Consider the following 121,896-nt stretch of genomic DNA (forward strand, 5'->3'; position numbering starts at 1 on the left):
CCATAAGTGTGAGACCACACCTATTTTTTTGACCCTCGATAACCCCGGTGCTTGGCACAGATCCCACCACATCCTAGGGAGTAGATACGTGTGTGTTGAATGAATGAATGAAACAACAGCTCCTTACTTATTGTCCATGCTGCTACTGGTAAAATCCTGCATTCCGTTTAACTTTTGGATATTTTATATCTACAGCCTCCTCTTATTTGTTAAGCAAGATCTATATAATAAAGGTACTCTAGCCTGAATTATCAGTGTTGACGGTGAGGAAGGATCCCTGTAGCTTCCAGCAAAATAATGCTGCTGCAGTGCTCAGTCATGTCTGACTCTTTGCGACCCTGTGGACTGCACCTTGTCAGGCTCCTCTGTTCATGGGATTTCCCAGGCAAGAACACTGGAGTGGGTTGCCATTTTCCAGGGAGCAAAAGTATTGTGAGTCCCTTAATCTATACGAGAGCTCCCAAATGATTACTGGCTGGAATTTCTTGTGATGGTCCCAGGAGAAGATAAATGCAGGCATCTGAGGACAAATATCTTTGAGCTTTTGAAAACAATTCCTCTCTATTCCACTTCTTCCACTTACTCATCCACACATCACCCAGGAAATAATTATGAAGTGTCTGATATGTGCCATGCTCTATGCCAGGCCCTGGGGGATACAATGGTGAGCAAAACAGCCATATTCCCTGACATTATGGATAAAAAGGGAGACAGACATTAAGCAAATCCTCTCACAAAGAAGTGTAGATATGTGCTATGAAGAAATAGTAAACGGTGCTGTGAGAGCAACTAACAATGAGAAAAACAAAATTTTTTAAGAAATGAAATCTGCAACAGCATGAAAACTACTTAGGAATTAATTTAAGAAAAGATGTGGAAAAGCTCTATGGTGAACACTGGAAAGCAATGCCAAGAGAAATGAACCTAAACAAATGGAGAGATACGTCACGTTCACAGATTGAAAGCCTTAATATCGTTCCAGCGTCGACAGTCCCAAAGTGACCTATGGATTTAACACAATCCCAGTCAAAATCGCAGCATATTTTTTTGTAGAAACTGATTTATATGGAAATGCAAATGACCTGGGAAAGACAAAACAACTTCAGAAAAGAAGAACAAAGTTGGAAGACTTACACCAACCAACTTTAAGACTTATTAGAAAACTATGGTAATCAACTGTGTGGAAATGGTGGAAGGAAAGACATAAAGATCACTAGAGCAGAAAAGATATTTAAGAAAATAGGTCCACTCATATACATATAACCAATTCATTTTCAGTAAAGGTGCCCAGGCAATTCAACAGGGAAAGGAAGTCTGGAGTTGTACAGGTTGGTATAAGTTTCTTAGGACATAAAAGCATAAACTGTAAAAGAAAGACTAGATAAATTAGACTTTATCAAAATGCAGAAATTTTGTTCTTCAAGAGACAATTAAGAAAACAAAACAATAAGTCCATAGAGTAAGAGAAAATCTTTACAATACATATATCTAATGTATGACTAGCACCCAGATACTAAAGAATTCTCAGAACTCATCAAAATAATCCAATTGTTTAAAAAGAGCAAAAGGCTTGAACAGACACGTCACAAAAGAAGATAAATGAATGGCCAAGAAGTACTTAAAAGATGCTCCACATCAACAGTTGGCAGAGAAATGCAAATAAAAACCACAATGAGATACCACAACACGCTAACCAGAATGCCCAAAACTAAGACTAACCAATACAAAGTGTTGGTGAGGATGTGGAACAACCAGATGATCATGCATTGCGGGTGGGAATAAAAAAGGTACAGCCAGCTTGGAAAACTGGCAGGTTCTTTAAAGGTCAAACAAAAACTTTTCCATACTGCCTTGCCAATACACTCCCAGGTATTGCCCAAGAGAACTGAAAACATTCACACAAAGACGTGAACAATGAGGTACAAAGCAGCTTCATTTACACAAGTTAAAAACTGAAGGAAAGAACAACAAATGTCTACCAAGTATAGATGCATACATAAAATATAAAGCCTCTTAAAACAGACAGCTGCTGCTGCTGCTGCTAAGTCACTTCAGTCGTGTCTGACTCTGTGCGATCCCATAGACGGCAGCCCACCAGGCTCCCCCGTCCGCGGGATTCTCCAGGCGAGAACACTGGAGTGGGTTGCCATTTCCGCTACTACTCCACAATGGAAAAGATCTGATGAGAACGTATAAATAGGGAATCTAGCTCAATCTAGGAGGTCAGGGAGGGTTTTCTGAAGGAAGACGTGGATACCAGAAAGACTAAGGATTAACTAGGGAGGCTGGAGTGGGTAATGAGCAATAACGAGCGTTTCAGGCAGAGGCTGCCAGGGGCCCTGGCAGAAGGAAAGATGTCACATTCACAGAAGTGAAAGGTGGTCTTGCTTACAGAGCAAGGAGAGAGATGAGTGATATGAGTTAAGGCTGGAAGTTGGCAAGGGCCATGTCGGGTGGGCCTTATAGTCCTTGTGAAGGGTTCTGATATTTATCCTAGAAGCAGTAAGAAGCCTCTGAAAGGATTTTTTAAAAGAGTGAGGTATAATTGACTTGACATTTTAAGAAAGAACCCACTATGGGCTTCCTTGATGGCTCAGTGGTAAAGAATCTGCCTGCCAATGCAAGAGACACGGGTTCAACCCCTGATCCAGGAAGATCCTACATGTGTTGGAGCAACTAAGCCTGTGTACCACAACTACTGAGCCTGCAATTCTGTAAGCCCAGGAGCCACAACTACGGAAGACAGCGTGCTTCAGGGCCCACACTCCTCAACAAGAGAGGAGAGGTTCTCAACACTGCAGTGAGAAGCCCTTGTACCTCAACTAGAGAGTACCTTGAGCCACAATGAAGACCCAGCACCGCCAAATAAATAAATAAATTATATTTTAAAAGCACCTTCAATCTTTAAAAAAAGAGAAAGAACCTACTAAATGCAGGATGACTGAAACTGACTTTCTGGACAGTGAGCGGCTATGAGCGAGCTGGTCATGGCCTCTGCTGAAATCTGGTAACCAATGGTGGTGGCTTACACTGAGATGGGATGATGGAGAGAGATGGACAGATTTCTTTAGGCATTTGAGAAGTATGCTGAGATACATTCAGGGCACAAGGAAGAAAATGGTGTTAAGACTGACTTTAAGATTTCCCTTAAGATTATGGCTCAGGGATGAAATGGGAAGAGATCCCATTACCTAGCATGGAGAATGGAGAATGCTGGAAGAAGCTTTAGTTTGGTGGAGAATGTCCAAAGTGAGGTCCAGATACAATGAATTTGAGGTGCCTGGGAGACAGCCAAATGACAGTGCGTCCTAGGTAGTTACAATGTGGATGTGAAAGCTCAAAGAAATCCAGGATAGAGATTCAAAATTGGGTGTTTTGAAGGTGGTCATTGATGCTGTAGAAATGGATGCAACAGACGAGAAAGAGAGCGTGGACGAGGATAGGAAAGAACCTAGAACCGAGTCTTCAGGATCTCCAAACTTTAGAGGGTGAGTAGGGAAAGGTGAGCTAGCCAAGGAAATTAAGAAGTGAACAAAGAAAAGGCAGGGACACCAGAAGAGCACAACATATTGTAACTCATGGAAAGAGAATGTCTCAGAGGGGTGTGGAAACTGTGTGGAAAGCTAATCAAATAAGGAAGAAAATGTCCTCTGAATTTAGTAACAGACAGTCACTACTTAAGAAGAGCAGACCCTACGGGAAAACAGGGATGTAACTCAGATTAGAGTGGACCGAGAGATGACCGAGGAATAAGGAAGTGGAGAAAGTGATTCTATGTAACTTTAGATAATGGGGCTAACTTCCTGTTCTAATAAACACGAAGATGACCGAAAACTGAACTTGGGAGAGATTGTGAAAGACACGACTTCTGTGAAAGCTCACCCCTAGAATTCAGTCTGGAGGATGCGCTTCCTTCTCTTGTGACATAGGCGGGCATCGTGAATCAAGAATTCAAAATTTTCCTTCATTATGCCCCCTTCATAACTACCGTGAACACAGAGAAGGGAGTTTATGGGGAGCTTTCAACATAGGTGACACACAAAAGTGGTATGAGAGAAGTGTGAGGTGGGGAAAAGAGAGGCAGAGACAAAGAAGCGGTCCTAACTACTCAGCACCTGTTTTTCCACTGTTTCCACTTTGCAATTAAATCCAGACCCTTGTGAATATTTATAGGAAATCATAAAAGCAAAACGACATGAATAAATTTGGTAGCAAGCAACAGAGAATAGTCTGTTCCTTAGTTCCCTAGTTAATCTGGGAAATGCATGTGTGTGTCTGGGGGAGGAATTAAATGAAAAGATAGAACTCTTCGGTTCTAGAGGAGAGGACAACTGAAGAGAAAGAGAAGCTAAGTATTAAGATACTTGGGACGATTTGAGAGCGTAGGGCTGACATATGTAAGCTACCATGTGTAAAACAGATAGCTAGTAGGAAGCTGCTGAACAGCACAGGGAATTTAGCTTGGTGCTCTAAGATGACCCAGAGGGGTGGGATGGGTGTGGTGGTGGGAGGGAGCCTCAAGAGGGAGGGGACATATGCATATATACAGGCGATTCACATTGTTGTACAGCAGAAATTAACACAATATTGTAAAACAATTATCAGTCAGTCACTGAGTTCAATTGCTCAGTCATGTCTGGCTCTATGCGACCCCATGGACTGCAGCACGCCAGGCTTCCCTGTCCATCACCAACTCCCGGAGCTTGCTCAAACTCATGTCCATTGAGTCAGTGATGCCATCTAACCATCTCATTCTCTGTCATCCCCTTCTCCTCCTGCCTTCAATCTTTTGCAGCATCAGGGTCTTTTCAAGTCAGTTCTTCATATCAGGTGGCTAAAGTATTAGAGTTTCAGCTTTAGCATCAGTCCTTCCAATGAATATTCAGAACCGATTTCCTTTAGGGGTGACTCGTTGGATCTCCTTGCAGTCCAAGGGACTCTCAAGAGTCTTCTCCAACACCACAGTTCAAAAGCATCAATTCTTTGGCACTCAGCTTTCTTTATGGTCCAACTCTCACATCCATACATGACTACTAGAAAAACCATAGCTTTGACTAGACAGACCTTTGTTGGCTAAGTAACATATCTGCTTTTTAATATGCTGTCTAGGTTGGTCATAGCTTTTCTTCCAAGGAGCAAGTGTCTTTTAATCTCATGGCTGCAATTACCATCTGCAGTGACTTTGGAGCCCAGAAAAATGAAGTCTGTCACTGTTTCTATTGTTTCTCCACCTATTTGCCATGAAGTGATGGGACCGGATGCCAGGATCTTAGTTTTCTGAATGTTGAGTTTTAAGTCAACTTTTTTACTCTCCTCTTTCACTTTCATCAAGAGGCTTTTTAGTTCCTCTTCACTTTCTGCTATAAGGGTGGTGTCATCTGTGTACCTGAGGTTATTGATATTTCTTCCGGAAATCTTGATTCCAGCTTGTGCTTCATCCAGCCTGGCATTTCACATGATGTATTCTGCATATAAGTTAAATAAGCAGGGTGACAACATAGAGCCTTGACGTTCTCCTTTCCTGATTTGGAACCAGTCTATTGTTCCATGTCCAGTTCTAACTGTTGCTTCTTGACCTGCATATAGGTTTCTCAAGAGGCAGGTCAGGTGGCCTGGTATTCCCATCTCTTGAAGAATTTTCCACAGTTTGCTGTGATCCACATGTCAGAGGCTTTGGTGTAACCAGTAAAGCAGAGGTAGCTTTTCTGGAACTCTCTTGCTTTGCCAATGATAATTATACTTCAATTTAAAAAGATTAATAAAATTTTTTTTTAAATACCTGGACCCTGGAGTTCTAGGCCACAAAACTAATGACTAAATAAGGAGTAACTGCAAGCCCAGAGGAAAGAACAGAGAGTCTCTGAGCAGGGATAAGACCACAGATGGGAAACCAGAGACCTGTTACCTGGGTCAAGAGAAAACACATTCTGATTATCTTTGTTTCCTCAGCTGTGTGTTTCAGAAGGGCTTTGAGGAGATTTCAAACCAGAGCTATATAAGTCAGAGAGGGAGAAATAGTGAGAAAGGAAGCCTAGGAGGTTGGGTCAGCCCGCAGGAATAGGAACTACACAGGGGAGGGGATTGTAGCCTGAACACCACTCCCCAAGGAAGGGCCGTGCAGGCGCACAGGGTTCCCTGAATTCCTGCCGCTTTCCCAAGTCAGATGGCACATCTGTGCCCTCAGCCTCCAGATAGCCTACCAGGTGGCTCACTCTCTAGGAAGCTGTCCAACTGGCTTGGGAGGAGGGACCACGTCCTGTTACGGGCATCCATTACATGTAAAGCACTGGCTTGAATCCCTTATCTACGCTGCCTTGGGGACCCCTCACAGAAGTCCTGGAATGTAAGTATCCCCGTCCTCGCTTGACTATCAAGGAAACTAAAGTTCAGAAAATTGATCTGCCTCAAGGTCACAACGAAGGGACTTGGATTTGCGCCCACATCTTGATTTGGGGCTTGCCTGGTGGCTCAGCTTGTAAAGAATCCACCTGCAATGCGGGAGACCTGGGTTCGATCCCTGGGTTGCAAAGATCCCCTGGAGAAGGAAATGGCAACCCACTGCCATATTCTGGCCTGAAGAATTCCACGGACAGAGGAGCCTGGCAGACTATAGTCCATGGAGTCGCAAAGAGTCGAGACATGACTGAGTGCATTTCACTTCACTTCACCACGTGATTTTAAATCTCACACTGACATAGGCTAGGAGAAAGTGATCAGTTTCCACTGGGCAGGCTAAAGAGACTTGTTGCGCAGGAAACTTCAGAAAGAGAAGAAAAGGAAGTATAAAACTCTTTTTGGAGACTGAGTAGAATTACAGAAGAAACCGCCTAGAAAAGAGAAGACGATGAAATAATCTGACTTGGGAAATGGGGGGGAGGGGGAATGCCTGGGATTGAAAAAAAATTCAGGAACTAAGGACAGAACATCTGGGTTTGGAAATCAGAGTGAGGATCTCTGGGCGAGTGGTGGGGAATAAAGATGCTCACATCCTTTCCTTTGGGTTCGAAAGGAGACAGCACTCAATTACTGAGCTTCCCCTCTTCGGTCACATGACCATTGCTGATACAAAAGCTTTCTACCAGCCAAGTTTCTTACCACTTTTTGCTGTGTGAAATGGGCGGTAGCCGTGGCTAATGCTCTGTGCCTCTTTCCCAGAAGCTTTCAGACTCTCCTTCAAGACCAATCCCAAGAAGCCATTTATCCCAAAGGAAGACAAGGCAAGGCAGCTTGCTTAATGCTTGCACTCTGGGAAGTGATGCCAGGATCAGGAAAGCGTTGAGGGTGGCTGGAGGAAACTGACTGTGAGAGGATCAAAACCAGAAACAGCAGCCAATGGGGGCAAGAAATTGCGGAGCAGACACTAACCCTGGAGAGAGGATGGAGGGGCCAGACAGCGTGCGGCCAGTGAGGCTGACAAACCAAACGGAAACTGTTACCCCGTTAAGAAGAGTTGCTCTGTTTGTTGTCAAAACACCCGGCTCAGGACCAGTGACAGCCCGTGTGCTGTTCTGAATATTCTCTGAAGTCTCTCGGGGGACAAGCCCCATAGAATATTGTGGGCTCACCCCTCCTCCCTGCGCCCCCTCCCCGCACTTCTCCAGCTTCCTCTTTGCAATCTAGTCCCCCAGTCCGAGTCCGTATTGGACTGGGGAGGGAGAGGTGGAGAAGAATTTGTGTTCTGCAAAAGGAGAGGAAAACAGGTAAGGGGATGGATGGGGGGCTGGGCACCTGCTTCCTGGGCCAGTAGCAGGGTCCTGAGGAGGAATCAGCCCTAGGTCGCGGGGCCTGGGTTTTCAGAGCCCGAGTTCTCTTGAGAGAAGTCTTCCAATACCTCCTTGCTGGGGTGAGGCTTGCCTTTTCTATTTGCAGGTCTCTAACTGGGGAAAGGACTTGAGGAAGGTTGCAGACTGCTAACAGTAACTTCCTGTGTCCAGGAGGAGAGGAGGAGAGAGGCTGGGAGAACCACAGGGGGAATTCCCTTGGGCAGCCAAGGGTTGGTCTCCCCCAGAGACACACGATGGCAAATGTAGTAACTACTGCTTAATATCCCGCCCCAAGCAAAGTCAATAATTGCTCTGGGCAGTTCTGGCAGGTGGTGTGAACAAGCAGTGGTGGGGGCAGAGAGCCCTGGCCTGGGAAAGGGAGCATGCCCGGGAAGATGTCCACAGACTGAACCAGACTAGGGTCTGTAGTCTGTGAGCTGGTTCACCTGAACTTGCCCCCTACCCTTTTTCATCCTCTTCCAGGACAGCCATGCCAAACTTGGACAGCTCCTTGATCCTCGCGGCCTACATTATTATCTTGCTCACCGGTCTCCCTGCCAACCTCCTGGCGCTGCGAGCCTTCCTGGGACGGGTGCGCCAGCCCCACCCCGCACCTGTCCACATCCTCCTGCTCAACCTGACACTGGCCGACCTCTTGCTGCTGCTGCTGCTGCCCTTCAAGATCATCGAAGCCGCGTCTGACTTCCTCTGGGAGCTGTCTGATCTAGCCTGTGCCCTCATGGGTTTCGGCTTCTACAGCAGCATCTACTGCAGCACGTGGCTATTGGCGGGCATCAGCATCGAGCGCTACCTGGGAGTGGCTTTCCCCTTGCAGTACAAGCTGTCCCGCCGGCCTGTGTATGGAGTGATCGCTGCTCTGATCGCCTGGGTCATGTCCTTTGGTCACGGCACCGTGGTGATCATTGTTCAGTACCTGAATTCAACCCAGAGGGTCCCAAAGGAGAATGAGACCTCCTGCTATGAGAACTTCAGCCAAGAGCAGCTGAGGATATTGCTGCCCATTCGGCTGGAGCTGTGCCTCCTCCTCTTCTTTCTCCCCATGGTCGTCACCACCTTTTGCTACTGGCGCTTTGTGTGGATCATGCTCACCCAGCCCCACATGGGGGCTCAGAAGCGGCGCCGAGCCATGGGGCTGGCCATCGTATCGCTCCTTAATTTCCTGCTGTGCTTTGGGCCCTATAACATATCCCACCTGGTGGGGTTCCACATGAAAGCAAGCCCCAAGTGGCGGAGGGAAGCTGTCGTATTTGGTAGCCTCAATGCCAGTCTGGACCCCTTGCTTTTCTATTTCTCTTCCTCAGTCGTACGCAGGTCGTTTGCGAAAGGGCTGCAGGCACTGCACCATCGGGGCTCCTCTCTTTTGGGACGCAGATGCAAAGAAACGGCGGAGGCCACGAATGAGGACCCGGGCGTGAGTCAAGCAGAGGGAGCGCCGAGTTCGGACTTCACCATGGACTAGGGATGTTCCTGGACCTTCGGAGGAACTCTGAGTTTTGTAGGAGTTGAGCAGGCTTGGAGAGGGAGAATACGAGTTCCTGGCCCTGATTCAGGGATTTCCCTCCACCCAGACCCAATCGACCCCTGAGGACTGTAAAAATCTCTCTCACCAGCTCCATATCCCTTCCTGACTGAATTTCCTTCCCAAAGGAGCATAGCTCCAGGACTAAAGAAGAAACAGTTGGGCACAGAAGCACACTATCAGACCAGAGTTTCTGAAGCAATATAGCTAATGCAGATTCCAGCAGTCCTTGTGAGGCGGTTAGTAGCTGAAGCTAAGGCAATCTTGCTACCAGCTTGGCAACACCTACACGCTGGTCTAGTTGGTGGTGCTGAAAAGAAGCCCATGGAAAAGATGGAAGAGAAATACTAAATGAGGTCAAAAATGTAAGAAGGCTCTGAACCAAGGGGACTAGGAGGGAGGACGGGGATTTAGACCTCTAATGACTGAGATGTGGACAATATCCAGCTAACCTGCTGCTTTGTAAGTATGATCCTGTCTTTGTGTGTGTACCTGTCTCCCCCAGTAAACTGGGAGCCACCTGACGTCTGGGTAGGTATTCTCCCTCCATGGTGCTTCCTGCAGGTCAGAACCCAGCTTGGTACCCATCAGTTAGGGCTCAACTCTCACTAGCACAGGAAAAGACAATCTGGTCTGGCAGATTAAAAATAAAGATTAGAGACTTTCCTGGTGGTCCAATGGTGAAGATTCCGTGCTTCCACTTCAGGGGGCACAGGTTCAATCCCTGATCAGGGATCTAGGATCCTGCATGGGGAACTAAGATTCTCCATGCCACAAGGTGTGGCCAGAAAAAAAAATGAATGAAAATAAAGATTATAAAACCCTGAAGAGAGTGTCCACAATTTTTGTGACATTTCTGCAAGCACAAAGAGAGCAAAAATGGAATGGAGAATTAGACTCTGGTAGTGGGAGGGTGCTGCCTCTGAAACCACAGAAATCTGTTAAGATAAAGATGTCATCAGAGTGGAATGAGTAAGCAGAATAAGTATGGATGGATTCCTGCCTAGACCAATGAATAGAGATTAGATTCAGAAAGAAGACGGGGTGAGTCCCAGTTCAAAGTTATCAGTGTATCTCAGAGGCTTTAAACATGTTATCCTTCTGCTTAGAAACCTGCAGCGCTTTCCTTTCGTCCAAAGTTTTCCTCCCAAGAAGTCACATCTCGTCACCATGCACTTGCCCTGTATCCTCTCTCCCTTCCCGACTCCACCTGCCTAATTCATTTCTCTGCAAGAAGGATCCCTACACTGTGCTCCCGGGTTAATGGTCCCTCCAGCACCTAGTGGTCTGCTACAGAGGTTCCACAACAGAGGGCTTCCCTGGTGGCTCATTGGGTAAAGAACCCACCTGCCAGTGCAGGAGCTGCAGGAGACACGGGTTCAATCCCTGGGTCAGGAAGATCCCCTGGAGAAGGGAATGGTAACCCATTCCAGTATTCTTACCTGGAGAATGCCATGGTCAGAAGAGCCTGGTGGGCTGCAGCCCACAGGGTCGCAAAAATTTGGACACAATCAAAGCAACTTAGCATGCACGCATTCCACATCAGAATGACATGGAGAGGTATAAAAATTCTACAAATAGCCACCTCACACTACTGACCTGGAATTGCTGGGGGTGGAGCCCCAGCAGGTGAGCTTTGAAAGGCTTCCCAGGTGATCATGAAAGGCAGCTCAGGTCAGGAACCACACTGCTCAGGGTCCCAAGAAATTATTCTTCAGAGACCTTTTCCTGCCTATAAGTCCCCTTTTCCTCAAACCCGTACCGTGCCATCTTCTGATTGCTTGCTTTTCCCTCTCTGGTGAGACACCACTCAACATGTACTTTCTCCAGAGAGATTTCCCTTATTACTCCCACTCAACTCAGAGCTCATTTTCCACTTTTCTTCAAGGCAATATCGTACTGGTGTCATAAGAGCTATGGTTTCACTGTTGATTCTGCTAGTAGCTAGATGACCCTGAGCAAGTCACAACCTCCAAGCCAGTTTCTAAATCATACTAATGAGGATACCATATGCCTCTCAGGGTGAGTCTGAGGATTCAAGTGAGGCTGCACAGATAAAACTGCTGAGAAACCATGGAATGTTAATGAACTCTAAGATATCAACGTGGGGGACTTTCACAGGTTGGTGGTCCAGTGGTTCAGAATCCGCCTTCCAATGCAGGGGACACGGGTTCGACCCCTGGTCAGGGAACTAAGATCCCGCATGTCCTGGGGCAACTAAGCCCGAGCACCGCAAGGAAGACCCAGTGCAGCCAAAATTAAATAAATAAATATAAAACTTAAAAAGTAAGATATCAGTGTGTGTGAAACACAGATGTACTCCCACTCAAAAGAAGCATAGTAAATAGAACATTTAAAGTTATGGAAATAATATATTATATAGTCAACTATGTAGGGTGGTTTGACAGTAATGTGTCACAAAAAATTCTTGGATTTTCAGCTGACTATAGGCTTACTATGCATATGTGATACATTATACCTTCCAAAAAAAGAGAAAGCTGATTTTATTTTGGAAGGCATTAAAAGAAATTGAGTTTAAATAAGTTGATGATAATCCCACTTTACTGAGGTCTAATTGGTAGCATGTTCAGTACTAAGCAGTGCATTTTTTAAAAGGACATTAATCCAAGGAATCAAGCCCAGAAAAATTAACTATAGTGCTTTGGAGATTTAAGGCATAATAATAACACACATTAAATGCCTGCCACTGTTCTAGAGAAGGAGCCTGAGACAACTAAGGAAACTTTCCAAGGTCAACAGTGAAAGGGAATTTGAATTCAGGTCTTCCCAACTCCAAAGTACCTGCTTTTTTTTCACTGACATGTGACAAGCAAGTAAGAGAATGCTGAATATGTGGCTGGGACAAGATAAAGTTCATTTTATGGAGGATGGATTTTCTGTAGCCCCGCAGAGAAGAGCAAGGATCATGAGCAAAAGAGGCAGACAGCTACATCTTAAATAGTCAGCGCTCAACAAGATAATCACCCTCAAGTCTCCAGGAATTTTGAAGTAGAAGGCAGTCATCTTAGATATGGAGCAAACTTCCATATCTGATAAGGACTGAACCAGTTAATTGCCAGACTCTTTCCAGCTCAGAGATTCCCAGGGTTTTAGGGCCATGGCTGCTCTTGCTTAAAAGTGCAAGAAAATTTATGGATTTCTGAGCCTTTCAGGGTGAAATTTTAACTACTCACTGACAAGCATTTGATATCAAGTCTTTTCATATATAGCCCTTATCTTTACTGAGAAATTACTATCATTTGCTTACCAAATATGTATTGATTTTTAACCTATTTATATAGCTATTGTAAGCCAGATACTTTTCTAGGGACTGGGGTGCAGAGTGTATAAGAGACAAGGTACTTACCTTCTTGGGACTTCCATTCTAGTGGGAAAAAAATAGTTAATAAGCAAGTAAACAAACAATAAGTAAATTTCAGAGTGTGGCAAATGGTTTTTACAAATGGGCCAAAACAGAGATATGGGAGAAAGTATACTGAGGGATTGAGAGGGTTTAGAAGATTCTTCAGAGCCAGAGATGGTCAGGTGAGACCTGAACAGGAAGGAGTTGCCATACAAAGGCCCATGGGGAGAGCATTCTAGAAATAGGAACCCCTGGTTCAAAAGCTGTAAGGAGGGAGAAAACCTAAGCTTCTCAGGGCACAGAGGTGCGGCCCCCATCTCAGTGTGGGGACAGAGCAGTGGTCTGCAGACTCAGGCATGTTTTAGAAACCCCAGGAGAGTTTGCTGAAGCAAAGCTCGGTCTTCCCTCCCCTCAGTTTCCAAATCAGTAGATCTAGGATGATAGTCTGGATTTTGAACAATCCCAAATGATGCTGATGCTGGTGTTTCAGGGACCACACTTTGAGAACCACTGGGCTGGAATCTTGTGAAATGGGGAGAGAGTGAAAGAGGAAGTCAAGGAAGCCAGCAGGGGCCAGCCAATACAATGTGTTCGAGGCTCCAGATAAAAGCATGAATTTATTGCAAGAATTTTTGAAGCTATTCTAGAGTTTGAAGCAAGAGGGTAAAATCATCTGATTTCCATTTTCAGTTGATCAGTGTGATATCTGTGCCTACCACTGAAGGGACATCGTTGTTAGGATCAAGGAGATAATATGCCCAACAGAGTTAAGAACCATAAAGTAGCAAACACCAGGCTGGGAGCTCCGTGAAAGTGAGGCGGTTTCCTCTTGCATTAGAACTGGCCGTTCAAGAACGAAACAGCCAGGAGGAGGCCTTATATGTTATCACACATCTACTTGACAAATAGGTGACCAATGCAATGGACATGAGTTTGAGCAAGCTCCGGGAGACGGTGAAGGACAGGGAAGCCAGGCATGCTGCAGTCCATGGGGTCGCAAAGAGTCAGACACGACTGAGCAACTGAACAGCATATGTAAGCTGGTTCTTCGGAAGAGAGTGCAAGGGGCGGGGAGAGGGGGAGGTGGGGAGCGGGGTTAGAGGGGTAATGGTGGGTAGCATTACCCAAGGGATGGAGGGTAGCAAGGGCCCTGATTTGTAGCACTTGCCAGTTTCTGTGGCCACACACTCCCTCCAGGGTCAGTTTCTACACTGAACACGGGTTTGGCAATCGATGCTAAAAACCAGCTCTTGCAAACCAGCTCAAGCACATCACTAGATGTACTGCCCAGCACATAAGCTCAACTGGCAGACTGGTCACATCCTACTTGAGGAAACTTTCTCTCTCCCTGGTTACAGGGAGCACCAGGCTCGGGCACAGGACTTTCAACACGATAAACACTAGCTAAATGTGGCTGACTGGGCCAGATCCAAGAGAATCTGGGTGGCGGGTTAGTTGTGGGACTCCTCTGAATTCCCTGCAGGATGACAGATGGGTAAACAGAAATATTAGTGTCTGGTTAATGAATAACACAGACAGCAGCCTAGAGCCGCTACCAGGAAACAAGGGTGGAGGGAGATGTCTGAGCCTGATCTGGGGGCCCAACCAACAGGATAGGGGAACCTGGCATTGACTATTTCACTTCCACTTTCTGGAAAAGATGCTCCTGTGCCCCTTTCTCAGAAATTCTCACTGACCACACATGTAGTGTGGTTTTGTGGGGGACATTGTGGTGGGAGAAGGCAGACGTGGGTAGGTCCAGAGAGGGTCTGAGGGAAAACACATGGCCAAGATTTCAACTCCATTCCCTTTAACTCCCCTGAACCTTCCCTCCAGATTTCTGTTGGTTCTCTCGCTCTCTCCTTTTTCAACTTTCTCTGCCTCCTATGGTTAAATATTAATACTTTTGCCTGATATTTTTTCCTTTTCATTATTTTTCTCTAGTCACAAGAAATGAGGATATTTCACATCTACAAGTTGCACATTCAACCAGGAAATTGGGCCAAAGATCGCTAAGCCTTCAGACTCAGTAGTCCAGTAAACTACTTGGCAGAGTTTTGAAGGTGTGATAAGGGAGAAGATGTGAAGTGGTGGGGGTGGGGTGCCAAGGCTGCGGTCAGCTGTCCACCAACAGCTTACTCAAGGATGGGCTCTTTTCTAACCTCAGGCTCCCTCTCCCCAGTCGTTGTCCCCTGCCATCTGTCAGCCCTAGCCTCAAGGGAACAATGTTAGGAAAGTAAACATATGGCTCCCAAATCTAGATGTTTTAAATCATGTACAGCAGTCTCAAGTTTCCAAACTGCTGTATCAGGACTCCTCTGGTGGTTCAGTGGATTAGAATCCACCTGTCAATGCAGGGGACATGAGTTCGATCCCTGGTCCGGGACAATTCCGCATGCCTCGGAGCCTGTGCGCCACAACTACTGAGCCAGACTGCTGCTGCTACTGAAGCCGGTGTGCCTAGAGCCTGTGCTCTGCAGCAAGAGTTCAGTTCAGCCACTTAGTCATGTCCAACTCTTTGTGACCCCATGGACTGCAGCACGCCAGGCCTCCCTGTCCATCACCAACTCCCAGAGTTCACTCAGACTCATGTCCATTGAGTCAGTGATACCATCCAACCATCTCATCCTCTGTCGTCCCCTTCTCCTCCCATCTTCAATCTTTCCCAGCATCAGGGTCTTTTCCAATGAGTTCTTCACATCAGGTGGCCAGAGTACTAGAGCTTCCGCTTCAGCATTAGTCCTTCCAATAAATATTCAGAACTGATTTCCTGTAGGGGTGACTGGTTGGATCTCCTTGCAGTCCAAGGGACTCTCAAGAGTCTTCTCCAACACCACAGTTCAAAAGCATCAATTCTTTGGCACTCAGCTTTCTTTATGGTCCAACTCTCACATCCACACATGACTACTGGAAAACCCATAACCTTGACTAGATGGACCTTTGTTGGCAAAGTAATGTCTTTGCTTTTTAATATGCTGTCTAGGTTGGTCATAATTTTTCTTCCAAGGGACAAGCATCTTTTAATCTCATGGCTGCAATCACCATCTGCAGTGGTTTTGCAGCTCCCCTCCAAAAATAAAGTTGATACTGTTTCAACAGTTTCCGCATCTATTTCCCATGAAGTGATGGGACCAGATGTCATGATCTTAGTTTTCTGAATGTTGAGTTTTAAGCCAGCTTTTTCACTCTCCTCTTTCACTTCCATCAAGAGGCTCTTCAGTTCTTCTTCACTTTCTGCCATAGGTGTGGTGTCATCTACATATCTGCGGTTATTGATATTTCTCCCAGCAATCTTGATTCCAGCTTCTGCTTCATCCAGTCCAGCGTTTCTCATGCTGTACTCTGCATAGAAGTTAAATAGAAGCCACTGCAAAGAGAAGCCAGTGCACCACAAGGAAGAGTAGCCCCCCCTCGCCACAACTAGAGAAGGCCCCCGCAGCAACAAACACTCAGTGCAACCAAAAATTAATCTTAAAAAAGACTAACTCAGTTAGAAAAATAAAGTGGCACATCAGACCTCACATCATCACACATAAGCATTTATTCATCCATGAAAGTTTGTGGAGGCCTATGGCGCATTAGGCCCTGTTCTAGGTGCTAAAGACACAGCAGTGCACAAGGACAAGACCCCTACTCTCAGACAGTTCGCATCTGGAGGAGAGGCAGACAAGGGGACAATAGACAGACACTCTGAAGCAGTGTTAAGGGCTCTAAAGATAGTAAGACAGAGTCAGGGTAGGGGATGACTTTGAGGAATGAATGAGTGGCTTGGGAAGGCCACTGGAAAGCGCCCTTTGAGCCGTGACCAGAATGACAAGAAGAAATTATGCAAGCCAAGAACTGGGGAGAAAACGTTCCAAGCAAAGGGTTCAAGGCAGGTACAAGGCTGGAACAGGAGGAATTTGCCCAAGGAACAGAATGGCCAGGGTGACTGGACTTGAGTGATAGTTGGAAGACAGACAAGGAATAGATCATAAGGGGCCTCAAAGTTTCTGATAGGAAGTGCAGTGCATTCTCTTCTCCCTGCTTAACAACACAGAAAACTGAGGCTAGAGCTGTCAAATGACATGCCCCAGTCCCCATCAAGACAGTCTTCTGAGCCCTGGTGCAGACCCTAGACTCCCTCTCAAAGCTGGCTCTCTCAATCAGTTACCTCTTTGCAGGAGAGAAAGTGTAGCGGGAAACGTGATTCATGAGGTGTGTACTAGTTTGTACAGAACACTGGAGGTGAAGGAAGATGTAGACTGACTGCCAAGACTACCAGGGAAGAAAGGGAGCAGAGGTGGGACAAGACACCTGAGCACCCAGGGCAGAGATCAGCAAGGAAAGCGAGGTTCTGGGAAGGAGTCACGGCTGGGGGAAGGAAGGATGCCTGGGCTCTGGGACAGCCTGGGTGGGAGGTAGAGGCAGTAACCAGCACCATCTCAGGCCACTGAAACAGAAATGGCCATGTGAGGACAGGTCATGGAACCTGGAGGGATTTTTGAAAGCTTCCACTGGAATAACCAGCAGGATTTCCAGGGAAGCAGCAGTCACAGTAAATGGGACTGAATCCTGACTTACACTGTGCAAATCAACTTCTCTGTATTTTAGTTTTCTGATTTAAAAAAAAAAATGCGGCTAATACAGCTTCATGCTATTATGAGGATTAAGTGAGTTTAATATTATACATACAAAACACTTAGAACAGTATCTTGCACCTTGTAGACAATTATACAAGGCGAGCTTTAAATATGTTTTTCTGCACTGTTGTTGTTGTTCAGCCACTCAGACATTTCCAACTCGTTGCAGCCCCATGGAGTACAGCATGCCAGGTGTCCCTGTCCTTCACCATCCCCCAGAGCTTGCTCAAACTCATGTCCATTGAGTTGGTGATACCATCCAACCATCTCGTCCTCTGTCATCCCTTTCTCTTCCTGCCTTCAGTCTTTCCCAGCATCAGGGTTTTTCTGCGTGGAGCTCTCCAAATGCTTCTCATGCATGGCTCTCAGAATAAAACTCAAGATCTCCCTGGGCCAGCAAAGCCCTGCATGGTCTGACACTTATCCATCTGCCAAAGCTCGTCTCTTCCTCACCCCCACCTGGCACCCCATCCTTCTCACTTCATTTTTCCTTTGTGCAAATTCCAACTTGCTAAGATCTTGCTTTCTGATTCTTTGCACTTACTGTCCCCTTTTTCTTGAACCCTCTTCCCCTAGATCTCACAGGCCTGAGACCTCATCTTTCAGACTGCTGGTGACTTAAACTTTGTTTGCTCACAGGACTTACTCCTCAGCCCAGTCTAAATTTGCCTCTCTCTGATACACTCACTCACATTATTCTGAGTTACAGACTTTACTGCATTTATCACTCTTTTGTATCTATTTTTTCTTTTTATTTCTACAAAAGGTGTAAGTGCCCATAGTTTAATGAGTCAAATAGTTTGCTGTAAAAAACAGCATATACCTAACCCTCTCACCCCACCAAGGACATTTACCCCTTCCTGGAGGCAACTGCTTTCACCCTTTTTTCCATTGAATATCCCTCGTATCTATAAGGGATTTGCTTATTTTGCTATTCTCTTTCATTTTTCAGTATCAGGTTTTATCTCCTAACTCCCTCAGTGTCAGATGTGAATTTGGCTCTCCCCAATACATAAACACACTTCCTACTCTTCATATTCATAGTATACTTACATCATAATCATATTAGAACAACACTCAGTGCTTACGTTATTGTGACTATGTAAATAAGGGAGCTCTGTAGCAAACTATGATTACTTCCATACCCTGCACAACTTTCGCCCCACCCCAGAATTAATAGTTAACTTATTTTTCATTTCCTTAGCTTTTTACATATTTATCATTGATTTCACCCAAACTGTTTGCCAATTGTCTTATCTCCTCTCAAGACCTTCAGAGTTATTAGCAGGAAACAGATTCATCTTCTTGAGACCTCTCCAAGGACTTTCTGATCGTTTCCTCTGGACTAGTGGTGGTTTATGCCAGCTGAGTCTCGGACATTTTTAAACTGAGAGGGTTGTTTTTTGTTTTGTTTTGTTTTTTGCCACTCTGCTCTTGCTTCTCTTCCTTGGTTTATGTCCTCTCCCAGCTTCTCTGTTATTGTGGTTGTTGTTTAGTCACTAAGTCCTGTCCAACTCTTTTGTGACCCCAATGGACTAGAGCCCACAAGGTTCCTCTGTCCATGGGATTTCCCAGGCAAGAATACTGAAGTGGGTTGCCATTTCCTTCTCCAAAGGATCTTCCCGATCCAGGGATCAAACCCACATCTCCTGCATTGGCAGGCAGATTCTTTACCACTGAGCCACCAGGGAAGCCCAGTAACAGCTTCTCTAGAAAATAATAAGTGTTTTGAGACTCCACATGTCTGAAAACATCTTCAGTCTACCTTCACTCTTCACTAATACCAGCTGTATGTGGATTTCTAGATTGGAAATAATTTTCCTTCAGAACTTTCAAGGCATTGCCATATTGCCATCCGGCTTCCAGTCTTGTTGAAAATTCCCAAGGTGCTCCTATTTCTGATTTCTTGTTTATGACCTATCTTTTTTTCCATGGAAGCTTGTAAGGTCCTTTACCTTTCTCACAATTATTCTAAAATTTCACCCACTGCACTAGGCACTTGGTTTCTTTCAATCTGCAAAATAATATCTTTCAGTTTGGGGAAATTCTCTTAAAACATTTTATGATTATTCCCTTGCCTTCATTTTCTCTCTTTTCTCTTTCTAGAACTCCTATTATTTGGGGGGATTTTGGACCTCTTAGCCTGGCCCACTAATTTTCCCTTCTCCCCCATATTCCTTCATTCCATCTTTTTTTTTTCACCTCTCCATCTTTTTGCCCTACTTTCTGTGAGATTTCCTCAAGTTTCTCTCTCAGACCTTCTGTTTAATTTTTCCTTTTTGTTATCACTTTTCAAATTCAAGGACTCTCTTTTATTCTTGACTTTATTCCTGACTTTTACTCTTGACTGATTACAACAAAGTCCTGATTGTAATATCCACTCTGGTCTCTTTAAGAAATTTTCATCTCCCTGTTCCAAGTTACTTTTAAAGTGCTGGCCTCAATCTTTTATCTCAGAAGTTGTCATCATACATCTGGCAATCCTTGATTGTCTGCTCATCTTGAAGAGAAGGAAGGAGACTAATATTTTTGAGATATAAAAAAAGATATAAAAATAATGTGACATGTTGTCTAGGCAGAAAACAAAAAAAAGGTTTGCTTTAAAGGCAGAAAAGAAAAAAAAAAAAAGAATGAAAACATGCCAAAATCTCCATAAGTGTTGAATCTGGGTGATGGATAAGATTCTATTGTACTGTTCCCTCTACTTTTGATCATATTTGAAAATATTCACAATGAAACTGTGGTTATTGGCAGAATTAAGTTCCTTGATGTCTTCTGTACTGAGGGCCTCAGTTCCTTGCTGGCCATGGGCTGGAGGTCTCCCTCAGTTTCTTACCTCTCTCAAAGGCAGCTGGCCTCTACCAGAGCAAGCAAGAAAACCTGAGAGGACAAGAAGGAAGGCAGTCTTTTTTATAAACTTGACCTTCAAATTGATCTTCCATCATTTTTTCTCAACTCATTTTGAAAGGGGAAGTGAATTATACAAGAGTGTGAATACAAGGAGGTGGGATCACTGGGGCTATCTAGGAGGCTGCCTTCCATAGGTACTACGTAATGAGTGGAAGTTGTGAACACATGAGTTAGGCTTCACTGGAGGGTGATTCAGCTGGTTCATTTAGTTAGGGAACTTCTGATGTCAATTTCTTCTTGGGCTGATCAAATTTGCCAGGAAAGATTCTTCTAATCTCCTGCCTGGAAGGTGAAAGTTGGATTGCCAGAAATTTAGTATTCAAATAGAAAAGACAGGTGAGCGGTCTCAATATGTACCATTCCTTTAATCTCTGATGTACTTCATGTTGCTCCTTCTTGCTACTGTCTCTGATGCCCCACATTCCAAAGACTTTCTGTGTTCTCCTCTCCAGAGAATGAAACTCATCTTTCCCTGTGTGAGGGGCAGCTGCCTTGCATCAGAAAACTGGGGAAGAGCTCTGGGGGCTCTTTTCAAATAAATTTACAGCCAAGCTTTCTTATGTTAGCTTGCCCTTCACGCCCAGAGGCACCTCTTCCCACCAGTCTGTGAGCCTTCTGTGGGCTCAGCAGTAGAAGCTTGGTTGAGTCTTGGCTTTTCCCACTGCTGGTTTGGAATTAAAATTTTCATAGGTCTGACAAATCAGTTACCAGCTATGGGTGGCATTAGTGGTACAGAATCAGCCTGTCGATGCAGGAGACCCAAGAGACTCGGTTTCAATCCCTGAGTTAGGAAGATTCCCTGGAGGAGGAAATGGCGACTCACTCCAGTATTCTTGCCTGGAAAGTTCAATGGACAGAGGAGCCTGGTGGGCTACAGGCCCTGGGGTCGCAAAGAGTTGGACATGACTAAGCACACTGTCATTCATCTGCTTTCCAGCTTCCAAAATTCTGGCAGCGTTGCATCCTCCTGTCTTCTCCCTGTTCTTCTAAGTCTAGTGCCTTTCAAAACGATCTCTTTGTTGTCATTATGGTGTGATCTCAGGAGGGAACCAGTGGAAACATGGGTATTCAATCTACCATCAGCCAGTATTTTGTTTTATTATTGTTATTTGTTTGTTTGCTTATTGCCTGTCTTCTTCCCCTCTTGATTGCGGGTTCCAGGATAACTTGTTTTGTTCACCTGCGCATCCCCAGCATCCGGAACCATTCTTGACACAGGTGGGTGTTCAGCAAATGATGGAATCAATTTGCTAGAGAAGGAAACTTGCTACTCACTCGCAACATGGTGGTAATAGACCCACCAGGTCTCTTGGCCTTTTATCTTGTGTTCTTCTTGTCACAGGGTGGGTGATTTTGCTGACTGAGAATATGTAACAGGTTATAAGGTGCTTTACATGTTACAGAGTACTTTCAGAATCTTACCTCATTTGATCCTGACACCAGTCCATGGACCAGATAAGAAACAAATTATTATTGGCCCTAATACAGTTGTGACTCTTGCCAAGAACTACCCTGTGTCAAAGAAATCACCAGCCTTGTTCCTGATCTTTTACCCCATGCTGCTGTCATTGGTCTGGCCCCTCCTGCCATTTTGTCTGCAAATAAGACTCTTAAGGTTTGACGCTTCCCAAGGAAATAGTTCTCAAGAATCCAAAACAAGCTGTTTCACAAAGAGGAAAACAGGTACAGATGTGGGTAAGTAACCCAAGGGCCTTTGAGCAAACAGAATGTCTGAGTTTTGTGACATGGCTGGAGCAGAGAAAAAAGAAAAGTGGGATTATCGGAATTAGTAGAGCATAGAAAAAAGATTGGCACTGGGTGGGAATGGGGAGTTAGATGCTCAAAGGAGAGAGAAAAAGTCCCAGAATGCAAAATCAGTATGTGTATGGTGGGAGAGCGCTGGGAAGAGAATAACCATCTACCAGTAGACTCTTAGAAAAAAAAAAAAAAAAGAAAGAAAGAAAGGTGATGGGAGTGAAAGGAGATGAAAAGAAAAACCATATTACAATGATAAAGCCAGTTACAAAATACCCTAGACAGCCAATTCTATAAAACGTGACATCACTATCTTGGGATCTAAGACTGGCTTAGTCTCCAGACAGTCCGAATGCTGCCTGAGGCTCCCCAGGGAAAAGCGAAAGTAGAAGCCATGGGCCCCGTAAGGGAGACAAGATGCAGCTTCAGACAAGTTCCAAAGGCACGGGTCAGAGAGATAAAAGGCCTCACACTTTCCTTGTGCCACTTTGCTGTCTTCTCTTGGACTCTGCCTGCCACCTCCTGGGTAGACAAGGTTACTGCCTGCCTCCAAAACCTGGGCAAACTCCAGGAGATAGCGGAAGACAGGAGAGCCTGGCTGCTGCAGTCCTGGCCTCTGTTACTCACACGCAGCCAGGAATCTCTCAGAAGCAGAAACTTAGGGATGAGGAGTTGACAAGGGGTCCACCCCCTTAACCCCGCATCAAATCCTGATGAGTTGCGGTGTGACAAAAGGCTCAAGACATCTTTTTTTTTTAAATTTGTTTATTTATTTATTTATTCTGGCTGCACCGGCTCTCCTCTAGCTGCGATGAGCGGGGACTACTCCCTAGTTGCGGCGTTCGGGCTTCTCATCGCGGTGGCTTCCCTTGTTGCAGAGCACGGGCCCTTCGGGCATGGGCTTCAGCAGTTGCGGAGCGTGGGCTCAATAGCGGCAATTCCCGGCGTCTAGAGCATAAGCTCAATTGTTGTGGTGCGTAGCTCCGTTGTTTCCCCGGCATGTGGGATCTTCTCAGACCAGAGATCAAACCAGTGTCCAGAGGCTTAACACATCTTATTAAGCTACAAAAACAGATGCAGGATCAATTGCACAATGATAGATGGGAACTAGACCTTTGGTGGTGATCACTTTGCTGTGTATACAAACGGCAAATTATAATAGTATACACTGGAAATTTGTATAATGGTAAATACCAATTTTACCTCGATTTAAAGAAGGGAAATTAAAACTTTCTTTAAAAAAAGAAAGTTTTATTATTTATTTATTTGGCTGTACTGGCTGTGGCATACAAACTCTTAGTTTCAGCGTGTGAGATCTAGTTCTCTGACCAGGGATCAAACCTGCAGCCCTTTCACTGAGAGAAGCAGAGTCTTAACCATTGGACCACCAGAGAAGTCTCAGGAAATTAAAACTTTCTAAAGTGAAGAAGGAAGGAAGGAAGGAAGAGACAATTGCAAAAGAGCATTAAAAAAGATAGGAATTAAAGCTCTCCAAAAGCATAGAGAAAACAGTATCATCCGTTATGTTATTAATAAAATAAGTATATATAACAGGGGCAGCTAAGTGTCCCAAGACCTTGATACTCACAGACACAGTGTTAATTCCTCTGCACTCATTCTTTAGCAACTCCTTACCAAACCACAATGTCAGTTCTGCGATGACTTTCCTTTTTACAAAATGGGAAACTGGATTTTAGATTGACTGATAAATCACTTGCCCAATATCTCATAGCAAAGAAAGTGGCAGAGGTAGGACGAGAACCTACCAGGTCTGACTCTGGAGACTGAACTCCCAGCCATCAAGTTTTATCCTGCCTCTCAAAGAAGAGCAGAACATTTGTGCACACAGGCACGTGTCTGAAATCAGGAAAGGCTATGCAACGACCAACAGTGGTTACTTAGGGAGTTGGGGAAGCGTCAGCTTTCATCTGCTACTTTCCACAATTCTATGCTGTTTGCATTTTCCCAATGAGCGCATGTGTGTTCCCCAAACACACACACAGAAGAAAAGTCAAATTACTCTAGCATTTAGGCCTCGTTTACTGAGCAATTGCTATGTACTATGTCCCGCACTAAGCACTTCATATTCAAAATTCACTGACTCCTCACAGCCGTGTCTGGAGGGAGGATGTTATCGTTAAACCCTTTTACAGATGAAAAACCTGAGTCTCAGAGATATGGACTGACCTTGCAAATGTCGCCTAGCAATGCAGGGACTCTGCTCATGTCTGACTGGTTTCGGAGCCTGCTTTCACCTGCTTCGGAGCGCTGATTGAGCAGTAACGATCATGATGATAATAACAGCAGTCTACGTGCTTACCGTATGCCAAACCTGTGCTTTCTGTTCAAGATCTCATCGAATCTCCATGGCAACCCCCATTTTACAGATGAGAAAACTGAGGCTCAGCAGAGAATAAGTCACTCACTTGCCCAGAACCACCCAGCAGAATTGGAACTAGAATCCGAATCATCATACACGGCACTGGCATCCACCCAGCTGCTCAAACCAAAAACTCAGTAGTTATCCTTGACTCTTTCCAATGTCTCCTTTTTCTCCATGTCTAGTCCATTGGTTCCAGTTGGTTCCAGCTTCTAAAATATGAACTCACTTCTCACTAACCAGCTACTGCAGCGCCAGTGAAAGGTACCGCCATCTCTCATTTGAGCCACTGCAGAAGATTGCTCACTGATCGCCAGGTTTCCGTTTCTGCCTCAGACCCCATCCCAGCCACTCTCTACACTGCAGCCAAAGTGCTCCTTTTCAAGTCTGTTGCTAAATATCCTCTCATGCATCCTTTCTCAGGATCTGAGAGGAGAAATTAAGCCTTGCAGAGAATGGTATGAGTGAGTGTTTTCTCAGTTTTCCAAAGGATGATACTGGCTAATACCATTCTTTTGTTAACACAATAGGAACTGACCTAATTCACGACATGCAATGAATGCCTTAGAGTGTCAGGGCTTAATTCTCTCCGAGAACTGGGTGGAGGTGGCCACAAAAGTTCCCCGTCACACTTCAGTGATCACAGCCTTTGGGGCCCTTGTGACCTGCCAGCCACCACACCTCCACCTGTGCAGGCTCATTTTCTACTAACCTTTTCCTGAGCACAAGAACTTAGCTTTGTTCCTTAGCTATAGAAGCCTCGTTCTTACTTCAAGGTTTGTACAGAGTCTGTTCCATCTGCCTGGAACTCCCGCCCCCAGGCCTTTCAGGGCCAGCTCCTTTGTAAATCAGTCAGGTCTCAGCTCACATGCTACCAGCTCATAGAGACTCCCTGACGCCTAAATTAAAGAGACACTGCCAATTCCTGCTGTTCCACTGTCCCATTTTGTTTCTTTTCCAGTGTGTATTTATCATCATCTGAAACTGTCTTCTTTCTGTGTTCACTTACCCATTGAGTGTCTCCCCAGTTAGAGCTGAGCACTCCAGGGCAGTTCTATTTCTTCACGGTTGCATACTCAATAACCAAGGGAAAACTTTTCACAGGGAAGCAATATGTTTAAAACTGTGTTTAGAGAACTTGTTAATCACTCAGTTGTGTCCAACTCCTAGAGACCCCATGGACTGTATCCCACCTTGGAATTCTCCAGGCAAGAATACTGGATTGGGTTGCCTTTTGCTTCTCCAGGGGATCTTCCTGACCTAGGAATTGAACCCAGGTCTTCTGCATTTCAGGCAGTTTCTTTACTATCTGAGCCACCAGGGAAACCCTTGGAAAATTTATCAGACATTTATGGTTTGTCAGTTACTGGGCTAAAAGTTTTGAAATGTTTCCTTCTCTCGACTCCAGCACTGTGCAACAGAAGTACAATGTAAGCCATTTTTAATTCTTAATAGCCACATTATAAGAAGTAAAAAAAAAAAAGAAATTAACATTAACAATATATTTTATTTAACTCAACATGTTCAAAATATATTATCTCAGCATGTCCTTGTTTTTAAAACAGAGAAATATATACATATATATTTAGTACTCCTCTTCCATCCTTCCACTCTGCCTTCTGGGTTCTGAAGACCTCAGCTCGTCCCTCAAAATTTGGGGATTGGAAAGTTCACACTTCAGAACTGGGCCTCAATGTCCTTCAGACTATGTCTCAGCTTTCCTGCCTTTTCTGTTCCTCTCTCAGTGTGCCAATGCCCTTCAAGTGAGAAAGGGGGATGCAGTCTGAAGCCTGAAAGTCAGAAGCAGGTGTGGTAAGTGGTCAGCAGCAGGTCTTAACCGGAACTGGGCTGGAAAGAGCAGAGGGAGGGGCACCAGAGTCAAGGAGCATGCACAGGGTAGCTTCCACCAGAAGTACATGAGAAGGGAAGGAAACGGCCACGCACAACTGTTGGGGCCTGAGGTGTCCTTTTCTAGGCGCTTGGCATCCTGCTCCGGCCGTGGGGCTGGGATAGCCAGAAAAAGAGTTAGCGTTGGTGTTCGAAGCCAAGTCAGAACAGGACATCGACTTTTCCACTGGGAACAGTAAGAGCTGTAAGTTTGGGCCCAGAGGGGAGGAGGGTTTATTCCTGGGCAGGTTCTTTGCAGGGAGGGAGCTGGACTGGGCTTCTCTCAGATCAGAAGAGATCTTGGGAGGTTTCTCTGGGGTGTGATTGGTTGGTGGGCACTGGTATTCAGTCGTGTCCAACTCTGTGCAACCCCATGGACTATAGCCCACCAGGCTCTTCTGTCTGAGGAATTTTCCAGGCAAGAGTATTTGAATGGATAGCCATTCCCTTCCCCAGGGAATCTTCCCCACCTGGGATCAAACTCGTGTCTCTTGCATCTCCTGCACTGGCAGGCAGATTCTTTACCACTAACACCACCTGGGAAGCCCTTCTCTGGGGCGTATTGAAAAATGAATCAAAGCCAAAGTAAAATGTGTTTCCAAAATCGTGCCATGTCATAAAGATTTACATTGAATGAACTATAGAATACAAAAATACATCCTGGACAGTATGATAGTGCAGACGATTTGATTTATAAGAAATAACACAGTGGCCTGGTAACGGGACACTATTTTTAAGTTGTATGGTGAATGAGACCTTGATTTCTTAATCTAGTCAGCCTGTCTCTGTAACTCTGAATAATCTGATTTGGAGGTAATTTAAGGAGTCAAAAGTTCATTTTCCTGGCTCCTGCTTCCATAGGGGAGGAACCCCAGATGTTCTGTTAGGAATTAGTGAGGAAGACTATCCTGAGCATAAGGGGGATCTCTGATAATTGGAAGTCTTGAGGGATCTTTTCATCGGGTCACTGACTCTAGATGGACATTGATCCCTGGTGCTACACTGGGAAAGAGTATGATGAGGAGTGCTATGTGTAGGGAGAGAGGTTTGTCATGGTGGGGTCGGAGCAGGGGAGAGGTTTCTGGTTGAGATGATCACAGTGACCCATGACTACACATTATTTAAGGAATGTAGAGAATCACATGAGAGGCACTTGGGGACTTTTTTGTTTTTTTGGCTTTGCCAGGTCTTAGCTGCAACACTCTGGATCTTCAGTCTTCATTATGGCACATGGGATTTTTAGTTGCAGCAAGCACAATATTTAGTTGCATCATGCAAAGTCTTAGTTCTGACATGGGGTCTAGTTCCCTGACAAGGGATCGAACATGGGCCCCTCGCATTGGGAGTGCATTGTAACCACTGGACCACCAGGGAAGTCCCGGCACTGGGGAATATTAAGGTGGGTTTCCTCACCTGTTAGAGAGAGTGAAAAAATAGTGTTTATAGGGAGGTTCATGCTGTGGCAGGTGGGGCCTTTACTGTAGGGCCACGATGGTGTGGGGCCTTGGAGAGGGAGTTCTCAGAAGGAACGTGTGAAGAGAAATAATTGTTTGACAGACTCAGAAGAAGGCTTGATCAAATGAAAGCTTAGGCATGGACAAGGAGACTGGTCCTTCATTCAATTCACAAGTGTTTATTGAGTATTTTCTCTGTGCCAGGTGCTATGTGAGAGGGATACAATGGTAAGCAAAAAGTTCTTGGCTTCATGGAACTGACCTTCTTCTAGTTCTATCTAAGAAACAGAATGTGAGCCACATATGTAATTTAAAAGTTTCCAATAGCCAGATTTTGAAAAAGTAAGACAAGTGAAATAAATATTAATGTATTTTGTGTAACCCAATATATCCAAAATATTCCAACATATAAAGTAAGAATATTAGTGAAATATTTATATTCTTTTTTCTTTTTTGTAATGTCTTAAAAATTCAATGTATGTGTTTTACACTGCCCCATATCTCAGGACTGGTTAGATTTCAAGGGCTCCGTAGACACATGTGGACAGTGGATAGCTGCATTGGAGAGTGCAGTGAGTATTATAAAGATAACAAATTAATAGAGATGTTTCTGGTAGTGATAAATACTATAACAAAATATGTAGCAGAATTGGAAGATCAAAAGGGCAGGTGACTCTTTAAGTGAGGTGATCAGACTGGAAAGGTCTCATAGAGAGGTGTTATCTCAAGAAAGCTGAGTGAGGTGAGGGAGCAAGGGAAGTGGGGAATAAGTCATGTGGCAGAGGGATCAGCTAGGCCATTCCGGAGGAGCTCCAGAGGGGCTGGGTGGCTGGATCGGAGTGAGAAGGGAAGTTGGGGAGGTAGGAGATGAGGCCCCTAGTAAAGTCCATAGGGTTTATTCTAAAGGTAATGGGAAATCTTTGAAGAGTCAAAGTTGGAAAGATGACATGATCTGATTTAACATAAGAGAAGGAGTTTACAGGGCTCCTGGGAGGTGATTGTGTATCCATGATGATGCAGGGTCTGGTAGGAGGACAGACGTGATAGCAGTCAACTGCAGTAGGGGGCGCTGAGGAACACTACGCCAGTCACCAGTCTGGGAGACTCGGGTTCATAGGAGGAATGGGAGGGGTGTGTTACTAGGAGAGGACTGGGGGCTTTTTGTTTGTTTGGCCTGTCATTGGTTTTGGGGAGGAGCACCCAGGAATGTTGTCATATGCTTATCTGTTGGGTGCCAGGAATTGCAGTGGGAGTCTTAATAGGATAGTTGTCAAGGGTGGCATGTTGTGTTCAAATCTCAGAAGCCTCTGAAGATGTTTCATCTGTCAAGGTTCTTGGGCTGCCTCCCACAGTGCCATTGTTGTGGGGGGTTGTAATGAAGGAAACCAGTATATAAAACCACTGTATCTAGGAGATGGCTTGAGGATGGGGTCAGCCACAGAACCCCTTCATGGCTGAATGGCTTTGGGCAGATTGAAATTAATGTGTCTTTATTGTTGTTTTATAATATTTTATTATGAAATATCCCAAACATACCTAAAAATATGAGAAACTATACTAACAAAGCCTGATGTACATGTCCCTCAGCTTCATCCCTCTTAACCTTTTGACCTACTTACTTCAGTCTTGTTTTAATATCTAAAACATTATAGGCAGAGTTGGGGCTTCCCTGGTGGCTCAGAGGTTAAAGCATCTGCCTGGAATGTGGGAGACCAGGGTTCGATCCCTGGGTCAGGAAGATCCCCTGGAGAAGGAAATGGCAACCCACTCCAGTACTCTTGCCTGGAGAATCCCATGGAGGGTCCTCAGGAGCCTGCTAGGCTACTAGTCCATGGGGTCGCAAAGAGTCGGACACGACTGAGTGACTTCACTTTTACTTTCTATAGGCAGAGTTGAAGCCTGATTGGACCTTTCTTGATCCTATTTTCTTCTATTCCCAGAGGTAACAGAATCCTCAAGTGAGTGAAAATCCTTCCCACCAGTATTTGCGCTTTCACTGTAAGTAGATGTACCCGTAAACATATAGTATTGCTTTGCATGTTTTTAGGCTTTATATTAATGGTTTCCCACTACAGGTATTATTTTGTAACTTGCATTTTTCTTTTTCTTGTCAATATTTGTTTAACAAAAGGCTTTATACTTTGATTTTTCCCTTCTGAATTAGGTCTCTTATTTGTATTACCCCTCCCCACGCAAAATGTACACAGTGATAGTTTTTAGGGTTAGAACATGTTCTGGATTTTTTAGACAATAAAGTATCCTCAATCAACAGCCCCTTGTCTGTGTTGCTGAAACTCAGCCTCTGCTCACCAGTGCCAAACAGAAATGCAGAGATAGAGTTTTGGATGAAGCAGAAAAGAATAGCTTTTATTGCTTTGCCAGGCAAAGGGACCCACAGAGGGCTAAAGCCCTGGAGAGCATGCCACCCCCCTGGAGTGGGTACTAAGGAATTTTCTAGTGTTCAGGGAGCAGGGCGTGATCAGCTCATGGACCACTCTTGGATTGGTTGACATCAAGGTGAAGTTTCAAGCATCATCAACCTTCTGGTTTCAACCAGTCCAGGGTCTATGGTCTTGTGGTCAACAGTTTTCTTCTGGATGGGGTCTGCTTCCGGTAAAAACAACTTAGGATTTTGTGTCAGGCCTTTATCTGTATCTTTCAGGGACCTGGGAGTTGGTAATTCTGTTAAGTGGCAGCGTTACAGTCTAAATTGTTACCAGTTCCCTAGCCCAACAACTGTTCTTTGTTTCTACATCTTCACTTTTCCCAAACATTAACTCTTGGGTCAGCATTTTACTTCAAAAGACAAGGATACCAGGGCTTGTGCACAGTATCACTTGGATGGCCTAATATCTTTTTTCTTCTCTGTTTTGAAAGTTCTCCTCAAGAAAGTCTGTTTCTTCTTGAATTCTTCTCTAAATATACATGTATTCCTGACTGATTATTTATAGACTAGCCCCATGGACTGTGATTCAGCCTCATAAAGTCAACTGGGTTCCTTATGATTTTCAAATGACATAACATAAAACCATTGCCAAGACCCTAGAAGAGAAATGGCAAAGGGAAAACTATAATAAATTCGATCTAGGAGTATGTCTTGGATTTGCATTTCAATGTGAGGATGTCTGGCATTTTGAAAATTAGTGTGATAATAACGATTTAAAAATTTTCAAGTTATATCTCTTGTATCTGTTTTTTGTCTTCTAGATCTGCACTGGCCAGTATGGTAGCCCCTACCCACAGGTAGTTCCTGATCATTTGAAATGTGACCAGTGCCACACGCTGAAAAGATAATATTTAGGGGCTTCCCTGGTGTCTCGGTGGTAAAGAATCCGCCTGCCAATGCAGGATACACAGGTCCGATCCCTGGTTCAGGAAGATTCCACATGCTGTGGAACAGCCAAGCACATGCACCACAGCTATTGAGCCTGTGCTCAAGAGCCCGGGAACCACAATTACTGAGCCCATGAGCCACAACTGCTGACGCCTACACGCCCTAGAGCCTGTGCTCCACAGTAAGAGAAACCCATGCACTGCAAGTAGGGAGTAGCCGCTGCTCACCACAACTAGAGCAAAACCCGCACGGCAGCAAAGACCCAGCACAGCTAAATAAATAAAATTATTTTAAAAAAGAAAAGATAATATTTTGGAGGTATAAGGGTAAATAAAATATATTATTGAGCACCTTGCATTTTTCAGTTAACAACTGTTTAACCTCAGCCTGGTTGATTTATGTATTTCTGTCTCATTTTCACTCCTGGATACCTACCGTTTGACCAGATGAAAATACCGTACTTTATGCATCCATTCTCTTGTTGATGGACATTTCGGTGATTTCCACTGTTGAGCTATCATGAGCATTGCTGCTGTGAGAATCCGGATACCTGCCTCTTTGCCTAGAGGTGCACGTTTCTAGTGTATACTAGGACAGCAGTTGCTGGCATGCACATAATGCATCTACAACTTTGTGCTTCAGTCCTGGTTTTATCATTCAGGAGTCTGACGAGAAACTTCACTGACAGCAAGTTAAACCCAGCCATGATTTGCCCCTTTGAGTTTTATTTTCCTGTGTATAAAGCAGACTCAATCATAGTACCCACTTCACTGAATTGCAAGAATTAAATAAGATCGTGAACGTAAAGTGCTAACACAATATCTTACATGTGGTAGATGCTCCCTTTGTGTCTCGTTGACAGGAGATTAAAATCATTAAAAGCTCTAAGGCTTTGGAGTCTAACAGAAAGTGTTAGTTACTCAGTCGTGTCCAACTCTTTGCAACCCCATGGACTACAGCCCTCCAGGCTCCTTTGTCTGTAAAATTCGCTAGGCAGGAATACTGAAGTAGGTTGCTATTTCCTTCTCCTGGAGATCTTCCCAGCACAGGAATTGGACCCCTGTCTCCTGCATTGCAGGCAGATTCTTTGCCATCTGAGCCACCAGGAAGAGACTCTAGCAGAACCTAGGTTCAAAGCATGGCTTTGCTGCTTCCTCTCTGGGTGCCTTTGGGAAAGTCACGTCACCTCTCTGAGCAGCAGTTTCCTCATCTGTTAGGAAAGAGCAAATGGGTGCTGTTGTGAATGCTAGCTCTCTAACTGTGTCTGGCTCATGAGCTGACTGGTGTTACAGAGCGTAATGATAACAGCTACCCTTTGTTATTATGAAGTGAAGTGAAAGTCACTCAGTCGTGTCCGACTCTTTGCAATCCCATGGACTGTAGCCTATCAAGCTCCTCCATCCATGGGATTTTCCAGGCAAGAGTGCTGGAGTGGATTGCCATTTCCTTCTCCAGAGGATCTTCCCAACCCAGGAATAAAATCTGGGTCTCCCACATTGTAGGCAGATGCTTTACCGTCCGAGCCACCAGGGAAGCCCTGCTATTATGAATGTTAGGCTAGCATTTACTGAATGTTTCTTAACGCCTATGAAGTACTGGTATTATTCTCACTTTGCAGATGATAAAACTGAGGCCCCAGCATGTGGCCACCCAGAGGTCACATGGCTAGTGAAGTGGTGTGTGTGTTTAGTCACCCAGTCGTGTCCAACTGTGCTACCCTGTGGACTAGAGCCCACCAGGCCCCTCTGTTTGTGGAACTTTCCAGGCAAGAATACTGGAATGGGTTGCCATTTCCTACTCCAGATGATCTTCCTGACCCAGGGATGGAATCTGCATCTCTTGTGTCTCCTGCATTGGCAGGCAGATTCTTTACCGCTGTGCCACCTGGGAAACCCTTGAAACCAGGTCTGACTGATTTTAAAGCACGTGTCCTAATCACCAGGTTGCTGCTGCTGCTGCTAAGTCGCTTCAGTTGTGTCCGACCCTGTGCGACCCCAGAGATGGCAGCCCACTAGGCTCTTCTGTCCCTGGGACTCTCCAGGCAAGAACACTGGAGTGGGTTATAAGCCTTAAATGCCCCCGGCAGCTGTCCATCATGCTCAGCAGTGATTTCTAAACACTTTTTGTGAAAGGAAGCATTTTATCTGGGAAAATCTTATATAGAACCCCAGTCTGTAAAACAAATAAATGTTGTACAACTCCAGGTAAAGTGAGAGTAACGTCATAGATCCATGCCAGTTTAATTCTGGCTCCGTTTAGGCTGTGTGAGCTGAAACAAATTACTCATCTCTCTGAGATTCAGTTTCTTCATTTGCGAGATGGGATAAGGATACCAACCTAATAGCTTTGTTATGTGGATCAACTGAGACAATATATGCAACGCACTTGGCATGAAGCCTGGCTTGTGATGAGAACCAAGTTAGAGTGGCTGTTGTTGCAGCTGTGGCTGTGTTTGTTGCAGGAATCTCTTCACTGACCCCGGAATGAAGTGGAAATTTCTCAGCCTTGTATTCATGGCCCTCCACCATCTGACCCGACCTGAATTTCCAGCCTTCAGCACCTACACTGTATTACACAACCCCAATCCAATGTCCTGTTCTACCAGTTCTGCGTTTATGCTCTGCCCACTGGGGGAACCCTCCACAGTCCTCCTCCTTTAAAGTACACTTTAAAAAAATACTAATGAACCTGTTTGCAGGACAGAAATAGAGACACAGACGTAGAGGACTGATTTGTGGACACAGTTGGGGAAGGAGAGGGTGCGATGAATTAAGAGAGTAACATTGACATATTGACACTGCCATGTGTAAAACAGATAGCCCGTGGGAAGCTGCTGTATATCACAGGAGCTCAACTCAGTGTTCTGTGATGACCTACCGGTGGGACGGGGTGTGCATGGGAGGGAGGCTCACAAGGGAGGGGATATACCCATACATAAAGCTGATTTACATTGTTGTGCAGGGAAAGTCCCTTTCCTATGTTTTCCTTGAAGAAACATGGGAAATCCCAAGAGATTTAGTTGATTTCCTCTCCCTGGAATCCTTTACCAGGTTCTTCTATACTTTTTTTTTTTCCTGCAGACTGGGAGTTAGAGCTACAATGGATGCTAGAGTTTTAATTTGATTTGAAGTTGACTGTTGGCAAGAATACTTCATAGATGGTGATCTGTCTTTTCTCTTGAATCAGGTCTCCTCATCTTTCTTGTAGTATCTGGACAGATCCATGAGTCCACCGATTGTCAGCCTGATCCAGCCTTCTCAAGTTCCCTGCCAGTGTTTCTCCTGATGGTTTTAGCAGTCACTGATGCTAGCCTAGACCCATTCTTTTATTAAGTTTTGCAAAATTGTGATACTATAATTCTGTTAATCCTTCTGCATTTATTAGCTTCAAATTCTTGTGTAAAGAAAAACTATTTGCCCAGAGGTACATTTCCTACAGGGAAGAGAATAAACACTTGGTTCATTCCCTTTATTTAGCGGTTTTCAGAATAATGAATTTGGTCCCCAAGCAGCCTCTAAAGGTTACAGATGAGTTTGTTGGTCTTTTTTAACCCTATTATGAATTCTTCAATGCCTAGCTCCAAAGTAATTTCCCCTAGTTTTTTACCCTAACTCAAAAGAAATTTCTCCCTTCTGAATGTAAGCACATCTTTTCTAACGGTATCCAGGGCTTTCTACCACTTTCTCTTTATCTTCCACTGGATTAGAAGCTCCTGCACTTAACATAATGCCTCAGGCAGTGTTTCTCAAGCTTCGCGGTGCTTTCATTTGAATTTTATGGGGAGCTGCAGTGGGGAGGGGGAGCAGAGTCTTGGTTAAAATGCATATTCTGATTCACTGGCTCTGGGATGGGCTGAGATTCTGCTTCCTCACAAGCACCAAGTGGTGCCAATGCGGCTGGTCCAAGGAGCACACTTTGAGTAGCAAAACCGTATGGTGAATGTATGGGAAATTTCATTCACTCAGTAAGAAGTGCTCACTCAGACTAGTTCATGGGCTAGGCCCTAATACATTAAAATGCAGAAGGTTTTTTTGGTGGGTTTAATTTGTTTTATTAGAGTTTTTTTTTAATTTATCTTTTTGAATATATAATAGTACATATGGTAAAAAAAAAATTATTTTTCATAAAATCCAAAAGGGTACACAGTGAAAGTACATCAGCCCTCCCTCAAAGATGATCACTGTTACTTCTTGAATTTTATTCTAAAAGTACTTTATGCATGCATGCATGCTGAGTCATTTCAGTTGTGTCCGATTCTGTGAGACCCTATGGGCTGCAGCCTGCCGGGCTCCTCTGTCCATGGGATTCTCCAGGCGAGAACAGTGAAATGGTTGTTGTGCCCTCTTTCCAGGGATCTTCTCGACCCAGGGATCAAACCCTGCAGATATCTCTTGCATCTGTCTTCATTGGCAGGTGGGTTCTTTACCGCTAGTGCCACCTGCGAAGTCCAACTTCATACATACAAGAGCTACCATCTTTTTTTTAACATACTATTCCCCGCTCTGCCACTTTCTTTTTCCATTTTACTGTATCTTAGAGATTATTCTATATTTCAACATATATTTCTGCATCTTGTTAATGAGTAGCATAATGTCCACACAGAATGCATTTGTTGTTTCTATGAAATGTAGAGTGAAATGGCTTAGCTTCTTCCTTATCCTACACATTCCCCAGAGAGAACAGGTATCTTGTTTTCTGTTCTTTGAATCCTCTGAATTATCTTACCCATGTTGGTCCATCTTTGGCAATTTCATTTAATCTAGAGTACATACCAGAGAAGGTAATGGCAACCCACTCCAGTACTCTTGCCTGGAAAATCCCATGGACAGAGGAGCCTGGTAGGCTGTGGTCCATGGGGTCACCAAGAGTCGGACACTTACTGAGCGACTTCACTTTCGCTTTTCACTTTCATGCATTGGAGAAGGAAATGGCAACCCATTCCAGAGTTAGACATGACTGAAGCGACTTAGCAGCAGCAGCAGCAGCTGAGTACATACATCACCCATTTACAAAAGCATGTCTGCATTTTTTTTCCCTTCAGAGTCCAATCTTCCTAGACTCATGCTGCTGCTGCTACTAAGTCACTTCAGTCGTGTCCGACTCTGTGCAACCCCATAGACGGCAGCCCACCAGGCTCCGCTGTCCCTGGGATTCTCCAGGCAAGAACACTGGAATGGGTTGCCATTTCCTTCTCCAATGCATGTAAGTGAAAACTGAAAGTGAAGTCACTCAGTCGTGTCCGACTCTTAGCGACCCCATGGACTGCAGCCTACCAGGCTCCTCCGTCCATGAGATTTTCAAGGCAAGAGTACTAGAGTGGGGTGCCATTGCCTTCTCCGCCTAGACTCATAAATTGTTTCTTAACTCTGTAACCCCTCAGCACTCACAGATTACTCTTGTGTTAATAAAATATTCAGTTGTCCAAAAAGTTCGTTCGGGTTTTTCCATGCCATCCTCGGGAAATCCTGAACGAACTTTTCGGTCAACTCAAATGTTATTATGCAATACTGAATACATAAATGTGTATTATTGGTGGGGTTCAGTACGCACTATCCCCAAATACTCTGCCTTAGCATATTGAATATTTCAAGCTGAAGGAATCCAAGAAAATAGATGCAGGAAGGACTCTCTGACCTTCCCTAGAAGCAGGTCACAAGACCCTCATGTGTGAAGTGCCCTCCCTCCACCCAAGGGAAGAGATCATGCTTGCCTGCAAGATGGAGGGACCCCCAAGAGGAATATTATTGAACACACCTAAGTTTCCCCAGTTGACTGAGCCCATATCCCATTTGTCCTATCCCATTTCACCATGACTGACCACTCTTCATCAAACCTAGCACAAAAACAGACAAGCCTGACTGCTTCTTCAGGCTTCATTTATTTGTGAAGGCTCCCGTGTCACATAAAACTTATACTAAATACATTTGTATGCTTTTCTTTTGTTAACATGTCTTTTGTTTCAGAGACCTAGTCAAGAACCTGGAAGAGCAGAAGGAAAAGGTTTATTTTTCCTCCCCTCCAATATATTTAAGGAAAAAATAAAAACATTAATAATAGAAGCCTCTGTCACTTCCTACTGCCTCCAAGTATCCCCTCCCTGTCGCATGATGGTCTCTCTACCTACGAGGTAACTACCATCCTGAATTTTGCATTAATCATTCTCCAGTTTTCCTTTCTCAGTGGTTCTCAAGCCGTTAGAATCACCGAAAGAGCTTGTTAAAACATGAATTTCTGGGTTCCACCTCCCAGTTTCTGATACAGTAGATCTGGGGCAAGGCCCAAGAATTTGTGCCTCTTGTAAATTCTCATGTGGTGCCGATGCTGCTGATCCCAGACCTACACTTTGAGAACTGCTTTATCTCAAAGACACTCCTGCCTTCTATGTAATGGCAGCTTGTCTCTTTCCCTAAAACCTATTCACTCAATAAATATAGCTTAAGGACGTCCCCTTCTTCTTCCTCTACTCCATTTCCTATCACCCAATTTATGAGCGTTCAATCTTTGCTAAGTATTTTACTTGACTGTGGCATTTAACCAGTTTTCCATTTTTTCTTTCCCATTAATGATCCTGTTTATAAGTTGCTTCTTGTTTGTGTGTGTGTGTCAACTAGAATAACAGGTATAAACAGCATTTACATGTCTTACTCATCTAGACTTCAAGCTGTTTGGAAGCAGGAACCAAGTGAAGGGGTTCAGAACATGCCGTGTTCAAATATTCTGCATTGATGATTAATTATTGATTATTTTGAGCTGAGAACACTTATTAAACAGCAGATAACAGGAAGGGCTCTCTGACATCCCCCATACACACCTAAAAGCGAGTTGTAAATTTTTCCTTGAGAAAGGTACCCTCCCTGTACCAGGAAGAGAAGAACATTCTTATCATCAGAGACTGGGAGTTGACTCCAGTCTATATAAACAAACATACTAAAATAACCCTTATCTTCCACCAGTTCCCTTCACATACTTCCTAGTCACTGTCCCACAATTTATTGCCCCTAGTACAAGCCCCTGTGCTTTATCACATCCCCACAATTTATCATTCTTCTTGTTAAAAGGTGTGTACCATATAATCTTTAAGACCTAACCACTTCAGGTTTTCATTTTCCATCTGAAGATACCTGTGTATATGTAAACACAAATTAAATGTTTATGCCTTTCTCCTGTTAACCTGTCTCATGTCCATTTAATTATTAGGCCAGCCACAGAACTTAAGAGTGTAGAGGGAAGTTTTTCCTCCCCCATACACGAGTTTAATTTCCCTTTGTAGTCTACTTCTTCAAGTAAACTACAGGCCACAGTTTGCAAGTTCAGTTGCTTGTAAGAACCAAAAGGCAATGTAAATAAGTGAAATTTGCCATGTGGAACTTAGCTGAGACCATGTCCTATGTAAAGATGGCAGCTGTTACTCATATTTAAGCCAACTGAGGGTCCCTTGTCTCATTTTCCCAGTTTTCAAGAGAAACCAGAAATAACCCCAACTATTTCAACAGTTTAAATACATACAGCAGCCACACAAAGCACACAGATTCCAGACAGAGTATGTCTGCAGGAACCGAAACTGAATCCATTCCATACTTCTAGACCTTTGCGGTAAATGGGTGGATGGATGGTTGAGTGGGAGGGAGGGTGGGTGAGTGAGTGAGTAAATAATGAATCTGGGTCTTTACTGCAGTTCCCAAGGTTGTGGGGGAGGGAAGTGGAGAAAACAAGCAATTGTTGAGGACTTACTATATGCCTGGCCCTGTGCAAAGCGTTTTACATACCTTATCTCATTTGACCTTCATAACAACACTTCAAGGTAGTTATTATCATTCTTGTTTATTTCCACACTCATTTCACAGATAAAGAAAGGAGGCTTAAAATGACCCAGGGTCACACCACTAGTTTTCTTTCTTTATAACCTACATATATTTTATTTTTACTTTTATTTGCATTTATTTTTTGCAACATTTATTCCTGGGCCATAAGCTTTTGTTTCTGCAGTTTCTTATGGGATATCTGTTTCTTCTGTGCAACCTCCTCTTTTGGTTTAAGAACAATCTGTTCTTTTTCAGTAAGGATCCTCTGGGGTTTTCTGGGTCAAGTGAATAACACACCATTTTTAGACATCACCTCAGGCTTCCCTGATGGCTCAGATGGTAAAGCGTCTGCCTGCAACGCAGGAGACTTTGGTTCGATCCCTGGGTTGGGAAGATCTCCTGGAGAAGGGAATGGCAACCCACTCCAGTACTCTTGCCTGGAACATCCCATGGATGGAGGAGCCTGGTAGGCTACAGTCCATGGGGTTGTAAAGAGTCGGACATGACTGAGCGTCTTCACTTTCACTATCAGGCTGCTTACTGGGAAAGCTATAACCTACCTAATTTTTTAAGAAGGGATTTCAGATGGGCTCTTATGATTCAAGCTGGGTCCTGAGCCCAGAATCCCAGATAGCTCTGTTATACCAAATCACCACCACCAGAGGATTCAGGTTCTCAGGAGGCAGGTCAGGCAGGGTGCCAGATGTTCAGAGGGCAGCTTAGTTTCCTTGGGGATCTTACCAAGCTGCTCATCACTTCATGCTCCTCAAGGATGTCAGCCAGTGCTTAGGAGCTAAGACACAGGGGGTCTCTTGCCAGCCTGATATGCCCTTCCCACTTCATCCTATCTCACTACTTACTACCCTCTCTACTTCCTCTGTGTGTGTATGTGTGTGTGTGCACACACACACTCAGTCATGTCCAACTCTTTGAGACCCCAGGGACTGTAGCCTGCCAGGCTTCTCTTTCCAAGGGATTCTCCAGACAAGAATACTGGAGTGGGTTGGCATGCCCTCTTCCAGGGGATCTTCCCAACCCAGGGATCAAACCCACATCTCCAGCATCTCCTGCCTTGGCAGATGAGTTCTTTACCACTAGCGTCACCTGGGAAGCCCTTTCTACTTACCATCCTCTCAGAAGTCAAAATTTCTGCCTACCAGCCTTGGATCCCACTCCATCTTAATTCCTTTTGAGAGCCCAGTAAGATAAGGACAGAGATGCAGATGCAGGAGCTGTTTGTTTGGAAAATGTTTTATTGGAGTTACTGAGGCAGCAAGCAAAAGGTGATCATAGGATGGTGATCAGTAGCCCGCTCTTGCAGTGGCATCAGCAGCGCTGGGTTTCTGGGTCACTGGGCATCAGGAGTTGCACTCCTCAGTCCTTTCAGCTGAGAGAGAGAGGGTACAGTCAGATTGGAGACCCTGGGGCACGGGAAGCCAGGATCCTAAGGAAGTCCAGGATAGGGTGGGGTTCTGACAGAGAGGACTCACTGCTCTGGTCTAAGTTCCTATTCTCTTCTGAGTTATAGTGGCTGCAATTTCCCTTAGACTTATTTTGTTGTTGTTGTGTTTTAAATTTTTATTGCGGCATAGTTGATTTACAATGTTGTATTAGTTTCAGGTGTACAGCAATGTGAATCTGTTATACATATATGCACTCTTTTTTTAGATTCCTTTCCCATCTAGGCCATTACAGAGTATTGAGTAGAGTTCCCTGTGCTATACAGCAGGTCTTTATTAGCTATCTATTTTATTTGTAGTAGTGTGTGTATGTTAGTCCCAATCTTCCAATTTATCCCTCCCCTCCCTTACCCACTGGCAATCATAAGTCTATTTTCCATATCAGCAACTCTGTTTTTGTTTTGTAGATAGGTCATTGGTAGCTTTTTTTTAGATATCTCATATAAGTGATATCATGTGATATTTGCCGTTCCCTGTCTGACTTAGCTTTAGTCAGAAGAACGTTTAGCCCGCTTTCATTTCCTTACTCTCCTGCTCAGATCCTCTGCTTTTCCCCTCGCCCCCAGCCTCCTTTCTCTCCTAATGCCCACCTCCTCTTACCTTAGGAAAGGCATCCCAGTTGAGGAAAGGAAGTTTCCTTTTGATAGACTAAGACAGAAAATGAGAAAGAGAGTGATGTGTTACAGGTCAGGTGAACACGGATCAGTAAGCTCTTGTTGCAGAGTTCTCTGAAGTGGTGATGGTGTCATTGTCTTATAAATACAGTAAGAATGAATATTTTCTGAGCCTGTAATCTGTGCTTGCCTTGCACAGACTACTTTACAGGCACGATTTCACTTGGTCTTTGCAGCAATCTTTTGATTTCAGTACTGACATCATACCCACTTCACAGATGAGGAAACTGAGGCTCAGAGAACTGAAGACATTTGCGTGAGGGCACATAGGATGTGCAGGATCACGCACCACAGGCTCTACTTTCAGTTCTGCCATGGACTTAGCTTTCTTTTTTTTTTTTAATATTTATTTTCACTTAGTTATTTGGCTATGCTGAGTCTTAGTTGTGGCATGTGGGATCTAGTTCCCTGACCAAGGATCAAACCTGGGCCCCTTTTGCATTATCCACCGGACCACCAGGAAAGTCCTTGGCTTTAGCCTTCTAAATTTAGGTAAGTCACTCAACTTAGGACCTCATTTTCTTCCTGGAGGATGAGGATGAGGTTTGAATAAACCCTCGACTGATTAAGTTCTTACTTTTCAGGGATTGTCTTTGTGGGTCACATTAGGGAAACGAAGTGTGGCCACGACCGCCTCCCAGGGGAACTTTCTTTAGCTGGGCAGCATTCCAGCGGGACAGCTACTCCCTCCTAGAACCCAGGAAAGCACCAAAAGGGCTAGACCAGGATGTGTTGCCCCTACCCGGGGAAACAATCAGGAGAGAAAGGGCACCCAAGCTCTTACCTCAAAGAGAGCGTGCCAGTTCAGGAATTCATCGTTCTTGAAAGCCTTTGCAGAGAGAGAAAGGGACCAGAAGAGGGTCACTTCCAGGGAAGGACAGAGCTTAGCCCCTGGCCCTCTGGGAAGAGTGAGGGACCGAGGAAACCCTGCAAGCTCTCCACCCAGGCATCAGTCTCCTTGAGGATGGGAGTGTGTGTGGAGGCCACTCTAGAGAATGAAACTTACTGATCGCAACTTGTCAATGTTCAGGAACTGGGCATTAAAGGCCTAGGCAAAGAAGCAGGGTGTTAAGAAAGTTACTGGAGAACACTGAAGAGACAGGGGACAAACTCATAGTCGGACGGCGAAAACAGGTTGTTTACCTCGGGTCCTGCTGCATAATTACCAATGGTGGTCTCTTCCTGAAAAGTGAAGAAGAGAAAGGGGCTAAATGATAGCCTGATGGCAAATCACCTTCCCCAAAGCCTCTCTGCCCCTTGCCGCCCTCCACAGGCCAGCCCCATTCTCCATCCCGGGGGGCCTCAGTTAGCCCACTCTGTCCCAGCATGGTGGCGAACGGTAGACAGATATACAGGTGACAAGAAAGGGATTGGAGGGTGGCATGAGGGAGGCAGAGAGTTCGGAGCCCAAGCCTGCATCCCTTGTACGCAGCAGGAGGAGAGGGTGGAGAAAAGAGGACTCCTCCCAAGAAGAACTGGCTTGTGTGGTTCTGTGGTAGGCTCGGGGTGTTCTTGAGACACCCCCACTTAACCCACAAAGCTGGGTGCGGGAGATTAGCAGGCAGGTGGGACCCCTTTCTGCCTTTAGTTGATGGAGCTTGGTTTGCTTTGTGACTTGATTGCCACCAGAGTCCCGGTCTCCATCTCTCTACTCCAGCTGGTACAAGCCCCCATCCCCGGACCTCAGTGCCTCCAGTCTGTCACCCTCCCCAACTCAGCTGCCCAGCTTCACCCCCCCTTATTTCTTCCTTCCCACAACAGCGGTCACAAACAGTAGCCCACAGGCTAGACCCAAATTTTGACATCGCATCGTAATTTGGCTTGTTTGTTTTTTAATTTGAATTAAACATTTTTAATTAGTAAGAGTTCATAAATCAGATTTCCAGGTTCTCTGGAAAACTTTTCAACTCCGGCCACACTGGGTACCTTTTCCCACTTAGCAGCAGGCAGGTGGCATATGGACTGTCCTTTTTGAGCTGGGGTAAGTTCGTGTCACCTCCCCTTTTGCTCCCCAACGACATTTGCTCCCATCCTACGCAGTGGAGTCGTTGACTTTCATATCCAGCGTGGACATTCTCCCCCAACAGTGGGATAAGGTGGGAAGAGAGGGACCTCAGGGGTTTTCCTGAGGTCAAAAAAAGGTGTGGTTGAACCCAGATGACCAGCCTCAGCCCCTGTCCCCTCTCAGGATGTCCAGCCTCCACCCCACACTTGACCATCCTTTCCAGAAACATAAGCCTCTCTGCCCCTTCCCAGGAATGCTTTGTCTCCTTCCTCCTGTCTTCCCTTCCTCAGAGACCCAGCTTCCCCTTCAGCCCCTGGGAATGGCCAGAGGTAAGAGCCACTTCTCCAGTAACGGATGGAGGATAAAGAAACTGAGGAGTAAATCAGCTAATAAGAGAAGCCAGGTGACATTGCTCACCTCAGAGCTGGCCAGCGCCGCCCCCTGAGCAGAGTGGAGTGCCAGGACAGAGAGAAGAACGGCCACGGGAAGAACGGGGATCTTCATGATGGCAAGTTTGGGGTGCTCTGAGACAAGGCAACCCAAGGCTTGCCCTTTATATTCCCAGGGAGACAGATCTGAGCAGAACTGGGGTCCCCGCCCCACTGACTCACCTCCAGATCCTATTGCCCACCCCTGGGGCTCTGGGAAGGGGAGGTGTGGACTGTTCCCTACTTACCTTGGATTTCTCAATTCACGTACTGCCCTGGGCACTACAAAGGTGAGCCAGCAATGGGGTTCTTCATGCAAACAGAGCTGAGATGGAGACAGGTTGGACCTGTCCCTCCAAGTGATTGGCAGTGGCACCCAAGCAACCTGTCCTTTCGTCTTTGTCTCCTTTCCTTGTAGCTCTTGGTTCCTCGTTTATAATTCAGGCTTTTTCCCACCCTATCCAATTCTGTCTAAACTCCCTACACTGTCACTGAAGGCCTACCAGGCTCTGGCCTCAACCCAGCTTTCTAACTTTTTCTTCCTTTCACTCCCTTTGCACATACCTCATGTTCTGGCCAAACTGAACTCCTTACCAAAACTACCCTTTTACTCCCTCCTCCAAGCAGCTGCCCATGCTGCTGCTACTGCTGCTAAGTCGCTTCAGTTGTGTCCGACTCTGTGTACCCCCATAGACGGCAGCCCATGAGGCTCCCCCTTCCCTGGGATTCTCCAGGCAAGAGCACTGGAGTGGGTTGCCATCTCCTTCTCCAATGCATGAAAGTGAAAAGTGAAAGTGAAGTCGCTCAGTCGTGTCCAACTCTTAGCGACCCCATGGACTGCAGCCCACCAGGCCCCTCCGTCCATGGGATTTTCCAGGCAAGAGGGCTGGAGTGGGGTGCCATTGCCTTCTCTTCTCTCCACTTTTGTTCTCAGAACCCAACACCCATCTTAGATAAAGCTTCCTTGATATCTCTCATCACCTGTTATCCCTGACTCCAAAACTTTTCCCTCCCTCCTCAGAACTGCCATAGCAGTTCATTTGTATCTCTCTGGCATGGTACCTAGAGTCACTTCTGTTCTTCCCTCTTAGAATGTCAAGTTCCTTGAGGTCAAGGACTATATCTTGATCATCTTTATATCCCCCAGCACCGCGCCTTAGAATGGAGCGAGATTCTACAGATGCTAGATTAAGCGTCTTAGAATATAAACATCCTTCCACCAAGTTGTACACTTTCTTCCTCTGTCCACCTTTTACTCTTGGATCTTCAGAGAGGTAACTATCTTGACCTTAGACAGAGAACTGAGAAACACAGGAAAGCAAAAACAGGTCTTAGAGCTACCCAGTTGGAGATGGGCTCTAGGTGCTAAACTTTGAGTGCCTACACCATTTCGCTGAGCTGATTCTGTTCCCCACCCCACTCCCCCAGCTTGGAAGTTGTATCATCTCAAAGCAACAAACCACCCTCATCAAGCAGCCTTCTCTGCAGCGAGGTTCAGGCAGCCCAACCAGTTCCTGATGTAACAGGGAGGTTCTGGAATGAAGATGGGTGCTGCCTGGACAAGGCAAGATCTCCTTTAAGAGTGGGCTCTTAGGACTTCCCTAGTGATCCAGCGGTTAAAACTGCATCTTCCAGTGCAGCGGGTGTGGGTTTGATCCCTGGTCTGAGAGCTCTGATCTCACAAAACTTATGGCCAAACAACCAGAACATAAACAATAGAAGCAGTATTGTAACAAATTCAATAAAGAGTTTTAAAATGGCCCATATCAAAAAAAAAAAAAAAAAAAAACCTTTAAGAAAAGAAGACTGGGCTCTTTACCCCAGCCTGATGGGCTTCACAGAGATAGCAGGCGTAGTGGGGGAGGGCTGGGTCTTTCTCAGCAACAGTCTCCTTGAACCCCAGAAGCTGGAACATCGGTTTAATTCTCCTCCTGTCCCCACACCCCAGTCCCCGACATCCTGCCCCTCTTTAGCCTCAGGAAGCCTCCTCTGTCTTTCTAACAGCACCTCCCCCTCTGCAGAGCTGTCTGAGGAGACAGTGTTTGAGAAACCATCCAGCACGGATGACCAGGTCACCATGCATGTCACGCAAGGTTGGTGCTCGTGGAGGGGACAAGTGAGAAAATGACAGATGGGTGGAGCACCTCCCAAAAAGGTTTTCTGGAGGACATGAGTTTTTTAATGCGTAATGAATTCTTACCAGCTAATTAACAGGGCCTGAAGGAGCTCGTTAACCACCGTTCTCTCAGCATAGGGTCAACAGTGAATGAAGCTGAATGAACAATGAACCAACTGGGACTTCCTCGGTGTTCCAGTGGTTAAGAATCCCCCTTCCAACGCAGGGGACACAGGTTCAATTCCTGATCGTGGAACTAAGATCCCACGTGCTGCAGGACAACTAAGCCCGTGAGCCACAACTGCAGAGAAGCCTGCACACCCAAACAAAAGACCGCACATGCTGCAACTAAGGCCCAAAGCAGCTGTAAATAAAAAATACATAAATAATAATGAAGAATGACCAAAATGAAGACTCGACCAAGGAGAGCCGATGTGATGTAAAGAAGTCCCACCAGACCTGCTAACGAAGGAACACTTCGGCCTGGATCACCTAGAAAAACAGACCAGCCCAGCACCATCACCTCTCCGGCTCCAGAGAACTTTTGCAACAAACTGATTTCCCTGTTTTCCTTTCCACCTCATGCAAATGCTGCTAATAATAACGTGAGCCAGTTTATTGATGTCCTACTCTGTGGCAGGCCTTGCGCTAAGCGCTCGAAGTGCGTGATCTCACTGAAATCCCACAGAGCTCCTGTGAGGCGGGTATTACAATTATCTACCGTCTGTAGGCAGGAGAATCACAGCACACGGAGGTTAAACCGCTCACCCTTGGTCGCACAGCCAGGGCGTGGTGAGGCCAGCATTACAACCCCAGATTCCAGAGCCGGCACCTGTATCACTCCTTTCCTGTACTGTGTCTTGCAGGGGGTCTCAGCCTGCACACCTAGAGCCTTGTAGGAATTAGACCCACACCCTGAGAGCTGGGGGGCAAAGCTGCAGGGAACCCCTACTAGTCCTCTGCAACAGGTGTCCTGTTTTTTAATTTTTATTTGCTTAATTTTCGGCTGTGCTGGGTCTTTGTTGCTGTATGGACTTTCTCTAGTTGCAGCGAGTGGGGGCTACTCTAGTTGTGATGCGCAAGCTTCTCTTTGCGGTGGTTTCTCTTGTGGCAGAGTACAGGCTCTAGAATGCACGGGCTCAATCACTGTGGCCCATGGGCTTAGTTACTCCAAAGCATGTAGGATCTTCCTGGACCAGGGATTGAACCAGTGTCCCCTGCATTGGCAGGCAGATTCTTAATCGCTGGACAACCAAGAAAGTCTCAAGTGTCCTTTTGTGGTATGTGGCCTGCACAGCCATAGACGGCAACTCTGAGCAGGCATACATTAATTTCAGCAAATTAAAATGCAATCTCAAAAATGACAGAATGATCTCTGTTCATTTCCAAGGCAAACCATTAAATACACAGTAATCCAAGTCTATGCCCCAACCAGCAACGCTAAAGAAGCTGAAGTGGAACAGTTTTATGAAGACCTACAAGACCTTCTAGAACCAACACCCAAAAAAAGATCTCCTTTTCATTATAGCGGACTGGAATGCAAAATTAGGAAGTCAAGAAATATCTGGAGTAACAGGCAAATTTGGCCTTGGAGTACAGAATGAAGCAGGGCAAAGGCTAACAGACTTTTGCCAAGAGAATGCACCACTCCTAGTAAACACCCTCTTCCAATAACACAAGAGAAGATTCTACACATGGACATCACCAGATGGTCAATACCAAAATCAGATGGATTATATTCTTTGCAGCCAAAGTTGGAGAAGTTCTATACAGTCAGCAAAAACAAGACCAAGAGCTGACTGTGGCTCAGACCATGAACTCTTTATTGCCAAATTCAGACTTAAATTGAAGAAAGTGGGGAAAACCACTAGGTCATTCAGGTATGACCTAAATCAAATCCCTTATAATTATACAGTAGAAGTGAGAAGTAGATTCAAGGGATTAGATCTGATAGACAGAGTGCCTGAAGAACTATGGACGGAGGTTTGTGGCACTGTACAGGAGGCAGGGATCAAGACTATCCCCAAGGAAAAGAAATGCAAAAAGGCCAAATGCTTGTCTGAGAGGGCCTTACAAACAGCTATGAAAAGAAGAGAAGTGAAAGGCAAAAGAGCAAAGGAAAGATATACCCAATTGAATGCAAATTTCCAAAGAATAGCAAGGAGAAACAAGAAAGCTTTCCTCAGTGATCAATCCAAAGATATAGAGGAAAACAATAGAATGGGAAAGACTAGAGATCTCTTCAAGAAAATTAGAGATACCAAGGGAACATTTCATGCAAAGATGGACACAATAAAGGACAGAAATGGTATGGACCTAACAGAAGCAGAAGATATTAAGAAGAGGAGGCAAGAATACACAGAAGAACCATGCAAAAAAAAAAACTTCACGTCCCAGATAATCACGATGGTGTGATCACTCACCTAGAGCCAGACATCCTGGAATGTGAAGTCAAGTGGGCCTTAGGAAGCATCCCTACGAACAAAGCTAGTGGAGGTGATGGCATTCCAATTGAGCTATTTCAAATCCTAAAAGATGATGCTGTGAAAGTGATGTACGCAATATGCCAGCAAATCTGGAAAACTCAGCAGTGGCCACAGGACTGGAAAAGGTCAATTTTTATTCTAATCCCAAAGAAAGGCAATGCCAAAGAATGCTCAAACTACCGCACAATTGCACTCATCTCACATGCTAGTGAAGTAATGCTCAAAATTCTCCCAACCAGGCTTCAACAGTACGTGAACCGTGAACTTCCAGGTGTTCAAGCTGGTTTTAAAAAAGGCAGAGGAACCGGAGATCAAATTGCCAACATCCGCTGGATCACTGAAAAAGCAAGAGAGTTCCAGAAAAACATCTACTTCTGCTTTATTGACTATGCCAAAGACTTTGACTGTGTAGATCACAATAAACTGTGGAAAATTCTGAAAGAGATGAGAATACCAGACCACCTGACCTACCTCTTGAGAAATCTGTATGCAGGTCAGGAAGCAATGGTTAGAACTGGACATAGAGCAACAAACTGGTTCCAAATAGGAAAAGGAGTACATCAAGGCTGTATATTGTCACTCTGCTTATTTAACTTAAATGCAGAGTACATCATGAGAAATGCTGGACTGGATGAAGCACAAGCTGGACTCAAGATTATTGGGAGAAATATCAATAATCTCAGATATGCAGATGACACCACACTTAAAGCAGAAAGCAAAGAACTAAAGAGCCTCTTGATGAAAGAGGAGAATGAAAAAGTTGGCTTAAAACTTAACATTCAGAAAACTAAGATCATGCCATCACTTCATGGCAAATAGATGGGGAAACAGTGGAAACAGTGACAGACTTTATTTTTGGAGGCTCCAAAATCACTGCAGATGGTGACTGCAGCCATGAAATTAAAAGATGCTTGCTCCTTGGAAGAAAAAGTATGACCAACCTATACAGCATATTAAAAAACAGAGACATTATTTTGTCAACAAAAGTCGGTCTAATCAAGGTTTTGGTTTTTCCAGTAGTCATGTGTGGATGTGAGAGTTGGACTATAAAGAAAGCTGAGAGCCAAAGAACTGATGCTTTTGAACTGTGGTGTTGGAGAAGACTCTTGAGAGTCCCTTGGACTACAAGGAGATCCAACTAGGCCATCCTAAAGGAAATCAGTCCTGAATATTCATTGGAAGGACTGATACTGAAGCTGAAACCCCAATACTTTGTCTACCTGATGCGAGAAACTGACTCATTGGAAAAGACCCTGATGCTGGGAAAGATTGAAGGTGGGAGGAAAAGGGGACGACAGAGCATGAGATGGTTGGATGGCATCACCAACTCAATGGACGTGAGTTTGAATAAACTCTGGGAGTTGGTGATGGACAGGGAGGCCTGGCGTGCTGCAGTCCATGGAGTCCCAAAGAGTTGGACACAACTGAACAACTGAACTGACTAACTGAAGCTGTGTTCTTATCAACTGGAAACAGAGAACTAAGATTAAATGGTCCTCACTGAGCATATGCCCCAGAATGAAATTGTAATTGACTCAGATTCCAGATGCCTCTTATAGTTTGAGCATTTTGCCACACCAAGGGTGTGTTTAAAGATAGTCTTCTAGTGTTTAAAGATAGGTGCTTTTATATAATGCCTCTAAACACAAGCCTATTGTTTCATGTGCACAACCCAAGAAATTCCATTCACGTTCTGGAGAAAAACAAATTGGGTGTGCCACATTGAACTCTGCTCAATGTTACGTAGCAGCCTGGACGGGAAGGCAGTTTGGAGGAGAATGGTTACATGTATACATACGGCTGAGTCCCTTTGCTGTCCACTTGAAACTACCACAATGTTGTTCATCGGCTATACTTCAATATAAAATTAAAAGTTAAAACAAAAACAACTGGCCGTGCCAGACTTATGATTATTTCCATTTGACACCTTCTTGGTCAGGAAGCAACAGTTAGAACTGGACATAGAACAACAGACTGGTTCCAAATAGGAAAAGGAGTATGTCAAGGCTGTATATTGTCACCCTGCTTATTTAACTAATATGCAAAGTACATCATGAGAAACGCTGGACTGGAAGAAACACAAGTTGGAATCAAGATTGCTGGGAGAAATATCAATAACCTCAGATATGCAGATGACACCACCCTTATGGCAGAAAGTGAAGAGGAACTAAAAAGCCTCTTGATGAAAGTGAAACAGGAGAGTGTAAAAGTTGGCTTAAAGCTCAACATTCAGAAAACGAAGATCATGGCATCTGGTCCCATCACTTCATGGGAAATAGATGGGGAAACAGTGGAAACAGTAGCTGACTTTATTTTGGGGGGCTCCAGAATCACTGCAGATGGTGACTGCAGCCATGAAATTAAAAGATGCTTACTCCTGGGAAGAAAAGTTATGACCAACCTAGATAGCATATTCAAAAGCAGAGACATTACTTTGCCGACTAAGGTCCGTCTAGTCAAGGCTATGGTTTTTCCAGTGGTCATGTATGGATGTGAGAGTTGGACTGTGAAGAAGGCTGAGCACAGAAGAATTGATGCTTTTGAACTGTGGTGTTGGAGAAGACTCTTGAGAGTCCCCTGGACTGCAAGGAGATCCAACCAGTCCATTCTGAAGGAGATCAGCCCTGGGATTTCTTTGGAAGGAATGATGCTAAAGCTGAAACTTCAGTACTTTGGCCACCTCATGTGAAGAGTTGACTCATTGGAAAAGACTCTGATGCTGGAAGGGATTGGGGGCAGGAGGAGAAGGGGACGACCGAGGATGAGATGGCTGGATGGTATCACTGACTCGATGGACGGGAGTCTGAGTGAACTCCGGGAGTTGGTAATGGACAAGGAGGCCTGGCGTGCTGTGATTCATGGGGTCGCAAAGAGTTGGACACCACTGAGTGACTGAACTGAACTGATTTTCAAGGGTAATTTTGGCTTTGCAAGATTTATGATCTAAATGCTGATCTAGAGTCTAGTGTCCCTCTCTCCCAGCTGTCTCCCCTTCTCCCATTTAAACTGCCTCAGTGAGTTTGTGTTTCCCAAGTGTCCAGTGTCCAGTGGTTGGGCAGGTTGGGAAGAGAGGCATAGGAGGATCCTCATTGGCAGAGAGAGTCCCCACAGTTCAGTTAATGGGACCCTCAGCAGGAGAATCTTCCCAGGTTCAGCCTTGCTCTGGCTGCTTCCCATAGGGTAAGTAGAGTCAGGCAGAGTCACCGAGGCTGCCTCCGTGTCACCCCAACCCCAAGTCTGGTTGACCTCCTAGTTCTCACTCCGAGAATAGCAGTAAGCCCCTGTTTTCCCACAGGCCTTGGCCCACTCCGCCCCAAATCTGCCAGAACTTGAGTGTGGGTGAGAGGCGAGGCCCAACCCTGATTGCTACATTACAGACACACCTAGGGGCTGGGAGCCAGCCTCCCTGGGCTCAGGGAAGGGCTGCATGCTAGGGTCTCTGGGTCTTGGGGAACATCGAAGTGAAAAGCCTAGAATCCTTGGAGAGAAAGGGGGCCAGGGTATGAGGTGTGGGGCATGGAGAGGCAGAGCCCAGGGCATCCCTATCCCATCCTTTCCTCCCTATGTCGGTGTGTGGTCACACCCAAGAATGCAGTCACGTTGCCCAGCAGGTCTGGCTTCTTCCCTTGCCGCCCACCCTCTGCTCTGTGTACACTTTGCTTACACTTCTCCCAGGAAGACTTCCTAGATGCAGCCCATTAATTCTTTTTTTTCTTTTTCAAGAAATAAAGTTTTATTTCATTATGATAGATTCAAACCAAGGTTATAAAACCCCGAGGATAATGACTAATACATTCCGTGAAAAGATTTTGTTACTGCTTGACAGTGGCCTGTGCTAGACAGATAGCAGAATTACGTTTGTTTTTTCAAAAATATCAAATGATGACTGAATTGGGAAATTTTCATGCAGTTCTCATGGATGAATATTCCCAGAATACGGTATCAAAGCTGACCAACTTGGAGATAGACCATCTCATTCACCTACTTTATCTCAATACTTCTTATACCTTATAAACTACGTTCACAAGTGGCTGACAGAGGCTAAGACTTTGTTGAACCCACTTAATGCTGACCCCTCTTCCATTCTCTAATTCCCAAATGTTTATTAAGCAGCTTTTTTGGTTCTTAGTGCTGAAGATTCGAGATGGACAGAAACCTGTCCTATGAAGCTTCTGTTCCATTAAAGGAGACAGATTATAACCTAACAAAAAAATTAAGAAACAAGATCATTTCAGAGGATGACAAGCTCTGTGAAGAAAATAAGACCAGGTGATGTCAGAGTGGTTGGGGAGGTGTCCTTGGTTAACCTGGCTTGGGGATTTGCATTTAGACCAAAAGTCATTAAGGTTTTAGCCTTTCGATGATCCGGGGTTTCAGGGACAGGTAACAGCAGTGTTCTTTGGGAGACTGTCCAAGCACATCTGGGTTGACATTGGACAGAGAGACCAGAGCCAGAACAAGCTGAGCCGTGCTCAGGGGTTGAAATTTTATTCAACGGTTAATTGAATTTGTGGGCTTTCCTGGTGGCTCAGCAGTAAAGAACCCACCTTCCAATGCAGGAAACACGGGTTCCATCCCTGAGTCTGGAAGATCCCCTAGAGAAGGAAATGGCAGCCTACTCCAGTGTTCTGGCCTGGAGAATCCCATGGACAGAGGAGCTTGGCGGGCTACAGTCCATGGGGTCACAAAAGAGTCAGAAATGATTTAACCACTGAAAACAACAGTGGGGTTTGTGGGGGATTCTGAGCAGGGGAGCCTCCCTGGCTGCTGTGGGAGAACGGATGTTAGGAGAAACTCAAAAGCCAGAGGCTACATCAAGAAGCTGCTTCAGAGGTCCCGGCAGGAGAAAGGGCTGGCCTGCTGTTTTATGAGAATCCTTTATACCAGAGGGCCTCAACCTGCTTCACCCCATGCTTTAAACTTTAGAGGGTGTCTTTCAGCCCTTTGGACTATGAACGCCCCAAGTCCAGAACTATGTTGACCACCTCAGTCCCTCAATCCCCAGCTTCTGCCTCAATCCCTCAGGGACTGGCAGGACGCAACGTGAGGTCCAGCAGTTTCTGTGGCTCCCTCACGCTCCCTGAAGGAAGCCAGCTGTCAAGTCAGCTGAAGGACAGAGCGGCAGCCCCGGGACGGACGCGCTCTCCCCCCTGTGGCTTCGAGGAGGTACTGCAAGACCCTCCCTAACCAGATGAGCTCGGGAAAGTGTGAGTGTTCGTGGCTCAGTCGTGTCCGACTCTTTGTGACCCCCGTGGACTGGAGCCCGCCACGCTCCTCTGTCCATGAAATTCTCCAAGCAAGAATACCGGAGTGGGTTTCCATTCCCTTTGCCAGGGGATCTTCTTGACCCAGGGATCAAACCCGGGTCTCCTGCACTGCACTCTTTACCGTCTGAGCCACCAAGGAAGCCCTTGAAATTCAGAGATGAATATAAAGCAGGAACCTCGGCTTAAGGACAAACCTGAGAAACGAATGCACTTCAAGTCATTTCCCTTAAGTTCGCTTTGGGCCCGGCTTCTTTCATTTCTTCATCAGCTATTTGGGGCCCACCCTGTGCCAGGCCCTGATCTAAGCCTTGGGAACTGAATCTCTCCTTCCCCCTCATGCCAGTCATTTTGTGCACCCCTCTCAAGAGGAAGGAGCCTCCCCAGTGCTGCTGCTGCTGCTAAGTCGCTTCAGTCATGTCCGACTCTGTGTGACCCCACAGACGGCAGCCCAGTGACTCAATGGTAAAGAATCCGCCTGCAATGCAAGAGATGTGGGTTCGATCCCTGGGTGGGGAAGATCCCCTGGAGGAGGGCATGGCAACCCACTCCAGTATTCTTGCCTGGAGAATCCCACGGACACAGGAGCCTGGCTGGCTACAGTCCATAGGGTCACAAAGAGGCGGACACGACCGAGTGAGTGAGCACACTCAGGAGGAAGGTGAGTTACCTGCCCCAAACCCGTCTTCCCTCCTCCCTGACCCAGACCATCAGTGTAGTATTAAAGAATAAAATCTGCCAAAGTCTTAGGGATACAAGATTCACGTTTTATTTCCACAGAGAAACTAAAGCTGGACGCTCCTCCTGAATTTTTGTCACGGTGACTTCAGGTCACAAAATGGGGCTGGTGAAGAAACGGCTGGGGTACCCACTGAGACTGGTGGCCACAGAGACACCACCACCGTGCATGGGGGAGACAAGGGACAGGCAGGCAGGACCCCAAGCTAGAAAAGGCAGGTGTCGGCACGCAGACCAAGAGCTGGGGCCCGGGCACAGTCTGGTCCCTTGACGACCCGTTTCTCAGGCCCTCAGTCGCGGTCGGAAGTGCTTGTCTAGAAGAGAAAAGAGAAAACAGTAGAACGCCAGCCACCCCCAGATCTGTTGAAAGCAGGCGTTCTCTCCTCTCCCCCAGCTGCTGCGCCCACAGTGCCCTCGTGTCCTGCCCATGCCGCCCGCGGTCTCCTCTCTCTCTCCTCCCTAAAACAAGTATTTCCCCTCCCACAGCCCCCTCCCCCCTCCACACACAATTCCTATCCTGGTCCCGCTCCTTAATCTAGTGTGCGTTCCTGTCCCTGCCTGGCCCCACGCAGCACTCAGAGGGTGCATTCCCACTGTTCTAGGTCACTTAAAAAAAATTCTTCTAAGTATTTATTTTAACTGAAGTATAGTCTTCTTTTTAATTTTTAAAAACATTTTTTGGCCGAGCCATGCGGGAATCTTAGTTCCCCAACCAAGAATCGAACCCACACCCCATGCATTGGAAGCTCAGGGTCTTAACCACTGGACCACCAGGGCAGTTCCCAGTCATTTTCTTATGAGTCTTTCTCCACACGCCACACTTGGGTGTCTCCTCCTCCTTAATATCTTTAGCATGTTCTTCTAGAACAAAGGGAATGCCCAGCACCCAGCCCTTACCCCAGGTGACTGTGCCTCAGCTCCTGATACTCACCTACCAAAACTTCACCCACTGCAGCAGGCTAGGGTGCGTCCGGGAAGCCTGCAGGGCAAGGAGACGGTCTGAATGGACAGCGCATCGTCCCACATGCACCCTTTGGCCTCAAACCCCTTCTGTCGAGAGCCAGATTTTCTCTGGCCCAGAACTTACCGAGGAAGAAACCGTGACTCCCCCCTGTAAAGAGAAGATCAGAGGAGGTGAGGTGAGGGTCTCCATGACTGCTCTGTATCAGCCATGTCCTCAGGGCTCAGGAGGGGCCCATGGCCCCAGCACGTTCAGACCAGAATCATCCCAGAGATCCTTTGGTCTGACGGCAGCCCTTCGGCCACAGCCAATTTCTCATTCTGCGTGCATTTTACGCAAGATGATACTGAACGTGGTCCCTGAGCATGCACTGATCAAGGGGAGTGAGAAGAGGAAAGTTAGGTCTCCCTCTGCCTGCCCGGGGGATGAGCGAAGTGGATACCCACTGGAGTATCAACTGCAGTTTCACCTGCTTTCAGTCAGCAGGCAGTCTCTGAGCTCTCAGGAGAAGTCCTCTCCCCGAGGGCAGGGGCTTTATTATTCTGAGAAATGGAGGGAAATACTGGCAGTTCGTTTGTTTGTTAACCAGTAGAATTAGTATTTAGCATATTCCTTTACTAAATTTATAAAATTGTTTCTTTGAGCCTGAATAAAGCAAAATCCTCACTTTTCTTTCCTGTTACTTCCTTTATGAAAAGAAGCCTTCATTTTCCCAAGAGTTTCTGGGCCAGCCTTCTCTCCCCCAGAAAGGTCAGCAGTTAGAGATGGAGAGCATATTTGCTGTGGGTCCTGCGATTTTTGAGGAGGCTTCGCTTACCCCTTGGAAGAAAAATTTATGACCAACCTAGATAGCATATTCAAAAGCAGAGGTTATGGTTTTTCCAGTGATCATGTATGGATGTGAGAGTTGGACTGTGAAGAAGGCTGAGCGCCGAAGAATTGATACGTTTGAACTGTGGTGTTGGAGAAGACTCTGGAGAGTCCCTTGGACTGCAAGGAGATCCAACCAGTCCATTCTGAAGGAGATCAACCCTGGGATTTCTTTGGAAGGAATGATGCTAAAGCTGAAACTTCAGTACTTTGGCCACCTCATGCGAAGAGTTGACTCTTTGGAAAAGACTCTGATGCTGGGAGGGATTGTGGGCAGGAGGAGAAGGGGACGACCGAGGATGAGATGGCTGAATGGCATCACTGACTCGACGGACGTGAGTCTGAGTGGACTCCAGGAGTTGGTAATGGACAGGGAGGCCTGGCGTGCTGCGATTCATGGGGTCGCAGAGAGTCAGACATGACTGAGCGACTGAACTGAACTGAGCTGATGTTCCTCATTGAGAGGATCCCAGTTTTCTCCATGGCATGCGACGCAGTCACAGTTCCCCTGAAAACTCTTCTGAGTGGGTGGGCAGTTGCAAGTCTTACCTTAGCGGGGGTCTTGACTGGGTACTGCCCACCAAGGGCTGTAGGAGGTCCCTGCTGGTTGTAATTGTAGTTCTGTGGAAGGAAGCAGGGAGTTGGGGGTGGATAGGGGGACAGGAGAGAAGGGATGAAGGCATTTTACCCCCACCCCCCGGCTCTGACTGGACCTTTCTCAAAGGCCCGGCCTCCTCCCCTCCTCACGTCATGTGTTTGCTTCTATAGAATCTCCTTAGCCACACCCCACGCCTTCACCTCACTTCATCTCCCAGCCCAGATGGCCTGGCCTCCCTCGTCCTTCTCTGCCTCTCCCAGCATCTCAGGTGTCACTGAGGAGGTGGGCAGAGGAGACCAAGAAAAGAAGGGAAGTCTGAATCAGGTGGTCAGGTGGCAATTAGCTCACCTTAGCAGTCCCAGCTACTGTGTCTTGCCATCCTGTGCCAGGCTGAGAAAATGATAGAACCGGGCGTGAGGAGGGAGAATTTCAGACTGGCCAGACCAAGAGCCAGGTGGACTTCCCAGGTGGCGCTAGTGGTAAAGAACCTGCCTGCCAATGCAGGAGACATAAGAGAGGTGGGTTCGATCTCTGGGTCAGGAAGATCCCCTGAAGGAGGGCATATCAATCTACTCCAGTGTTCCTGCCTGGAGAATCCCATGGACAGAAGAGCCTGGTGGGCTGCAGTCCATAGGGTCGCAAAAAGTGACTTAGCATGCACAACAGCCAGGCGGAAAGGGACCATGGGCCTTTAGGGCATTCTGAGGGAGGGACTCACCTGGCCAGCCCCACCTGCCCTCTTCTGAAGCGATGGCACGTCTTCACCCTGGAAGGAAGGGGGAGTCAGAACAAGGGCGGCCTCGCAGTCCTTCAGGCCTTGCCGGACTCTCACCACCCAGGTTCTGCCCTCCTTCTGGAGGCCAGCATCCCACCCAACCCACCCACCCTTCTCGGGGTCCGTGATAGGTGCTGCCTATGGTGAAGGCGGCGGGCTGGGAGGAAACTGATGGCCCGGATAGATAGAGGACAGGTTGCCACACTCAGTGGGCAGCGAGGAGGAGAGAACAGGTTTGGCAGCCCCACCATCACCTGGGCACCTGCAGCGCTGGCCTGAGCCAGAGTAACAAGCTCCCAGGGTGGAGCCCCCATGTCAGCCCCACCCATCTTCAGCCGGCAGCACACCCTGCTCCCCTCACAGGCCTGGTGATCTCTCTTCCCAAATGCTTTTCTTTACAGGGTCTTTGGAAGGCCCGGCTGGTTCCCAGGGAGGCCAAGTCAAAGGAGAGAGAGGGAAAGGAGAAATACAGGAAAGCAGACAGACCCTTAAGAAGCACTGCAGGGACTTCCCTGGTGGTCCAGTGGCTAAGACTCTGCACTCCCAACGCAGGGGGCCCGGCTTCGATCCCTGATCAGGGAACTAAGATCCCACATGGCTCAACTAAGGGTCCCCATGCCAGAACAAAGATCAAAGGTGCTGCGTGCTGCAATGAAGACCCAGCACAACCAAGGAAATGAGTAAATATTTTTTAAAAAGAAGCACTGCAGATGCGCAGGCCACCTCCCCTCCTCTGATCAAGGCAAGGGGAAATCTTGCCTGTCTCTTTCTCAGGCTCAGGATCTTCTCCCCAAATCTGGCTTAACACTCCACCTTATCCATACCTGCCATTAATTTCTTTTTCGTTCTTTCTGTCACTGACTTCTAACCCCACTGCTAGCCCCAAAAACATGGACACAAACTGGAGGAACACAGGCCTCCACAAGCATTTTTGGCTCGGTCCGCATGTGTAAATTCAATTAGTTGTGAAGAGTTGAAAGCCCTAGCTTCTTCTACAAAAAATCAATACAACGTGTCCCCATCTGTCCAGCCTCACGTGCCCACGTGGACAAGGGAGCCGGTGGCCCTGGCCTCAGTGCCCAAGAGTCCTGATTCCCGAAGGCCACTAGCCCCACAAAACCCAAGTGTGGCCTTCAACAGGACGCTAAGGTCCTGCCCGTCCTTCCCAGAACTCAAATAACCAGACCCCCTCACCCCCGCACCTGCCTGCACGCGACCTTGACCCTCCCTCCTCCTCCTCCCCCCATAGATACTACCTTCCTGCTGCCCTTCAGCTTTCCTCCTGAGTGACCCCGTTCTGGCCCTGAGAGTTGAACCCAGCCCCAGGCCCCTCCATCTCCCCCATCCCGTGACCCCCGCCCCCTGCTCCCCCTGCAGTACCCACCCAGCTGAGGCTCCCCCCAAGCCAGGCCACACCCAGCAGGAGCAACAGCAGAGATGAGACAGTGGCTGGCTTCATGATCTCTCGCCTGTGGAGCCCTTGACTCTCGACTTCAGCTTTTATCCCCGGGAGGACCTCCCACCCGGCTCCCTTCTCTGTGACTCACAGCTTCCCTCTCCCACCCCACCTCCGCTGGGCACGCACACAGGGAAGAAAGTGGGGACCAAGGGAGGCGCCTTCCCTCAGCAGGGAGGAAGCAGAACTGAATCTCCATGCCACTGCCCAGGGCCCCTGAACCCTGTGTCCCCAGAGCTGAGCGTCCCGACCCCAAAACCAGGGGTTCTACGGCCCTTACCTCAGTAATGACTTTCCAGTTCAAGAAAGGAGTGTTGTGTTTGAAATCCTGGAGGAAGAAGGAAAGATGAATGGGCCACAGGGAAAGAGGATTCAGAGGGTGGAGTGTGGCAGCCTGTTGTGAAAGTTTCAAGATGATGTGCAAGAACGGGTTTTGGTGTCTGGGTGTAGTTTGGGGTTAGATGAGGATAATCCTCCAGGAGACTGAGGGTGTTAACATTGCTGATGGTACTGGTGATAAGACTTGGGGGAGATGATGCATCTCAGAAGTGGGCAGAGGGAGAATTTTGCGACAGGTAGACTGGAGCAGAGGGGTAGCTGCCTTGAGGGAGGGAGGGAAGAGGGACAGGATCACCAGGATTCCCATTTCTTCAAAGAGTGAGAGTTCTCCTACCTGCCAGAGCCGCCTGAAGTAGAGGAGGGCACGAGTGCTGGGGGGTGGGGCTTGGCCCTGTGGATGGAAGTGGGGAGCGAGCCGGTGAGCAAGGCGCCTGTCCCCAGCCCACCCTCACCTGAACCCCTGCTCCTGCCTCCCTCAGCCTTCAGAATTCACTGTGACTGAGGTCTGGGGGGAGCTGCTACCTCTAGGGACACCAGAATACTGTTTTGGGGGACAGGGAGAGGGAGGCTAGGTCTCTGGAGCCACTAGCTGCCCCTCTGTCACCCCCACAGCACATGACAGCTTTGTTCTCTAGCCCAGTTCCACACCCCGCCCCCAGCCTCAGAGAGAACACAACCTCAGGTCCTGCCCCCTGGACCTTCCCACCTTACTACCTGCCCACCTCCCAGAGATGTGGAGCTGAAGTCCCCCCTTCCAACCACCCCATCCCCTCCCCATCCCCCAGAACAACAGTGGAGACGTTAAGAAAGGAGCAGAGACCAGGAGTGTGGGATAGCTGAGATTTATTCTGGAGCAAGCATTAAGGTTAGTAGGGAGATAGTGGTGTTTAAAGAATGGGTCGGGGGGCGGGGCTCCCCTCCATCTGGTAGCTCCGTGTCTGGAAGTCACGGGGTGCGAAAGCTCCTCTGGTCCTGGGCAAAGAAAAAAGTTCCAAGGGAGAGCTCAAGGACTAGGGATTTGGTGAGCAGTGGACCAAGGCAGGGGTAGATGGGACCTCGGCATCAGAAATCTACCAGGACCTTTGCGCCCACGGCTGTCATCCAGTCAAGTCCAGCTCTTGGGCTTGGAAACCCCCATACCTGCCAGGAATGTGTGGGCCCTGTCCTCACTCCTCATCTGACCGAGTCCTGGCTCCCTCATTGCCCCTCCCCCTACCATGAAGAAGGTGGATCTCTCCCTCCTCTTCTCCGCCCATCTCTGTGTCCTGTCCCTTTCCTGGGAGATCTGCTCCTGGGGGAGCCACCCCCCGTGAATCCTGCCTGGCGGTGAGCACTCCCTTTACTGGCCCCCTAGATGTGCAAAAACGTTTGACCCCCTGGGAAGTATCTGTGCATGCCCTGGTTCTCCCATTAAATTCTTAAGTGCCCATGCTCACAGGCCTGAGCATGGTCCACGGCAAGGAGTCTTGCCCTTACCAGAGACCATTAGCTATGAAATAGAAAAGTGTTTTGTTCATTTTGTCCCTCCAAGCCAAGACTCTGCTGCAGCTGGGAGCTTCTGCAGCTCCCATCTTTCAGCCCCCATCTTATTCCCAGAGAGTGATGTTCCTGAAGGGGGGACTGCCTCTCTGTCTCCCCACTGACCATCTCCCTCCCCCATGAGTTTTGGAGGGCAAAAATCCTAGTCTGCATTCTTATAACTTGAAGGGTCAGGAACTCTAGTTTCTCCAATCAGGTGGTTAGAAGGACTGGGATGGGCAGGGGGGGTCTGACCGCTGGAGAGCAAGCCCCAGTGGCAAGAAGCAGCTGCTTCTTGGCTCTGGGCTCTCACAGGCCATAGAAAGAGGAGCCCAGTGTTGCCGTATTGTTCTTTGAAAATGAATCAAACAAAAGGATCAGTGGACCACCGATTGCAGCTTCTGCCTTTGGTATTTGAATCATTTATTTGTCCCTCGCCCCCCATTCCAGTCCACCCTCTCTGCTCTGGAGATACATCTGCTATTCTGGTGTCAGATCAGCCTGGCCAGGGCTTGCCCTGCGAGAGCAAGGGGTATGCAGGGAAGAAAGACAAGGGGGTTCTGGGCTCTGAGCATCTCCTAAGATTACGTATGTGCAGGGCCCAGACTGATGCCTGGAGTGTTCCTTCCCTTTTCCCTTTCTTGGCATCAATCCTCAGGTGAACTTGAGCTCCCCCTAATGATTCAGTCCATGCCCTGCCTCTCTCTGCCTCTGCTCCCTCCCTGGTTCCTGGGGATTAGGCCTACTTACTCTCCAGGGAAACTGAGGTTCAGGACTGTTCAGGTCTGCATGTTGAGACATGAAAAAACCTGCTCCCTCCTTATCCCCCACTCCCAGCTGTTTTGAAATTCTCCCTCTCTTTTCAGGTCTCTGCTGTCCTTCCTCCTCGTTTTTATCTTTTCTTTTTAAATGACTGGCAGAAATGCCTTCTTAATGACCATCATCACTGTTCCCTGGCTCACCTAGCCAGAGTTTAGCTTTCTTCTCTACATCCCTCTCTTAAAAAGATCAGAATGACGTGGCCTTCCAGCCCTTACCTTGTTTAAGGCATCCCAGTTAATGAAGCCCAGCTTGGATTTAAAATTCTGCAGGGAAAAAAAGAGAAGAAGACTGGCCAAATTGGATCATAGTGTGATTGACTCAGGGCCTCAGGACAAGAGAGGTCAAGGGCCACTGCTGACAATCATTATATTGGGTTGGCCAGAAGTTTGATCGGGTTTTCCCAAAGATGGTATGGAAAAACTGGAACGAACATTTTGGCCAACCCAATAGCCCAAAGACTTCCACCTGTGGGACCAAGAGACACAGGTTTGGTTTCTAAAGAAGAGTGAGCAGAGCACTCCTGCCGAACTCACCTTCCAGAAAGTGTCGAAGTTGAAGGGCTCAGAAGATGTCTGAGAGTTCTAAGGGACCAATGAGAAACAGAAGGAGAGTAAGAACCCACTCTGTGGGCTGGAGGCAGGAGTGGGGAGGGCAGGCAGGGGTGCTTGACACCATGGTCCTGACCCAAGAGGAGGGATGTTCTCACTCACCAAGGTGTTGATTCCACTGACAGCTTCGCCTTCTCCACCAGAGCCCTGCCCCTGGGTGGGGAAAAGGGGACTGATGTTCAAGGCTCCAAGCATCCTGTCATGCATGCAGCCTACCACCTCTCTCTTCTCAGCCTTTGTACTGTGTGCTCTCTGTCAAGCCATCCACCCCATTTCTTTCCACAGCACCTAAGAGCCACCACCTCCAGAAAGCCTTCCTGGACTGACTTGCTGCTTGCTCTCCAGACTAACCCTACCCAGTCCTTTGAATCAAATCCATATTCTTTCTTCCCCCGATTCCTTGCTCCCCAAACATCACTAGTAGCCAACATGTAGTCCCACTGTGCATGGGGCACTATGCCTCTTTCCACCACTTTCCCATGTGGAGATGGCTCTGCTTTACAGAAGGAAACTGAAGCAGAGAGCAGTCCAGCAGCTTTTCTCAGCTCGTGTCTCCGTGTTAGACTCCAGTGCCAGGACCCTGAACCACCTTGGTGTGATTACGATGCAGAAAGCTCTGCAGTAACTGATGCAGGGGGTGCAGGTTTGATCCCTGGTCAGGGAACTAAGGGGTTTCCCAGGGGATGCTAGTGGTAAAGAACCCGCTTGCCAATGTAGGAGACATAAAGGACATGGGTTCAACCCCTGGGTCGGGAAGATCCCCTGGAGGACGGCATGGCAACCCACTCCAGTATTCTTGCCTGGAGGATCCCCATGGGCAGAGGAGCCTGGTGGGCTACAGTCCATAGAGTTGAAAAGAGTTGGACATGACTAAAGCAACTTAGCACACATGCATGGGGAAGTAAGGTCCCACACACTGTGGGGCAAGTCCAAAAAGTAAATAAAATAAAATAAATATCCCCTTGATGACAGAGGATGTGATGGTTGGATGGCATCACTGACTTGATGGGCAGGAGTTTGAGTGGACTCTGGGAGTTGGTGATGGACAGGGAGGCCTGGCATGCTTCAGTCCATGGGGTCGAAAAGAGTCAGACACAACTGAGCAACTGAACTGAACTGACTGACTATTCTGTTATTTTTGTCTGTTTTTCCACCTCATTACATATTTAAGACTTTGGTGTGCAAAAAGAAAACTAAAAATAGAATTACAAACTGGGAGGTTTCTTAAAACCTGCCTACCCAGAAAAGGTTAGTGTCCCTGACGTGTGAGGAGCTCTTCACAGAGCCTTCTCGCTGTAGTGCCCTCCTCCCCACTGGGCGTGCTCCTCGTCCTCTCACATAGGCTAGCAGCCTTGCCAGGACGCTTGTTGGAAACCAGAGTCTCAGCCGCACCCCAGTCCTACTGAATCAGAATCTGCGTTTTCACAAGACCTCTGGGCGCTGCCTGTGGACCTTAGTGCAACACCTCCTCTGTCAGCTCAGCAGGTGCTGACAGAGAGCCAGATTTCCAGGATAACTAGGAGGGAAAAGTACGCTTTCAAAATCAGTTTCAAAACTCATCACCGAATTCTGTTCACTGGTCGGGTATAGGACATTTGAAACAATCCTGTTTCTAAAAGGACTGGTTTTCGTTCCATTGTTCACAGCCCCAGTCTGTGGTCTAACGTGAGATAGAGCATGTAAGGACCTACAGTTAATGATTACTTGGGAGCTTATTAGTCTTTTGAGGAAAATGCCCATGGTTTCCTCCCCCTGGATTGTAAATTCCCCACAGACAGGGTTGGGACGAAGGCTCGCATTAGGAGAGCAGTGAGCAGAGTTGCATTGAGGAGGGGCACCACTGCAGGGATGAACTGCAGTCACTGCAGGTTCGGCTCTCACCTGACTCCCAGATCCCCCGGAAACATGTGGGTTGTCACACTGTGGGAGAGACAAAGAGAAGACTCTCAGTCCCTACCCAGACACCTAGTCCAGCCCCGCAGACTGCAGCCTTTGCACCCCAAGGCTGGTCTGTGTCCATCACCCCATCAGCATCCGCCCCCGTTCCCTGCGGGGACTGAGGGAGCTGTCCTCTTCCACCGTTGCCCACCTTCCATGCCTCTTCACACTCACCTCGGGTTTGTTTCTGCCACCACTTCCAACTCTGCTCCCCGAGGAGGAGTTGGGGTTGTATCCCTACAAGGGAGTGAAAGAGTCCATGTGGGGGCTTCAAAGGACTTGGAAGGTCCCAGAGTTCCCGAAGTAGGGATTGTCCTCATCCCCTCACCCTCTCCTGGAACCTAGAGAGGGGAAGGGACCCCTAGAATCCTTACCTGGGAGGAGCCACCATGATCATAATTTCTAGTGTCCTAGATGCAGGGAAAGTGGGTGGTACAGAGAGCAGTAAGTTACGGCAGCTTACAGCACCTGGCTTGTTCTTGCCTGAGACCTTTCCCAGAACCCCCAAGGAAGCCAGCTGTGCCTCCTCTCTGCAGGCGCCCTGGTCGGAGCTCCACCCTCATCCAGCTCCCAGGTCATTATCCCCTCCTGACCGTCTCATCCCTCGTGTAGGGACACTATTATTAGCATCTACACGGAAGTTCTGTAAGTGTCCTTAAGTCTCCACATGTGGTCCTGTCCCCGTCCTCCTGGGGGCTTCCCAAATAAGTGTCATGTTTCCCGGGGCCCACCTCTCTGGCTCCATCCACCACCCCAGCTCTGGTCAGATTCACCAAGTAGACATGCCTGCAGGAGCAGAGGTTAGACAGGGGACAGCATCCCCCGTCACCAAGTGGATGGCAAGGGGCGAGGGTAAACACAGTAGGCAGGGCACCTCTTCTGGAATCAGAGGTGCACGTGTCAGTGGCACCGCCTGGTGGGGCTGGAAGGTGGGCAACATGAGCTGGGGGGCCTGGGATGACAACTCCATTGACGCCAGCTACCCTGGGGCTGGCAGCTTTCAGGAAGACCCTGGAGTGAGTGTCCTCAGCACAGACCACCAGGGGCCCCATCTCTGCCTTCAACAAAAGAGTAGAACATACCCAGCTGGACCCGGAGCTGCTGCTGCCGCCACCATTGCTGCCGCCACCATTGCTGCCGCCCCCATTACTGCCGGCGCCGCCATTGCTGCCGCCGCCATTACTGCTGGAGCCACTGCTGCTGCTTCCCTGAGGAGTGGGAAGAGACCAGCATCAGTCACTTGCGTCCTGTCCAACTCGGTGCGACCCCAAGGACTGTAGCCCGCCAGGCTCCTCTGTCCATGGGATTCTCCAGGCAAGAAGACGGGAGTGAATAGCCATTGCCTTCTCCAGGAGATCTTCCCCACCCAGGGATCCAACCCCAGTCTCCCTCATTGCAGGCAGATTCTTTACCGTCTGAGCCAAGAGACCAGAGTGAGGTCTAAAGATGAGAACTCCAGGGGAGAAGGCTTTCCTCCCTCTCCCTCCTCCCTCAGGAGTATTTCCCACCCAGTTTGAGAGGAGTAGAGTTTCTCTGTCTCCTCCCGGGGCAAAAATGCTTCAGGTTGCCCTGTGCTCTTACCCCAGAGTTGCCAGAGCTTCCACCTGAGCCAGAGGGGGTGGTGCACTGTGGAGGGAAGGGAACGGATGGGGTTCCAGGCGAAGCTGTTCCCCCAGGCCAGGCTCTCCTGCATCCTTGGCTTGGCTTCCTGACCCAGTGCCTCTCTCCCCCAAACCTAGCTCACTCTTCTGAGCCTCATCCCCACGCCTATCTCTCCCCAACCAGTCTGCATCTTCCTTCCACCCCTCCCCTGCCTGTCTTTCTCTCCGCTGTGCCTCTCCCAGTTTCTGTCACATGCATCCAGACACCTCTGCCTCTCCAGGCTCTTCCTCTTACTTCCGTATTTCCGTTGCTGCTGCTTCTCACTGAACCAGGTTGGGGTGCAGTTCCCTGTGGGAAGGGTGAGATGAGCTTGGGATCAGGAAGGACATGGGGAGGCACCAAGTGTGTGGGCTTGAGGGGAGGGAGGGGGCAAGCATCAGAGTTGATGGTTACTTTACCTGAGAGTTGGCCCCTGGGTTGAATGGCCCTCTGTGGCCTCCCTGGCCCCAGGAGCCTCCCTGAACATTAGCTCCAAAGCTGCCACCTGAGCCTCCAGAGAACACGTGGTCGTGGGTGTCCCCTGGGCCTCCAGAGCTGCCCTGAGAGCCAGGGATGCCGTGGTGTCCAGATGGAGGCTGCCCATTGGCTCCCTGCAAGAAGGACATGGCTGCACTGAGTGTGTGTGACCTCCTCATTCTGGGGTGGGAGAGAGCGGACAGAGCAACTCAGAGAGAAAGGAACCAGAGCAGGGCACGGGGGGAGGCAGGTGGAGAGAGACCCAGGGCAGTGGAGGAGGGAGGCCTGACGTGGAAGGATCACCACCGATGAGGAGACATCCCTCCTTTCAACTACTTCCCGGGATCCTCAGCCCAGCTGCCCATAGCCTCCCATTTCCACAGCGGCCTTCCAGCCACTCACCCAAGCTCCGTTGCTGCCGGGCGCTCCCTGCCAGGAGCTGTGGGCAGGGTCCACTCCGTGTCCGATGATATTTTCAGCCTGTCTGCCGGCCTCGCTCCCAGTGTTTTTAAGAGCGTGGCTCGCTTCCTTAAGCTTGTGGGCAAGAGCATCCCCCAAGTGGGGGTCCCTGGCCTCCCTGATTCCCAAGCTCGCTTTCTCTCCAGTCCCTTGGCCAATGGCCTTCTCGATTCCTTGGATGGCGGCTTCTCCCAAGGCCTCTCCCACCCCCTCTCCCACCCCGTGTACAATGGCTTCCCCAACTTTTCCTGCAGAGTCGGCCTCTCCGCTCTGCATCAGGCTAGCCTCTCCACTGCCCAGGAGCAGGAACAGCAGGAGGCAGGCCAGAGACCCCTTTCGCTTCATCTCTGCCTCTCTTCCTCTCTCCTGAGTGTCTTCTTTCCACCCAGGTTCCTTTTCGGGCCCTGTCGCTTCCCTGATGTCTGCCGGCCCTTCTCCCTTCTCTCCTTCCTTCTGGCTTCTTGTTCGCCCTCCCTCTGGGACTGCAGCCTGCTCTCTCCCTCCCGAGATGCCCTTGTCTTCCTAAAGTCCTCCTCCACGCCACTACTCCTTATAGTGTAGCTTGGGAGAAGGTGGCAGGGCTGGGTGGTTCAGGGTCCCTCCCCACAGTGACTCAGATCCAACCACCCGATAGGGTAATGAGCTGTAATTGTGAGTCTTCGTGTCTGTGTCGAAACAGAGAGGGAGTCCGTGCATCAGGGAGGGAGGAAGAAATGGGATGAGGTCGGTGCCAAAGTGTTCTGATTTCCCAACCCCAGGAATTTGGGGCGCAGGGTTGGGGTGGGGGCATCTGGGGAGCTAGGTGGTGGGGTGGAGGGGACTTAGGAGGGAGGAATCAGACAGGACGTCAAAAGAGGAAGTGAGGGTAAGGAGCCCAGTGGAACAGGACCCATCCTAGGTGTAAGCCAGCCTGATCTGGGGCACCATGATGGGCACAGGTGACCTTCGCCAGCCTTCATCTCTACCATCTCTCTCCTATACTGCCACCTACAGGTGAGAGCCTGACACTGCCATGCCTTCCAGCCACAGAGAGCCTGGGACCCCAGGCATCAGTTAGGGAAGGAAGTGGCGGCGACCCTGAGTGGTCATCAGGGCATGTCAGTTAGCATCTGGGCTGAGAAAGCTGGGTGTGGAGCAGGGGAGCTGGGCGGGCGAGCCAGCCCCAGGGAACGAGTGGGAGGGAAAGACCTAGGGAGGGTGCAGCTGACCCAGGCACCTATCCTGTTTACCAGGCCTGACCCAGGCACCTATCCTGTCTGCCAGGCCTGGAGGGGGCACATGTGTGAGCTCACAGCCTGCTGTGAGGGCTGGGACTACACCAGCTCACCCCTCCCCACCCCTAGCTGCTCCCCAACGAGCCAGAGCAGCCCTGGCAAGGGAGGAGGGGTTAACACAGTGGTCCTCTCCCCTGGGCCCAGCTCGGGATGCAGAGCTCGAGCATCCTCCAGAGGGCTCATGGCTCGCTGCTCAGCAAGTGTGGCTGCTTCTCCCACTCCCATGAACCCCAGGTCTTCCCATTTGACACTGCCTTGTGTTTCTGGGACTCATCGCCCAGTTAGGAGGGGCCAGTTTCCATCTGCCTTTCTCAATGTCTCTCAGTCAGTCTCTCTCCACCCCAGCACCCGCACCCCAACTTGTAACATCCATCATCTCTCACGATGTAAACACTGCCTGTCTTCCGCTGCTCCTTCCTACTTCCCTATTTTTCCATCACTGACTCTTTAATGATAATAATAGTGACAATGGTAATACAATAGTAGTCGTCATCATCTTTGTATCTGCACTTGATCCACGGCTTTCTATTTGCCCAGCACTGGACTAAGCACTTTAAGGCTCAGACAGCCCTGGAAGAATCGGTCTTATTATTACCCGCATTTAAGGACAGAGACCTTGGTGCTCAGAGAGGATATAGTAAGTGTGCAGTAGTGGCAAAGCCCAGCCCCGGCTGGCTAGCTCCTGAGCCTGGTTCCCAGCGTCTTCTTGGTGCCTGAGACCCTCCTCTGGTTTTCAGAACCTTCATTCTCCTCTGGGTAGTATCGGTTTGGGTTTTGCTCTGGGGCCATGTGCGGGACAGAGAGCATAAATCTCAGGCCTCTGGCATTAGTGATGGACACCCCACACCCCCCGGGACTCACTGCTCCCCACCCGCACAGGACCTCGGGGCAGGAGGTAGCACACAAGCTCGCCAACTCCAAGGCTCCTTCCCACACTTCCCTCATGGGACATCCTCACCATGGCATAGAGCTGCCCTGTTCCTTCTTCTTTCTCTCTCCTTCTTGGAGCCAGCTTACCTTCTTAAGTATATTTTAAGAGAATACTTTATATCACTACTCTAAGTAGAAAGCCAGGATCACTAGCCCATAAATAGAAAGTACAAAAAAAAAAAAAAAAACAAAGTGAGAAGCAAGCAATTGTATCACACTATAGCTGGTGGCAGTTCCTGTATCCTGTTTGTTTAAAAAAAAAAAAGCTTAGCACATCTGAGAAAGGTGTTCTGAGCCCACAAGCACTTAAATGGAGTCTCCTTCTTCACCTAATCAGAAAGTTTCTTAAACGTTTTAAGAAAACAGTTAAGTTTCTCACTTTTTGATTCAGACTTATTCAAAGCCATGTTCACAAGCCATCTAAATTCTCCCATGCCACCAGTAGTCCCATTTATAGCTTCTGGAAAAATACTGCCCTCAGACATCTGTGGACCTGAGGGGTCACTTCAAATCAGTCTGAAGGCATGTTTATTAAATACTTATTGTGTATTAAATACCTGTTGTGTATTTAATAAACAGAAGACTAGGTGCTTTCACATGAATGATCTCATTTAGTCCTCACTATAATCTTGAGAGATAGATATTATTCCCATTCTACAGATGAGGTAACTGAGGTCGTGAGCTGTTTAACACACATACAAAATCATATACAAGATCATGGCAAAATGGAGCTGTCAGAATCTGACCTAAATCTGTCTGACTCCAAACAGCCTTTTCTCCTACAGCTCGGTGCCTCTTCTCTTCTTGTATGCATAACAGTATCCACAAATTTCAGCTTTTCTCTCTAATTCACTATTTCATTCATTCAACAAGTGCTTATTGAGTGCTCACTCTGTGTCATGCCTGTTCTAGGCATGGAGTACAGCATGGAACAAGATCATGAAAATCTCCCTCCTTGGGGAGCTCATGTTCACTAAGGGGAGATTGAACAATGAACATATCAGGTGATGAAGAGTCTTATAAAGAAAGATACAGAGGATCCTGCTGTGATTTATGTCGGAGTGTGTTTTGCCTATGTTCTCTTCTAGGAGTTTTATAGTTTCTGGTCTTACATTTAGATCTTTAATCCATTTTGAGTTTATTTTTGTGTATGGTGTTAGAAAGTGTTCTAGTTTCATTCTTTTACAAGTGGTTGACCAGTTTTCCCAGCACCATTTGGCAAAGAGATTGTCTTTAATCCATTGTATATTCTTGCTTCCTTTGTCAAAGATAAGGTGTCCATAGGTGCGTGGATTTATCTCTGGGTCTTCTGTTTTGTTCCATTGATCTATATGTCTGTCTTTGTGCCAGTACCATACTGTCTTGATGACTGTGGCTTTGTAGTAGAACCTGAAGTCAGGCAGGTTGATTCCTCCAGTTCCATTCTTCTTTCTCAAGATTGCTTTGGCTATTCAGGATAGTGGAAATAAAAGCAAAGATAAACAAATGGGACCTAATTAAACTTAAAAGCTTCTGCACAACAAAGGAAACTATAAGCAAGGTGAAAAGACAGCCTTCAGAATGGGAGAAAATAATAGCAAATGAAGCAACTGACAAACAACTAATCTCAAAAATATACAAGCAACTCCTGCAGCTCAATTCCAGAAAAATAAGCCACCAAAAAATGGGCCAAAGAACTAAATAGACATTTCTCCAAAGAAGACACAGATGGCTAACAAACACATGAAAAGATGCTCAACATCACTCATTATCAGAGAAATGCAAATCAAAACCACAATGAGTTACCACAATGAGGTACCATCGCCAGTCAGAATGGCTGCAATCCAAAAATATATAAGCAATAAATGCTGGAGAGGGTGTAGAGAAAAGGGAACCCTCTTACACTGTTGGAGGGAATGCAAACTAGTACAGCCACTACAGAGAACAGTGTGGAGATTCCTTAAAAAACTGCAAATAGAACTGCCTTATGACCCAGCAATCCCACTGCTGGGCATACACATTGAGGAAACCAGAATTGAAAGAGACACGTGTACCCCAATGTTCATCACAGCACTGTTTACAATAGCCAGGACATGGAAGCAACCTAGATGTCCATCAGCAGATGAATGGATAAGAAAGCTGTGGTACATACACACAATGGAGTATTACTCAGCCATTAAAAAGAATACATTTGAATCAGTTCTAATGAGGTGGATGAAACTGGAGCTGATTATACAGAGTGAAGTAAGCCAGAAAGAAAAACATCAGTACAGTATACTAATGCATATATATGGAATTTAGAAAGATGGTAATGATAACCCTGTATGCAAGACAGCAAAAGAGACACAGATGTATAGAACAGTCTTTTGGACTCTGTGGGAGAGGGCGAGGGTGGGATGATTTGGGAGAATGGCATTGAAACATGTATAATATCATATATGAAATGAATCGCCAGTCCAGGTTCAATGCATGATACTGGATGCTTGGGGCTGATGCACTGGGACGACCCATAGGGATGGTACAGGGGGGAGGAGGGAGGGGGGTTCAGGATGGGGAACACGTGTACACCTGTGGCAGATTCATGTTGATGTATGGCAAAACCAATACAATATTGTAAAGTAATTAGCCTCCAATTAAAATAAATTTATATTAAAAAAAAGAAACATACAAGGGGGGAGGAAATAGACAAGAAGGAGTTTGGGGTTTGTTTAGTTTGGGGTTTTTTGTTTTCTTGGCTGTGCCTCCTGGCTGGCAGGATCTTAGTTCCCCAACCAGGGATTGAACCTGGGTCACAGCAGTGAAAGCACAGAGTCCTAACCACTGGACAACCAGGGAACCCTCTCATAGTGTTTTAAATAGCGTGGTCAGGAAAGGGCTCTTTGAGATGTGATCTGTGACCCAAGACTGAAAAGAAGTGAGAGTGAGCCATGAGAATCTCTGGAGCCCGGGGATTCCAAGCAGGGAAACAGGGCAAAGGCCCTGAGGCAGGAGCCCGCTTATTCTGTTTGAGGACCACTGTGGCTTGTGCCGAGGGGAAATGCGAGCAATTCAAGTCAGACACAACTAGGCCAGATTGTGGAACTTTGGGGACTGTGGTGAGAACTTTGACTGCTAATGAGGTAGAACCAGCCAAGGGCTGGGAACCAAGGAAGGTTGTGACCTGATTCAGATGTTTAAATGAGCAACAGACTGGGGTGGGGGTGGTTCTGAGGTGTACATAGGCCAGGGAGGAGGCTTCGGGGGGAGGCTGGACTCGAGAATGGAGAGGGCAAAGGGCTCAGGGCTCGGTGGCGTCTCTGCTCCCCTCTCTGGGGTCCTGGGCCTCGGACTGGCAGCTGCTGGCTCAACTCATCCTGTCCTGGAGCCCATGCTCAAATGCTGACTTGATTACTTACTGCAAGAAGGGTGGATACAAGGATGACACAAGGTACCACGTGCAAAGAGCTTAGCACGGTGCCTGGCGCATAAGAACACTCGAAATATGTTCTTGCTAGTTTCAGACACTTCACTGCTGTTGGAATACTTTCCTGGCAGTTGTTTAGTTTTGAGACTCATGCACAGGCACACAGGTACCCCCTGAATGGGCCAAAGGCAGAAATTTACTTTTAAAGAGGACTTATTTGGGGAATACCCTAGCAGCCCAGTGGTTAGGACTCCCCACTTCCACTGTGGGGGTGACAGGCTCAATCCCTGGTCCGGGAACTAAGATCCCACAAGCAAAGTGCTTCCCACTCCCCCACCCCCGACAAGAAACAACTTGGTATGGGGAACTTATTAGGAAGTAGCCCTTCCCCCAACCCAGAGTCACAAGGAAGCCCGCCATCCCTCGAGCAGAGATGCCCAGCAGGAAAGTGCTCGGGTCGAGGAGGCAGCCATCACTGCCTACTAGCTGGGTGGCCTCAACTCTCTCCCTTCTCTGAGCCTTGGCTTCATCATCTCTAAGGGGGTGATCGTGGAACCCGCCTCAGGGGATTTTACGAGGGTGACTGAATCATGTCTGTAAATGCTTAGTCTAGAGCGAACACCCAATAAATGCTGGCGGTGACGGTCCCACCCAGCCTCCTCTCCCTGTTCTTCCGCAGCCTCGGCAACTGGCCTCCTCTCTTTCTGACTCCCTCGCCTAACTCTGCCTGTCTGGCCCAGCTTTGGGCTTCCTGCTTGTACATCCCGAGTCTGCTCCAGCCAGTAGCCTCCCCTCTACTAGTTGCCAGACACCTGCGCCCAGCCTCGACCCCTCCTCAGGAACCTGTTCGTCTAGGAGAAATGGATATGAAACAGGTAAGGAGATAATTGCAGGCTTCCCAGGTGGCTCGGTGGGTAAAGAATCTGCCTGCAATGCAGAAAATGTGGGTTCGATCCCTGGGTTGGGAAGATCCCCTGGAGGAGGGCATGGCAACCCACTCCAGTATTCTTGCCTGGAGAATCCCATGGACAGAGGAACCTGGTGGGCTACAGTCCATTTGGTCACAAAGCGTTGGACACGACTGAAGTGACTGAGCATGCACACACACACACACAAGTATATAATTACAGTTTGTCACAATGCCTTGAAGACCAGTATCAGTGCACTATGGGAGCAGAGATAGCCCTTTGTTCAAACCGGGGAGGCAGGAAAGGACAGATAGGCAGGGCGAACGTCCCTGGCAGAGGAAGCAGAGCTCACCAGGCCTCGAGGCAGGACTGAGCCGTGCCTCTTGTAACCTTCAGATCTGCCTCTTCAGACCCTCCTCTTCCAGAAGCCTCCCAGGACTGACCCCCAGCATTATCCTATATCTCTTTGGCACTTTCAGGAACCCCATTCAAGCCAACCTAGCATGAAAATGGGGGCAAATAGAATCAATGAAAGCTTTTACTTTCTGAAAGAATGACCGGAAGGGGTTCTTCCAGACCAGATGAAAGGACGTTCAACATAGAGTAGACCCTCTGTTCCCACATGTGTAGGAAACATGTGGTATTGAGTTGGCCAAAAAGTTCATTTGGTTACTGAACAGTTGTTCAATAAAGGTCTTGTGAAAATGGAAAATATGTCTTTTATTGTTACTTAAAACCAAGTGAACTTTTTGGCCAACCCAATAGGAATGAATGCTTCTGTTTATTGAAATGCCAGAAACAAAGCTCTGGGATTTACTTTGAAAAGCATCGAAAATGTATCAGTACCCGAGCAGAAGGATCAGGGGAAGGGACAGTTAAGGAGTTTGGGATGAACATGAATACACTGCTATATTTAAAATGTATAACCAACAAGGACCTACTGTATAGCAAAAAAAAGAAAAAGTATCAGTGGAAATGTGATAAAGCAAGCATAGTCGTATGTTCATGGTGGAATCCAAGTGGTGAGTATGCAGGTATCCACTGTAAAATTCTTTCATTTTTGCAATAAGATATTGCCAGGGAGAAAAAGGAGCATATGTTGTTTAAGTAGGGACTTCCCTGGGGGTCCAGTGGTTGGGACTCCGAGCTTCCACTGCTGGGGGCCTGGGTTCTATCGGTGGTTGGGGAGGCAGCGAGGCAAAAAATAAATAAATAAGAAAATAAAATAGTGGTATTCTACAAACAAGGAAAAACACAGAGAATATGAAGTGCCAAGAACATTACCTTCACTGTGCCTATCAGGCCCCTCCCCTCCCTGGTGCGTCCTTTAGTCTTTATTGATACATCACTTTGTGTTTGTTTTCAAATTCTGTTTATGCTTTGTGCTTAGTCACTCATTCATGTCCAGCTGTTTGTGACCCCATGGACGGTAGCCCGCCAGGCTCCTCCATCCATGGGATTCTCCAGCCAAGAATACTGGAGTGGGTTGCTATTTCCTCCTCCAGGGGATCTTCCCAACCCAGGGATCGAACCCACATCTCCTGTGTCTCCTGCTTTGCCGGCAGATTCTTTACCTGCTGAGCCATTGGGGAAGCCTTCCCAGGAAGCCTCTAAATTCCCCAAGGGCAAAAACACTGTCTCTATTTCTGCTCCCACAGTTGATGGAATTTTGGAGCTGGAAGCCATGTTTGCAGTCCTCTCTTGCAGACACCCGCCCCCCCTCTTTATATGGAAGGAAGTGGTGGCCCCTGGAGGGGAAGGACGTGGCCCACAGGCACCTGGTCTCCCAGCACTCCACCCATGCTAGGTGAGTATTCTACAGACTTTATAGGTAACTGGGCAAGGTCAGGTTCTGGAAATAGACAGGCCTGCTACTTTCTCACGGGTTACCCCAGGCAAGTGGCCTGGCCCCTTGGAGTCTCACCTTCCTCATCTATACAGTGTAGATCATATCCTTTGGGTTGTAGGAAGCTTCAATGGTTGTAGAGTATCTTTCATACGGTACCTGGAACCTACTGCATGCTCAGTATATAGTAGTTGCTAGCATCTTCGCTCCAGGCTTTGAGCCATCCACAGATCTGAAAGCGGGGCCTCGTGTGTCACCATTCCTCTCATAAAGAGGCCTCCCTCCTGTCCTCACTGTGCCTTCCCCCTGAGCCCTTTGTGGCCCCACCGGAGAGAAGACCTCACACGTGTGCCTCCTTCCTCTCTCCTTATTCACTGAGTCCCCTCCCTACTGATGCTAAACAGCAAAAGAGGACTTCCCTGGTGGTAGAGTGGATAAGAATCTGCCTGCCAATGCAGGGGATACAGGTTCGATCCCTGGTCTTGGAGAAGGTCCCACAAGCTGCAGAGCAGCCAAGCTCATGCACCGCAACTACTGAGGGGGTGCCCTAGAGCCCGAGAGCCACAACTACTGAACCCATGAACTGCACCTCCGGAAGCTGGCACGCCCTAGAGCCTGTGCTCTGAAACAAGAGAAGCCACTGCGATGAGAAGCCCACCCACCGTGATGAGAGAGTAGCCACCACTGTCCACAACGAGAGAGAGCCTACTCGCAGCAACAAAGACCCAGTGCAATCAAAAATGAAACATTTTTTAAAAGGTAAAAAAAAAATAACAGCAAAAGACCTCTGGGTTTTCAGAATATCCTTTGTGGCTGTTTCTCCCTCCACTTGTTGTGTGAATTCGGTCGTGTTTCTTAACTTGCCTGCACCTCCGTGTGATTTTTTATAAAATGAGGCAATAGCAGTACCTCTTACTGCAGATGGTGATTGCAGCCATGAAATTAAAAGATGCTTACTCCTTGGAAGAAAAGTCATGACCAACCTAGATAGTATATTCAAAAGCAGAGACATTACTTTGCTGACTAAGGTCCATCTAGTCAAGGCTATGGTTTTTCCTGTGGTCATGTATGGATGTGAGAGTTGGACTGTGAAGAAGGCTGAGCGCCAAAGAATTGATGCTTTTGAACTGTGGTGTTGGAGAAGACTCTTGAGAGTCCCTTGAACTGCAAGGAGATCCAACCAGTTCATTCTGAAGGAGATCAACCCTGGGATTTCTTTGGAAGGAATGATGCTGAAGCTGAAACTCCAGTACTTTGGCCACCTCATGCGAAGAGTTGACTCATTGGAAAAGACTCTGATGCTGGGAGGGATTGGGGGCAGGAGAAGAAAGGGACGACAGAGGATGAGATGGCTGGATGGCATCACTGACCCGATGGACGTGAGTCTGAGTGAACTCCGGGAGTTGGTGATGGACAGGGAGGCCTGGCGTGCTGCGATTCATGGGGTCGCAAAGAGTTGGACACGACTGAGCAACTGAACTGAACTGAACTTACCTAACTGGTCAATTGGGAGGATTTGGTGAGGTCATGAATGTAATGTACGGGGAGCCTAGAATGCCTTAATTACACAATACACATGGGTTACTGTTGGTATTCCTTTGGTGCCACACCCCTGAATGAGGATGCTAACTTTTTGGGCTCCATCAAGGTTCCTGCCAGTTTTTCCCCAGGCTCCTCCCACCACTACTGGCCCAGAGGGGCTTTCCCTGCATGGATTTCCTCTTGGAGCCAAGCACAAACTTTGCACTAGTGAAGTATAACCTGTCCCTGTAACTACCCTCTTCCATCAGATCAGGCTGAAATCTCCAGCTCCACCTATCCTGTGCATCAGACTCCCAGCTCCTCCAGCAAAGCAGCAAGAGGAGGAAAGACAAGCCTCCTCCCATGGATCCCCCGCTTAGGGAGCACAATGGACCATGATGTTGTACAGAGTGTTGTATTTATTCATAAGTCTCAGTATTGCCCCCAAGGGACTCTAGAAATCCATCCTCCCCCTTCCCTTCCCCGACCCCCCCAACCCCGCCCTGCGTGCCCCAGCTCCTTCAGGTCACTTCAGCGGATATGACAATAGGAATGTCAGTCTCTTCAACCAGGCCAGTTCATCAGCTTAGGGAATGATGCTGGTGACGCTCTGGAGGAGAGAAGGAGAGAGGGAATGGATGCAGAGTCCTGCGCCCTCACACCCCCTAGAGAGAGGAGAGGGAGACTAGCTACTCTGGTCAGGAATTGCTTCTGTTCCAGGGACTGTTTTAAGGAAGGCGGCACCTAGACTCAGGAAGAACAGGGAGCCGGTCCACCCAGACACAGGTGCCAGGAGCCTCGGTAGAGACTGAGAAGCCTTGTCTGCTTTGCCTGAGAGGATCCTCCACCACCTCCAGAGCCCAGGGATAAACAAGGGTGTGTCTCTGAGTTTCTGGCATAGTCTTAGGGCTGTTCTACACCCTCACCCATTGGACCCAGTTTCAGGCTGCTGAATGTACTGAGCACAGACGAGACCTAAGACTTCTCTTTGGGTCTAGAGGGAGGCCCAGGATCCCAGAGGAGCCTTTAGCCTGGTGGGGGGTGGGGGTGGGGGTGGGGAGGGACTTGCTGTCCACCAGGGACAGAGCTGGGGTTCCCGCCACCCAGGATGTTGCCACAAGACAGCAGGAACAAAACCGCCGAGGGAGTCACAGTGAAGGGAGGGGGTGTGGCAGGAGATGCCGAGGCGGTTGGTGACGGGCACACATGGGAAGGTTTCGGCAGCCCCTCCCTCCCTGGCGCCCAGATGCATAAGGACCCCTGGAGGTCTCTTCTGCTTGGATGGGAATAGAAAGAGCCCAAAAGGTGAGCGCAGGATGTGAAGGGCAGAGAGCAGGGAGACAAGGCAGACCAGAGCTGGGAAACGGGTTGGCTGGCATCTGCAGAGCCTGAGTGTCTGCAGCGCAGCTCTCAATGAACAGGTGATGGGAGCGGGTGTGAGAACATCTCCCAGAAACCACCTGGGCACTCACCTTCCACAGGGCTGACAAGGCCATGAAGGGCTTGTTGACCGAAGCCTGAAATTCAAGGACAAGAGGGTCAGTCCCCAGCATCTGTCCCACCTACCATCCGAGGAGAGCCTCCGCTCCCCGCACCACCATCCTCCAAGTCCACGCTGTGTTTGAGACTTACTCCAGATGTTAAGGTTGTGGTTGCGGCCCCTCCGTGCTGGGCGGTGGATCCGCCTGGATGACCGTCCTGTGGACGAAGCCCAGACTGTTGTTACAACCCCCGAGACCTTGAGGGTCTCCCAACTTCTTTTTTCCCAGTGGCCCATTTCCCCTAGGGTGACTGGGGCTAGGGTGGGAGGCATAAGCTCACCCGCCGACCCGCACTGTCCAGGAAGAAAACCCAAAGCCCACGTGGCTGTGGGAATTCCATGAGAGATGGGAGAAGAAGCCAGGAACCATGTCTGCCCTTACTGGTCAGTCTTCCCTCAATTCCCTTTTGTTCTGGTTAATGAGATGTTCTTAGTTACTGAGAAGGGGCCCCACCAGAAAGGGAGCCCAGAGGAGCCAAGACCATAGTTTAACCTCCGTCCTGACCTCTAACACACTCTGCTACACACACTCCAGCCTGATCACTAATTCGGGCTGATCCCCATCCTGAACCCTCCCCAGACTCTCAGCAGTGCCTCCGCCTCTGCACTGCTGCTGCTAGCCTTGAATCCCCAAACAAACCACCCACTCTTGGGCTCTATTCAGTGAATCCTGGCACCTGACTCAGCCCTCTCCCTTACCCTGCACACTTCCAACATAGTTCCTCTCTCCATACCCACCCATCCCTGGCTCCGTGGCTGGCAGCTTTCGAGGCCTGGGCCAGTCTGAAAGCTGGTGTCCCAAGACTCCGCATGGAGAGTGGGGAGTGGGGAACTGGGGCAGGCAGGAGCCAGCCTTCTCTTGCTCCTCCTTGGTGCCTATAATGCTGTGCGTGGTGCAGCTTGCCTCCCAGTATCTGTCCCCTCTACCTAAGTGGGGATCAGAAATCCCCCAGGAAGTCTCCCTGGTGATCCAGTAGTTAAGACTCCGAACTTCCAATGCAGGAGGTGGGACTTGGATCCCTGATTGGGAACTAAGATCCCATATGCTGCATGGCTATGCTCTCTATGCTTAGTTGCTCCGTCATGTCTGACTCTTTGCAACCCCATGGACTGTAGCCCACCAGGCTCCTCTGTCCATGGGGATTCTCCAGGCAAGAATACTGGAGTGAGTTGCCATCCCCTCCTCCAGGGGATCTTCCCAACCCAGGGATCGAACTCAGGTCTTTGGTCTTGCAAATTCTTTACCATCTGAGCCACCAGGGAAGCCCATGCTGCATGGCATGGAGAAAGAAAGAAACAAACAAAGGAAGGAAGAAAGGAAGAAAGATCCTCTGGAAGGCCTCCTCGGACAGGACAGTGTGGAGGAAGAGAAAGAAGCCTAATTTGCAATTCACTAAAGCAGTGTGCTAGCCACGTGACCTTGGCAAGTCCCTCAAACCTCGCTGAGCTTCCGGTTCCTTATCTGAGAATCAGGGAGTCAGCATCCTTACTCTGACTACCTCAGAGGCTTGCTATGAAAATTAAACAGAATGGGCTTATCTCCCAAAGCTAATCCTCAAGTTCATGCTGACGTTCTGGGTTTTCTCAACACTCATTCTCTTTGCTCCATAATAGATCTTGGCCTCAGTAACTGCTTCCTGTTCCCCAGGGGAGGCTGTGCTCCTCCCTACCAATCGCCTTAACTGGGAGGACAGCTCCCTGGAGGTGGGGCTGGGGTCCCTTTCACACTCTCTGATATAGGGCTTTGCAGATAAGATGGCTTAATCAGTCTGACTGGTTGGCCACCAGCTCCTTTGTAAGGGAGATGGAGAGTGGGAAGCCCAAGCTTCCCCCAAGCTTAGCTGCCCAAGCGTCTTTCACCAAATGATGGTGACGTGGGCTCCCCAAAATGTCCCAAGGGTTGAACCTCTCCCTCCCCCAACACCCTTCTCCCCACTTCCCCACCCTGTTCACCTACATTCAGCAGCTGGTTGGCCTCCTTGCCGGCTTGGTTGACCCCATTATGAACATTCTGCTGCAACCTGTCCTCCTCCTTCCCGGCCTGGCCTGCAGCATGGTGGACACCTTGGCCAAGTTTCTCCGCTTCCTTTCCAGCCTGGCCAGCTGCGTGGTTGACCCCGTGGCCCAATTTCTCTGCCTCCTTGCCGGCCTGGTTGACCCCATCATGGACCCCTTGACCCACTTTACCCGCCTCCTTTCCGGCCTGTTCAATGGCATGGTGGACCCCCTGACCAAACTTCTCTGCCTCCTTCCCAGCCTGATTCACTCCATGTTGGACCCCCTGGACTATTTTTTCTCCTTCTTTCCCAGCCTGCCCGGCAGCATGGTGGACTCCTTGACCAAACTTCTCTGCCTCATTTCCAAACTGCCCAGCACCATGGTGGACCCCCTGCCCAAACTTCTCTGCCTCCTTCCCAGCCTGATTCACTCCATGTTGGACCCCCTGGACTATTTTTTCTCCTTCTTTCCCAGCCTGCCCGGCAGCATGGTGGACTCCTTGACCAAACTTCTCTGCCTCATTCCCAAACTGCCCAGCACCATGGTGGACCCCCTGCCCAAACTTCTCTGCCTCCTTCCCAGCCTGATTCAATCCATGATGAACCCCTTGGACTATTTTTTCTCCCTCTTTCCCAGCCTGCCCAGCGGCATGGTGGACTCCTTGACCAAACTTCTCTGCCTCATTCCCAAACTGCCCAGCACCATGGTGGACCCCCTGCCCAAACTTCTCTGCCTCCTTCCCAGCCTGATTCAATCCATGATGAACCCCCTGGACTATTTTTTCTCCCTCTTTCCCAGCCTGCCCAGTGGCATGGTGGACTCCTTGACCAAACTTCTCTGCCTCATTCCCAAACTGCCCAGCACCATGGTGGATCCCCTGCCCAAACTTCTCTGCCTCGTTCCCAAACTGCCCAGTGGCATGGTGGGCCCCCTGGCCAAACTTCTCTGCCTCTTTCCCAGCCTGCCCAGCAGCATGGTGGGCCCCCTGGCCAAACTTTTCTGCCTCGCTCCCAGCCTGCCCGGCAGCATGGTGGGCCCCCTGGCCAAACCTCCCTGCATCACTTCCCACCTGGTTGACCCCATGATGGACCCCCTGAATCACTTTGTCTGCCTCCTTCCCAACCTGTCCAGCAGCATAGTTGACCCCATGGGCAAGCTTCTCTGCTTCCTTTCCTGCATGTCCGACGCCATTGTTGATTCCATGGGCTACCTTGTCCAAGCCGTGGTTGAGCCCCTGGACGCCCTTGTCCAGCTCCTTGCCGGCCTGGTTCCCCATGCTGCTGAGTCCATTAAAAACTTTCTCCACTTCCCTTCCAGCTTGAGTGATTCCATTGTTGATGCCTTCCAGGGCCTTGCCCACCTCTCTCTCTGCACTGCTCAGCCCTCGGTTGATCCCTTCAATGACCTTCTCAATGGGGTCATTGTTGGCCGCCCATCCAGGCAGGGCCCCCAGTAGCAGCAGGAGGGAGCAGGAGCTGAGCAAACGGGCAAGATGCATATTGTTGGGCAAGCGGGGAGGATGCAGAGAAGAGCCAGGGAGGCAAAGCTGCTATTTATCCTCTGCCTCCTCTGCTCTTCTCCACCCCTCATGACTCAATTACCCTGTGAGGTACTTCGTCCCCAGTCGGGAGGTATTTCCCAGGGAGATCTGGGGTTGAGCAATGAGAAGAGGAGGAAGAGAGGGTGAGTCATGAATGAAGAAGACTCACACGGCATCTTTGCTCCTTGCCCAGCTCACACCCTCCACCCCAGAGCCCATATGTCTGCCCTTTCAATCACCTGCTCTTTTCACTCCTCAGTTACTATCCAGGCTTCATCTCTCCCAACCCCATCTTCTGTCACCCTCCATCCCTAGGACCCCGGCTGGTTCTTCAGCATCTTCACTCCTCTCAGGAGGTCTAAGGATCCAGCTTCCCCAGCAACAAGGGTCTGAAAAGATGGGGAGCAGGGGCCAGAAGCACCCCTCAGGGAGTGGAAACAATCATTAGACCTTGCTCTGATTGTTGTTGTTGACCCCTGCCCCCTGCACTTACTATGCTCCAGCCACACAGGTCTTCTCTCTGGTCCTCAAACACACCGAGCTCATTCCTGCCTCATGCCCTTGGCACTTGCTCTTCTCTCTGCCCAGAATGAAGAACTCAGATTTTCACAGGTTGGGTTCCTCCTCACTCTCTTCCTGCCTCAGATGTCACCTTCTCAAAACACCCTTCCCTGGCCCTCCCCCAGTTATACTCTGTAATGTCATCCTTTACTTTTTATAAGCCCTTACTACAATCCGAAATTATTTTTTATTGTCTGTCTCACCTATCAGATTGTATGATTCCCAGGTGGCTCAGTGGTAAAGAACCCACCTGCCAATGCAGGAGATCTCAGTTCAATCCCTGGGCTGGGAAGATCCCCTGGAGGAGGGCATGGCAACCCACTCACTGGATTCTTGCCTGCAGGATCCCCACAGACAGAGGAGCCTGGGGGGCAACAGTCCATGGGATCGCAAAGAGTCAGACATGACTGAGCACACACACACACACACACACACCCCTATCAGTTTGCAGACTTCCAGAGGGCCTTTGTCTGTGTTGGTCATGCTGTATCCTGAGCTTCGAGAACATTCAGTAAACATTTGTAGGCTGAACAATGAATGGATTAGAAGAAATCAGGGGATGAGAGTCCAGGCCTGAGCCTGGGTCTCAGAGCATGATGGAGGGAAGTTTGCATGTGTCCCCAGAGCAGCATCAGGTCCCTTGGTGAGGGTGGCAGATTTTGGAACCAGAAACACATTCTTGCCCTACCTCCCAGCCCTTGGGCCAAGGCAGAGGACTGATTGCCACTAGCTGGGACAGGACGTAGTGTCTCCTGAAAAGCCGGTTGAGGCAGCCACAGGGAGGAGCCGAAGACCCAGGGCAGCAGGAGCCAGTCAGCCAGAACCTGGGCTGGGGGCCAGGAGCTCATCCCTTCCTCCCTCCTCCCCCTGAGGCCTCCTAAGTCCCGACCTGAAGTCCCAAGTGTTGACATAATGGCAAGGGCTGGAGACAGAAACAGCTGAGAATTTGGCCTCAGTGTGGAAAGGGACATCAGAGCGAAGGGCAGGGGGCGGTGGTAGGTCTGTCCTTGGTGGGTCTGTAGAACTGGTTTGGAGGGACTAGAAGGATGATGGCCAGAGGGTGGGTACAGTTGGGTGCCAGGTAAAAGATATTTGGGTTTTGGTGCCAAGGGGAGAGCCTGGGAGAGGGGGCGAAGATGGGTTTGCAGGTGGGCAGGCCAGGCACGAAGGAATGTGCTGGGTGTGAGCAGGTGGGGGCGGTGGAGTTATGCGTGTGGGTACACAGGTGTGGCGAGAATCTGCACGTGTTTTCAGGCTTTGCTTAACAAGGGCGACAAGATCCACTCCCCCTGGAGGACCCAGGGCTCCATCTCAGATCCAGGGATCCAGACCCAGAAAGCCAGGAGTTTCTGGCTTTCTTCTCTAGGCTCTGCCCATAGACCATGATTAATTGTGCCACCTCTCCAAGCTTGAGCTCACCAAGTTGGTTTCACAGTCCAAGGATAAAGTCAAATCTCTGGGCAACCTCAGGTGTGGCTTTTCTGCCCTTGTCCAGCACCAGAATGAGGGAGTTTCCCAGGCCTGGAGGTTGTGAGCTTCAGAATCTTAATCTGCCCCATGACTGAGAGGTGGGGCTTCTCCTTCAGAAACGCACTCCGTTCCTCTCTCCCTGCCCCATCCTTCCATTTTCTGTCAGTCTCCATCCTTCTCTTCAGTGCATAGTTCTCTGTTGTTGTTCAGTCATCCAGTCGTGTCTGACTCTGTGACCCCATGGACTGCAACACATCAGGCTTCCCTGTTCTTCACTATCTTTGCTCAAACTCTTGTCCATTGAGCTGGTGATGCCATCCAACCATCTCATCCTCTGTCACCCCCTTCTCCACCTGCCCTCAATCTTTCCCAGCATCGGGGTATTTTCCAATGAGTCAGCTCTTTGCATCAGGTGGCCAAAGTGTTGGAGCTTCAGCATCAGTCTTTTCAATGAATATTCAGGGTTGATTTCCTTTAGGACTGACTGGTTTGATTTCCTTGCTTCCCGAGGGACTCTCAAGAGTCTTCTTCAATACCACAGTTCAAAAGTGTCAATTCTTCGTGCTCAACCTTCTTTATGGTCCAACTCTCACATCCATACATGACTACTGGAAAAACCATTCATTCTCACTTGCACTGTTTAACTCAGGACTTTGGCATCTATCTCCATATATGAGATTAACCTGGAGCTGTCCTTTCTCTGCTGTTTCCTAGAGTGAGTAGTGGAGGTTTCAGGAGCTGAGCTGTCACAGTACCCCACAGCACTCATGAACTGTGCAACATGGGTACACACAGTGTGACTGCCACTCCATAGGGCCTCAGAGCCCAGGCCCTACCCAGAGTGCCTCAGCACAGGAGCTGCCTCTAGGTTTCCCAGCTTCACTTAGGCTCTGCACTAGGTCCCGTAGAATGGCAAATATTTGTTCCCAGGGCCTCAGCACATCTTGCCCATAAAATCATTGGGATCTGAGTCACCCTTTGGGAGGACAGATGTTAACTCCTTGTTTCTTCTCTTGTTATTGGCCTACGCAGATTTGCCATTTGCTTTTTTTTTTTGGTGGCGCTGGGTCTGTGTTGCTGGGCATGTGTTTTCTCTAGTTGCAGTGTGCAGGCTTCTCAATATCCAGGGCTCGTGGGCTTCAGTAGTTACTGTGCACAGTAGTTGCATTGCACAGGCTTAATTGTTCCGAGGCTTGTGGGATCTTCCCAGACCAGAGAAGTCCTGCCATTTCTTTTTGTATCAGTTTCGATCCCTCGTATTTTCTAAGAAGATTTTAACTGCATCTAGTTTTTCACATATATTATTGTAAAGGCATACAAAATCGGTCCCTTTTCAGTCCTGGTTTTATTTGTGCACACTTCCTCCACCTTGACTATACATGTTAAATTTGGTACCCCCCACCTCTGTTCTCTTTTTTGGTCTGGGTTTGTTGACATCTCCCCAGCTGTTCACTCAACTTATTTTCAGTTTCACCTTTCCCATCCAAGCAGGAGGGCCTCACCCTTGCTCTGTCTCATGGCAGATGCTTAGCACACTGAGTCCTTATGGAGGTCAGGGGAAGGAAGAGGTTATGCCATTCTGCCCTTTCTTGCTTCCACACCTCTCTCTGGGACGATGACTCCCTCCTGGCCCAAATCCCCCCTAAATCTTGGTCACAGCTGTGTGTCAACTGGCCCTACAGGTGAAGGTGCCTGCCTGTGAGTCACAGATGAGCAAGCAAGCCCCCACACCCCATGCTGTGGGGGGATGGGGCCATCGGTCCCTGTGTTCTTCCCAGAATGTTTAATGAAAGCCTGCTTTGTGTCAGGCACAGGAGCTGGAGGACCAGTGATGAACAAAACAGAAAACAATGGTCCCAACAGGGAGACAATGAACAAGCAAAGGAGTAACTGCATCAGGGTAAACTAAATCCATGAAAAGCCATCAGGAAAAGAACAGCATGTGTGAGAGGACAGGACTCAAGATTGGGCATCAGAAGAAACCTCAGAAGGTTACATTTATTCATTCATCCTGGAATGATTTCTTGAGCAAGCACCTTTTAAGTACCATTCTTCTAGTCAATGGGATATAAAAGTGACAAAGGCAGACAAGCCCTCTAATGGGCAGAGACAATTTGCAAGAAAAAAAAATGGAAAAATAAAATGATCTTTAGAGAGAGAGATATGCTGGGAGGAAAAGAAAATTATAGAGTATAACCCTAAAGCAGTTTGGCACATTTTCATATGTAACCCAGGATGGGAAGTCAAACAAAGATTCCTGGATGACAGGAGTAATGGTCATGGCAGATAGTGACTGAGAAAGGAGAGAACTTTAGATGTGGAGTTAGGAGGAGCTCTCTTAGAGCGTGGCACCTGAGGGCAACCAAGAGGCTGCCAAGGGAAGAACTTGAATGAATACCAGAACGAATGAATAAATACAGGACTTCCAGGCAAAAAGAAATAGCAAGGATAACTATCCAGAGAAGGGTCCAGAAGAGCATAGAGCCCGTGTGCCCAAGGAGAAGAAAGAACCGAGAAAGGGCTTTGAAGGTCAGTGCAAAATGCTGGATTCCATTCGAGACGCCAGGGGTGGTCTTGGAAGGGTGGGACACGCCGCGGCCACGCGCCTCGGCTGGGACTGGGCCTTCACGCCGGCTCCTCTGTGACGTCACAGGACGTCACGGTAAGCTGTTCCGGTCCCTCCAGCCCTGAGCCCCGTCAAGCAGTAACATCGCGGCGAGCGCCAGGGCGGCTGGCTGGGCCATGAAACTTTAGAAGGCCATGTCGAAACGCGACATCGTCCTCACCAATGTCACCGTTGTCCAGCTGCTGCGACCGCCGTGCCCTGGTGAGGGAGGCGGCAGAGCGACCCCTGGGAGGGAAGAAAGGGCGGTGGGTCCGAGCCCCTGCGGGCGGGAGGCGCCCCGGCAGCGTCCACCAAGAGCCGGACAGGAGGCGCGGGGTGAGGGACCACTTGCCGGTCGGGGGCTCTTCCATCCTGACTCGCTGCCTTCGCTCCCCGCAGCCCCACTCTCCTCACCACCTGGTTTGCGGGCAAAGTGCGTTCTATGACGGTGGTGGAGGAGAAGGGGACCCCCGCCTCCAGGCTGGGCTTTGCGCCAACAGCGCCATGGAAGGGTAGAAACCGGCCTGGGCGGAGGCAGGAGCCGGGTCTACGAGGGGGCACCCGGGATCTTCACCCCCTTCCCTCCCCGCCCCCTTACCGAGTGAAGGCTAGGCAGCTCGCAGCCTCCGCACCTCAGAGGTGTGGGCAGGCGCGCCCAGTACCGTGTTTCACCTACCGGATGAGGCTTCATCACTGAAGCTGCCCCAGGCTCTTCCTTCCCAGCCCATGTATCCGATCCAGGAGCAGAGGGAAGAAGGCAAGCCTGGGGGAAGTTGCAAAAGAAGGACCAGCTGGGGTTTCTCCTGAAAGGTCACAGAGTAGGCTCAGATCCCTACTCTTCACCATATGAAGAAATCCCCCCTTTTCACGGAAGCAGAAACAGAACACAAAGGAATAGAGACATTCTTAAAGTCACCAATAGCCACCAATAAACACTGACCAATAGTTTTATGAACTTGTAGCGGTACTGGAAACACACACAGCCCAGCCTCAGGTCACAAGGTCTTTGGCAAATTGGAGAGATTAGAAGAGAGGTCGGTTGACCCCCAGCTCCTAATCCCACTCCCTCCAAAGTCCCTTTGATTCTGGTGCCAAACACAACTCCAACCTTCATCCTCCAGTCTCTCTCCAATCCCTTCCGTCTCCCTTTCCTCATGAATACACTGTCAGACGTTCTCCCCTCTATTAAAACCAGCACCGATTGTGCCTTGAGATCTCGCTGAGTCCTCACAGTAGCCCCCAGGTGAAGGGTCAGGTGTGACACCAGGAAACAGGCTAGTTTCATTACCTTGCTCAGGACAGCTCAGCTGGCAGATGGCTGAGCCAGGGCTGATATCCAGGCCTGACCCCCAGCTTGAAACCCTCTGCCAGCCAGGGTCCCTTGACTGCTGTCTCCACCAGGTCCCTCCTCCCCACATCAAGCCCTCAACTGTAGCTCAGACAACACAGCTTCAAGCATAGGTGTTTTAAACACAGTATGGATGTGGACATGCATGTGTAGAGGAGCAGAAACTGATAGGGGTTTCCATTTGTTTGATATGTTACAATGGACTTGTGTTTCTGAGGATAAGAATCACCTTGGAAACAGGGTTCCTGGGGCTCAGTGCAGACCCGCCGAGTCAGATTTCCCTAGGAAGAGGTCTTCCTGTGATCCTTACCAAAACAGTTTGGGGACCACTGGACTAGATCAATTATCAGATAAGTCTGGGACACAATCGTCAAAATATTGAGTGTGGCATGTTTCCCAGACTCTCTTGTAAGCACTACCTGTGTCACCTCATTTAATCCTTACAGTGATCCTCTGCGAGAAGTACCATTATCATCTCCATTTTACAGAGGAGGAACAGGAGGCAAAGAGACCATCACCCCAAGCAGCTGTTAAAAGTCAACATCCGCTGAATTAGAATCCCCAGGGAGGAGGCCCTGGCACTGCTATTTTAAAGCAAGCCCACCCCCCTATTCTCTCTTTGGATTAGGTAGTTTTGGGAAACACTGGGCTCAACAGTTGGCCACTAGGGGCCAGAAGCCAGCAGCAGATCCTGAGTGGCAAAGATGGCTTGTTCTGTCGCAGTGATGGTGCAGCTCATTAGCTCACTGTCCCTCTCCCCTGCTCCCAACAGTAACCAGAGCACCGCCCCCACCGGAGCCCAGGGTTGAAGCAGAGCCTGAGCCCCCACCCCAGCCCCAGCCGGAGCCAGTCAAGGAGGAAGTCCCACCACCTCCACCACCACCGCCCCCTCCTGCAGCTAAGAAGGTTCGGGAGCTGATAGTTGGCATCAATGGGTGAGTCACCCCTGAGCGGTTCCCAAAGCTTTAGGGCCTACCCCTAAAGCTCTACCCAGTTGGGCTTCCCTGGTGGCTCAGCTAAAGAATCTGCCTGCAATGCAGGAGACCTGGGTTTGATCCCAGGTTTGGGAAGATCCCGTGGAGAAGGAAATGGCAACCCATTCCAGTATTCTTGCCTGGGAAATCTCATGGACATGGACAGAGGAACCTGGTGGGCGACAGTCCACGGGGCCACAGAGTCGGACATGACATAGCGACTAAACAACGACTCTCTATTACTAAAGGGGGCTTTTCCAATGCTTTCATCCTGCCCATCCTGGAGAAACACAGGGATAAAGTCAAGAGGGCTCCACCTTCAGAGAGCTCACATTTGGGCAGAAAAGTCAATGAATACAGAACATGGCAGCTCAGTGGTGAACAGTGTGGAATTTGGGGGGAGAGTAAGATTGAAGAGGGCTATGTTAGCCAGGGACTCAAGGAAGGCCTCTGGGAAGTGACACTGGAGTCCGACAATGCCCTGAGTGACAATGGGGCAGCAAGCAATGGCTATGGGGTGTAGGGGGCAGTCAGTGTTCTAAGGACAGACAGGAATTCAGCACAGCTGGTGGGGGGCGGCACAAGCAAAGGAGAAGAGGACGGAGGATGGCGGAAAGCCACACAGGGGCCTGGAGGACCGTGGTGAGGAGTTTGGATCTGGTTTTACTGATAGACGGGGATAGAGGTTTTCATTTTTCAGCTTGAGAGATATAATCTGACCTCAAGTTCTACAGGATGCATCCAGCTATGAAGTGAGGAATAGGGGTGAGAGGACAGAGGGGCAGAGAAACACAAAAAGTGGTGGAAACGGGCGAGATCGTGTGAGCAAAATGACACTGGCCCACACAGGGATGCGACCGTCTTCCCCAGATTGAGACATCCCACCCAGTCCCTGAGCAGGCCTCTTTTAGCCCCTCCCTCCCGCCCCCCTCCTCTGCCTGCTGGCTGGGGACTCTGAGGACAAACCCCCAGCCTTCTCCCTGGCAGCTTCGGACGCATCGGTCGCCTAGTGCTGCGTGCCTGCATGGAGAAGGGCGTTAAGGTGGTAGCAGTGAACGACCCATTCATTGACCTGGAATACATGGTGAGCAGCAGACAAAAGGCAGGGTGGGAGACAGTGGGACCGGAGTGGCGAAGGGGTTCGGGGAGGCTCTGTTGGGGCTCCCAGCTGCCCGGTGGACCCCTCACGGCGTGGGGGCACTGCTCACTCCCCATCCACCCCAGGACTAGAAGTCATTCTGTCTCCTGCAGGTGTACATGTTTAAGTATGACTCCACCCACGGGCGATACAAGGGGAGCGTGGAACACAAGAATGGACGACTGGTCGTCGATAACAATGAGATCAGTGTTTTCCAGTGGTAAGGGCGGCTGTCTGATGCCAAGCTGCAACATACTAATGCAGGGGTTGTAGAGGCGCTTAGAAAAGGATTCCAGGCTCTCATGTAGGGTTCAGTTTGTAACCCCTTACACTGTATGTGCATATGCTTCCGGGTACTGGTTTGGAGAGGTGATCTCGGAGAAGCGCCTGACCCCTAGAATGGTGAAGCACTGATCTAGAAAGATGCCCCACTGTCCTCAAAACACTTTTTATTTAATACATATGTGTGTGTTTTCTCTCAGGCCTATCAACTCAACCTATGTAAAATTCAACTCTTTATTATCCTTCAACCCTTCAATCTATTTATCCCCCTGCCCTGGAAACAGCATCACCATCTAGCCAACTACTTCCATTCAGTTCCTACATAGCAGCCACAGAAGCCTTCTTAAACAGCTGGACTGGTTACCCCCCATCCCCACTTAAATCCTCCAGTGGCTTTCCCATCACCCCACATACAAAATCCCAGCTGCTGACGGGGTTCCCCACCATGTGCCCCATGCCCCAGCCCCATGTCACCAAAGACACACTGGCGATCAACCTCTTGGAACCCTGCTCCAGCACCTCTTAGAACCCACTTCACCCAGTTCTCACTGATACAAACACTCCTCCTTTATCTAAAGATGTATTTGTGAAATATTTATTTGGTTACCTCAGGTCTTGGTTGCAGCCCATGGGCTCAGTGGTTGCCATACGTGGGCTTGGTTGCCCTGCTGCATGCGGGATCTTAGTTCCCCTACCTTAGGACTCAAACCCATGTCCCCTGCATTGCAAAGTGGACACTGGACCACCAGGGAAGTCACTTAAAGATGTTTAAAATCTAGTAAGTCAAAATCTTGTAGGAGAAGGCAACGGCACCCCACTCCAGTAGTCTTGCCTGGAAAATCCCATGAATGGAGGAGCCTGGTAGGCTGCAGTCCATGAGGTCGCTAAGAGTCGGACATGACTGAGCGACTTCACTTTCACTTTTCACTTTCATGCATTGGAGAAGGAAATGGCAACCCACTCCAGTGTTCTTGCCTGGAGAACCCCAGGGACAGGGGAGCCTAGTGGGCTGCCATCCATGGGGTCACACAGAGTCAGACATGACTGAAGCGACTTAGCAAGTCAAAATCAGTAACAACTAGATGTTTACTAAGCTTCAAATACATTTTCAAAATACCAAAAAAAAAATTAAAATTCATAAAATGGGAATCAGTAAATCTACTTTATCTAAGGTAAATTAGCCACTGCTGGCCCTGTGGCTGCCTTCCATTTTACACACATGCACGTTCGCAAGCCCTCTCCAGCCGCAGGCAAGATCCACAGCCTTCCCAGGGCTCTTCCCAGCAGGCCCACTCTCAGCCCTGCTGTCCATCGGTGGTCAAGTGTGGGTGGAGGTGAGGACTGGAAAGTCAGAATGAGAGAAGCTGTCTGACCCCAATTTGAAGTCATGACAGCAAAAACAATTCCAGATTCCAGCAGAGCAGCTGTTGCTCGGAGTCCTTTCCTTCCTGGGCCTGGCACCATTATCCCTGTCCCCTAGGGTACCCTCCCAGTGCTGCTCCGCCCCCACACAGGCGCCCCCTCAGTGTGTGCCCCACTGCTCTGCGTTACAGCACCATGGATGCCCTCTGGCATGTCTGCACAAGCAGTGTGGCTTATGTGTGTACTTTATCCTGCTCCCCCACCTTCCTGTTGGGTGACCTTGGGTAAGGGAACAAAGCTTGGTCTCCTCGTGTGTCTGATGGGGATGCTGATCATACCCACCACAGCCAGAGCAGGGAGAAGGGCCAGAGGTGTGCAGAGAGCACCAGGAAGGTCCTCCTCCCAAGAAGCCTCATGCAGCGCTCCCGCAGGGAGGGCCCTGTCAGTCTGCAGGACCACCGTTGCTCTGGCATCTGTGGGCACAGGCCCAGTGGGTAGACTCAGTACTTCCCTGAAGAACGAATGAACAGAATCCTCAAAACAGGTCCCTGGGCAGGAGGGCAGGGCCCATGACAACCTAGGGGAGGGGGCTGGGGTCTCCAGGGTCACTGACTCTGCCGCATGCCAGCTCCCCAGTTGCTGCAGAGGAATTTGTTGAAGGGCCCTTTCCCCAACTTGGAAGGCAGACAAAGCAGGGGAGGGGGCGATAAGAGAAGAGCTGCTTGGGTCGGATGATGAAAAGGGGGACCTGCCAGATGACCACAGAGTTAGAACCACCATGCACGGTGCCCGGGGAGACGAGGAAGCCGCTCATTCCTGCCAGGTGGCCTGGCAGGAAGGCCTCGGGTCAGCCTTTCTCAAATGGTGAAGGCCAGGGACTGGGAAGGGGAGGCCAGGCAGGGGAGAGACCGACTGACAGCGCTGCCGCCCCTCCACAGCAAGCAGCCCAAAGAAATCCCCTGGAAGTCTGTCGGGAGCCCCTTTGTGGTGGAGGCCACCGGTGTGTACCTGTCCTTAGAGGAAACTAAGGTAAGTTGGGAGGAGACACCCGGGGCTGCCTGGGTGGGGTGGCACTCGAAGTGCCTCATGACACTCTGCTTCTTCTCTAGGCCCACATCGAGGCAGGTGCCCAGCGTGTGGTCATCTGTGCGCCCTCTCCAGATGCACCCATGTTTGTCATGGGGGTGAACGAAAAGGAATATAACCCCAGCTCCATGAAAATCGTCAGGTAACAACCTATGGGCAGCAATGCTCTGCAGGGTGTGCCTGAAGGACAAGCCTGGGGGTGGGGGGTGAGGGAGATAGGAATCCTCTCACCCTCACCACTCCCCCTCGCCCCCTGGTGCTGTCTTCACTTCACTCCACTTCTCCTTCCCAAGGTCTTAGCAGCCCTCTTGTTCACGTTACCCTAAAGCCATCAGTTAGAAATGTTCTCAGAACATGCTTGGGGAGCTTCCGCTCCCCACTGCTCCCTCATCCCCAGCCCAAGTTTTCAGCAAACCAAGTCTGTGTGCAAACCCTGAAGGTCAGGTAAGGGGGGTGGGGGGGCGGCTCTGCGGCTCACCTCACAGTGCCCTGGCACTCCTGGCTGTTTCAGCAATGCGTCCTGCACCACCAACTGCCTGGCCCCCCTCGCCAAGGTCATCCATGAACGATTTGGGATTCTGGAAGGCCTGATGGTAAGCTGGGGAAAAGGGGCAGGGCAGGAGACCCAGCTGGGAACCTGTACCTCTTCCTCCTGTACTTGCTTCGTGTGTGGAGTTAACAGGGAGAGACTGGTTTTCTGTGTGGGGAGAAGCCCACCAGTGGTGACATCCTTTGAACTCTGGATCCTGCCTGCATGTGCTCCTCCTGGGTGGTTGTGGCCCTGCCAACCTCCACACCTGGACCGCTAACCTTGGGCCTGGGAAGAAGCAGCCTAGGAGCCAGGAAGGCCTCACCTTGGCCCTCTTCCTTCCCAAGACCACAGTCCATTCCTACACGGCCACCCAGAAGACAGTGGATGGGCCGTCGAAGAAAGCTTGGCGAGACGGACGGGGCGCCCACCAGAACATCATCCCAGCCTCCACAGGGGCTGCCAAGGCCGTGGGCAAAGTCATCCCAGACCTCAAAGGGTATGAGGGCAGGAGGCTGCAACTGGGGCGAGGGCGCACCCCAGAAGGACTGGACTGGCCCCCAATCCTGGAGGTGTCCAGTGTGGCGAAAGCAGAGACAAGGGGGAATGGTGGCTAGGCCCCTGGGTTCTGACTCCTGCCCCTGCTGTGGGATTCTTCAGGAAGCTGACAGGAATGGCATTCCGAGTGCCAACCCCAGACGTGTCTGTGGTGGACCTGACCTGCCGCCTGGCCCAGCCTACCCCATACTCAGCCATCAAGGATGCCATCAAAGCAGCAGCCAAGGGGCCCATGGCTGGCATCCTTGCCTACACGGAGGATGAGGTAGGGGCTGAGAAGGGACCCTGGGAAGAGCCCTCTGGGGAGGGAGCGTGGTTTTCCATTTGCCAAGGAGTTGTTTGCAGCATATTAAAATAGGACCTGCAGGGCTGGGAAGGTCAGCTCTCCTCACCAAATCAGGGTCTCTGTACTTACTCCCCTTTGGTCTGGACTGCTGTTCCCTCGAATAGCCACACAGTGTGTCCTCACCTTCTCCAAGTCACTACTTAAACTTCTCACCTCTTTTTGTGGCCCTTGTTCTTACCTGAAATGTCATTTCATGGTCACTGTTGGCTCTGCTAGCATGAACACTCCAAGACAGTAGTGACCTTGGGACTCCTTTTTCACTTCCATAGCTCCAGCCATCTTCCAGGGCCTGGCATACAGCAGGTGTTCAACACCATGCTTAGTGAACAAGACAAGGACTCCCATTTTTCAACACTTGCTTTGGGCCGGCCATGTCCCATGGCCTTCCCTGTGAGGAATGGGTATCACCTCCCTCTGCTCCATCAGTCCACTTTGGTGCTGTCTCCCTGCTTTAGCTCCTTCAAGTCCACCCTCCCAAAGCTGCCGGGATCTCTTAAATCAGATCACGTCATCCTCAAAGCTGGAAACCTTCCTGTAGCCTTCCACCATGCTAGGGTCAAACCCCCAGGGGCCTCATGCTCCAGTTCCTTCCACCTCAGACCCTACTGAGGGGTGGAGCTGACCAGATCCTCCTAGTCGTCCAGAGCCAGGCTCACCACCTTCCCTCAAGGGCCTCTGGCGACTCATCCCCCTTGCAGGATTCCCAGGAAGAGATGTCTGTTGGTGCAGCATCAAAGGCTGTTTGCAGTCTGTATCCTTTAGCCTGGCCCCTACCTGCAATGCCCCCCATGAGTCTCCCTCATACCCTGTCCCCAGAACCTGGACAGAGTGGGGCTCCATCAAACACTGTGCGCCCAACAGACTGAGCTCCTGAAGGTCCTTCTGCGACCCACGCTTATCTTTGAAATTCTCATGTTCAGGTCGTATCCACGGACTTCCTTAGCGATAGCCACTCATCTATCTTCGATGCTAAGGCCGGCATCGCGCTCAACGACAACTTCGTGAAGCTCATTTCCTGGTAAAGGGGGAAGGGGTCAGAGACCATGGTGGGCAGAGTGGGAGTGGTCGGAAAGTATCCCCTGAACCCCTCCATCCCTCCCTCCCCAGGTACGACAATGAATATGGCTACAGTAACCGGGTGGTGGACCTCGTCCGCTACATGTTCAGCAGAGACAAGTGAAACAGGCTGACCCACCTCTGCTTCCCAGTGCTCTCGGGCCGGAACCTCTTTCTCATCCCCGTCCTCGGCCCCCCGGGGAAAGGTGGGCGTCCCCGCGCGAGGGGCCTGTGCCGCTGGGCCAGTGGTAAAATAAAAACCCAGAGTGCTCACAGTTGCGCGCCATGTCTCTGCGCCGGTCACGACGGGGTCGGGTCCGGGATCCAGAGCCGCTCCGCATGCGCTCGCTCGATCCGGGCAACCAGACCCCAAGGGCCGCTCCAGAGAGGCCGGGACGGCACGGGGTCCAGCTCCGGAGTAGGCTCCTTGCTGGCCGCCCCCGGGCGCCGCGGCGGAGCCGGATGACGTCAGCGCGCCGCGCCACGGACTCCGGCTCCCAGAAGGCCGCGCGGGCCGCGGCGGAGGCAGGTGGGCGCCAGGCCCGGGCTCGGGCGCCAGGCCGCCGAGGCAGAGAGGCGCGCTCCGGCGGGCCTGGCGGCCGGCGTCATGACGCTCTTCCACTTCGGGAACTGCTTCGCCCTGGCCTACTTCCCCTACTTCATCACCTACAAGTGCAGCGGCCTGTGAGTGCGGGGAGGCCGCGGGGCGGTGGGAAGGGGGTGCCGCGGGTCGAGCCGACCCCTCACTGCCCACTCTCGCAGGTCGGAGTACAACGCCTTCTGGAAGTGCGTCCAGGCCGGGGTCACCTACCTGTTCGTGCAGCTGTGCAAGGTGAGGGCGCCAGCGGTGCCGCGCTAGGGCTCGGGGGACCCTCGTCTCTGCCCCTGCCCGGACCCCGGAGGTGGGGCCATTCCCGCACCCCAACTGGGTGCTCCAGAATGCCTAGGGAAGCCGGGCTTGGAAGGGCTGGAACCCGAGGAGAGGTCCCCGAGCAACTTTTGTATAGCACTTTTAGTAACACTGAGAACACTCGATTACATGGCCAAGAGGGTTTTGGATACTAACTACTAAGAGCCGCTGACTAACCCCAAGTCCCAGCACTGCTACCACTGCCCTGGTAGATAACCAGCCGCGGCGCCTCCAGACCTGACCTCGATCCCCTCTGATCACCACAGGACCCCAGACTTCCAAGCCCCTGCCCTCAGTCACCCAGGCTTCTGCCTTCTTGCTGCTCTCTGGTGATCCCTCTTCCATATGGACACCGCCCCCCAGAACCCCAGTGTACTCCCCTCCACATACTAACTTCCCACCCAATCCACATGGTTGCTTTCCCTCACCTTGAGGTGACCTCTCTGTGTTCTGGTCTCAGATGCTGTTCTTGGCCACTTTCTTTCCCACCTGGGAAGGCGGCATCTATGACTTCATTGGGGTGAGTGGGGGCAAGGGAGGGGGAGGGAGTACAGGAGTGGGGGCCCCTGGCACCTGTGCTTACTCAAGCCTCAACCTGACCCACAGGAGTTCATGAAGGCCAGCGTGGACGTGGCAGACCTGATAGGCCTAAACCTTGTCATGTCCCGGAATGCCGGCAAGGGGGAATACAAGATCATGGTTGCTGCCCTGGGCTGGGCCACCGCCGAGCTCATTATGTCCCGGTGTGTGCAGCAGCCTGGAGCCCAGACTCCTGAGAAAGGACACCTGGGTTCCAGGGGGTGCTGGAGTGGGGGGGGGGCTCACTCAGATTCTGGGTGCTGAGGGTGTCTGGGTACTGGAGAATCCCTCCCTTTGCCTTCCTCAGCTGCATCCCCCTCTGGGTTGGAGCTCGGGGCATTGAGTTTGACTGGAAATACATCCAGATGAGCATCGACTCCAACATCAGCCTGGTACGCAGTCCTGCTTACCCCACACACAACTCCTTTGCTGGTGGCTCTACTCTTGAGGCCCAGCCCTGACTGCCCGCTTCCCTCCAGGTCCATTACATCGTCGCCTCTGCCCAGGTGTGGATGATAACTCGCTACGACCTGTACCACACTTACCGGCCAGCAGTCCTCCTCCTGATGTTCCTTAGCGTCTACAAGGCCTTTGTCATGGAGTGAGCGGGGTGGGATTGGAGGCCGGGGCCAGATGGGCCAGGTTTTCTCTTCTCCCTCCCTCATTGTGCTGTTTCCTCACAGGACCTTCGTCCACCTCTGTTCCCTGGGCAGCTGGACGGCACTGCTGGCCCGAGCGCTGGTGACGGGGCTGCTGGCCCTCAGCACCTTAGCCCTGTATGTCGCCGTTGTCAACGTGCACTCCTAGGCTTGGCATCCCAGACTCTCACATACCTTCTCCCCATCCCCAGGTTCAGTGAAGTAAACAGTATTTGGAAAGTTGTTTCTGCCTCCGTTTCTCTCTCTGGAACTGTCTGCCAATACTGTGCTCACCTGGGTTCCAGCGGCCCTCGTTTTGGTTTTGGAGCCAGGCAGGCAAGCCGGACGACTAGGCCGCGTGATTTGCCCTATGTTCCTGGACCAGCTCCTCTGCTCCTTGTTTTCCCTGAGTTGGCTGAGGGCTTGTAGACAGTCTTTGAGCAGTGGCATAGCCTAGGCCCTCAGGGAACAGGTGACGGAGGGGAGCTAGAATCCAAGAGATGGTTCTTGAGGGCTTCTCCTCACTGCCTTAACCTGGCCCTCTCCCACATGGCTCTTCCCTGGCTGGTCACCTCTTCAGCTCCTGGTCCCAAACCATCTCCCTATCCACCTTTTGTATGGGAACTAAGGGAATCTATCTGAAACCCCCGTCTTACTAGTTTGCCCTTCTCTGCTTACAACCATCTAGGGCTCCTCACACTGGAGCAGTCCACTGGACCTTTGGTTTTATCTTTGAGTGTCTGTTTTGTGATTCTGAGGTCTTCAGTGCGCTGACTCGTTTTTGTGGCCCTCAGATTAAACCCTGGCCTGAGTCTTCTTAGGGTGGAGAACGGAGACAGCTGCAGCCCAGGAGCAGAGCCCACCAATGTGGCTGTTACCCTGAATACCACCCTGCTCATCCCAGTCCTTGCCTGGTCTAGTGAGGCCAGCTTCCTGCCGCTTTCTCTCCCCTTCCCTAAGGGGGATTGATTAGAAGCAAGGTGTTGAATGGCTTTCTTAAGATCCACCCAGCTGCAATCCCTGACCATGTGGGAAGTTGCACCCCAGCCCTGCTGTTATCAGTGGGATCCCCCAGGGCATGAGATAGAGCACGTGCCCTTTCCCTCCCTCCCTCCCTCCCTCCCTCCCTTCCTGCCTCCCTCCCTGCACTAGGCTCTCAAGTCCTGCCATAATGTTACTTGACCCGGGGCCTAGGAAAGCAGCAAACACAGATCTGTTCAGCTCTACTCTGAGTCTTGGTGTTTCCAGAGGCAGCATTTACCTTCAGATGGGGCAACCACCATGTAGCCCACATCCTCATTGCTCCTAGTCAGGACAGGGTTCCCAGGGGTCTTGGGATGGGGTGGGGAGGTGAGTGGGAGGTCACCATGAGTTTGATATGAAAAGGGAGTGGATGGGGCGCTCCCCAAGCCCACATGCGTGGATGTATAAGGGCATTGCCTTCTCCCGTATCCCCCTCCCATGCCCCACCTAGCCCTGAGCACATAGAGGGAAGGTTGCAGAAATGACCATTCAACCTATCTGCTGAGCAGGGAGAAGGCAATGGCACCTGACTCCAGTACTCTTGCCTGGAAAATCCCATGGACGGAGGAGCCTGGTAGGCTGCAGTCCATGAGTTCGCAAAGAGTCGGACACGACTGAGCAACTTCACTTTCACTTTTCACCTTCATGCATTGGAGAAGGAAATGGCAACCCACTCCAGTGTTCTTGCCTAGAGAATCCCAGGGACTGGGGAGCCTGATAGGCTGCCATCTATGGGGTCACACAGAGTCGGACAGGACTGAAGTGACAGCACCAGCAGCAGCAGCTGAGCAGGGACTCTGATCCAGGCCTTCTACTGGTGGCCATCTGTCTGTGAAGTAGCCCCAGCTTTCATGGGGTTCAGGGACTGAATGGGGGCACGCAAGCCAGACGGATCAGGACTGATGGTTAACCCTGGCCAGGATGGTGGCCCTGGTGGGCTAGACTACAGTGATAAGGGCTGGGAAGGGAAAAGATGTCTATCTGTCTCCTGGAGGAGAGGGTGTGTGGGCTGAAGAGGATGAGTTCATGGGGCAAAGAGAAGAAAGTGGGTGTCAAGGCCCTGCTTTTCAAGGAGCAAAGTCCTTGAAGTTAAAAGAGAGCACCTGGCCTTTCCAGGGAAACAAGAACTGGTTGGAATGAGTTCGGGGAGCTGTGTGTTTTCATCTTGCCAGGTGGGCTGGGGGTGGGGAGTAGGGAGATGACCAGTGAGAAAGGAAGGAGGCCAGGGTAATAGAAGTGCGGTTGTTTGTGAGCCACCCGTGAGGACGTTTCCAGGGAGGAGGAGCCAGAATGACGCGAGCAGGTTTGGAGGATGATGCAGAGGCCAGTGTAGGCCCCCTTGAACATGCCAGAGGAGGCTGGGGGCAGATGTGGGCATCACTGCAGAGACAGCTGAGGCCGGTAGGGGTGTGGGGACTGTGCCGATGAGGAAGGAGAAGCCTGGGGTCCAGCCAGAGAGACGTCAAAAAACAGGGAAGAGAGGCAGGAAAGAGGACTGGGGAGAGGAGTGGCAAAAGTAGGGGTGGGGGGACTGTGGACGGGAGTTTCCAACAGTTGGAGGATTCACTTTTCAGGTGATAGGGGTGTGAGGAGGGGACCTGTGACTTTCAGCCTCCAGGAGTCGGCTGGGACTAACCAGCGACAGGGTGCCCACTGCAGCTGCAAAGGTGTAAGTGGAATCAGGAACCTGTGAACTGGGAGGGGCTGCTTCAGGCAGAAACGATTCTGATGATTCTGACACCTGACACCTGTCACCTGAGCAGAGATGGAAAGGGGTACTGAGAAAGGAGAGCCCAGAGGTGGTGGTTAGCTAGTGGTACAGTTAAAAGGCACTACTCTGGAGCGTGCACACGGTCACACCAGCTTGCCCAGAAATGCTGTCGCTCTCGGCAAAGAACTGGGAATTCCTTCTCCCAGGCAACGTTTACTGAGTACCTACTATGTGCCAGGCTGTGTTCTAGAAACTGGAGATAACAGCCTGGAACAAACAGCCCCTGAGTTGTAGGAAACAAAGGGGATCATGAAAAAAAAAAAAAAAAGATGACGATGCCCAGCACCAAATAAAAGCAGTCAGTGTGAGCTGGTTTATTACTATCATGCAGACACGTGTGTTTTTAAAGAAGACTTGCTGGCCTGGAGTCCTAAGGAGAGACCAACCTCGTAGGAGATGTGAACTCCTACTCCCCTTCAAAGCACCCCCTCCCCTTCAGGTGGGGGCTTCCCTGAGGCCAGCTCTGAGAACTGGGCCCAGGGAGGGGGAGTAGGGAAGGGGAGTGGGGAAGGGGAGTAGGGAAGGTCTCTCCGAGGTTGAGTTGTTGCGGGCTACAAGAGCAGGCACAGATGGGGCTGGAGCTCGAGTGCTCAGATGTTTTGGCGGCTGTTCAGAGGGTCCCAGGTGTCCCCCACCTCCACCCCTACTACAGCGGGGTGAGGATGACTTGAAGGCAGCGGCCCTTCTAATAGTAGAGTTCCTGGTCCCACCAGCCTGGGGGGCAGAGAGAGAAAGGAGACTCAGTGCTGGGGGTTTCAGGTGAGTATGTGAGAGCCAGGGGCTCAAAGGTGATAGCTCAGTGGTGGTTTCATACGGCAGGTCCAGGGCCTAGAGGTCAAGTACTGGAAATCAGACGTGAAGGCAGCAGCTCTAAGAAAGTTTCAGCCCTCCATCCCCAGGCTTCTAGGCTCCACACTCACTTCCTGGGCAACAGCGGACTCCAAGTTTCCGGATCTCATCATAGACAAAAATGAGGAGGCCAAAGGGCATGGGGACCAGCCACCACTGGTACCTGAAGGCACAGGTGAGATGGCAAGGTCAAGGCTCCTCCCAGGTGTGTGTCCCACAGGCCCACCTGACGCCCACAGCTCACAGCCCCTCACCGAATGGGCATGAAGTTGAAGATGTTGGGCATGCCAGGGCAGTAGCACAGGAAGCAGCCGATGCAGACCTGGAACACGATGGCAATCACCAGGATCCTGTTCCTGCAGGTGGGACGGGGTGGGACAGACTCAGACAGGCGGACTCGGGACAAAGACAGGCCAGGAGGAGATGGCGACTGGACGGACATCAGGGTGCTGGGTCAGAGGGGGTCAGATAGCAGCTGCAGGGAGATGTTCTAAACAACGAACCCTGGCGTAGCTCGCACCTCTCCCCCAGTGGACGCTGGCCCACACCAGGAGTGGTCAGCATCACCCCTTTAGCTGAAGAAACGTGGGGGGCCAGTTGAGATGCACAGGGTGGGAGCTCTTGGCCCGCTATTGATCAGGAACATTAGCACCTGGCCCCGGCACATCCAGTGCTGGGGTCCGCTGGCTGCAGCAAGCCCCGGTCAAGACCTGCTGGGGCCCGGAGGGCAGGGTGGGGGCGGGGCTGCGGCTGGCCAGGGGCACCTGAAGAAGCCCTGCTGGAAGGCGGAGAGGCGGCGCGTCTTCCGGATGAGCACGTCTGCGATCTGGCACATCTCGATGCTGATGAAGAACACGGTGTAGCAGGTGTACTGCTGGTACAGGCGCTGCCCGAACGTCTGTGGGCCCAGCGGGAAAAGCAGCCTGAGCCCAGGCGGAGAGCCTCGGCGGCCAGCCGGGCACCCGGGGCCTGGGGCCACGAGCCCCTCAACACTCTATCCCTTGTGTCAGAGTCCGGGGCGGGGACAAAGCAGAGATGCACGGTCTGCCAGGTGTGCAGGACCCCAGAGTGCAGGGCCTAGAAACCTGGTCTAGTGAGCTTAGATGTCAGTGCCTGGCCAATCAGTAGGTCAGGTCAATCGCCTTCATAATGAAAGGAGGGATGCAGGATTTCCTGGGCACCCTAAAGGGAGCACCTGGGCAAAGGGAATTCGAACCCTGAGGCAGGGTATACAAAGTTTGGTGACTCCAGGACCCGGGAAGATGGCAAACATGAGGCAGATGGGCCTTTGAGGAATGCGGCACAAGCCACATTTAGAGGGGCAGCCACTGTTCAATCCATGTCTTCGGTATAACTATTTCTATACAAACCACCAATTGTGTAAGGAACACTTACTATGCTCCAGGTACCAAGTGTTTTGCATGTATTATCTCACTGAATCCTTCCAATAATCCTCTGAGGTAGACTGGTGGTATTCAAACTTTGACATACATCAGAATCCCCAGAAGAACTGGTTAAAATGTGGGTCCCACCCCTAGAGTTTCTGACCCCAGAGGTCTGAGGGAAAAACTGAGATTTTTCAAACAAGTTCCCAGGTGTTGCGGATGCTGCTGGTCTGAGGACCACACTGTAAAAATCAATAAGGTCAAAGTCACCAAGATAAGACATGAGTAGGCTATCCACTTTAGAGGTGGGAAAACTGAGGCAGAGAGAGGCAAATGAGTTCACCCAGTGTCACACAGCTGCGAGGAGCAGTGGCAGTCAACCCAAGCAGTCTGGTTCCAAGATCTATTTTCTTAACACAACAGTAAAGGTTCAAGGGGAATGTCCCGATCTGTCACTCCACAGGGCAAGCTAAACACACCTGCCAGCCAGATCTAGCCTCTCTAGGCACCAGCTTTCACCTAAGTCAGCCACACGTGCAAATACTCTGTGTAAGTCATGCTGCTGCAGGGAAAATCACAGGACACTGGAGGGCGGGGCAGGATCCTGGTTCCACACCTGAGATGATGAACAGCTAGGGTCCTCAGAAACGAGTCTGGAGCTCGAGACTGTGATGGGAAAGGCCCCTTACCACAGCACTGGCAGAGAGCTTGGGTGTCCAGGAGGCTCCAGCTGAGCTCAGTCATGCATGGAGGAGTGAGCATGGGCCATACTCAAGGAAGGTGGCGCTGGAAACTCAGGGGATAGGGGCAGGGACTCACCCACTCCTGGCCATAGCTGTCCTGCAGATCCTGTAGGTGGTGGTCCTCCCACTGCGGCCGCAGTCCCACACATAGCAAAGGGAACCAGCCCTCCTGGGCCATGGCCGTGAAGTAGTCAGTGAAGCCAGCAAATGACTGGATGGCACCTGGGTGAGAAGCAAGGAAACACAGGGAGACAGAGATGGAGAGACTGAGAGAGTCAGGAACACACAGAAATGGTAGCATGGAGACAGACAGGAACACAAACCGTGGACAGACAGAGAAAAGACTTCAAGAGAGATCGACAGTGACACGAGACAGGACACAGGGAGAGGCAGGGACAGACACACACCCAGAGGACCCAAAAAAGGCAAAAGGCAATGACCCAGAGGCAGGGCCAAGGAGAATGAGGCCAGAGACGGAGGAGGGACCCAGGGCACCTCAGAGGCCATCGTGTGCAGACAAAGACTCAGAAAACAACAGACACCCAGGATCAAAGGCAGACACTGAGATCCAGAGCAAGGCCAAGTCCCAGGGAGAGACCCCACGGCGGTGAGCAGTCCCGCAGGACAGCCCTGCGCCGCCCCACCCCGCCGCCACGGGCACGCACCGATCTGGAAGTAGGAGTAGGCAGCCAGGGGCTCGTTGACCAGTCGGTCCCGCTTTGGGTTCCGGGGACGCAAGTGCATGATGTCACTCTCAGCCTTCTCGTATGCCAGGGACACTGACGGGAACTGGCCAGGGGTGGAAGGAGCCAGGGTTGGCAGTTTGCCTGGGCCCCTGTCCCTGACTCTTTGGACCCCTCCCCCTCTGCAGTGGACGGGGACAGAACCGAGGTAAGGAGGTGAGGCCCACAGCAGTCACACAGTCACACCTGCCCGGACAGCCTGAGGCCAGCTGGCCCTTTCCACGTGTGTCCACACCTGTCCTGGTGTCCGTCTCCACGGGAACGTCTGTGTTTGTCGCTGCCATTGTGTGTTCTCTCGGTCTCTGTCTTTGTCCCGTCCTCCTCCTCCTCCTCTCTGTTTCTGGTCTGGGCTCCTCCGGTCTCGACGGCTTTTCCTATTGCACATTCTGTCTCTCTCTGCCCCTTACTGTCTTTGTGTTTTTCCTTGTTGTTGTTCCTGTCTCTCGGCTCGTGCTGTGATTATGTCTCTACTGTTGCATCTCTGTGCGCCTGTCTCTTTATCTCTGTCACTATCTCTGCATCTCTTCCGCCTCTCTGTGTACCTGTGGCGGCCTCCCTGTCCCCTACCCGTCTGTTTGTGGCGGCAGAGTGTGCTGACCGAGGACAGCCTGCCTGTTCGAGGCACCAGCCTGCCTGGGCTTGAATTAGCTGTGTGACCTGGGGCAAGCCACTCAAGTTGTCTAAGCTTCAATTAGCTCATCGGTAAAATGGGGATGAGGAAATAAAACTCCTCATAGAGTAGTTCTGAGGACAAAATGAAGTAATTAACACATACTTGGCCCAGAGCAGGCATTGTGTAAGTGCTATTGAATGAATCTGTGCCATGACCGTGCATCTGGCTGTATTCGTGGCTGTATCTGAGGCTCTTTTCTGTCTGTCTGCTTTGAGGTCTATCTGACACTGTTTATCTGCCCATGTCTGTTGGAGAATGTCTGCAATCCAAGCTTAGCCAGATAGCTGTGTCTGTTAAAATCTGTTTGTCTGAGTGTCCATATCTGAGTCCATGCATATCCTTGAGTCTGTCTGTGCCTACCTGAGTGTCCACCTGTGTGTCCATGTCTGTAAGTCTGCCCATGGCTAGCTTCCTGCCTGCCTGTGTGTCCACATCTGGCTGTCTGTTGTACACACATCTGTATCACTCTGAGTCTAAGACTGTCCGTGATGGTCTCTATCATGCCTGCCTGTGGGCATATGTCTCTGGGCACTATATGGGTGGAGGCATCAGGGCCGTAGACTCACGATGTCAGTACAGAGTTCTATGAAGAGGATGGTGATGCATCCGAGCGGCAGGGGCACACTGACGGTGATATAAATGAGATACGGTGTCAGCTCAGGGATGTTCTTGGTCAGCGTATAGGCGATGGACTTCTTCAGGTTGTCAAAAATCAGTCGGCCTGTGGGGGGACCACAAGCACCTCAGTGTCCCCCTAAGCCCACTTCCTCCCACACCCACACTGCTGGCCCCCATCTCTGATCTGGCCCGGACCCTGCTCCACGCCTGTCACAATGGAGGCGAAGTTGTCATCAAGCAGGATCATATCCGCTGCATTTTTGGCAGCATCTGAGCCAGCAATGCCCATGGCCACGCCGATGTCTGCCTTCTTCAGGGCTGGGGAGTCATTCACACCATCTCCCGTCACTGCCACGATGGCGCCCTGCAGGCAGTGAGTACAAGTGGGAGGGTGGTCAGTGACAGGGCAGCCCAGGGCCAGCCCAGCCCATCTGCCTGCCAGCATCATCAGGGTCGCACCAGTCTCTGGCAGCTCTCCACAATCACCAGCTTCTGTTGGGGACTGGTACGAGCAAACACCATCTCAGGGTGGGTCCGCAGTGCCTCGACCAGCTCTGATGGGTCCATGTCCTTCAGCTGCATGCCATTAATCACACAGGCACGGGCATCCCTAGAAAGGGCAGTGGGAGGGCAGCACCGGGGCCTCAGTCCATGCAGGGTGTGGGAAGAACTACAAGGAGGACATAAGGGGACTTACTTCCGGTTAACCTGGTCCACGGGCACACGGAGGCGGGCAGCGATGTCCTCCACTGTCTCACTGCCTTCTGATATGATGCCCACGCTGGATGCAATGGCCTTGGCTGTGATGGGGTGGTCACCTGTCACCATGATCACCTGAAGGAGGAACCAGCAGACCCCTGACCCCTTCAGATTAACCCACTCTCCCTGTCTGCCCCAGTGGACATTCCTCAGCCACAGTGATTGGTTCAAGGATGAACATGTAACCGAATGTGGCCTAACTGCCAAAGATGCGCTCTTTTTTTGGTGTGATGGCTAAACAGGTGGGATGTTATTTAGTTGGAGCTGCTGGGTGGTGGTCATCTTTGTCCACCAAAATGGAGGACTGCTTGAGAATAAAGCCAGCAGAGAGAAAAGCAGAGCTGAGACGTGGAGAAAGGCAAATTCCTAAAGATGTTGAACTCCTGGATCCAGCTATACCCAAACCTTCCTTCCCCAGAAATTTTCAGTTCTTGAACCAACGTATTCCTTTGTGGTTCAAGGTGTTTTCAGGTGGGTTTCTGTCACAGGGTTGCTCATCCTCAAATACTGTCATCCTCTGTTCTCACCCCTGCCTGATACTCTCCCCAGGGGCATACCCGGATGCCTGCTGTGCGGCACTTGAGCACAGCATCAGGGACGGTGGCCCGGGGTGGGTCTATCATGGATACGAGTCCCGCAAAGCACAAGCCACTGGTTGGAAAGTTCATGGCCTCCACGTCGAAGGCGTAGCCATGTGGGTAGTCCTTCTCGCTCAGGTAGAGCTGGCAGAAGCCTAACCAAAAAACAAGGAAGTCAAACAGGAGTCCTGGGTGAACCTTTCCATAGCAAAACCAAGTGATGAGTAAAATAACCACGTCTTGCACCAAGCATCTGTGAATGCCTGACCCTGTGCCGAATCCTTCATTCGCATTACACTTAGCCCTCTGTATCCACAACTTCCACATTCACAGATTTAACCAACTGCAGATCAAACATATTCCCAAAAAACTCCAGAAAATTCTAGAAAAACCTGAGTTTGCCACACAATGACAACTACCTGGAGAGGTACATCCTACCTAGTGCATCAGGCACTCCAAGTAATCTGGAGATGATTCTAAGTATACAAAAGGAAGTGCACAGGTTATATGCAAATACTACACCATTTTACATGACGGATTTGAATGCCTGCAGATTTTGGTATCTGTGGGGTAGTAAGGGTGTGGGGGGGAATGTGGTGGGTGTCTTGGAAGCCGTCCCCTATGGACACTGAGAGACAACTGTGTTGGAATCCATCTCCACAGCCACTCTGGGAGTTACTAGCATCCTCATCTTGCAAATGAGGACACAGGTTTGGAGAAAGGACACTTCTTGCCAGAAGTCACACACCAAGCAAAGTGGAAGATAAGGCAGGGGTTATGGAAGTTTAAGGAAGCAAGACAACACTTGGGAGGGGGTCAGAACAAGGATTGAGGAAAACGTTGAGTTGAGGCAGAGACTGGAGGAAGTCAAAAGGTCTGGAGGAGGATGCTGAAAGGCAGACGAGGAAGAAAACAAGAACTGGGCATCGGGTGGGGCAAGAGCTGGGGAAAATCAAAGGATCACAGGTTGAGTCAGGAGAGGTAAGATCCAGGTGAGGACAGGTTGGGTGGGGTAGACATTGACGATAGGGATCAGGACTGAGATAGGGAAAGTCAAAGTTGAGTGTGTAGACTGGGGCAGGTCAAGTGTCGAACAAGGATGGGAAAGGTCAGGGTTGGGGCTGGCGCAGAAGGCTGGGCAGGATATGGAGTCTCACCCAAGACGCGTTCGCCCAGGCCTCCCAGGCTGAGGTAGGCAGTCTGGAAGGCCTCGCGCCATTGCTCATCCAGTGGCAGCTCCTGGCCCTTGATGAGGATGGAGCTACAGCGCTCCAGCACGCGCTCGGGGGCGCCCTTCATGACGAGCACGTGCCTCGGGTCTCGCGGGTCCTCCAGCGTGTGTATGGACAGCTGTGGGCGGAGGAAGAGGCGAGGTTGTGGGCGAGGTCAAGGGGGAGAGGCGGGGCTTGGGGAACAGAGGGGCTGACAGAGCCCAGGCGCTGCGGGAGCAGCCTTGGGTGGGTCAGAGAGGGACTGAGCGTGAGGGGCTTGCTTGCTGGCAGGTCCTTAGCAGAGGCTGAGGGTTGGGGAGGACCTACCGGCCTGGATAAGGGCCTGGGAGTGGGGAACGGGCAGAATTTAGGTCGGAGTTGGACTGGGGCGGGATTTGGGATTGAGAGCTTCTCCGCATCGAGGGCCTGACAGCTGAGAGCGGGCGGAGTGCCCGGACCCTTGCTGGCCTTTGGCTGTGTAGAGGGAGGGGCCTGAGAGTGAAGGCCGGTCGCAGGCCAGCCCGGAATGTGGGTGGGGCCTCCGGTGGGCGGGACTTGTGGTGGGCGGGACTGGACCGTGGGCGGGGCCGGCCGCGGCGGGTGCGCACCTGGAACTTGTTTGTAGAGTTGAAGGGGATCTCACAGACTTTGGGGAAGCGCTCGCGGTAGCCCATGGCATTGCCCAGCGTCAGCTCGGAGAACTTGAGCAGCGCCGTCTCCGACGCGTCCCCGATCACGATGCGCTGGGAACGCAGGAGGTGTCAGGGGCGAGCCGGGCTGCACCACCAGACTCCCGGATCCCCAGGCTTCGTCCCTCGACTCCCCTGAGCGCCCGCTGCTCTCACCTTGGGCACCGGCACTGCGTCCTGGCCCGATTTGAAGGCAGCGCGGTTACACAGGGTGAGCACGCGGCACAACGCCCGCCATGTCTCCGAGGATTGGTCAAATGTCTGCCCTGGAGGCCAGGCATCCAGGCTGGGGCTGCGAAGGGGCTCTCCCGTACCAGAATCGAGTTCCCCAGCCCCCTGGATTCAAGACTGAATTCCGGCCTGGGTGGGACCCACACACCTCCACGTACCCCGGGGCGGAGCTTTCTCTCCAGACCCAGTATCAAGTCTCTTAGGAGACCCAGTAAATATCAAACCCCTTCACAGACCCGGAGCTTAGCCACCCAGGACCCAGCCTTTGCCTGATGACTGCTGGAGCCCCTTCTCCATTAATGCAAAGCCTTCCCCAGACTTCTTTCATTAACTTCAGAGCTCCCTTCTAGATCTCCACCATCTACCAGATCCCGCCCAGCCACTGTCCCCCACCCCCACCCCCACACCTGACTGGTCTTCTGTAGTGTCCGCCGAGTGGATGTGGTTGTCGAACCACAGATGGGACACAGTCATGCGGTTCTGAGTGAGGGTCCCCGTCTTGTCAGAGCAGATCACCGAGGTGGAGCCTAGTGTCTCCACTGCTTCCAGGTTCTTGACTACACAGTTCTTGCTGGCCAGCCGCTTGGCTGTCAGGGACAGGCACACCTGGGGGAAGGGTGGGGAATGCAGGCATGGGGATCAAGCCTTGCTCCCCGCCCCACCTCCCTCCTTTCTCAGCACTGGGGATCCTTTACCCCAGCCACAGTATGCAGTGTTAAGCTGCCACAGTACTGCGTACACAGCACTCCCCTGCAAAGACTGGGCTTTTTCTTGCCTCCAAACTTTTGTCCACTCTGCTTTCCACTTGGGACGCCTCCCCAATCTGTCCAGATAAATGTAGTCAGGCCCCTCTCTTAGGTGTCCTAGCTGAGGTTCTGTAATTTCTTATCAGCACAATCAAAGTAAGAAAACTAACATTCCCTAAGTCTCCTCTTGGACTGGCCCAGGACTGGGTGCTCACTATGGAAGGCTGCCCACAGCAGCTTTCAACACCCAACCTCAGCCTCCTCCTGTCAAAGCCCTTCCCTGTTCATCTCTGAGTGTTGGGTGTGTGGCACAGGACCCAGGCCAGAGCAGACCCAGCGGGTGTTTGCTGAATGGATGGGATAGGTGGAGAGATGGGGGTGGGGAGGAGGAGAAAAGGTGATGGAGGATGGATGGACAGATAGGGAGAGGATACAAGGAAGCCTGGATGATTGGAAAGATGAATGGACAGGCCTCTCAGCTCACTGCACTGTTCTTCTGTGTCCCCAGCTCACCGTGACGGTGGCCAGCAGCCCCTCAGGCACATAAGCTACCACGATGGCCATGAAGAAGACCATAGCTCGCAGGAAGGTGTAGCCGATGCACATGGCCACTATGAAAAATGTGGCACCAAAGAGGATGGCCAGGCCTGCGATGATGTCCACAAAATGTTCAATTTCGATGGCGATGGGCGTCTTCTCATTTTCTACTCCTGAGGCCAGTGATGCGATGCGCCCGATGATGGTGCGGTCGCCCGTGTTCACCACCAGACCCTGGGCGGTGCCTGCAGGGGGGCCAAGAGGGTAACTCAGCATCAGGTGAGCGGCACTGGCAGGGGTGGGGGGCGGGGGTTCGCTTGCACAGCAGCAGCGGTGAACCAGAGGAGGGACGGTCATGGAAGGCACTGGAGGCAATAGGGGGAGCTAGAGAGGCAGCAATCACATCAAGTCGGGGAGTCAGTGGGTCTCAAAATGAAGCAGAAGAGGGCAGTGGAGGCAGCAAAGGGCAGCACGGAGGCAGTGTAGTCAACTGGACGGATGGCTCGGGACCTCACAGACCCTCAAGGCACATGGTGGAGAAGAAGGCGATGTTGCGGGTCTCCAGGGGGCTCTCATGGGTGCAGTCGGGTGAGCGGGTCTGCGGCTCAGACTCTCCAGTCAGCGAGGAGTTGTCCACCTTGCAGCCCTGGGCCTGGAGGATGCGGATGTCGGCCGGCACTCGATCCCCGCCTTTCATCTCCACCAGATCGCCCACCACCAGCTGATCTGCGTTGATCTGGAACTTGTCCCCGTCTCGGATGACAGTTGCTTGCTGTGGGACCAGAGCACCAGAGTTGGGGGCAGGGAGCAGGGGTGAAAGTTGCCGCTTGCAGTGGGAAGGTGGGGAGGTGAAAGTGGGGAGAGGTGAGGACCTGTGGGGAGAGCTGGGGGCAGGGGGTGAAGGGCTGCCTGGGCCTGATGGGAGGAGCCACAGAAAATGCCAGTGGCTGGGGGCTGGGGGCCCACCTGGGGGACGAGGTTCTTAAAGCTGGCGATGATGTTGGTGCTCTTAAACTCCTGGTAGTAGCCAAAGCAGCCTGTGACCACGACCACGGCGATGAGGGCCAGCGCCAGGTACAGCTAGGGGAGGCAGAGGGGTGGGGAATGACCAGGGGCTGGAAGCTCCCTGCCTGAGGCCACTGCCTGCTTTCTGGTCCCCCTGGTGATTTCCTCCAGGGTCACCTCCATGGTTTTCCCCTCTCTACTAGGAAGCCTCAGGCACTGTTTCCTGAGACCTGTGTCCCTGTCCCCATGAGCGTCACATCCCGCATTCAACTGCCCTGTGCTCGCGGTGGGCACAGATCCCACTTTCCTGGCCCTGTGGCCCCATGCCCTGTGACTGTGCCCCACATCACTGTGCAGCTTGGTGGCATGTGTCCCCTTTTTCCTATGCCCCCAAGTCTTGCATTCTGCACTGTCCTCTGCCTCATGTTTCCATGTCCTGTATTATCTGTGTTCCAAGGTTCATAGTCTGCATTTTCAAAATCCGTGTGCCCTGAGCCCCTATGGGAGGAGCCACAGAAAATGCCAGTGGCTGGGGGCTGGGGATCCACCTTGTCCCCTGTGCCCAACAGCCCCTGTGCCCTCCTGTCGCCACTTCCATGCGTGCTGTCGATCTCATGCTCCATGTTCTGTGTCGCCCAATGTCCCAGGTCCCAAATTCCAGGTCCCTCCACACGTCTATGTGCCCTTGAGTCCCCATCCTGTGCCACATGACCTGTGACTTTCAATCCTCTGTCCAGTGTCACATGTCCCAGGGCCCCCATGTCCCTTGTCTTGACCCTGGCATGTATCCAGTGTGCTCTTGTCCTGCATCTCAATATCCTTCATGTCCGTGTGCTCCATGGCTAATAGCTTGCGTGTCTCCATGCGCCGTGTCCTGAGTCTTCTGTCCTCATGCCCTTGTGTCCCCATGTCTGAGTCCCAGTGTCCCCTGTGCCCTCTGTCCTTGGTCTGTCTCATGCCCTCATGACCTCTGTTTTCCAAGGACTGTGGTGGTTTTTTTTTAATGTTAAAGTCTTCATTGAATTTGTCACAATATTGCTTCTGTTTTATGGTTGGGATTTTTGGCCCTGAGGCATGTGGGATCTTAGCTCCCCAACCAGCAATCGAACCCGCACCCCCTGAATTAGAAGGTGAAGTCTTAACCACTGGACTGCCAGGGAAGTCCCTTCCCAGGACCATATCTTAAGTGTTGCCTGTCTGTGTCTTCCTCCCTATGTCCTCCATCTCCGCAACACAGACTCCCCTGCATCCCCTGTGATCTTGGGTCTGTCTCTTAGCCCAGTGTCCTTCAGCCCACATGACCCACGTCTTAAAGCTGTTTTTCCACGTCTCTAGATCCCCATCCTATGTCACTCGTATCCTGAGCCGCATGCTTAACATCCTCTGTCCCCCAGGTCCCTGTGTCCCAGATCTGGCTCCCAGCACCCGCCACTCACATTGTCGTCCGTGGTGAGGTCGCCCTCGCTGGCCTGAATGGCAAAGGCGATGAGGCAGATGGCAGCAGCCACCCACATGAGGCACTGCAGACCGCCCGCCAGCTGCCGCGCGAATTTGACGTACTCGGGGGTGCCCTTCGGCGGCCTCAGAGCATTGGGCCCATCCCTCAACAGCAGCTCAGCAGCCAGGCTGGCAGACAGGCCCTGGGGATGGGCGGGGTAGGGTCATGGTGGTCACCAAGGGCTCTCCTCTCATTAACAAGAGCTCTCCTCTCATTAACAAGAGCTCTTCTGCCTCTGTCTCTTCCTGCTCCCTCTCTGTCTCTCTGTTTCTTTTTATCTGCCTCTCTTGTCCCTTTCGGTTTGGCCTTTTCTTTTCTTCTTTTGACCGCACTTTGTAGCATGTGGGATCTTAGTTCCTCAACCAGGGATCAAACCCATGCCTCCTGCATTGGGAGCAGTCTTAGCCACTGGACCGCCGGGGAAGCCCTGTTTGGCCCTTTCTAATGTTTTCCTCTCTCCCCTCCTCTCCTTCCCTGCACCCACCTCTCTGTCTGCCCCAGCTCACCTTGGTCGCACTGGTTCGGTATTTCTGCTCCAGCTCCTGCACTGACAGCTGGTGGTCATTCTGCATGGAGGGGGCACCACACTCACTTTCTGTCTCCCGGGCCCCCACCCTTGCCCTCAGCCAGCCCCGCCCAGCCCCTGCTCACAATCTCCATCTCCTTCTTCATGTTCTCCAGCTTTTCCTTCCTCTTGCCCCCTCCACTGGCCGCCTTCTTCTTGCTCATCTTGGCCGCCATGTCCCCACCAGAGCCAGGACCCAGCTCTACCTGGTGCAGCTCGTAATTCTCCTGGGGTTGGGGGGGCGGGGAGCGGGCGGGACAGAGAAGGCATCAGGTCCCACTAGAGCCCCTGCCTCCAACCTCCACCCCCCATCCCTGACCGCACTCACTGCCTTCCCCATGGTGCCCAGTGCAGTGCCCTCCTTTGTTGAGACCAAGCCCAGGATCTGGACCAGCCCTGATATACCCAGGGAGGTAGGGGGTGGAGCAGGACAGGCTTGATTACAGCTGATTACAGGGCTCCTTGGGGTGACCTCCAGGCCTGGGCAGCTCGGGCCTTTCCTACTGGGCTGCCCTACCTGCAACCTGTTCCTGAGATCAGGGGCCCACTGGGAAAAACCGTCCTGACAACAAGAGGAATAGTAAGAACATAAGGTGCTCTTATGAAGAGCAGTAGTAAGAACATAAGAACATTATGTGCCCAGCACTGTGCTAAGGACTTTCACATATTAGCTTGTTTAACCTCACAACTACCCTTTGAGGTGAGTGCCATTCTCACCTGCCTCCCCCCTCCTCCTTACAGATGGGGAGACAGGCACATGGGGGTGAAGTCACATGTCCCCACATCCCACGGATGTGAGAGGTAGGACTCAGAAGCAGGCAGCTTGACTGCAGACTGTCTGTCCTATTTAAAACTGCATAGCAGGCGCTGGACCCCTGGGTGTGTGGGGGTCACAACAGTGGCTGTCCTCACTGTCATTCAGGGAGAACTTATCCTGTGCCGGCTCAGCCCTGTGTGCTTGGCTCGAATGTTTCCTTAGCTCCTCACAACCACCCCACAAAGCTATGTTCTCTTATTATCCCCCATTGTACCGGTGGGGAAACTGAGCCACAGAGAGATCAAGGACTTTGCCTGAGGTTGCAATGACTAAGTAACAGGGACCGGTTTCCAGGCCAAGCTTGACCCTGGAGCCTGGCTCTCATAGGCGCTCACCAATGAAAACACCCCAACTTCCCAGCAGCAGTGCTAAGCATGGGCCAATATTGAGCATATGAGTCCCTGCGAGAAATTCCTGTGAAGGTGGTAGTGTTATTCCCATCATACAGAGGGGGAAACTGAGGCTCAGAGGACCCCAGAGGCATGCCACCCTCCAGCTACAGCCATCACAGCCCTCAATCATTGCCTTGTCTCCAGCCCAGCCTGCCCAGGTGGGAACCACAGTGCAAAGTGGGGAAGGGATTTTTTGAACTTGGTGCTTGGTACCAGGTGTGAGGTCTGGAGACCCCCATCGAAACCTCCCTAGGCAGGGACCTCCATGGGAAGCCATGAGGGCTGCTCTGGTAGGATGGCAGGTCCTTGATAGTCTCCTGCTTGAGCCTCACAATGTCTCCAGGGGCATGTGTGGGTAGATCTGATAACTGCCTTGGCAATGTCCTTCTCTTCTGGGGCGGGTCACCTGGGAGCAGTAGGAGCCCCTTACCTCACCACCACCACCACCCCCTCATCTGGCTGCAGGAAACCCCAAGAGAGGAGGCAGGGCCAAAGTCACACACACTCACTCACCGGGTACTTTTCTCTCTGAGTCACACGTGTAAAACGGCTTGTGTTACTATTCCCCTGCTTACAACCCTCCACGGGCTTCCCTTCACACTCAGACTAAACTCTGAAATCATTCCTGTAAGACCTGGCCCCAGATCACTTCTCCCAGTTCAGTCTCTACTGCTGAGCCATTGACACTGGCCTTGCTGTGCTTTGCTCCTCTGTCCATGGGATTCTCCAGGCAAGAATGCAGGAGTGAGTAGCTGTTCTTTCTCCAGGGGATCTTCCCGACCCAGGGATCGAACCTGGGTCTCCTGCATTTCAGGCAGATTCTTTACCATCTGAGCCACCAGAGAAGCCCTTCTTTCCCTCAGATATAAGCTGGCTTTTTCTCCCCTCCAGGTCTCAAATCATATGTCGACTCTTCAGAGAGTCCTCACATGTAATACAGCATCCCCACCAGACTCCACCCCCTTACCCTGTTTACTCACACATTTAACCCAACCTGACCTTGTATCTTATTTGTTTGGTGTCATTAGTGTCCCAGTGGAAGGAAGACTGGGACTTGGCCGTGTTTGCTGCTGTATGCACAGCACCCGGAAAGGTGATCTCAGACACCCTGTAGATGCTGAATAGACACTGTTGGATATTGAACAGGATTTCTCTCTTTGAGTGGTTGGGAACATTCACTAACAAACCTGGAGCGCCAGCCAGGCTCTCAGGAAGTCTCATCATTGGGAACTCCTCTGGTGTCCCCTCGCTGTGTGCAGGGCTGGGAGCAGATAGGCAGGCTTGTCTGTATAGATTAGGGAAGCCCACAACCTAGGTCACAGGTGAAGAGACAAGGCACCATCGCTGGCAGCAGAGGGCTGACCCGAGATACAGTGCAGACCCCCATCAAAACTCAGGGACTGCCCTTCTCTGGTCCCTACCTCATTTGTACTTCTCATTTCTTAGTTGTATTATGTTCATTTTCAATGATTTTAAATATTTTAGACTTACAAGTCACAGGGATAGTAAAATGAACTCCTGCTTACATTTCCCCTAAATTTAATGACTTGACCATATCTGTGCTAGACAGATGATATAAATAGATAGATAGATAATAAATTTGTTATTGCTGTTCAGTTGCTAAGTTATGTCTGACTCTCCACGACCCCATGGACTCCAGCACACCAGGCTTCCCTGTCCTTCACCATCTCCCAGAGTTTGCTCAAATTCATGTCCACTGAGTCGGTGATGCTTTCTAACCATTTCATCCTCTGCTGCCCTCTTCTCTTTTTGCCTTTGGTCTTTCCAAGCCATAAATATTAATAAATAGATAGCTATCTGATGCAAAGAGCCAACTCATTCGAAAAGACCTTGATGCTGGGATAGATTGATGGCAGGAGGAGAAGGGGACAACAGAGGACGAGATGGTTGGATGGCATCACTGACTAAATGGACATGAATTTGAACAAGCTCCTAGAGATGGTGAAGGATAGGGAAGCCTGGCATGCTGCAGGCCATGGTATCACAAAGAATTGGATACGACTGAGCAACTGAACAAGATAGATGATAGGTTTTTTTAGTTTTGGCTGAATCACTGACTCATTTGAGAATAAGTTGGAAACAGGATGCTTGTTTACCTATAAATACTTGGGCATGTGTCTTCTATGAACAAGGGCACTTTCTTACATAAGCACAGTCCCCAGTCAAATTCAGAAACTAATGTGGATATGACATTATTACCTGATTTAGGGAATTTATTTGAATTTCCTCAGTTTTCCCGCTTATGTCTCTTTCTTGGTCTAGGACCCAATCCAGAATCAGACATTGCATGTAGCAGTCCTGGCTCCCCACTCTCCTTCAGTCTGTGGCATTCCCCCAGTCTTTCCTTGCCTTTCGTGACCTTAACGTTTTGGAAGAGCATCTCTGTTATTTTGCAGATTTTCCCTTGGTTTGGGTTGGCCGATGGCTCCTCGTGGTTGGCAGGAGCACTGTGGCTACATTTGTGTCCTCTGAGTATCATGTCAGGGCAGGCTTTATTTTTGAGTTTTCAAGCAGTCTGGAACAAGTCAGACATTTGGGGGATATCAAGAGGCTTAGGGAATGACCAGAGGGCTGTTCTATGGTCTTTTTATTTTCTACTTAAAACACTGTGGCAGTCGCGGGCTGGCACTCAGCTGGACCAGTGATTCAAGTAGTGGAAACAGCCACTGTCCGAGCCCCCAGTCCTCCCACACCCATCCCAGCCTGACCTTGCTCCAGCCCCTTGGCCTTGTCCATTGTGACTAGTCAGTTCCCCATTAATTTTTTTTTTTCACAAGCCCCCTGTTTACACAGTCTTCAGCTGGCATTCAAGTTCTGCATCTTGGCGGGGGCGGGGGGTGTCTTTGCTTGTGCATTTATTCTTTCATTGTGTGTCCAAGCAATCCTAACCCTGTCTCCGGGGTGGACAGGCGGGTGCCCCAGGCAGGATCTGGATAAAGTGGGAGGTGTACCAACGTTGGCACCTGGAGCGGTGCCCAGGCAGATTGTGCCATGTGGGAAGGGGACAGGCAACTCCCAGCACCACTCAGGGGCAAAGACTTCTTTCAAGAATGTCACAAAGCGTGACACAATCCATCTAACACAGGGAGCAAGATTTCCCTGAACCTGGGGCACATGGGGCAATAGAGACTTTCTGAGAACAAGTGACGTTCAGAATTGAATATTTTTTCCTGTCTGTCAGAGAAGACAGACTGTTAAATAAATGGTAAACATTTGAGTGGGTTTTTATGGGCTTCCATGGTGGTTCGGATGGTCAAGAAACCGCCTGCAATGCAGGAGACCTGAGTTAGATCCCTGGGTTGGGAAGGTACACTGGAGGAGGACATGGCAACCACTACATATTCTTGCCTGGAGAACGTCATGGACAGAGGAGCCTGGTGGGCAACAGTCCATGGGGTTGCAAAGAGTGGACATGACTGTGCAGCTTTCACTTTCAGGGGAATTTGAACAAGAGTCTCCTAGAATTGTGACCGCACACACTCTTAGGGACTCTGCATCCTACAAGACCCGCTGGGAGCAGACCCCTGGCTGTCCCTTCTTCGTCCCATGTGCCACTTCTGCTTCATGTTTTAAGATGTCTGCTCATCAAAACTGTTATTTCAAGGGAATTCCCTGGCAGTCCAGTGGTTAAGATTCCACACTTTCACTGCAGACTCGATCCCTGGTCAGAGAACTAAGATCCTGCAAGCCAAAAGAAAAAAAAAATCATTTCAAGACCTTGAAACATACAGTTTTCTCTGCCTGAGACACTCACCTTTCATCCTGCCCACGTTCGACTACCACTCATCTATCCTGCTCCAACACAGACGCCCCTTCCTCCAGGAAGTCTTCTGGATCAGGTATCCACCCTGGGCTCCCACAGACCTCTAGGTTTCCCTATACTAGCCCGAGACCAATCTGACGCTTAATTCCTCCTTCACAAGCCTGATCACTCTGGGCTGACTCTGTCTGGTGACATTTCCTCTCCCCTCTTCCTCCAGAGGATAGAGTCCCAGATGTCTCGGTCACCACCGTGTGCCTGCACCACCCAGCCCAGAGTCACCCCAGCTGGCCTCAGAGAGTGTTTGTGGAGTGAAAGAGCTCATTGTGACCTTGGTTTTCTGTGTTTGGTCTCTGATAAGATAGTGGGTTCAGCAATGCCCTTTGCCTCCTGGGCAGGTCACCCTTCCCCCACCTGTACTCCCCCTCCAGCTGGATGCTAGGGGCCCAGCAGGCAAGGACCTTGCTTCCTCTTCTTCTTGCAGCTGGCAGAGGAGTAGGCAGTGGGTCAACGAGGGAGGGGCAAGGTCACCCCAGCCCAGCTGAGCCAGCAGCCTGGTCTCCTGGGTTCTGCTCCCCTCCAACCTTTGTACAGATGTGCAAAGGTCAGATGTCCTTGGGGGTTCTTTATCCGGGATCTTAAAATCTTATCCTGAATCCAGCCATCTCTCCCATCTCTGCTCCCTCTCTGGTTCAACCTCCATCCCTTCCCGCCTGGGTTCTCCACCTCTGTCTCCCTGCTTTCATCCCCCTGTTCCCATCCCTGTCCCCATCCACTCAGCCAGAGGAAGCCGGTGAACCCCTGAGTCAGAGCAGGGCCCTCCTGGCTCAGAGCCCTCCCCCTGCTCTACCTCACTCCAGCTGAAAGCAAAGTCCTCACACTGGGGCCTGAGGTCCTGGTGAGCTGTCCTGTGGCCTCTATGTCCTCATCTCTCTCCTGCCCCCGCCCCACCCCCCAACACCACTTCCCTGACCCCAGCCACACGGTGCCTCAAGCGCAATGAGCAGTCCTGCCTCCTGGCCTTTGTATTTGCTGTTTCTTCATCCTGGAATTGGAGGAAAGCATGGCAACCCACTCCAGCATTCTTGCCTGGAGAATCCCATGGACAGAGGTGTCTAGCAGGCTACAGTCCATGGGGTTGCAAAGAGGTGGACACGACTGAGCAACTTAGCATGTACGCATGCCATGTCCTGGAATGATTTTCTCCCAGATTCTGCATGTCTCCCTCTCTCCCTCCACTGGGTCTTTGTCTCTTTTTTAATATTTATCTATTCTTGGCTGTGTTGGATCTTCGTTGTGTCACGTCTACTGTGTTTGTCGTGTTGTGTCTTTGCTTGCGGTGCACATATTCTCTAGTTGTAGCGCGTGGGCTCTGGAGCATGTGAGCTCAGTTGTTGCAGCTCACGGGTTAGCTGCTGCAAGGCGTGTGGGATCCTAGCTTTCCCACCAGGGATCAAACCTAAGTCCCCTGCATTGGAAGGTGGATTCTTAACCACAGGACCACCAGGGAAGTCCCTGAGGGGCTAGGATTTTGGAGGCATCTGAGGTTTGATCAAGAGACGGGCTCCAACAGCACTGAGTTTTAGGAAGCTGCCCCTGGCTGCTACATAGACAGTGAATCAGAGGAGACTAAGATTAGAAGCCAAGGGAGAAGGCTGAGGAAGGAGCCTGGGGGAAAGGACACGGGGGCAGCTGGGAGGAGGGGTGCTCAGGCTGGCAAGGCAGTGTCCAGGTGAGGCCCAGGGCTCTGGCCTGAGGGTGATGAGGCCGCCCCGGAGATGAGGCCTGGGAGGAGAGGTAGACTTGAGGAAGTGCTCAGACATCATAGGAGCCAGGGACATTCGGGGAGATGACCAGGGGGCTCCGGGACAACAGGGTCTTGGAGCTTACAGGAGACTGGGGAACTGGGCACTGAGATGAGGGTGTTGTCAGTGTAGAAACGTTTTAAAAAGATATTTATTTATTTGGCTGCCCCAGGTCTTAGCTGTGGCATGAGGGATCTTCTATCTTCATTGCGGCATGTGGAACTAGTCCCCTGACCAGGGATAGAACCCAGGCCCCCTGCACTGGAAGCACAGTCTTAGCACCAGACCACCAGGGAAGTTCCCATGGGGAAACTTAAAGTGAGGCCACAGGAGGTGAGACAACCTCTGGCAAGGGTGGGGGAACAGCAAGGTGGGAGGGGAGGGCAGGGCCAGGACGCAGCCTCTGGGAGCCACGCTATTAAAGATGAATGCACAGTCTGAGAGGTGTGAGAACCAGGGATGAGGGTGGGATGGAGGGGGTGCCCCGGAAGCAAAGGGAAAAGGAGCCTTTTGAAGGAGGGTGGGTTCAGCAGTGTCTTGGGTTTCTAAGAGCCCCCAGTGCCCAGCACAGAGCCTGGCACACAGCATGTGGCTCACTGTTTGCTGAATAAAGGCATGGCTGGAGGAGTCGAAAGCAAAACTCACAGATGTTTGATAGAAACCGTGAGAAACCAACAAGGACTGAGTTTTGTGACTAGAGCATGCCGACTCCCCTTCCTTTTGCCTGGCAGGGAAGCTTGAGAAAATTAGAGTTAGAAAAGGTAATCTCGGATAGAGAAGTATGCAAATCTCAGAATGGGGTTCAGAAGCCAAGAATGAGGCATACAGTTCTCTTGACCTAATCGTCTAATTCTGGAAGGAGGGGGAGGGGCAAGGAGCCCGGACATCGTTTTCCAACTTCTAGCCAATCAAAAGAGGAGAATCAACAAGTGGGACTGGACCAGCGTCATCAGGAAAGTAAGCCTGTCCATACCGCCCATCAGCCAATACGTAAAGAGAAAGATGGGGGCTGAGGGGCCGTACATCAGGATGGCGGATGCCCAGGACACGCCCCTTGCACATGTCAGCTAATCATGAGAGGAGGACAAAAAAAATGATGATGGGGCTGGACCAGCAGCTGGTTCATACGGATTCCTAAGCTCTGTACACCTTCTTGGCTTTCCAGCCAATCGGGAGTGGAAGCAAGGGAACAGGTTTTTTTTTTTTCTTTCTTTCAGTACTTTGAAAATGTCACACTAATGTCTCCCGGTTTCAATTATCTCCGATTAGAAGATAGTCCTTGGTTGTTAACACTATACTGTATAACTGAAATGTGTTAAATTTGTTAAGAGAGTCAAACAAAACTGTTCTGTCACACACACAAAGGTAAATAAATATTGATATGTGACATGATGGATGGGGGGAATCCTTTCACGATATATATGTGTATCAAATAAGCACGTTGTACACTTTAAATACCTTTTGTCAGCTACACCTCAAATAAAACTGGAAAAATAAAGAGAACAGTTTTAGGGGTTTTTGTTCCTTGAAGTTCAGGTGTCTTTTCGGAATTCTCTGGTGGTTCAGCGGTTAGGACTCTGTGCTTCCATTGCCAGGGGCACGGGTTCCATCCCTGGTCAGGGAATTAAGATCCCACAGCCATAAAAAAGAAGAAAGTTCAGGGGTCTTTTCTCTGTGGTTACTGCGATGGTTAATTTTATGTGTCGACTTGGCTAAGCTATAGTGCCCAGTTGTTCGATGTTACTCTGACAGTGGCTTATAGATGTGGTTAACATTTACCATCAGCTGACTTTAAGTAAAATAGATTACCATTCATAACGTGGGTGAGTCTCTTCCAATCAGTTAAAGCCTTAAGAGGGACAACTGAGGTTTCCTAGAAAATTAGAAAGTCTGCCTCAAGACTGTATCATAGAAATCCTACCTGAGTTTCAACCTGTTGGCCTGCCCTATGAATTCTGGACTAACAGTGGCAACATCGATTCTTATTTGAATTTCTGGGCTGCCAGCCTGCCCTACAAATTTCAGATTCGCCAGTGCCCACAATCACAGAAGGGCTTCCCTGGTGGCTCAGATGGTAAAGAATCCGCCTGCAGTACAGGAGACGCAGGTTCAGTCCCTGGATCAGGAAGATTTCCTGGAGAATGGAATGGTTACCCATTCCAGTATTTTTGCCCAGAGAATCCCATGGACAGAGGAGCTTAGCGGGCTACAGTCCATGGGATTGCAAAAAGTCAGACACAACTGAGTGACTGACACTTTCACTTTTCTTCACAATCACAGAAGCCAATCTCTTAAAATAAATCTCAATCCCCACCCCCATCTCTCTTTTTATCAATATCTCATGTGTGCGTGCTAAGCTGCTTGGTCCTATCCGACTGTAGTCGTCTGCCAGGCTCCTCTGTCCATGGGATTCTCCAGGTAAAGATACTGGAGTGGGTTGCCATGCCCTCCTCCAGGGGATCTTCCTAAGCCAGGGATCGAACCTGCCTCTCTTACGTCTCCTGCACTGGCAGGTGAGCTCTTTACCACTAGTGCCACCTGGGAAGCCCCATCAGTGTCTCATCGTGTTCTGTTTCTCTGGAAAATCCTGATGGATAAGCTACTTTAGAGACACTCTCTCCAGACCTTTCTGAGCTTTGAAAATCAATGGGT

The 121,896-nt window shown here is 50.0% G+C and overlaps 7 protein-coding genes and 1 long non-coding RNA gene across 10 annotated transcripts; 3 read left to right on the forward strand and 5 right to left on the reverse strand.

Annotated features, from left to right (window-relative positions):
* Positions 1-7,093: 7,093 nt before the first annotated feature.
* On the forward strand, positions 7,094-10,131 carry FFAR2 (free fatty acid receptor 2). The gene is made up of 2 exons (XM_069550604.1): positions 7,094-7,700; positions 8,247-10,131. The coding sequence occupies exon 2, from the start codon at positions 8,254-8,256 to the stop codon at positions 9,241-9,243; it is 990 nt and encodes a 329-aa protein (XP_069406705.1). The 5' UTR covers positions 7,094-7,700; positions 8,247-8,253; the 3' UTR covers positions 9,244-10,131.
* Positions 10,132-40,086: 29,955 nt separating this feature from the next.
* On the reverse strand, positions 40,087-43,463 carry KRTDAP (keratinocyte differentiation associated protein). Of its 2 annotated transcripts, XM_069550683.1 has the most exons (6): positions 43,368-43,463; positions 42,089-42,127; positions 41,952-41,993; positions 41,730-41,774; positions 40,872-40,919; positions 40,087-40,198 (listed from the first exon to the last, which is right to left on the reverse strand). In XM_069550683.1, the coding sequence occupies exons 1-6, from the start codon at positions 43,452-43,454 to the stop codon at positions 40,160-40,162; spliced, it is 300 nt and encodes a 99-aa protein (XP_069406784.1). In that variant the 5' UTR covers positions 43,455-43,463; the 3' UTR covers positions 40,087-40,159. The 2 variants fall into 2 exon arrangements, with proteins under 2 accessions (XP_069406784.1, XP_069406785.1); XM_069550684.1 differs by lacking the exon at positions 41,952-41,993.
* Positions 43,464-54,215: 10,752 nt separating this feature from the next.
* On the reverse strand, positions 54,216-66,869 carry DMKN (dermokine). The gene is made up of 19 exons (XM_070289292.1): positions 66,388-66,869; positions 65,928-66,119; positions 65,764-65,817; positions 65,449-65,493; positions 64,950-65,075; positions 64,242-64,277; positions 64,042-64,104; positions 63,811-63,849; positions 62,032-62,082; positions 61,855-61,902; positions 61,537-61,584; positions 59,316-59,372; positions 58,923-58,970; positions 57,130-57,177; positions 56,760-56,801; positions 56,363-56,434; positions 55,070-55,093; positions 54,914-54,961; positions 54,216-54,296 (listed from the first exon to the last, which is right to left on the reverse strand). Exons 1-18 carry the CDS (start codon positions 66,787-66,789, stop codon positions 54,914-54,916), a joined length of 1,443 nt encoding a protein of 480 aa, XP_070145393.1. The 5' UTR covers positions 66,790-66,869; the 3' UTR covers positions 54,216-54,296.
* A 9,832-nt stretch (positions 66,870-76,701) lies between these two features.
* SBSN (suprabasin) lies at positions 76,702-81,732 on the reverse strand. The gene is made up of 4 exons (XM_069550469.1): positions 79,803-81,732; positions 77,938-78,003; positions 77,778-77,822; positions 76,702-76,915 (listed from the first exon to the last, which is right to left on the reverse strand). Exons 1-4 carry the CDS (start codon positions 81,339-81,341, stop codon positions 76,892-76,894), a joined length of 1,674 nt encoding a protein of 557 aa, XP_069406570.1. The 5' UTR covers positions 81,342-81,732; the 3' UTR covers positions 76,702-76,891.
* Positions 81,733-84,465: 2,733 nt separating this feature from the next.
* GAPDHS (glyceraldehyde-3-phosphate dehydrogenase, spermatogenic) lies at positions 84,466-94,973 on the forward strand. Its single transcript, XM_069550695.1, has 11 exons — positions 84,466-86,241; positions 88,140-88,302; positions 89,329-89,425; positions 89,593-89,699; positions 92,062-92,152; positions 92,233-92,351; positions 92,721-92,802; positions 93,086-93,237; positions 93,399-93,561; positions 94,563-94,660; positions 94,750-94,973. Exons 1-11 carry the CDS (start codon positions 86,175-86,177, stop codon positions 94,820-94,822), a joined length of 1,212 nt encoding a protein of 403 aa, XP_069406796.1. The 5' UTR covers positions 84,466-86,174; the 3' UTR covers positions 94,823-94,973.
* On the reverse strand, positions 90,830-94,657 carry LOC138418819 (uncharacterized). The gene is made up of 4 exons (XR_011248728.1): positions 94,448-94,657; positions 93,821-93,931; positions 91,466-91,634; positions 90,830-91,102 (listed from the first exon to the last, which is right to left on the reverse strand). It is a non-coding gene; the product is annotated as an uncharacterized lncRNA (long non-coding RNA).
* Positions 94,974-94,980: 7 nt separating the features above from the next.
* On the forward strand, positions 94,981-97,068 carry TMEM147 (transmembrane protein 147). The gene is made up of 7 exons (XM_069550655.1): positions 94,981-95,382; positions 95,461-95,530; positions 96,069-96,128; positions 96,215-96,351; positions 96,495-96,579; positions 96,667-96,788; positions 96,871-97,068. Exons 1-7 carry the CDS (start codon positions 95,306-95,308, stop codon positions 96,992-96,994), a joined length of 675 nt encoding a protein of 224 aa, XP_069406756.1. The 5' UTR covers positions 94,981-95,305; the 3' UTR covers positions 96,995-97,068.
* A 2,841-nt stretch (positions 97,069-99,909) lies between these two features.
* ATP4A (ATPase H+/K+ transporting subunit alpha) lies at positions 99,910-114,596 on the reverse strand. 2 transcript variants are annotated; one of them, XM_069550363.1, is made up of 22 exons: positions 114,172-114,596; positions 112,536-112,676; positions 112,391-112,450; positions 111,823-112,026; positions 110,348-110,461; positions 109,901-110,153; positions 109,358-109,626; positions 108,506-108,704; positions 108,024-108,133; positions 107,787-107,921; positions 107,125-107,317; positions 105,947-106,122; positions 105,328-105,464; positions 105,090-105,240; positions 104,826-104,994; positions 104,579-104,733; positions 103,262-103,385; positions 102,673-102,818; positions 101,233-101,366; positions 100,723-100,824; positions 100,540-100,631; positions 99,910-100,333 (listed from the first exon to the last, which is right to left on the reverse strand). In XM_069550363.1, the coding sequence occupies exons 2-22, from the start codon at positions 112,623-112,625 to the stop codon at positions 100,305-100,307; spliced, it is 3,042 nt and encodes a 1,013-aa protein (XP_069406464.1). In that variant the 5' UTR covers positions 112,626-112,676; positions 114,172-114,596; the 3' UTR covers positions 99,910-100,304. The 2 variants fall into 2 exon arrangements, with proteins under 2 accessions (XP_069406464.1, XP_069406463.1); XM_069550362.1 differs by lacking the exon at positions 114,172-114,596 and adding an exon at positions 112,778-112,826.
* Between the last annotated feature and the right edge of the window lie 7,300 nt (positions 114,597-121,896).

Source organism: Ovis canadensis, chromosome 14 (genome assembly GCF_042477335.2).
Source record: "Ovis canadensis isolate MfBH-ARS-UI-01 breed Bighorn chromosome 14, ARS-UI_OviCan_v2, whole genome shotgun sequence".
In the NCBI taxonomy this organism is placed as follows: domain Eukaryota; kingdom Metazoa; phylum Chordata; class Mammalia; order Artiodactyla; family Bovidae; genus Ovis; species Ovis canadensis.

Excerpts from the sequence above, each read along its gene's own strand:
- FFAR2 (XM_069550604.1), top strand. The coding sequence starts at position 8,254 with ATGCCAAACTTGGACAGCTCCTTGATCCTCGCGGCCTACATTATTATC.
- KRTDAP (XM_069550683.1), bottom strand. The coding sequence starts at position 43,454 with ATGAAGATCCCCGTTCTTCCCGTGGCCGTTCTTCTCTCTGTCCTGGCA. Across the intron at positions 42,128-43,367 it reads CGGCGCTGGCCAGCTCTGAG|GAAGAGACCACCATTGGTAA; the intron begins GTGAGCAATGTC and ends TTCACTTTTCAG. Across the intron at positions 40,920-41,729 it reads ACTGGCACGCTCTCTTTGAG|TCTATCAAAAGGAAACTTCC; the intron begins GTAAGAGCTTGG and ends TTTCTGTCTTAG.
- DMKN (XM_070289292.1), bottom strand. The coding sequence starts at position 66,789 with ATGAAGCGAAAGGGGTCTCTGGCCTGCCTCCTGCTGTTCCTGCTCCTG. Across the intron at positions 61,585-61,854 it reads ACTTCGACACTTTCTGGAAG|AATTTTAAATCCAAGCTGGG; the intron begins GTGAGTTCGGCA and ends TTTTCCCTGCAG. Across the intron at positions 57,178-58,922 it reads ACTGGAAAGTCATTACTGAG|GGTGAAGACGTGCCATCGCT; the intron begins GTAAGGGCCGTA and ends CCTTCCTTCCAG.
- SBSN (XM_069550469.1), bottom strand. The coding sequence starts at position 81,341 with ATGCATCTTGCCCGTTTGCTCAGCTCCTGCTCCCTCCTGCTGCTACTG. Across the intron at positions 78,004-79,802 it reads AGGCCAACCAGCTGCTGAAT|GACGGTCATCCAGGCGGATC; the intron begins GTAGGTGAACAG and ends CTTCGTCCACAG. Across the intron at positions 76,916-77,777 it reads CCTTGTCAGCCCTGTGGAAG|AGCGTCACCAGCATCATTCC; the intron begins GTGAGTGCCCAG and ends TCTCTCCTCCAG.
- GAPDHS (XM_069550695.1), top strand. The coding sequence starts at position 86,175 with ATGTCGAAACGCGACATCGTCCTCACCAATGTCACCGTTGTCCAGCTG. Across the intron at positions 86,242-88,139 it reads GCTGCGACCGCCGTGCCCTG|TAACCAGAGCACCGCCCCCA; the intron begins GTGAGGGAGGCG and ends TGCTCCCAACAG. Across the intron at positions 92,803-93,085 it reads GGATTCTGGAAGGCCTGATG|ACCACAGTCCATTCCTACAC; the intron begins GTAAGCTGGGGA and ends TTCCTTCCCAAG.
- TMEM147 (XM_069550655.1), top strand. The coding sequence starts at position 95,306 with ATGACGCTCTTCCACTTCGGGAACTGCTTCGCCCTGGCCTACTTCCCC. Across the intron at positions 95,383-95,460 it reads ACCTACAAGTGCAGCGGCCT|GTCGGAGTACAACGCCTTCT; the intron begins GTGAGTGCGGGG and ends CCACTCTCGCAG. Across the intron at positions 96,129-96,214 it reads GCATCTATGACTTCATTGGG|GAGTTCATGAAGGCCAGCGT; the intron begins GTGAGTGGGGGC and ends CCTGACCCACAG.
- ATP4A (XM_069550362.1), bottom strand. Across the intron at positions 104,995-105,089 it reads TGGAGAGCTGCCAGAGACTG|GGCGCCATCGTGGCAGTGAC; the intron begins GTGCGACCCTGA and ends CACTGCCTGCAG. Across the intron at positions 102,819-103,261 it reads CTACTCCTACTTCCAGATCG|GTGCCATCCAGTCATTTGCT; the intron begins GTGCGTGCCCGT and ends CTTCTCACCCAG.